At 39.2% G+C, this 142,900-nt stretch overlaps 10 protein-coding genes across 23 annotated transcripts; 5 read left to right on the top strand and 5 right to left on the bottom strand.

Annotated features, from left to right (window-relative positions):
• The first annotated feature begins 4,488 nt into the window (after window positions 1-4,488).
• Window positions 4,489-22,945, top strand: LOC106640063 (very long chain fatty acid elongase AAEL008004). Of its 2 annotated transcripts, none has more exons than XM_014353941.2 (5): window positions 4,489-4,771; window positions 15,267-15,662; window positions 17,814-17,951; window positions 18,753-18,995; window positions 22,351-22,945. In XM_014353941.2, exons 2-5 carry the CDS (start codon window positions 15,321-15,323, stop codon window positions 22,540-22,542), a joined length of 915 nt encoding a protein of 304 aa, XP_014209427.1. In that variant the 5' UTR covers window positions 4,489-4,771; window positions 15,267-15,320; the 3' UTR covers window positions 22,543-22,945. The 2 variants fall into 2 exon arrangements, with proteins under 2 accessions (XP_014209427.1, XP_014209428.1); XM_014353942.2 differs by lacking the exon at window positions 4,489-4,771 and adding an exon at window positions 5,564-5,645.
• Window positions 22,946-25,321: 2,376 nt separating this feature from the next.
• Window positions 25,322-26,537, bottom strand: ND-B18 (NADH dehydrogenase (ubiquinone) B18 subunit). Its single transcript, XM_014353995.2, has 3 exons — window positions 26,242-26,537; window positions 25,674-25,842; window positions 25,322-25,595 (listed from the first exon to the last, which is right to left on the bottom strand). The coding sequence occupies exons 1-3, from the start codon at window positions 26,360-26,362 to the stop codon at window positions 25,508-25,510; spliced, it is 378 nt and encodes a 125-aa protein (XP_014209481.2). The 5' UTR covers window positions 26,363-26,537; the 3' UTR covers window positions 25,322-25,507.
• A 684-nt stretch (window positions 26,538-27,221) lies between these two features.
• Window positions 27,222-28,913, bottom strand: U2A (small nuclear ribonucleoprotein polypeptide A'-like U2A). Its single transcript, XM_014353981.2, has 4 exons — window positions 28,714-28,913; window positions 28,534-28,574; window positions 27,824-28,403; window positions 27,222-27,538 (listed from the first exon to the last, which is right to left on the bottom strand). The coding sequence occupies exons 1-4, from the start codon at window positions 28,793-28,795 to the stop codon at window positions 27,498-27,500; spliced, it is 744 nt and encodes a 247-aa protein (XP_014209467.1). The 5' UTR covers window positions 28,796-28,913; the 3' UTR covers window positions 27,222-27,497.
• Window positions 28,914-30,666: 1,753 nt separating this feature from the next.
• Window positions 30,667-33,009, top strand: LOC106640054 (dynein light chain 2, cytoplasmic). 2 transcript variants are annotated; one of them, XM_014353928.2, is made up of 4 exons: window positions 30,667-30,805; window positions 30,894-31,141; window positions 32,427-32,544; window positions 32,666-33,009. In XM_014353928.2, exons 3-4 carry the CDS (start codon window positions 32,437-32,439, stop codon window positions 32,825-32,827), a joined length of 270 nt encoding a protein of 89 aa, XP_014209414.1. In that variant the 5' UTR covers window positions 30,667-30,805; window positions 30,894-31,141; window positions 32,427-32,436; the 3' UTR covers window positions 32,828-33,009. The 2 variants fall into 2 exon arrangements, with proteins under 2 accessions (XP_014209414.1, XP_014209413.1); XM_014353927.2 differs by having other exon boundaries at window positions 30,667-31,141.
• A 1,550-nt stretch (window positions 33,010-34,559) lies between these two features.
• strat (RAB interacting factor STRAT) lies at window positions 34,560-35,942 on the top strand. Of its 4 annotated transcripts, none has more exons than XM_014353986.3 (3): window positions 34,560-34,750; window positions 35,037-35,190; window positions 35,268-35,942. In XM_014353986.3, exons 2-3 carry the CDS (start codon window positions 35,044-35,046, stop codon window positions 35,508-35,510), a joined length of 390 nt encoding a protein of 129 aa, XP_014209472.2. In that variant the 5' UTR covers window positions 34,560-34,750; window positions 35,037-35,043; the 3' UTR covers window positions 35,511-35,942. The 4 variants fall into 4 exon arrangements, with proteins under 4 accessions (XP_014209472.2, XP_089454564.1, XP_014209473.2 ...); XM_089598438.1 differs by having other exon boundaries at window positions 34,560-34,873; XM_014353987.2 differs by lacking the exon at window positions 34,560-34,750 and having other exon boundaries at window positions 34,896-35,190; window positions 35,268-35,335; window positions 35,407-35,455.
• A 199-nt stretch (window positions 35,943-36,141) lies between these two features.
• Window positions 36,142-40,848, bottom strand: snRNP-U1-70K (small ribonucleoprotein particle U1 subunit 70K). Its single transcript, XM_014353936.2, has 7 exons — window positions 40,296-40,848; window positions 39,830-40,012; window positions 39,682-39,744; window positions 39,502-39,583; window positions 36,879-37,119; window positions 36,439-36,803; window positions 36,142-36,358 (listed from the first exon to the last, which is right to left on the bottom strand). The coding sequence occupies exons 1-7, from the start codon at window positions 40,437-40,439 to the stop codon at window positions 36,222-36,224; spliced, it is 1,215 nt and encodes a 404-aa protein (XP_014209422.2). The 5' UTR covers window positions 40,440-40,848; the 3' UTR covers window positions 36,142-36,221.
• Window positions 40,849-54,129: 13,281 nt separating this feature from the next.
• On the top strand, window positions 54,130-123,596 carry trio (trio Rho guanine nucleotide exchange factor). 7 transcript variants are annotated; one of them, XM_089598265.1, is made up of 37 exons: window positions 54,130-55,099; window positions 64,501-64,936; window positions 65,154-65,267; window positions 66,604-66,883; window positions 66,977-67,327; window positions 67,420-67,790; window positions 68,589-68,681; window positions 69,772-69,867; window positions 71,627-71,802; window positions 72,117-72,456; window positions 72,581-72,784; window positions 72,879-73,490; window positions 73,589-73,756; window positions 73,888-74,125; window positions 74,230-74,468; window positions 75,025-75,326; window positions 75,413-75,659; window positions 75,782-75,973; window positions 76,066-76,329; window positions 76,455-76,811; window positions 91,518-91,836; window positions 108,238-108,310; window positions 111,102-111,573; window positions 112,114-112,212; window positions 112,290-112,702; window positions 112,777-112,936; window positions 113,186-113,413; window positions 113,677-113,865; window positions 114,218-114,504; window positions 114,697-114,726; window positions 118,172-118,451; window positions 121,017-121,403; window positions 121,469-121,670; window positions 121,749-122,295; window positions 122,420-122,758; window positions 122,849-123,041; window positions 123,138-123,596. In XM_089598265.1, exons 2-37 carry the CDS (start codon window positions 64,658-64,660, stop codon window positions 123,243-123,245), a joined length of 9,249 nt encoding a protein of 3,082 aa, XP_089454391.1. In that variant the 5' UTR covers window positions 54,130-55,099; window positions 64,501-64,657; the 3' UTR covers window positions 123,246-123,596. The 7 variants fall into 7 exon arrangements, with proteins under 7 accessions (XP_089454391.1, XP_089454395.1, XP_089454394.1 ...); XM_089598269.1 differs by lacking the exon at window positions 114,697-114,726 and adding an exon at window positions 115,230-115,232 and having other exon boundaries at window positions 111,096-111,573; window positions 112,123-112,212; XM_089598268.1 differs by lacking the exon at window positions 69,772-69,867.
• Window positions 123,597-124,740: 1,144 nt separating this feature from the next.
• Window positions 124,741-127,194, top strand: LOC106638620 (putative E3 ubiquitin-protein ligase UBR7). The gene is made up of 6 exons (XM_014351886.2): window positions 124,741-125,105; window positions 125,664-125,852; window positions 125,918-126,067; window positions 126,135-126,249; window positions 126,319-126,488; window positions 126,568-127,194. Exons 1-6 carry the CDS (start codon window positions 124,917-124,919, stop codon window positions 126,877-126,879), a joined length of 1,125 nt encoding a protein of 374 aa, XP_014207372.2. The 5' UTR covers window positions 124,741-124,916; the 3' UTR covers window positions 126,880-127,194.
• Window positions 127,195-127,239: 45 nt separating this feature from the next.
• On the bottom strand, window positions 127,240-133,512 carry tan (C45 family peptidase tan). Of its 3 annotated transcripts, none has more exons than XM_089598441.1 (9): window positions 133,386-133,512; window positions 133,264-133,310; window positions 132,742-132,882; window positions 129,370-129,567; window positions 128,634-128,750; window positions 128,188-128,404; window positions 127,865-128,114; window positions 127,580-127,776; window positions 127,240-127,512 (listed from the first exon to the last, which is right to left on the bottom strand). In XM_089598441.1, the coding sequence occupies exons 3-9, from the start codon at window positions 132,856-132,858 to the stop codon at window positions 127,391-127,393; spliced, it is 1,218 nt and encodes a 405-aa protein (XP_089454567.1). In that variant the 5' UTR covers window positions 132,859-132,882; window positions 133,264-133,310; window positions 133,386-133,512; the 3' UTR covers window positions 127,240-127,390. The 3 variants fall into 3 exon arrangements, with proteins under 3 accessions (XP_089454567.1, XP_089454568.1, XP_089454569.1); XM_089598442.1 differs by having other exon boundaries at window positions 132,742-132,878; XM_089598443.1 differs by lacking the exon at window positions 133,264-133,310.
• A 4,770-nt stretch (window positions 133,513-138,282) lies between these two features.
• Window positions 138,283-141,408, bottom strand: LOC106638629 (DDB1- and CUL4-associated factor 11). Its single transcript, XM_014351894.2, has 10 exons — window positions 141,056-141,408; window positions 140,861-140,957; window positions 140,541-140,778; window positions 140,307-140,453; window positions 140,015-140,193; window positions 139,852-139,944; window positions 139,550-139,793; window positions 139,318-139,473; window positions 139,131-139,237; window positions 138,283-139,054 (listed from the first exon to the last, which is right to left on the bottom strand). The coding sequence occupies exons 1-10, from the start codon at window positions 141,163-141,165 to the stop codon at window positions 138,851-138,853; spliced, it is 1,575 nt and encodes a 524-aa protein (XP_014207380.2). The 5' UTR covers window positions 141,166-141,408; the 3' UTR covers window positions 138,283-138,850.
• Between the last annotated feature and the right edge of the window lie 1,492 nt (window positions 141,409-142,900).

Raw genomic sequence — 142,900 nt, 5'->3', positions numbered from 1 at the left:
CTAGAGAAAATGATAGCCACGGCAGGTATGGCACATGCGTTCGAGAGACCGCCCGAGCGTGTGCTCAGCGCGAAAGAACGAGAGAAATTCTGGCACTTTGGAATCCGTATTTTCCCGAGACCGGCCGAGCGGTTTGTCAATCGCGTGGCGAAACAAAAATTTCTCAACTCTTAAAGTGCTGAGTTTTACATTAAACCTTGCTTGGTCTCAAAAATCAGTGTGACTCTGATGTTATGCTGCACCGCGCGGGCCCGTGAATGTACAAATTATATGAGCGAGTATCGCTACATTGATCGTTGATTTATCGTACCTAAACAATTTTGACGACTACAACTCTTGATCCCCATAAACGTTCAATCAGAAAATTTACAATAATTATTTTTAAGTGACGTCATCAGTATGCAACTGAATGACAATTGACAACATCAATTTATACCTTTTGAATGTTCTTTGTTAATTTTTAAGAAAAAAAGCGGTATACAGTAGTGTGCATTTGTTTATTAAAAAATACTTTGCTTACGCGTAAATGAATGAATCATATAATTAATATACTTGATTGAATGTAATTGTATTAAATTTCGAATTTTGTTCTTAAAAACTTTACTCCATTAGACATTTGACTGGATTTCGAGATCCAATTTCACCACCAATACTGAGTGTCGAAGGGGCGATGTGAAAGCTACTTTTTTCCTCGATACACGCAAGCTTTTCTGGTTGTCGGGTTCCAGGGTCCTCCATTTTTCATACTACGCTCACCATCATCGTTGAGACAGCTGCTACTCCTCCATCCTTATACATTTCTCTTCTCATGTTTTAAATTCCAGTTCAAGTCTAATAATTCAAACACGAGCCTCACTTCACCTATTTTCAGCTTATCCCGAATTTTGAAGGAGTAAATAAAAAATGTATACACTAGAGATTAAAGAAACTACACACGATCGACAATTGAAGATTAACGTATGGATTATTTTTAAAATTCAATTTTGCTTGTTCTTGCTCTACGATGTAATAAGTGATAACTTAGTTTTTAAATACCTATTCGGAAACGCCGCTAACGAAAATCACGTTTTCATTCCAATATTTTATGTCTTCTAAATAGTGATCTTTAATATAATTTAAGAATAGTCATTCACTTTGTATTGATACTTCATCAGTATTCTCTAAAAAAAATTTTTTTAGGATGATTGTTATTTTTATCATTAATTGTTATTTATTTTTTTTTTTTTGTTGATACTATTGCGGTACTACTCATTAAATCATGTAACTTATTTGTAATATCTGCTTGCGTACCGAGCAGTTTTTGTCTGTTTTATTTACATGGTAGACATTTTACTTCCGGTACTCTCAATATCATACTTTCAATCTAGCCATTTTTTTACTACAAACATTTCTTAAACGTTGTTTTTTTCCAATAAATAGCTCCGAAAAAGTTGTTATAGATGCGTAAAAGTTTCAGTTCAACGCCAGATGTAAACGATGTATAAAGCTCTAAATATAATATCTTTAAAGATACGACATTACATTTACATCTTAAAATTTATCTTGACAAAATGTCAAGCAATTAGCAAGCAATCAAATCGACGACATTGAATGGTTTAAAAAAAGAGATTCTGCGTTTGAAAAATTTATTTCTTTCACATCAGTCGTTGTAATTTACTGTCCAGGAAAATTTTTTGCTCGTAATAAAGTGTTAAATAACCACACATTTTTACAAGTTTACTCCTTTCATCAAGATAATAGTTGGTCACGACACCAATTGAATACATCTCATTTTTTTCTTTTTTCTCAACAGTTTTTTTTCCAAGCCGTTGAATCCTTCGCAAAAAAATAAGCACGAACTTTTTTGGTTCCAAGAAGTTTGTATAATTAAAATGACGTCAACAAAATTCGAATGAGCGGGAGAAACTTCGTAGCTTTGCAAGGATTATGATTAGTGGCACTGTTTTTTTTTGTCCCACACATTACCGTATGCAAAATATTCTGCGGACAATCATAACATTTATAATGTGATGAATTGTAAATCAAATAAAATCATGTAGATGAAAAAATAAGCTTACATTGCACAGTTGTAATAATATTACTAGTAAAAAAAATAATAATTATAATAACAGTAATAAAGCAATATTATTTTTATGTACCTTTGGCCGATCCTTCAAGCCAAGCAGGAGCACTTACGACTGCGGCAAAGTTTGGATGAGTAAGATAAGTACCTGTCAAAGTAAACCATTTCCCATGGGTCATCAATTTCTTCTTCCCCATATTTGTTAGACAGCTTTCAGTAGATTACGTGAGTGGACAGTGTAGTGTAGTACTGCTGAGTCTCGGCACTCGAGTCTGCAAAGTGTGATATGAATAGGAATAGAGTGAAAACTGATAAGATTTTCTTATAATTTAATCTTTTTTTTTTTTTGCTCTTATACAAATAACAAACGAAGATGATAAAATATAAATGGCACAACTTATGCAAATAACAAATGGTTGCATTTTCCACTAATGTGTAAAAAGTACCTATATAATTATAATGGTTTTGCATGGAGTTGCTAAATTACAATAAATCGATTTTCATAACTTTGAACCGATGGAAAATACTTTGTATTTATTCTATTTTTTTTCTTTGTAAAAAGTTGGCCTCAATCATCAAATGTTAATCTCACAAGGATAAAATTCACTTAGCCAGCTTTTTTCGACCTTTTTTTTTTTAATTTTGAAAACAAGGAGGTCATAAGTTCGCGTTATAGTCACGTAAGAAATTCAGTGTGACTTGCAAACTGGCGCGAGACAAGAACAAAGTGTTGTACGCGTAGACGAGTGCACGAATCTTCATAGTGTGCCATCGTAGCCGTCGTCCGAGCCAACGCGTTCTTAATTCACTGTGACGAAGAAAAGTCCAGCGAAGAGTTCGAGTGCTGCCCTGGCGAAATTTTTCCGATCAACGGTCTACCGAATCGCCCAACGGAGTACTAAGAATAATGACTCTCAAAGCCATTAGATGTGACATGTTGCCACTCACGGGTTGCATAATCATCAATGACCGAACTTTTTCTATCACGATCAAATACGTCATCTGTACGTGTGTATATATGGTTACGCGTGATGGAGGTACTCCTCTTAACCAAAACGAAAAAGTCATCGTGAATAATTGCGCTAGGACTTTTTCGCATGGGCTGGAACCAACTGCATTACCTCGACTGCACTTACGAGTCTTATTTGCAAAGTGACGTTTCTACGAGTGCCCTGTACATCGAAGCCCGATGACGCGCGTATGACGCTTCCCTAAATCTTTCCACCTCTGAGTCTTCATTAGTAGTTATATTCGGGGCAATTTTTTAAGGATCGCCAAGATAATGTCGTCGGCCCTTCAGTCAAGAGGGACTATGTTTCATATACATGTAATGCAACTGTAGTTTTTTTTCGCATTCGAAAGGAAAGTGATCAATCATAGTTTACTCATTCGTTAAGTTGCTCGCAGTTTTTCCCAATTCTCCGTTTAAAACTTGATTGTTTCATCAATTGTCCATCTCACTGTCTCTCTCTCTGCAGCGGCCCTTACTTGATATCGGCTATAGACTCCTGTCAGTAAATTATACCCATATCGTTTGTCCACCAAATGTTTCATCCCTATACAGATACTGCGTCCTGGTACAGTTTACTGTGATCAACGGCTCTTCACTGGTCCTTGTGTTTTATGCTTAAGGTGATCGCGGACGTTTGTCTTTTTTATTGTTCACTCCAAACTTGGAGTTTTCATTTTATATGCTATTATCAATTTGTTTGTATACATTTGATTTTTACACTTCATTTGTTATTCTGCGACGAGGTTACCGTCATTGTATTTTATATGTTACCTTCGACCACTAGTTCTGTACCACCAGACATTTAGCTTAATTTAACATCTAGATCGTAAGCTCCACCGGGCTATGCAATATAAAATCGTGCGTTTCCGGTCAACAATCGGTATTCAAGCAATCACCTAATTTCGGGACCCAAGACTCCCCTCCCCACCTTTGTTCTTAGCACGTGGTCAGCAAAAAAGCTCGACATATTTCGAGAAGGAGGGACCAACTTACTAATCAATATCTATAGGCACACATCTATTAGACACGTACGCGATACAAATAAACGAATGTATTGGTGGACGCGTACCTGTACAATGCCGCGGTGGGATGCAGGCAGGAAAGTGCTCGGTCGCGGGTCTTAAGGAGGCGGGGGCCCATTCACTTGCCACTTAAAACCGAAGCTCTCGCGCGGCCCCGGCGCACTGTTCGCGCAGCATCGCATCAGTCCGCGCTCCACTTGTCGTATCCTTTTCCTCCTACCTGTCTCTGTTCCTCTTCCCTTTGTCCGTCAAGTGTCGCGCAGATTTATGTATAAGTAAGTGTCAGTGCCAGTGACTCTCGGTGTATCATTAATTGAATACCACCCAATTTGAGAGATTCACGAATTTTTTCTTTTTCTTTTTTTTTACTTGTTTATTCATTTTTTTTTTTTTTTTCCCCTTTTTTCACTTGCGTAACGAAAAAATTCAAGAGACGATTCATCTCGGCCAATTAAAGCTCGCACATGTAATAGCACAAATAACAAGAACAACAAAAATAATAATAATTATAAAAAGCATAGTGTTAAAAAAAGTGTCGAGCGCTGCAACTCTATGGGAGTCGGTTCTCTTCGGACGTTTTTCCTCGATTTCGAGGAAAATTGAAAAATCGTTCGTCAACGACGAATCGGAAACAGCAGAAGCGGGTTAAGCCAGTGCTCGTGTTCTGCGTAAAAGGTAAGAGTTGGGTGTCTCGTCCTCGCTTCTTCTGTTTCTCTTTCAGTGGCCGGAGGTACCTAAATAATTTAAGTGGAAAGTTAGCTGCGAGCCGGCAAGAATCTGAAAACGGCTTTTGCTGATGCTGCGTATACTAAGTATACGGACGATCAGCATTTATTATAACCAGGAGAAAGAGAAAGATGCGCAAGGCGCGTCGAAATCAGAAAGCCAACTTCCGCTCGCGAAGCCTAAGGAAGTCCAACTGTCGAGATCGTGCCATTAACAGTGACATTTTTTTCTCCTAAAGATTATCTTTGTTTATTTTGCTAATATCATCAATTTTTTTTTTTTTTTTTTTTTCGCTTTGTCGATTAAAAAGATCAACTTCAAGTGTTTAACACAAATGTGTAATTTAAACGTTTGAATAGGTTTGTTACTTATTGAAGGCTTTTTTTTTTATAAGTAATTTACATTTCCTAAAATTAATACTCCATCTTTCGAACATTGTTTGAAATGTATTTCAAGTATCGACTGATCTCAATTATTACCAATTACGTGTACATACCTCAAATTTGTGGATACACGCTTAAACTTTATTTGAATAATTTTAGATGCAAACTTTTTAATGATTTTAAAGCGATAGAAAGCTATATGTTCAACACATTTTTGCGCTTACATAGGTACAATGCAACAGCCGCGTTAAAAATTTACAACTACCTGTACCTGCATAATATACCGTCCTGTTTTTTCAATAAATAACTCATCTGGCAAGTGCAGTTGCACAAAGACACTCTGTATTTTACACTCGTTTATTCAAGTCCCTCTCTTACGACTGCGAGCGCGCGCCCGTGTGTACACTATCGTTTTGAAATTTCTTGAAATTTCTGAGCAGGTACAACGTATGTTATAGAGATTGCAAAAAGAAAGAAAGAGAGAAAAAGTGAAGAAATTGGTTTAGTGTACCTATAGAAAAGTGCACTCGAGTGGGTTGGGTTATTGGCACCTGATGCTTGCTTATTGCTCTTAAGTTTAAACGCGAAAATACTATAAATCGAGAATTGAATAGTTAGTTTTTGAAATTACTCTTTCAAAAACATCTAAAAAATATATACCATTTTGCATTGAAATCCTATTGATAGAGATCATGCAAATTTATTTTTCTATTCATAAAATGATAAATATTAAAGCAGAGCATATAGTTTAATAACAACACAAATAATATTAAAAATTAATAATTTGTATTTATACTTTGTTTCCGGCTGTCAACTAAAAATATTATCTACTGTAAATCGATTTTTTTACGATTAAAATCGAATGTTTTATCGTATATTGAAGCATCATTGGAGAGAAAAATTTACTTTACCAAAAGTTTCGTTTTTTTAAATATCTACAAGTTTTGAGTTCAATGCATTGTATAATGCCAGTTTTTCTTGGTAATGGGGCAAAAATGTCTTTCCAATTGTTTTCATTGAATCGCAGGCAGTTAATTCCTTATAATGGGCTGTTTATGGGCATTTTTTCCCCTACGGCGTTCTTGCCTAAAATATTAATTGGTTGAGTTACGATGTAAAGCAAAGTTTTATTTTTTTTCAAAACTCAGTAGTAAAAGAGCTGAAAATTGTTTAGTTGGACGATTAATGAACTTATCAATGCACTTTCTACTTTGGTCACAATACAAATGGCCATTCATTTTATTTCTTTGACAAGTAACTTTTCAACCTCTCCCACTCAAAGTGTATCTCCAACACACATCTCTTTTTTTGAAATGAAAGTAATTTTCAGTCATCTCTCTTTCTACTCTCGGCTTTTATTCTTTTGATGAGTGTGAAGAGCATGTCTCGGCGTCATGGCTTTAATAACGGGACTTGAAGTCTCAAGTATCCATCTATCGCCATCGTACCAAATACTACCGCCATGGAGTACAAACGGGGCTTGCGAGATCCTGGAGTTACATTATATTGCTCGCTCGGTGGCTTGCGTGCTTGTACCATACGCACAGAGGCTTGGGGGACTTGCGCAAACACAGGTGGCTAGACCGATCAGGCTTTTATTTTTGGCACAAGGTCGCTGGACCGTTTTTTTTCTTTTTTCTTTTTTTTTTTTTTTTTTTTTTTTTTTTTTTTTTCTTTTATCCCTCTTGGTTACCAAGGTGGCGACAGCGTCTTTCCCAACGCCATGAAATTTCGACGTTCCCGCTGCGTTTCAGCTGTAGGTATTATATTACCAATAACTTGGTGGTTGATCGAAAATATCATAAAGATTGTTACTTTCCTTTTTATTTTAGTCCCAATGGAACCTATAGCTAACATACGTGTAAATATAATGTTCGTAAAAACGTGCGTGCAGGTATCAGCAGCATGGATAGGTCAGTTGCTGAAACAAGAAAAATAAAAAAAATAAAAAAAAAAAACAACGAAAAACCCGAGCTGGTTGTTGAGAAATTGCATTACGCAACATGCCCTTCTACATTGTTGCTGAGCCCGGTACTTTGCGTATTGCGAACTTCGAGTATAGTCAAGAAAATTCGCTGCAACGACGAAAAACTGGTTTTAAACGTTCCATGAGTCCTTGATGGCGAGCAGCAATCAAAATACCAAAATATATGCAGTAGAGCGCAACTTTAACCTACTTATCGATAGGTAGGCGAATTGCAAAATGCGAATGTGTATTGTGTTTTTATAGTTGTATGTATATATAGAAAATAGGTGACAAAATTTTCAAACAGCATCGTGTAGATAAAATAAGGAGTTTTGCAAAAAATTATGAGTAACCAATATCAATGTTGTTAAATCTTGTTGTTGGGTAATGCACATGTACAGAGGGGTTTTAACACATGCACATATCTAAATTAAATATATTTGTACATAGCAATGGCTTTTCATAGATGAACACCTCCAAAATAATTAAAAATTTTTTTATTCTCTCTAGTATTCTGAAGGTGTTGAAAATACCGTAAGCCCCCACTACCCTCATTTTTATAAGCGAGGGGTTTGCCAGCGTTTTCGGCATGGTCTCGAAAAAAATTATTCAAACACTACGTTTTAAAATTTGAATTCACATTTAATATCAAAATATTTAATTGCTTGTAGGAATATACATACATATTAATGTAAGGGTAGAATGAAATTTCCAAAATTTATAATTTTTGTACGACGATAAGGAAAAAAAATTACTTTTAAATTTAAATACTTGAAAGGTAACCTTGTGACTTTACTAAAGTATTTGCCGCGCACACTTTGCAAAACATTGACTTAGTGAAAGATTTAAATAGCTGCTCAGAAAACATAGTATTCACTGCAATTGACATTATTAACTACTATGGTAAAGTTGGTAACTTGTATCGAAAGAAACTTTTTTGGTTAAAAACTAATATCCAGTTGAAAAGTTTATTAATGTAATTTCTACCTATCAAAATTTGTTAAAAATTTTAATAATAGGTCTTATATTTTTGCACCAAAGAAATCTTATGCAAGAAAGAACCTCTTTTTCTGTTCTTTGTTTTGGATGTTTCGTATTTCCTGACCAGTCAACTTAGCTACATAAAAAAATTATAATTTTAATTTTTAAAAATGCATTTTATTGTGTTATTAAAAAAGTCACGAGAGCGACAAAAAATATACTGGTAACCTAGCTGCTAATTTTTAATTGTAAAAAAACGAAAAGGACGACAGTTCTGCTGTTGCACTGCTAGACGTTTCTTTACGTACTTACCCGGTGTCGAAAAAATTTCAATTGTCTAGCTACTGCTTTCACTATCGCGGCTAATTACAGTTGAGGCGTTGAGATGATTTTTAAGTTATCTAATGAGCTTATAAATACCTGTAAAACTTTATGCTCCATATTAGCGCATACTATTGAAAAGAATTTAAATCTCATCGTCTCTGAATACAAGATTAAAGTACAAAAAGCTTTCGTTGAAAAAAAAAAAAATAATAAATAAATAATATTAATAACAATGATAGTAAATAATGAAAAAAACGAGTAAAAAATACATAAGCACCTACGGATATTTACACCTATTCATACAAGCATCTTGGAAGGAGGGCGAGTATGCCTGATGCTGGGAAGCGTGTCCCGTTTCGTGCGTGCGTCAGTCGCTGTGAGAGATCGTCTTTGAAAGTAAAACGCCGACTATGTGTGCTAGAAGAGAAAAGAGGAGAAATTCTTTGGTGGCGGCTTGGAAGAGGAAGTACCAAATAGAAAGGAGATAGGAGATTCTGATGATGAAGTAAATTATAATAATGTATCAAATATCGATTGCGTCTCGATGCTGATACTTTTTTGATTTTCATTTCTCAGCTATACTCCATACTGCTGTTCTTGTTATTGTCATTGTTGTTTTTAAAGCACTGATGGTTATTTTAGAGGAATTAAACGCAATAATTTTTGTAAATAAGAGTTGACGCGTTGATTGAAAAAAGTGTACGAGCCAGGGGAGGTTTCCAAACGTTCCTCACTCAGCTACCTCCATTATGTATTTTCAATATACTTTAATCCATTCTGAATAAAATTTTTGAAGGTTGGCTCCTACATGAGACGCACTTATTAAATTTCCTTACGCACGGTATAAATAAATTTTAAAATTACAATGCGAAATAAATTTTTTTTTTTTTGATATATATATTTTTGGCTAATTTTCAAAAGATTATTCATACTACACATTTTCAGTAAATCAAATGATCTTTGTAATGAAAAGTTACAAATTGAAAAAAAAAAAAAATTTTTTTTTATAAAATCCACTTAGTATAGATAGCTCCCGTGTAGCTACTCGATACGGGCAAGAAAAACAAAAACTGCGTGCTTCAATTTAAGCCCCATCTTGTTACCCTTCCGGCGCAAGTTACAGGTACAAAAATGCTTTTGAGTGTGCAGATCCAAAGAGAGACCAGCAATTTTTTATCTCTCGCGTGGAGATGCGTAGCTATCCAAGCGTGCGAAAAAAAAAGTAGAAACAACGCACAAAGAGAAAATGATGAAACTCGATGGTGGTGTAGAAAAGCAGTTTCGTGCGTATGATGCCAAGCGCAACTTATGCTACAGTCGTATAATATGCCTGTAAGGTGCCACGCATGCTCATCGTACGCGAGTATAGCTGGTGCTGCTTGTGTGTGCTCGCAACCAATTGATAATTAAGTGGTACGAGTGGCCTACTTACCCACTAATACAGACCTCCTGTGCGCCTACCTACTGGTTCTTCCTGCGCGTAGGTATACTCTTCTTCTTCTTCCCCTCCGATGCATGATCAAGAAACTTGTGTAAGAGTATATACTCTCTTTGGTCCATAGTGAAAGCAGTTTTTTTAGGTGGTAAATTCAAAAAGTTAGTATTTTCACATTCATAAGAATAAGTACCAAACAGAATAAAAAATGCCTAAAGAATCCTGCACAACTCGGTTAACCGTTTATACGTTCTTTGAATAAGCATCTCCAAGCTTGCGTGTAATTGCAACATGGATAGCGAATAAATGTATACCGGCCTACTGGATTTTTTTTATTTCAACACTTGGCAGTTTATTAATTTATTCAATCTCCAGCGAATTCCCGGCGTTTTTGTCTGCAGTCTCCTGTGAGAGAACCTGATGTAGAGAGAGAGAGAGAGAACTGTTCATTAAAATGTGTGAGTAAAATTTGAGTAAAATTTAGAGCAATGCCACATGTGCTGAGAAAGGCATGGTATCTTTCATCTTACTCTCCCGCAATCACTTACACCTGACGCATTAGGTGTGTTCAATTAGATGTTGATGTCGATCGGCACCGATCGGTTCTGCTTACGATGGTACGGGCTCTGATCGCTCACTTACATGTGTGAGTATAAAATCAAACACAACTATTTAACCCCTGTGAGATACATCGGTTACCAGTCACCCACTAATGGAAGACAAAAAAAAAAGCTTTTTTAAGCAATCACATTAAAACGCGAGTTGGTCCAAGAATTGACATTTAATCATGAGAAATGTGTAAAATTCTTTGTATCCGTTGATATTCCACATGGCTTTTTCTTTTCTCATTTGGTTCTCAATTCTCGAAAAATAATGTATTTTCAAGCATTAAAAATTTTTTGTTTAAAAACCATGGAGTTCGGAGGAAAACATTTGTAAAAATTTGCTACCTGCTTGTTTTCTCTTGGAAAATCTAAGATAAAAATTATTTAGATGTTGGAAAAATAAAATGAATAATTATTTGTAATAAGTTTTAATCATCAAAATTAAGGTTATTCAATTCGACCAGCTCTGGCAAACTCGGTCTACATCGACTCTTCCCATTTTAAAACACGATTTCTTTCCAACGGTTAATTCGTGATTCTTCAGGACTGACACAAACATTAAACACCTGCGAAATAAACAGCACCTACAATTAAACTCGTTAGCTAACGTTGTTGCTTGTACAGTACTTTGTACTTCCACGTGTATATACATTATTGCGCATTGCGTGCGAGTCGGAGACGTGGCGAAAGCGGTGTCACACTATTTACTTCTCGGATTTGATGATTGAGTTACGGCGAATGGAAACACACAGTTAAGTGTAATATTAGATAATTTATTGAAAGGCCACTTTATTAAAACTGTGTTGAATCAGCAGCCAAATCCAATATAATAACCAATAAAGGGCACTTGCAGGGGCGAATAATATAGTTGTAATTATAACAATGACAATATTTGGTGTCGTACGAGCAAAGGGTCGCATCTTTCGGATCTTCCTTCTCGTAAGGAGTGGTAATTGATGTAAAAATAAAATGCATCGAAACCAATGTACGGAATTGGGAATTTCGTAGACCGGCTGGGAAAAACCAAACTCACGGGAAAAATATGACCAACACCTTGTTTTGGTAATGAAAAATTCTTTAATGATCTTTGCTTAAGCCCAACATAGACGACGACAACGACGACGGCGATAATGAGAACAAGGAGAAATGGGAAGCTGAGAAAAATATGAGAGAGGAGGAGAAAGCTCGCACGAAAACGAGACCGATAAGCATGTAAGTTTTTTATACATGCATACTTACACACACGAGCAGTGGGAGGAGGAAAAAGAGGGGGTAATCGAGAGACACGTTTCTTCCTCTGCTCTGAGACTTTCTCCGTAACGAGTACCGTTCTCTCTCTATACAATCTGCCTGCACCAGTAAACTATCTCATCTCCACTTGGGATGCAGGACTGTACGCGTGTATAAACATCATGCAAACCCCTCACACAGAGAGAGGGAGAGGAACAGTAATAATAAAATTTTGACGAGGCTTTCTTAATTATTAATTATCTAGCACTTTTTTTTTTAATTATACGTACGAGACATCCATCTTTCTTATTCACTGTAATAAACTCTGCATACTGTGATCATTTCCTCCTCCCTCTCTTTCTCCACCCATCTGTATAGCCTGAAAAATATTTCTCGAACAATACTTTCATGGGGCTCGGATAAAGTCAATGCCATGCAGATACGCTTGTATAAACAATATTATCCGCAACGTATAAGTAAGCTCATCGATTTTTGCTGCAAAGAAAAAAAAAAAAAAAAAAAAAAAAAAAGGTGCACGAAGATGGCAGTCGTGGGTTTCTTTTTCTTTCCACCACTACGATTCCTCTTTTTCTGCGCTAATATCTTCAAGTACCTATTTGCCGAGGGGTACATTTTTTACGCATACAGTAAGGAAAAAATTTTCCAATCAGCAAGAGTATACAAACCAAAAAGGGTGCCCGATCTATGACTGACTTGATTGGGATTGTTTGACACAATAAAACCAACTGATTGGCCCACCGCCCATCACAAAGCGAGCAAGCATAAAATAGCCAATCACGTTGCGCAATTTTAATATTTCGCATTTTAAATCATAAGTATAAAGAGCGAGTTGAAAAAGGGAGAGAGAGAGAGAGAGTTAATATAATTAATAGGAAGGAGAAGGGGGTGAAAGTACACACTGCGAACGAAGCGATGAGTAGAAAGATGCAGAGATGAGGAAGAAAAGTGTTTTTTTTTTTTTTGTTTTTTTTCTTGCGAGCTAAAGTGGGACACGGTGGTGGTGACCTGGTAAACGAGAAACCCTGTTAATTTTTAAAAATTCAAACAGAAAGGCAGTCTACCTGGCTAGAGTATGAGCAGTCCTTCTGATTATAAATACATCATATTTGTGTCACAAAACGTGTTTATCATGACCAAAATGTTTGGTGAATATATAGCGCGAGTGTTTCTATTATTTGATTCACAACAACAAATATGATTCGCAAAATCTGTATTTTAAATGCATTTTGATTTTAAAGAATTTTTATTTGCCCTCGAAGATAGATTTGAAAGTATCAAGATAGTTTATACGCAACTATCATAGTAATAATAAAAAAAAAAGTGATTGAAAAGTAACTAGTTGAATCTAATTTAATGATAAAGATCATACTACGAGATCATTCGAATCATATTTTTTTTTTTCTAAAGTATGAATCAACTTTTTAGAATATCGAGTTTTTTAGAAGCAAAAGCGGTACCCACTTGATTGATTCATCAGAGTCAGATTAAAGCCGTTATACTTATTTGGTATACGATTTTTTTTCATCTGATGGAAATGACTGATAAATTTCCACATGTCTTTCATTAATATTAATATACGGAATTTGTGTTTGTAGGAATAATGTTATAGTTGTTGTAAAATAAACACCCAAAGGTGATATTGTGAAAGTGTGCAATTCAAACTTTAATGTGAATATGTTATAATTAATTAGAAAATAAATTCTTCGCTACTATAATATTTTCAATACGATTACCACTGTTTACTTTCTGATTGAGCTTTTAATAGTTTTCTCAGAATCTCGAATCCTCTCTAAAAAATGTTTTACTATTTTTATTTACTTTTGATAGTCCGATTCTTACCATAAAAATCATGACAATCCAATACAAACATTGAGAGAATCTTATACACACGTGTAAAAATATAAATTTAAAATTTTTAATTAATTTACTCCTTGGTTATCAAAAAATGGCTTTCAAACATTCATAGTTTCTAGTTAGTTTGACAAATTAATTTGCACACCATTTATTTTACTTTAAATCGACGAGTAAAAAAACTTGAAAATTATGGAGAAAGTACTTTTCATGTTAAAGAATCACGTTAATTTTTTTTTTTTAATTTTTATCACCTGTAATTATTGGGTCACAGTTTTATAAAACTAACGAGTGAGAGCAAATTAATAATTTCCGCGATACAAGTCGAAACGGCTCTTGATTTTTAATGTTGACCCTGTATTTTTTTTTAAATTTTACAAGTCACGAGTCGAGTCGAGTCAAGTGGAGTACATAATTTTTATTTATCATGCACTTTCAATATTTTTTATCCGAGTGTGTACATTTGACTAGTATTACCGTACAGTTGGTACTAGATAGTGCAACAACTTTAACTATAAGTTCTTGTGTGTAACAAATTTTTCCACATAAACTTTGTTATGGATTAATTTGTAGGTACTTAATCACATTTGCAGTTACTTGAGTCTTCTGCACCATGAGTACATTACTTTCTTTTTCATCACGATTTTTTACTGTATGAGTCAGATAGGCATAGGACAATGTGCGAACAACTCTTTGCGGTGAAAGATTTCAAACGCGATGTCTATCACAAGTATGAATAAAAAGCAAACTTTGTAAGAGGGGGATGATATTTACTCGAATCTGAATGGGTATACCAGTAAATAGAATCTGATAATTTTTTAATTTGTCAAAGCGCTTTGAACCAACGCGACTAGATCCGACAATAACGTGATTAATCGCGCGGTATGGGAAAAGCGTTATTTCATCCCAAATAATTTTTCCAAACCAATGGCAATTGAAAGTGTCCAAAGTATACATAAGGTATGGACTTGGATCGTTATCAAAGGGACAGGAGGTGAAACGAAAGGCGTGTATGTACTTGATACATGGATGCGATATAAATAAAAACACGAAATAAACAAAAAACCAAAGCGTCCTTTCGAAAGTCCCAATTTACTTGATGGCCGCTTTGCTTCGTTTTTCGACGTTTCGAGGTCGCCCATCGTATAATAGCGCCTCCCTCTCCCACCGACCAGCAGCGACCTTTCATGCCCAACGTGACTGGTTGGCCTCCCTTCTGAACCCCATACTTTAATTTCATCAAAACAAGCTTTTCCTTCTTCCTTCGCCAAGGCTACTCGTTTGCAACATCAAACGGTTTGAATGTCTGCTCGGTGAAAATAAGAAGAAAAAAATTACAACAATCGTTTATTGTCAATTTATGGTAAAATTAAAATTATGCTGTTCGTCATTTCATTGCTAGGGCGGAGAAATTGATGATTTAGTACAAATTAATGAAACATGATAGTTTTCGAGGATTACTCAAAGATAGAAGAAAATACAAAAAAAAGAATAAATACATAAACAAAGATATAATTTTTGGAACAGCACTTACAGAAAGCCGTACGATTTGGTTGGGTTGGATCAAACGCTCTCGATGGATAAAAATTATTTTCATTCACTCCTTGAAATTTATGATGGTTTGAAAAAAAAAAACTTTTACTTCTAGGTCCAAAAGCTTCGAAAGTCCAGCAGGGGGTAACGAGGGAAGTAATTGCGAGCCATGGCCTCAGCGGCAGCGGAGCTGGTGGCAGAGCGGGAGCCAGAACCACGGAGTGACTTGGTCGTTGACGCGAACCGCAGCTTCGTGGGGGCCGAAGGCCTAGTGCGCATGGCCCTCGACCAATACACCGTCATCCTGACCGCAGTCTCGGACCCAAGGGTCAGCGAATGGCCGCTCATGGACTCGCCTCTGCCAACCCTCATAATCGTCCTTCTCTACTTGTACAATGTCACTCTGCTGGGGCCCAGGCTCATGACCAACCGCAAACCCTTTCAGCTCAGAAACGTCCTCATCGCGTACAACGCCTTTCAAGTTATTTTCTCCCTTGGAATGCTTTACGAGGTAATAATGTCTTTATCATTATTATTATTATTATTATTATTGTTGCTATAGTATATTATTCACCAATGATACTACACAAGCTGGACATGGATGTCTATTGAGCGAAAAAACTTTGTTCCAACTTGAATAACGTGATGAATTTTGAAACAAACCCACCGACCGACCGGCCGACTTTTCATCATCAGTGTTATACGATTAAAAAGATAACGCGATAAATGTCGCAACAATCAACTGCAATCATGTACATACGTCTATTGCGTATACTGTTATTCCGCAGTTTTATTATTTCAGCCAATATAAATTATCGTCAGAGAATTAGTATTGGACTAGATTGTGTTTAAGGTTTCGTCATATTAGCAACGTTACATTGCGTTTATAGTTAGTGCAAGGGTATCGAAAAAAAAAAAAAAAAAAAAAAAAAAAAAAAAAAAAAAAAGTCGAACGCAATCTGGCCGGTCCGAAGAGCTTCTGACCGACCGAGCGCTTTCTGACGGTCATTGTTCCGTGGTAACCGTTGTATCACCCGTTGCCTATACATTACTCTGATTGATCAACGCGGGTACGCGCTTCCTTGCAACATCCACAGGACTCGCGTAATTTTTTTCGTAAACAGTGGGATAGTGCGCGTGTTGACATCTCTTTTTCGCAACTCCCGTCTTTCTTTCTCTACGTCTCCTTTCCTCTTTTATTCTAAAAATAATTATATGCAATGCTGCAGTAATCGCGCATTCAAAGTTATCCAAAGTTGCTATTGGATAACCTGATACATGCGTACACGATGCACAGCCCATCTTTCTATCGAAATAACGAGAAAGAGACTTTTCAACGTTAGGGTCAAGAGGGATATGATTTTCAAAATAAATGGCAAAAAAGAATCTTTTCGATTTTTCCGAGGATAAATAGCTTTTTCAAGATCACACGCGAACAAAAATTTATTGTTCAGCCCTGAGCGTACAGATTAATCCAAAATGTGGTCAAACGATGTAGATAATTGGATCAAGCGTGTAATAAAAAAAGTTTCATGGATTTCTCCCTCATTTGCCGAAGTCATTGGGCAAAGGATCAAAGAAGAAATAATACGTGATGCGATGTAAGTATACCCACCGGTGTCTTATACTTTCGTTCTCTTTCGTTGGTTCGATATACTTACTTATGACCCTATTTATTTTCGCATCTGCGTGCAGCGCTCAACAGACCACGCGAGCGCAAGGTATGTAATAATCTCCGATCCGCGAAGAATTTCCCAACTTTCCAAGGTCCCTCGCACTCGAACCGTCGATCGTACTTGCATGTGTACCTGTACTCGCCGCGTTAACCGATGGCAATCATTTGTATACGGTATATATTATACTTACAACTGCGTTGCGCCTATACCTATACTTACTGTAATATTTCCTTCTCATGTATGTATACAAGGTACATCATAGTTACATTCGTATTCTATGAACAAGCACTGCTAGTGCCGAGTCTACATCTGCATGACCATATAAAATCTTGAGCAATAATATACTTTTATCGCGTGAAACACCATTTTTCAACATATTTTCCGTAGGTATTATACGAATAATCTTAGGCTTTTCTTAAACAGTAAATATACCAATGCGAACAAGTTAGAGAAATGACGATTGTTTTCCAAGACTGACAGTGAGTATCATATTTTTCAACAGCGAAATTCGACGTTATAAAATTATTTTACGAGTAAAAAACAATAACTACCTAATAACATTGATGATATGATTTGTTTTTGTTAAGAAATTGTTTATCAATGTTAAAGACCCAGTATAACTTAATTACTTAGTATGGATTATTTTTTTGCCATTACCTTCCAATCATTATGTATGTATTATCTTGAGAAAAGTTTATTCATGCATTCATAATAAATGAGTGACATGACTAGTGACGAGCTAGTGATCGCGCATGTTATCATTGCGTCATACACCTAAAAAGCATTTTTGTTTTTCTCCTCCTGAAACTTCATTAAAAACGAACTATGGCCCGATGCGCATAAACACGAAAGGAGATTTGTGGAAGAAAGACAATTGTTTTTGAAGATGATAATCGTTTTGAAAAGCACAAATTTTTTTTCTCTGTAACGAAAAATCACCATTTCGTTGGTAATTTTTTAAATAACTTTTAATTTCGTTTTTATAGCACTTAATGTCCGGATGGTTGCTGGACTACAGTTACAAGTGCCAGCCGGTTGACTACTCGCACAACCCATCGGCCCTGCGGATGGCCAATCTTTGCTGGTGGTATTTCATTAGCAAGTTTACCGAGTTTGCTGATACGGTAAGGATATTTGATTACGTGTATGGCGACGTTTTCGCTTGGGGATAATTCTCGCCATAATTAACATTTATAATTGGAATATTGCAAATCGGTCGTTACTGCAAATTAAATTATTGCAACAATTATAGTAGACGACGACATCGACTGTGACGAATAGAAGGTACCGATGTGAGCCTACATGCTTGGGTGACCTTAATCTTTCTATTGTGCATACGCATTGCGCGTCCGTTTTTTTCTCAATTTTAAACATATAAGTTGCGTACACGAGTTTAATATACCCATATATTGTACGCGCGCGCTCGCAGAAAGATATTTACGTTACCGCAGAGTAAGTAATACTTAAGACGGCATTTACTTACTTTCGTCAGCGCAATCGGATGAGTGGAATTCTCGTTGTGCCGTCCGTCCGTCTCAATACTTGTTTGAGAGCTTCAAAACGATTTCAAACATTTTTTCTTTTTCCTTTTTTTTTTTTTCAATTCAAAGTTATGATTTTAAGATGGTGATCCTACGAAAAACACTTGAGAATAATTGTCCTTCACAAATCGATGGTTTAGCGATTTTTTTTTTTTTAACTTAAAACCAAGTGCAGGTTAAAAAATATTTGTTTTACCATGGACGGAAAGTGCGGCTAGTCATCAGAAAAAACATCGCTCATGTTATACTCATACTTTCCGCCCATGGAAATCTTCTCGATCGGTGTAAGAAGCTACGTAATAACTGTAAAACTGGAGGCTTGAAATGATATATATTTACACCCACAGTGCATAATACGATGTATACACCGTATATTTTGTGCAGATATTTTTCGTAATGCGAAAAAAGGACAGCCAAGTGACATTCCTGCATCTGTATCATCACTCGTTGACGCCCCTCGAGACCTGGATATGCGTAAAGTTCATAGCCGGGGGCCACGGCACCCTCGGCAACCTCATCAACAACGTGGTACATGTGGTTATGTACACGTACTACATGCTCGCCGCTGCCGGACCCGAGTACCAAAAGTACCTTTGGTGGAAGAAGCACTTGACTACCATGCAGATGGTGAGTCCCTCCTCTCCCACCGCACTCCTTTAAAAACATTCTTTTGATAACGCCACCCATTTTTACGTATACCGTCCATATACTCCGTAAGTATAGTTCGTTTGCAACTCGGTGGTCGATCGTTCCGACTCGCTTGCTTCGACGTATGTAAATAGCCAAAAGAAACCCCGTTCGTCTGTACGCTGACGCCCAATTTTTTAGCAGCACAGGCTTCCTAGGCTCCTTTTTTTTCGAGAATAAACTAAAAAGTATCAAAGAACTTGAAAAACCTACGCGAGTATACATAGGTACGGAAAATAAAAGCGCTCGGTATATTGCGAAAACAACTCGTAGGCTCTTTGAGATAATTCGGACAAGCGCGCGCCTGAAAAGTGAACGGGTAGCGTGAGATATATTTATATCTGTAGTCGTCGGCTGTACACACGTAGGTATACATTTGCACTTTGCGCTCTTGGACACACATATTATATATATACATATAAATAGGTACACGCGTTAACTTATCACACGTGTGTTGTTTGTAAGAATGTATGAGATACGTAGTGGGTCAGCTCAGTTGCCTCAGTGCGTAAGTACATATATGTATATGTAGGTACCCCCTCGTACCCATACTTCCTCGCATCGCAGCCAATCGATTTTCCAAATAAGTGCTACCTACACGTGCACATTTCACAATGTCGAATTTCCAGTAATTTTTTTACCACTTACAATTAGGGGGTCCAGGCCGCTTGCGAAAGTTGTAGCGTGTTAGCCTATTTGTCCATCCATACAAAAGTATGACAATAATACTTGTGGTGCACGTTGCGCGTTTTATTAAAATATTATATTTTATATTCCACGTATAGCACGCAAATTTTCTTCCTTTGTTTGGCGAGGGGGAAGAAAAAGGATGCTTACAAAGCTCCATACGTATTATTATTATTATACCTTTAAACGAGGGTTTGTAGGGCTAATCACGCACAATACATTACAAAGTCATGCCGATCTCCAAACCAATTTATTTCAACACGAATCATCATCTTTACTCGGTTAGTCTTTTCATTTATTTCCATGCATGGATAATGTATTTCACTTTCTATGAATATTTTGGCATCATCACGGTAATTTTTAATATTTTCGTTAACAATGTATACTTACTTTGTTGTTTTTACCTGTATAAGTAACCAACACCCGTCTCTCGTGGTTCTCGTGATACCTATACTTTTATCATGTAAATGTTATTACAAACAATCACTGCTTGACTATATTTGCTAATCACATTTGACATATCATGCATATATTATATACTATACATTCATATAATCTATTGGTTTGAGCTTGAAGCTTTTAATAAAAAAGGCTTCACTGTGCGAAAGTCAATTTTTCAAATTTATAAAATCTCGCTCATACGCCGCATTTCCCTAGGTTGGAAAAAAAAAAAAAAAAAAAAAAAAAAAAACATGAATTATTTTCTCTGTGGAATTGATCGTATACTTACGGGTAACATAGGCGTCAAACCAGGCCACGACAGGCATGCCCGGATAAATTCTCGGGCATCGGCTCACAGTGCAGCTAAACACCGAGGGGCTGCAAGGGGGAAGGGGATGGAAAGTGAAAAGTGCGCGCATTCGTTGAGCAATTGCCATCAGAATTGGCCCAATACCTACACACATACACCCAGCCAGTTAACCGACCGGACTGATACCTACTTACTTATATGTTGTTGTTGCGTGCACCAAAGAAACGTGCATGGCGCAATATTTTGGCATCCATCCGTGTGTGTGTGAGTGCAAATAAATTTTTTTTTTTTTATGAGACTCCACAGGCTACAGCTACGAGGTACTCGCGGCTTACCATTTCCGATGTACGAATACGAAACTAAACGAAACAAAACGCATGCAAGTGAGTATGGCTATACGTATAGCTCTTGCAAGCTAATCATATTCGATCACTAGCTCCTGACATTCCGGAGTGTATTTCATAAACGTTCTTTAATGAATGAAGCTTCGAGCTTTAAGAATCAGCTTGGCGCGCCTATATTCCTGGACCTATGTACAAGCATTTATTCTTTCAAATTTTAATATTTTCCCGTCAAGTACCCGTACTTTATCCGAATAGAGTACCTATGACCAACACGTAACATCCCTCTCTCGAATTTCCCAATTGATTTCTAGTACCCCTTTCCTTCGACCCTCATCTTCCTCCCGTCAGTTTTGCACCTCTCCAAGGCGTTCGGTGGTGCAGAGAACAACACATCCCAACCAGAAAATTCGGGGTTCCAACCAAGGAGTGCTCTCAGGATGATTGTTTTTTCAACAATTTTTATTTCGTCTTGACACTCGAATTATTTCGTGCCTACTTTTGAATTGAGCCGCTATCGATAAACCAGGCAAAATCCATCTCATTACTTTTTTTTTTTTTTTTTTATAGACAGACATGCATATTAAATGTATTTGACTGCAAAATCTCAAGGCGGCTCAAATGGGCTAGGATCCCCAAACAAGTATACGAATTCAAATTGTCAAGTCCGAGCTACAAAAATCCTCTAATTAATTTATATTCCGAACGATACGTAATATTTATTCAGTACCTTAACAAAATGGCATGGCTACGCTTAAGTAATAATGGCGTCTTTTACGTGTACGAGTATACCTATACTAATATTATGCACTACGACTTATGCATATCTATATATTATAAATACACTTTTACACGGGAAAGATAACATGGTTATCACTTGGGTACAGTGGCACGCCACAATTTTTGTAATATTACATTATTATGAAATATCATTTGCATATGCCATAGTAGGGGTGAATACTTGTTTCGCAAATAAGAAATCAATTGATCATTGTGTTTCATTATGAGTTCTCGTTCTTCGGGTTGATATTTGTTTGCGAAATAAGTAATTTTTTTTTTTTTTTTTTTTTTACACCTCTTTATTATTCAATTAAAAAGTGATAACGCGATTCAGAAAAACTTGGCATTATCATCGATGTCTAAAAAAACTTGATAAATTCAAGCTTGTGATTGTAAATTAATTTTTGTTGAAATTAGCTCACAGACACAACATGAAACTCATGCCCGTACGTAATTCCGTGTCGTTAAGAGCTGATTGGAATGAATGCTCCGAAACATGCAGATATAGTTATTATCTCTCATGGATCTATCATAATATAATCAGCCTCCGGCGCATAAGCATTGTTTGATTTAATGTAGTATTCAATGTTACGGTGATGCAATGGTAATATATGTCCGCGCAAAAAATCTTTGCCTTGCATTCCAAACGAAATCGTCCAAAACGGAACCAGTGATAATAGTAATAATAAATAATTTAAAGGAGCAAGTAAAGTAAAATATGCGCTTTCATCCTTAGGTGCAATTTTTCCTAGTGTTCGTCCACAGCGCCCAAGCCTTGGTGTTCGACTGCGGCTACCCGAGGCTTGTCGCATTCCTGCTACTTCTCCACTCTGCCATATTCTTCGTCCTCTTCTACGATTTCTACCTACAAGCTTACCGCCGAAAGCACAGACCCGCAGCGGTGGCTGACAAGCTCAAGCCCGAGTGAGCGGACATCGACTCGATGAGATGCAATCGAAAGGAAGATCATGGCAATCAGTAGCACCAGTTCAATTATCTGATGTACACGCAAATTTATTTATTACATTGCGTACGTAGGTATACTTAAGTATATGGCCATGTACCTACCTACCCACGCGTAATAATGTGTAGCACTTCATTGCAAGGGACTAGAGGCAGAGATTCAATACAAAGGAGCGGCATTACATGTTTTTAGTGTAACATCAACGAAATCTACTTACTGACTGAAATAAAATTTTAAAGATTATGTTTAACCACTGCTGCTGGTGTTGTCACGTGCTACATGTTAATAATACGCAATTATGTATGGTTGACTCATCAACATTTTGTCGACTTTCCTTCACACGTTAATATTATTATTATTATTATTATTATTATTATTATTATTATTATTATTATTATTATTACCATTATTATAATTATTATCATCATCATCATCATCATAATTATTTTGTATTTTTTTTTTATAAGCTCGCGTGAAATCTAGTCCTCGTGCCGGCGCGAAATGCGGTTTTCTATATGCTACCGTCCTCGTCGTCGTAAGGCCCTTACAACTTTGGCTGTCATGTAAGGTATACGCGTCAGAGAGCTCACGCGCGAATCTTTTCCATTTGTACTGCGCTTTTTTGTATTTTTTTTTTTTTTTTTTTTTTAATCTAGTTAATTTTTCCATTTTTATCATAATTTTTTTCTTCTTTTACTATGAAATACTACAAATGTGTGAACCAATTATGTGAAATATATTTTTAATGTTAAAAATATATTTCATTATGATTTTAAATTGTATCTGTAATTGAGCAAGAATTAAAGCGAACGTTGTTGAATTGACGTTGAATGAACGTTGAAAAAGTTGAAAGATGAGTTACTAAAATGTTTTTATAACTCCTCTTCAATTTAATAAGATAATGACAATATCTTAAAATCTTTAACGTCCAGGAACAATTTGTTGAAAATTTAGCATAGTTTGTTTTATGTGACAGGATAATTTTTACGAATAATAAAGTATTTTTAGCAGCATTATTGGCAAACTTTTTCGACTCGTCAGTCGCTTTACCAAAATTTTTCTCAGAATTTTTATTTAAAATATCATTAGGTGTAGTTTCATGTTAATGCTTTTGTCATGTCATAAGTTATAGTTGTCGGGTTTCATCAATTTGCGTAAAAAAGTATCTGAAAGTCTCATTTTTTTAAATTTTTCCTCTAGACTGACAATAAATACTTTTTTTACATTATTAAAAAAAAAAAAAAAATTATACTGTATGAAAAACTAAAGACGAATCGTATGATAATCATTCCCCATTTTTTAATAAAAAATTTTTTGGAAGCACACCCTTGAAACCGGCTCCCAATGTATGTACTGTAAAAGGAAAAATTGTGAACACGGGTTTCAGTGGTAGTAATCTATACGCAAAAATTATATCTATATATCTAGATTTTTCTTTCATAGTACACGGCATTGCGAGCAAAACAAGCCCGGTTTCAAGGATGTCCTTAAAAAAATAATGTAAAAATCGGGGGACAAAACCGAGATATTTTTTGTGGATTTACTCATACATATATAATTTATAAACCGTTGCCGAATTTGAACCTTACGCATAAAAGAAGTATCGAAATTTTATTTAATATAAGATTATGTAAATAAGTACGCTTATACAAACTTTATTTATATTTGTACGCCCTGCAACGAATTTTTAATATACGAACGATTTTACTTTTATAATAAAACAAAATCCATAATTGTACATGTTTATAAGTCCATCGCTCACAGCAATTGTTTAAAAGGCTATGTACTTTCCTTCAGAAATCAAATGAAGTGACGGAGACATATCTGGAGGTTCAAGCCTACTTTTTAATTAAAAAAAATAAAGAAAGAAACATTTTGCAATGTTGCTGCTAACTATTCTAATTTTGCCGAAAAAATCTACTTTTGCAGTTGAAAAAATATTGTCAACATTGATAAACTATTTCTGTTCAGTATAGAAAATGTAAAATATTTCAATCGCTACTAAAATGTATTATTACATAGTTATGACCTCATCAAAAGTCAATCAAAGGTGTGTTATTACAAACCCATGTACAGTGTAAATAATCAATTATATAGTTATTATTTTACATTAAGTGTATCAAAGCAATCTATATAATACAGGCTATTTACCAGATAATTTTTCAAAACAGTGTCAACATTTCAAATTTGATTTTTAATAAATGTAGTAAAAAAAACCATGTCTGTGTGACAATACCTATCATCTTTTTCTTTTATAACATTGCTCATAAGTATTAGCTGATACTAATTTCTATATATTCTATATTTTTGCATACTTCTCGATGATTTAATAAAAATATTTTTATGGTTTCAGAGTTTATAGGCAAAAAAAAAAAAAAAATGGTTGAATCAACAAATGATTTAAAGCAAATCAAGTTTTTTTGCGAACCTCACTCTCGTTAAGTTTATAATATTCTTTGTAAAAGAAATTTGAAGTCTGACTAAATTTTAATATCGAAACTTGAAATCTTAAAAAGTTTCATAAATTTTTTATGACCCTCGGAATTTGAAGAAATTCTTTGGTTTATCTAGTATAGGAATCTCAATATTGCAAATTGTTAATTTAAACAGGATCTTCATCAAAGTACGGCTATTTCCATGTAAAATAAGTTTTGAAGATACCAAGTTAAAGAAAAGGCTCAATTATAAAGGAAGGGTCATGTTTATAACAAGTGAATAATGAGGTAACAAAAAATGCTTCAAATAAAGTGGCTGCATGCTTATCAATACTTTTAACTGACTGATCGTTTCACTGATTATTATTAATTATTAGAGATTTTGGATTTATTTACAGTGACAGGTGATTATTCAACCCTATCTTTTATTTTTTCTAAATTAAATTAGCGAATAATCTTCTCATAAGTATTATAAATCTATGCATTATTAAATTTTAAGCTGCTTGAGCTTTCTCAGCAAGGCGAGCAGCTCTATGACGCAGTCGGCGTTCCCTCTCGAACTCTTTCATTCTTAATACATAGCTGAAAAAATGATGTTCAATTATGTTTTATGTAATCTTATGAAACGATATTCATACATATGTCACCAATTATACTGACTCATCATAATAGCAATTGCTAACATCGTGAGCTTGTGGCTTACAGTTCCATACAAAGGGAAAGTTGTCTGCTCTACATCTCTCAACTTCTAGTAATAAGTGTGCACAATAGTCCCATTTTTCTTTTGGAATTTTAGCTGCTCTTAATTCCTGTTCTGTTGCAATCATAACTGAAAATAAATATTGAGAAATCAACTGTTGCTCTTAAAAGTTGCCAAGTAAAATAAAAAACACCATGTATCCTATTTCAAAGAAAGTCACTAAAATTATGAGGTAGGATGAACAAAATACTCAATGTTGTAAAAACTTTATCAAAACAGTGATTATGTCATAAGATGTCAAAGTTTGTAATAACAACAATCAGGGCTATTAAAATTCATCTTAGCACAACCTACAATTGTAATGATGATTAATCACCTTAAGTGTTACTAACCACTCAAGTTCTTTAAGTATAGTCTTGTAAAGGTAAGCAAGTGATTGAAAACAAAACAAAAAAATACAAGAGGGAAGTTGTGAAAAAATAATGAAAAACTATGAAGTTTCAGGTTAATTGATCATTCCGAGCTTACCTCTTTCCTTTCGTTCACCGTCAAATCCAAAATTCGGGTCGAACGTCGTTGGTCCATAGGGGACAGGCTGAAGCTCTGGTACCCAAAAATTATCCCAAGTTCTAACAACCATGTTGCCCATTTTTATGGGACCCAAGCTTACTCGGGTAAAATATTTGATCTACTAATTTTTACAAGCTTATGTATACAATTAAGAAGTCTTGCAGAATAGACAAATTAACGTAACACATTGCTTTCTACCTTGTCTAGCAGACGAACACACAATCGTTGATATGTACGTGCAGTGTGTGTGTATGTGTGTGGTTCTGCAGGTTAGGTTAGACTTTGGAGAGACCATCATTATCTCTATATTTTCATGACTTCCCTCTCCCCCATCCCCCATCCAGCAAACCGCAACTATTATCGATCGAACGGTAAGTATTTATATACGCAGATAAAAATCGTCATCAACTAAAATAAACATATTATCAAAAATAAATGTACATCCCAAATTTAACATAAGGGCAGTTAAACGTGGAATAATCAATCCCGTGATCTCTTTTTAATTCAAATTAAACGTACAATAAATGTGAAAACAATGAAGAGTATTTTTCTTATCGATATGTTTTGATACGTTAAAAAGACAAGTTAACTCTGTACCTGGTACATGTAATATATAGCAGTGCTGTAATAGTACATTACACATTGTAATTAAATTTTGAGTTATTATTAATCATCATGAAGTAAATGTAATAACATTTCTGTCAGATTATAGATATCTGCATTGAAACTGGTCTATAAGTTTAATTTGAGAGCAAGGCAACCCGGTAGTTTTCATTCACTTTTATATTTTTTTAAACAATTGCTTTGCAATAAAAAATATTCATCATCCTTGATCTATATGAACATCAGTTTCCAAAACCATTTATGTTAACGGGTTGTTAAAGAATAAGACGTTGGTAAATCATTTGCAAAGTAGAAAAATTTATTTCAATGCCAGTTGAAATGAGAATAAAGTATTATTTTTAGAAGTGTATCAGTAACTAATAATATACTTCAATATTTCGCTTCTCTAAACCTTTAGCACTACTGTATAAGCTTCTCACAACTTTTTTTTAAAGAATAATAATTTTGGTTTTCATTTTTACTCAAGCAAGTATATCTATTGTGTAGTAAATAAATTTTTATCAGCTCGATACAAATCAGAATCAAAATTTTCAATGCTTACTATTAATTAATGCCTTAATAAATAAACTTAATATTAGTCTGAATGGATTTTAATCATCCTCTTCTTCCATTTCTCCGCCTTCTGCGTTTCCTAAACATTCAAAATTAATGTTACTCCATTAATCATGCAGAATAAGAATTATTGAAATTGAAAAATGTTTCAATAAAACTTTAAAACGTTTTCAATTTCAAAAGTATTGAATTTTTTTTATACATTCACATTCACATAAATGATGGTAATTAGTTGAGCTTTGACAAATGTCAACGTAAAAAAAAAATTTAGACTGAAAATAGCATATTGCATTAATATTGATAATGTTGTTGTAAATATTAGCGATGTGAAATTTAAGCGTGTGTAAAGTAATTTTATAAATACCGTTTTGGTGCCTGGGATCCACTGGAATTTGACCTTGTTGTAAAAGTTTGCTGAGTCTCTGAACTTCTTCCAACGAAGTTGCATTTGAAATGGCCTCCTTGATTTTTTCTCTCTCACCTGCACTTACAATAGGCTTATCTGCGGTATCTGCTCCTTGCGCTGCTGCTTTGGCTTTCTTTGATATTTCTTTGAGGACTTCTTTGCCCTTTGAGCTTTTAAAAAATACCCTAGTTTCATCACGTTCCTTTTGTTTTATTTTTCTAAAATCTAGCAATTTCAATTGTGGTAGTTTGAAGACAAGGTATTGTCTGTAGTAAGGTTTAGCAGATACCGGATTTTGTAACAAACACAGAGTAGAAAGTTTCTGCAGGTTAACTAATGGTTCGAGATCGCCAAGTTCCTGAATCATGTTACCCGTGAGCACCAGGGTTTCCAAATTTGGTATACAGTTCTCTAAGCCTTCGGCTATTCTGATTATTCTGTTGTTATTGAAAAACAATGTCTTGATACGCTTCAATAACGGAAACCCATCTAGTTTTCTGACATCGTTGTCTGAAAAATCTATCGTGTCAAACTGATCCTGCAAGAAAAATAATAACAGCTCTTGAATACTTGTAGCAAGATGAAGGAACCAGAATAATCTTGAATTGATTTAAAACAAGAGGTGTTACAAAAACTCATAGGCAAAATTAACCAAATTTGAGACTAACCAGTGTCGCTCCTAAATTTTCTATAGTTGGTATTTTGTACCCTGCAAAATAAAACAAACAATTGTGTATGATTTCTTACATATTTGTTACGGTAAATAAATGAAATAGGTTATGTGGATCATTGCATTTCATCCAGCTTGTGTGCCACAACATGAGTACATTTGCAATAGTACATCTTACCTCGGAGATCTAACTCACGATCTCTTACAGGGTTGATGTACTGCATAGACTGTTGAATGAGATCCGGAGTTAACTTGACCATCTTTGAAATATATTTTAAAAAATTAAAAGTTTGACTATAGGTAAGTAAATTGCAATTTATTTCTTATTAGGGCTGCAGCTCTTATAAGCGCGCCTGAAGCGGCCTGACGCCTGACACACTCGGTTGACGCAACACACCCGTTCAAATGGATACTATACCTATACATGAGAGTGAGAAAGAGAGAGACTTCTGACCGGTCTGTGATTATAGGTTCGTTCTAACCCCTTTTGGTTCGGTCCGGTTCTCTTAGCGAAGTATGCCTATATGATTGTGGGTGTATTCCGCAAATGCTGCCAGCAGTTAAGTTATGTAGGTCGTGGTAACGCCGCATGGTCGGGCGGCGCTAGCGTCAACCTGTACTACCTGTCGGTGGGTTCCGCATGTCAACAAACTTCGATATTTTTTACTGTTTTCACTCCTATGCCATCTGATATTTCGGAGTTTGTTGACATGCGGAACCCACCGACAGTTAGTACAGGTTGACGCTAGCGCCGCCCGACCATGCGGCGTTACCACGACCTACGTAACTTAACTGCTGGCAGCATTTGCGGAATACACCCTATGTATATTTTTTTCTAAGAGAACCGGACCGAACCAAAAGGGGTTAGAACAAATCTATTGTCCCTGCGGCCATATGTCAAAAGTCTAAATCAGCCGCCACCCGCACCGGAATTAAACAACTTTAGATAGTTGATAATGCTTATAATATATAAATAATTAGATTAACTACATTTTTGGACATCGATTTTCGAGTAGAAGATAAACTCTAATCTTGCCGCAAATTGCACTTGTATTTGAATAAAACTTTTTAATTTACATCAGTTGGTCTAAGTTGCGGCTGGTTTATAAAATCGATCACATAGCACCACTATAATTACCAATCTTCACCAGAATGAAACATGAAAAAAAATGTTTCGGATATTTACGAATCCTATATGGTTTCTCAATTCTGGTGAGAGTGGCGGCTGGTTTAAGTTTTTGACTTATGCTCTTTGTCTATGAATGTTCCCGGAAAGTAACCAAGTTATCTTATCAACAATATGGTACCCGCGATGATTCTGGAGTACGATAATTTTGCATTGAGTGTCGCAACTGTATAAACTGTGGCCAAGCGCTCGACTGCTCATAGGTACCATTTTCCATTTAACCATTGTACTTGTACTTGTACCGTACCACAGTCGGTTTGCAGTCCACTTTGATGGTACGAGCGCTTGGCGCTAAATCGAATATAATGCAACCAAAGTTTAGTTGATAATTTTTAGGCAATTTAGGCGCTCATATGATTATCACTAGCCTTTAGAAGAAATAATATTTTGTTTATCATTCAATAAGAACATTTTGGTGACTTTTACATTATTAATCAATAGTGTATTTTTATTTGGCGTAAAAATTAATGTATAGCCATGTACTTTTACATTATTACATTATTTAAATTTTTTTAATTCAATTACAATTTTTTATTAGCAAAACTTTATACATTTTTTTTTAATTGAATGATTTTTATTGGCTTTCACTTAAGTTACATAGCCATTTCAATTGAAATGGAAGCTTATACATTTTTTTTTTTTTTTTATTGAAAAGTTTTTTATTGGCTTTTGAACTTATAATTACATCGCTATTTCTATCGAAAGCTTATACATTTTAGTGTATTTAAATACATAATGCCATCTGTTATTGCATTTTAACACCGGTGTATATACTATATCGTACATTTCTGCGCAACCGGTCAACGCCGGTTACCTTCGCTTGACTCGATAGAAGACTCTGATAGAAGATTCTGAGTGTTGGCCAATAAGTAACGATTTTTCGTGCCCGCTACATCTATCAAAGGATGTGTATATACATAGAAGTGATGGTGTGTGTATGATTCATTCTATGTAGTCATCCGCCGGCATGAGCACTTAAGAGCATACCAAAAAAGCAGCTAACTTATCTCACTAGGTATATTCATTATATTGTATATAGTCATCAGCCATACACTGCACGCAGTCTGCAGCGACATCACTATAGGTACAAACAGCAAAGCATCGCGGTTGAAAATTGCACATCTTTCGCGGCATTCAGAGTTCAGAGCATTTTTTCACCAAAATTTTCGTAGTTTACTATTGGGTTACAGCAGGCCTGCACGACTCTCTTGATTAATACTTATCATCTGCTGCGAATTTTCAAATTTGCCAATTGATACCTCGTTACACGCCTTTTCGAGCTGCATAACGTTTAAAATCATCTCCAGGAGGTGCCCAGATCAACAGCACAAGCCATTTGATTATCAAGACGACGCTGAGTTTTCATAGCAACAGCAGAAGTCCAGTTTCAGTTTTACACATCAGGAACAACACTTTTCAGGTGAGAATCCGTAGCAATAAAAACAGCGTGTTTTTTATTCGTGACCGCTGTACCCCCGTTTCTGTCTAACAATTTTTTTGTGTATCATCTTTCTTTGCCCACCACCCACCTCCACTATTATACCCTCCCCATCGAGGGCGTAAGTATTGCGTGCGAATGCCCATTTCTTCGTGGCTGTTATCGACAAAACACATGAACTGTGAATCCATACTTATCCCAACTCCCATTACTCCAATTCCTCTTCCGAGGCAGCTCATAATAGTGTCACCCAGACCCAAAAGCTTCTTCCGCGTGAGCTTTTCGCAAAGGTCCTTGCACGGAGGGCTCGGTTGTTTGGCAGTGGGTGCATGGCATGACCCTCGTCGATCTGTGCGCAACTGTCGTAATAGCGAATTCCCTCCCAATCCAGATCAACAGCAGTCGCAGGTCATCCCCGACATTCTTTTCTCATTTTCTTTCAATTTATCGTCTACTTTGGAGCAATTGCTTGAACGGAGTGATAAACTTCCGTGGAAACAATAAGTGTAAAATCAGCCACCTAACCAGAATCCTAATTACTTTTTTAAAAATTATCTTTTCAAAATTTCAAAACAATTATACAAGAGCATTTGGCAGTGGCATGAGTATGACATCCCTGGTACAGTAGTGGATTATTACAAATAAAACCTGGTAACACATCGTTTATGTGCGGCTCCAGGGATATCGTACTCTCTATTATTTCTGGCAAGATGTGAGGTAGTCCGATACATTTGCGCGACATGTGTATATGTAATGAATTTTTCAGATTAACAATTACTTCTACATACCAAAAAATTTTATTACTGTATTCTTATCTTGAAAAAGTCAAATAAATTGTGAAAATTAGGTTATTTACCTATGTAGTCATTCATTGCAAACCTACATAAATGTGTGTCGAATTCAAAAGTTGTTAATTTTAATCTAATGCACTTTTTTGATATGTATTTTATGTTTAATATCGTCGTCATAACGCTAACAACGAACAGTTTTATTTAATATTTTAAATTGAAGTTTTTTAAGAAAATTATAGTAATGGTAAAAAAATTTTACAGAACATTAAGCATTTTCAAATTACACTTTTGAATGTATTGACAAATGTATTAGTTGTGCAAGAGCGTGTATTGCATTGTTTTTACAAATTGAACTACAATTTAATCTGGATGCCCATAGAACAAGTCTAGATTATAAAATTTGCAATTATTCAAATAATTTTTATGTTAAAATTACTTTGTCAGTGTGCCTAATGAACGCTATTATATTGTTACAGACGCTTCAACATGACAGATCGCAAAGCAGTGATAAAAAATGCCGATATGTCGGAGGAAATGCAGCAAGATGCAGTTGACTGTGCAACTCAAGCACTAGAGAAGTACAATATTGAAAAGGTATGTCCTGTTGCTGTAATCTTCTTTTGAATACTTGTTGTGCAAGTTAAGCATACCAAGTATATAATGCATAACTTCGTTTTCTGCTTTTAAGCTATAGTATGCCCTTATCGTTTTTCAGGATATAGCAGCCTTTATCAAAAAAGAGTTTGACAAAAAGTACAACCCAACATGGCATTGCATCGTTGGCCGAAATTTTGGCAGCTACGTAACGCACGAGACAAGACATTTCATTTACTTTTACTTAGGTCAAGTGGCAATCCTTTTGTTTAAGAGTGGATAGGCTATTAAAAATTTTCGTAAATTCTCTTTTTCTCTTCTATTATTCATGACTTAATCTTTTGAGTTTCAACTCTCTCACTTTTTCCTCCTCAAACTTTCTAGTTTCACATTGCATGGTTCTTACCTAACTAAGAAATCCTGTAACAAATTCATGTTTTCTCCAAATAAATTCCAGTAGCCAAATCTTATCTTATTATTTTAAATAATAATTGTTTCATAGTGTATGTGTATGTATACACGTATATTGATAAATTAAAATGGTTAAATATAGGTGTTATTCATTGCTATATATATCTCCCACAATCGATCAAAGCCAATGAAAATAAGTAAAAATATATGTAAGTGTAGACACTCGTTTTGATCGTTTCTTCGATGCATCAAGAGTCGAATGAATTTTCAAGATAGAAGAGCAAGAGGATAACTGGCAAATACATAAAAATTTACTATAAGGTGTCTAACTATTTTACATGTTACAATGTACACACGCAATACAGAAAAAAATTGTTCTCGTGTTTGTGTACTGTATCAATCTACTCATGCACTTTTGCAAGTTGGACTGATCACTGTAGTTTTGTTGAGAAATTTCGCTTCTATATAAAAATGTAATTTTGTTAATTATTATCATTATTAATATTGCTGCTATCATCATTATTTGCATGGACTAATTCTTATTGTTGAGAGAAAAACTATTATCTCAATAAAAAATCTAGATAACTCCTTTATCGTATAGGGAATTAAAATTTTTTAAAATATAAAAACTTTTCATTTTTTTCCTTCAAAAAATAAACTTGCACGTTTTATTTAAAAAATATGTAATTTAAATTTTACTTAACATGACAGAAGATGATAAATGTACATTGAATTTATAACTATATTATATTAACTTTTTTGTTGCGAAATCAATATAAGGTTAAATAAATAAAACTTTGTTGTGTTGTTATTCACACTATTGATCAAGTTTGCTTGAAGCTTCAAAAGGTACGTGGATTGGTAGATGTAATGATAAGAGATTTATTTCGTACTTATACACATGTGTTGATTCACCTTAAAATTTTACTAGATATTTGAAATAAATATTATATTGCGTTGAAATCACAATTAGCGAATCTAACAAATTTAATAAGTTGGTAAAAGTAAAACTGTTTTATTTATCTTGAAGTAGAGGTATGTAGCGTCTTGCGCTATAGTAATATAATGTTACTGAAACAGGTTTATAAAAAATTGATATATTTAATAATTTATAGACTCGGTAAATTTAATCTCGCATGTAACGTGCCAACGTTTTTTGTACAATTTATAGAACTCAATGGATATCATTGATATAATCTTACCCCTTAATTCTTTTGCAATAATTGAAATTTTTTTTCGCCATTTAAAAAAAATTTTTATTTCTAAAATCATGTTTTTTTTTATTCATCTACTTAATGTGTCCAGTATAGTTTTTTTCGAAAATACTTATTTCGTCATTTTAAACTACTGATTAGAATCGTACAATGATGTACTAGGTATTAAAGTAATTTCGTGAAATGGTGAAATTGTACCTATTGTATATTTATAATATGAAGCTACAGCTATATATAGTCGTAGTAGAAATAGTATACATTTTGTTATCGCTAAGTATCGGGAAAAAAATTTATTTGTTCGAGACTTTAGTTAAGCTGCATTAGAGATTAGAGGTCGAGTAATTATTCGTTCCGTGAGCCAATCCTACAAATAAAAGTTGTATTGCGCGCTGCCGCGCTCTCTGATGAAAGTTCGTGCGTGTGACGGTGCGAGTGGTGCGACACGTCAGGTTCATTTGCTCCAAACCGTTTCATTTTTGCCCGTTCTGATTCTTCAGTTTCCTACTCACTTCGTTAAATGATGTTCGATTTACTCTAACACTATGAGGATTTTTCCAAGTCTATCCTACTAATTATTAACAGTGAGAAATTAATACAAGCATTTGTCAATACTACAATTCTTGTAGTACCTCTTATTGTGAATTGAAGAGTTTTCAAATACTATGTAGGTTATTTAGTGATACTTCAGAGAGAGGATTACTACAGTATATTGGGTATACGGTATACATGCGGCGATAAAGGAATCGTTGTATACTTATATATATATATATATATATGCCAAACATTTCGTCTTATATATAGCTCCAGCTCTTGTATGTTATCATTGTTCAATACATTGCAATAACATATTCCAATATTCAAATTTAGTGGATACATGACGAGCACGGTTATGGCAGAAATTGCGACAAGAGCAAGTGACTCAAAGACAGACGTCCAAGGAAAAAATACTCAAGTTATATGTTGCACTTACTGCCCATCAAAAATACTTAACCCAGGAGCAGCATCATTGACGAACATCACGGTAAATATGTTTTTCATGCATTCCGTTCTTCGTAAGATCTCATCATATCTCTTCACATTATTCATTCGACTTTTCAGTATCCTCTGCCACTTGTGCTGTGCAAGCGAGACGAAGTAGATAAAAGAGAAATTATCAATGAATATTGGTTGGTTGAAAATATAAATTCTTTTGAAAATATCGGGGTTACTTATAAAGCCGAAAATGTCAAATTTTTAGTATGCGCAGATTGTGAAAAAGGTCCAGTGGGGTGGCAAGATTTGTCGACATTTCATTCATATATTGCTTTGAGCCGAGTAAAATATCAGAAACCTGCGCTGTAAACATTTTAATTTTTCATTATAACATTGTCTTTACCGTGACAGATACTATTTTTATGTACTACTTATTTGTCTGCATTACATATTCTTAAATGAAAGTATGTACACGTTATTAAAAAACTATGCAACAACATTATAAATTATAAATAACTTGTAACTACTTTGATCTGCTTATAGGTAATTTTTTATTTTTATACCATCTAAATTTCGCTGAAAAATTTTTTATGAACGATAATGAAGACTAAGATGCTAAACATGAGATTAAATATAACTGAATCAATGACAGCAGTAAAAATCAATGATTTTATTTTTACAATGTACATTTGATATTCAATAGCGATTACTATTTGGTTACAAATCATGTGTTCATATGTACAAATACAATAAGAAGTTTAAAATTAAAAACACAATTGTTTCGAATACATTTATTTTATATGTGTGCACACTATTTTTAAATTTGCAGGTAATTTTTTTTTTTTTTAATTTCCTGGAAAATTAAAATTTACCAAAAATATTAGTTTAACAATATTACAAACTAATATTATCTCTGGTGTTTGTGCTTATATATATGTAAATATATATATATATATATGTATAAAAGAGTTTTTTTTAATATATTTTTTATACCAAAAAAAAAGAAAAAAAAAAAAAAAAAAAAAAAACAGCGTGAGTAGGTCGAAGGAAAGGGATAGGAAAGAGGAAAAATAGTCTAGTTTAATAATCAGGAACAGAATCGTAATTGTACGACGTTTGGTCAGATCGACTATCGGGAATCCTGTACTTTTCTTCTGGTTGATCGGCGTCCTGTTCGTACTTGACTTGAGCAAAGTACATGTTGTAGTCAGGGTAATCTGGAAAATTAAAAATAAAACGGAGAGTAAATATACATGGCTACGACAAGCGAGCAAAAGTAAAACCATCAGTTACAAACCATCAAGTGGCTCCTCCTTGATCCTAATGGCATCTTTGTTGTCTTCATCAAGAGGATGGTTACGTTCGGGCCTGTCTTTGAGATCTTTACGCTCGCGACGATCGCGGTCCCGATCACGCTCCCGATCACGCTTGTCTCGCCTGCGCTCGCGCTCCGAAAGTCGCTCACGCTCGACACTTCTAGAACGCCGGCGCTTGCGATCTCTGTCGCGTTCGCGACGTTCTCGAGGACGTTCAATCTCCTCTATCTCGGGCTCTGGCACCCGCTCGCGGCTTCGCCGACGCTTGCGATCACGTGACCTGCTCCTTGAACGGCGTTTTCTTTCCCGGGACCTTCTGCGTTCTCTTTCGATTCGATCTCGATCCCTGAAACGATTGTTGTCTTTGTTGTAGTACTTGTCTGTCTGTCTCTCTAGAATTAGTACAGCATTATCAACTTACCTGTCTCTGTCTGCGCCGCGGACGACCTCGCGCTCGCGCTCTAGCCTGTAACGTTCACGTTCCCGTTCATTGTCCTCCCGACCCGAGTGCTTGATGTTGACATCGGGGCCTCCGCGGCGCGTACCACCTAATCCTCCTCCAAGCCGTCGTGGCAGCCAGCCCTTGACCGTTCGAGCCCTCTCCACGTCCACCAACACTCGGCGACCATCTATTTTCTTACCATCGGCATGCTTATAAGCGGCTAAAATGGTACCAATTTAACACTTAGTTTTTATATGATTCGTCGACAACAACCACAAATCCCACCCTCTTATCGCATTACATAGAAAGTATAAGTTACCTACGTACGCATACATTCACACAATACTTAAATTCTATGTAACATCATTATTATATAAAATCACATAATTTCGTTTCCCTTCTACCCGCAATATTTGTTTATGGCCTGATGAGAGAGACCCTAATATATTATCATCATTATTACAGCCCTATGTATAATTTACTATCGCGTAAACTTTTTTAGTTGGTTGATTCCATGCTTTTTTTTTTTTTTTTTTTTTTTTTTTTTTTTTAATCTTGACTATGATATTTACTTCCCTCAAAATTTCATTACTTTGCAATTGATCAAATAGTTTTATTTTTCTATGTAAAAGGAAAGATAAAGCTAATGAAATTTTTAATGATTTTCATACATATATGTATATAGATATATAAAATTCATTTACAACTTAACGAGTTTTATTTATCTTTCCTCTTACATCATAGATTGTTATCAAGTAAATACCAATTCAATTAATTATTGATTTATCATCGTTATCATTTTTCTTTTTTATATAGGCACACTTAAAGTAATATTATTATTGTCATAATTATTATCATGTTTATGGTTACTACCAATATTAATTCCAATAATTCCAAAACACCCTTGAATACACTTGCTTTTCTCGTATCTCTTGATGTTTTTTTTACACTACGTATACAACAAGCTGTTTATTTTGTATCATTATTTTTTTTCAATACACCACATGCTTATTCCCGTAGAATTGCAAGAATATTATTTTTACACACTTTTTTGGGCTGTAAGTATGGGACCGCGTTGACGTTCAGTTTAACAACAGAAAATGTTCAAAAAGTTTTGAGATAGTTCAATAATAACCGGACAACTTGGGCCCTTGCAAGCATTATAATCAGATGACAGAGCAACTAGGTAGTTTCAAATAATATCCATTGAGAATATTGTTTAGTGAAAGTAAAATTTTTTTTCCATGTACCTTAAAACTACATGCTGCTGATTACATCGGCAGAGTGAACTTGAACGTTTGTTGAAAAGATGTCCAACCTTGTTTTCATTCACAGGTAGTCCAAAGACCATTTATTTTTATGATTACCTGGTGCGCTTTATTAATTTACTTTTACTTACGGTTCCTTTTTACTCTTACCGTGCTATTATCATTATTTTATAGCGCGTATTATACCTTGATTAGATTTTATTCAATTATCAGCTTAAAATTTTCAAATTGTTGTTTCAGTTACTGTGCATTTTTGTTATGTAAAGTGTGCATAAACCTTTTGCAAAAAGCATAACTCGAAATAAAATCAAAATATACTCTACATTTTCAACATCGGTATTCTTAATTGAAATTAATAACAATAAGGTTTATAAGCCAATCAATAATAAAACATTAAAGTAGAGTATTTCTCAACACAAGTTTGTGTTACATTTTCAATAAACTAAAATTTTTTAGGTAAAATATGGCAAGGTAAATTTAAATGCATACGTCACTATTCGGCAATCGAGAGGAATAAGGTCCAAGTAATAAGTTTAGATTAGATTTTAAATTAGCAAAACAAAGGCGATAACTCGTTTAAGCGCTAACAAGGGTAATAATATGACTGAGCCCTAAAAATATTATTGATTCTAATACTTTTTACTTACTACCAAATGATTTCATTTTGTTGAGAACTTAATCTAGTAATTTTTTGTAGTGTTGGGCCAAATTATCACATTTTTAGAGCTCATTTGAGCATTACTTTCATTAATGTTTAGCTGGATTATCATATTTCTTAGTATGACACCAAATTATTTCCTTTATCCTCTCAACAGACGAATTTATGTCTTTATAAAGCCTTGCCATGTGAAATAAAATAAAATTTTTTTGCAAAAAATGTTGACTAGTTAGTATTTCATGACTCTAATAATATTTGTTGTATGCTGGATCTTACCACACATACAAACCTAAAATATCAGGCAGATTCAGGGTATTTGCATGGAATAGTGAACGGCACTAGTTGCCGGCAGCAGCGGCCTGCACCACGCTGTACCAAGAACAAGATAAAAACGATATTAATAACTAGCTTGACCTTACAAAATTATGCAATCCATTATATTTAATTTCACTCGTCGGCTTATTCCTAAGGAAAAGTAAACTAAAAATTGGGTTTTCTGTATCGTTGGAAGATTAATAAGGATATGCTTCCATTTTTCATGATCTCCTAAACTCGGGTGTGCTACTTAATGATTATCAAGTTTAATAATAATAAGTTTTAAAAAACGCGATATTCAATAATGAAACTGGCCACCGTTTTTAGACTTGTGTGATTGATAATAGTATTATGTACTTACAATGCATATCACGCTCGTGTTCATATTCGATGAACGCGTAACCGCGTGGTTTTCCATTTACTGAGTTATGAACGACGACAATCTTAAAATCAAAAGAAAGAAATGGGTGTTATTGATGTGAGGTAAATTAAATCGGCATTTTTCAGGTGAACATTAAAACACAATTAGCTTGCTATCAACCTTTTTAACAGCGCCATAAACTTCGAATTCACGTCTCAATTTTGATTCCGATGTATCATAGTTCTAGAAAGAAGTGGATAAACAAATTAAAACAAATTTTGATGGATTGTCATTGCATAGACTAATTCTAGCTAATACGTTGACTTACTATTCTAGCTATAAACAGCGTTTTGAAAGGGTCCGCAGTGACGTTTGGAACACCAGCGGGATCCCAAACGGCAATTTCTTGCTCCAATTTATAGGCCACTTGTTCATTTCTTTCCCTTCTTCGACGTTCTAATCTTTCTTCACGAGTTTCAACTCGTACAGGGGGTGGTGTATTTTTGGGATCCTGGAGCAAGTAATAAAATATATTTAAACAGCAGGACAGGGAGAGTACGATATAACGCCATAAAATTATGATTGGATCTTGAGGAGGGGCTACTTTTTACCAAGTATGACTACCATATCTCAATCTCGCTAAAGTATTCACCCTTTTTTTTTTTTTTTATAGCCTATATATAAAATTAATGGCACAAGAGATATCGTACTCGTGTCCGCAGGACGACTGTATAGTGTATTAAAAAGAAAAATAATAAACATGAGCTATATTTCAACAAAGTAAGGTTAGCTACCTCAAAGTGCTCGAGGAAGGAGCCTATGCCGACATAGCCCGAAGTTTTCTTCTCATGGGGTAGTTTGTTAACTGGAGGAAGATACGGGATCGGGTCACGGGGCGCAAAAAGAGCTAGCAAGTTTGGCGGCAGGAACTGAGTCATGATGAGGGTTGCTTTCGTGCATACGTCGACGTCGAACGTATGACGGACTCAAAAGTATCTTCACTTATTTCCAAATCGCACTTCAACGACGTAGATGTGCACAATAACTCTTGAGTATACTTTAACCTACGATAAAACGAATGCTCTCAGTATTCGGACGCTGATGTCCTTTGATGGACGCAAATCACCACGCGATCAAACACGACGACGCGACCTCGATCCCCTCGATATGGCCCTCAAATAATCGATACCAACAATAAAATATACGCACGCATTTTCATTACGCTTAGATTAAGCGGTAACACTTTACAAATAAGTATTTGTGGTTCAAAAATATGATCTTTACTGACGCGCACTTGATCACAACACAGGATGAGTATTCACATCTCTCAATACTTTAAACCTTTGTACTTACCTTATAAGTAAGTATAGTATAGCAGCCATAGACCGCATAAGCAAACAGCGTTCGGTCTTCGGTATACCGTATTCGTATACTACTTACACCAGCTTACACCAGATCGACCAGATGCAAGACAAGCGTATACTACATAGTAATAATAGACGTAGATACACATATATATATATATATATATTTCTATGGTCATGGACATACGGAATGACGGACGGAGAGAGGCGCAATGCCGCAATACAAGGGCGGCGCAACGTCGCAGCGGTAAGCGGTGCGGCTACAGCGCCCCGATCAGTGGCCGTACCACATACGGTCCCAGCAGTCGTACCAAATAACTTTTCTCCGCTTTGCGGACCTATGTTAAAAGACCCAGAAATTATCTTTAGCTTGCCGAAGGGTTCCTCACGGCCCGTGTTCTGGGACCGTACCATGTAACTATTTTTCTGTACATTGGCCTATGTTATAACACTGGCCCCCGAAGCGAAAAAAAGTTATATGGTACGGCCACTGCGACTGAAGACTGACCAGGGTCCGTACCATATAACTTTTTTTTGCTTTGCAGGCCCATGTTATAACGTAGGCCCACGAAGCTAAAAAAAGTTATATGGTACGGCTCCTGACCACCTTTAACCACCTTTGGCATAGAGGGTATTCCAAAAGATAGGGGAACGCGGGCGCACACTATTGGAGCGTTCGAAAAGCGAGTTGAAAAGCTAAAATTGCGTGCGCCTGAACTGCTCTAACTTATAAGAGGATACACATTGTGAAGGGAGATTTATAAAACCAATATGCATATATATATCATCGCCCGTAGGCTCAGACATGGGGTTTTTTTACACAAGTATAGTGTTAATTAGCCATCGGTACACCTGAGTTATGACCAGATGTTTATGCATATATATATGTATTAGATATTGTATATATATATATAGGTTATTTAAATTAAATTAAAGTTTTTGTTTATAAAGGATCCTTCACAGTAATATTGTCAGACTCATCACACAAGTCAGCTAAAATCTCTTCAGCCGATAACAAATCTGCACTTTAGACGCGCGCCTGCGATTTTTAGCTTTTGGAACGCTCCAAGGGGAGGGCTGGCGCTGGCTGTGACTTTAACACAGAGTTTTATGGAAATGGGGGTATGGTGTCACCGGTGGTTGCCACGGGTACTATTTGCTTCCACAAGATTTAACATGGGTTGGGGGTATTGGCCAGGTGCATGTCATGCAGCACCACCCTTGGTGTCAAAATCGTGCAACCGCGAGTACCCACATGCCCACATTATACGTCAACAGCATACACCGATGCACACTTTTAGGAATAATTAATTAATTAGAAAAAAATTAGTGTATTTATTCATCTGATAATGGATGTTATCATAAAAACAGGCTTTAGGAATATAACACACTCGACTTGTTTTAACTCTGAAGCCTTAAAAAAAGGTAAACAGTTGGTTGAAAGTAGTCATGTGTGCGATGTTACAGAATTAACAAATCAAACGAACTTACCTGTAAGTGAAGTTCGATTGTAATTATACGAAGACAACGAAGAGCCTCGTTCTCGAGATTACTATGTAGTCACCCTTTTGCCCGCCAGAGGTCACAACTTTAGAGCTAAAAGAAAAGGAAAAGGTAGGGAAGGGTGAGGTATGTCCCGTCTAGTCTATACGCGAAGCGTTCTCTCTTCATAAGTTTAGAGATGAGAGCCTTAAAATTTGCTACAACACTATGGGTGGGAAGTTGGCTCGAATGCAATTCGAATCCGACTGCTTTTGCAATCAAGGGTGGGAACGTAATCTCTTCGAACGAAGCTCTTCGTATAATTACAATCGAACTTTATTACGTTTGATTTGTTAATTATACTACAGTCGCCTCGTTCTCGAGATTACTATGTAGTTTTTCAGAGTAGGAGCAAATTTTAGGAGAATAAACTAAGAGGAAACGTCTTTATTTTCAGGGATGTTTATTGACAATCCAACTTACAAAAAACGATATATCAGTTGTTGGAAAATACTTTGGACGCAAACTCGTAATTATCCGGCATCACTGGTCGGTTATAAAATCTCGCAAACACTTGTGAATCGTCCGATCAGCCAGCCGTTCGCCTTATTGTATCAATGCTTACACCGGCTTTAAAGGCCGCTGAAGACGACGCATGACGCGTAGAATGGCCTGCGAATACACCTGTGCTTATACCACTATTGTCCATGACCGTTTTCAACCATCTACTTATTGACTGAGATGAGGCTGCCCCATGTGGTTTCTTAATTGTAATAAAGAGGAACTCTGCCTCATTTCTCAAATCTTTAGTTGTTTTCTGATAACTATCTAGGGCGGATGCCACACACAAACTAGGTTCTTTTGTAAATCTAGGTATGGCCAATAAAGGTTGAAAGCGGCCTGGACCCGACGTCTTTATCTTATCTTCTATCTTAATTTCTAAGCCTTTGGGCGTATTATAAATATTAGAAATTTTTATTTTTGATAACGTTTGGGCTCTATGGGCCGTACTTAGCGCTAACAACATGACAGTCTTGTATGTCAGAGTCTCCAGGCTAAGGCTGTCTAAGGGAAACAAAGGATGCAAAAAATTGAGCACGATGGAGGCGTCCCATGTGTGGGTATACTTGGGCCTCGATGGCCGCAATGAGAAAGCTCCCTATTTTTTTATAAATCTCGCGACTACCTGATCACGTCCTAAGCTTGCCTCTGAGATGAGGGAGATAGCTGACCTAGCTGAATTCAAGGTCCCATAACTAGCACCTTTGCAAAAAAGATCTGATAGGTAACTTAAAAGGCTAACCCTATTTGGAGACAAAACATCTAAGTTATTCTTATCACAGTACTCGCTCCAGCTCCTCAGGGGAGTGCTGTACGAGGGTGGATTGATAAGTTTCCGGCCTAACCAAGAAAAATCAACGTTTTTAAGAATTTTTTTTTTTTATTTCTCAACATTATCTCCTCCAAGGCTGATACATTTCTCATAGCGGTATTCTAGTCTAGTAATGTTATCTCTATGGACTGATTCGTCAAGCTCCTCAAAATACCCTTTTACAGCTTCGATTACTTCTTCATTGTCCGCAAATATCTTACCGCCAAGCCACTTTTTGAGGTTAGGAAACAGATAATAGTCAATCGGGGCTAGGTCTGGAAAGTAGGGAGGGTGCGGCATCAATTCAAACTTCAGATCGTTGATTTTAGCCATCGCAACGATTGACGTGTGCGCTGGTGATGAAACAAGATTTTTTTCTTCGCCAGATGAGGTCGTTTAATTTTCACTTCGTGGCTCAAACGTTGCAATAAGTCTGCGTAGTATTGACCAGTGATAGTTTTACCCTTTTCAAGGTAATCAATGTATATAATACCTCTTGCATCCCAAAAAACAGTAGCCATAACCTTGTTCGCCGAAAAAATTGTTTTTGCCTCCTTTGGAGTTGGTTCCCCTGGTCCAATCCACTGTTTAGACTGTTCTTTGGTTTCAGGAGTGTAGTGGTGGACCCAAGTTTCGTCAACGGTTACGAATCGACGCAAAAATTCGCTTGGATTACGCTTATACAACGCCAAATTGGCGGTAGAAATTGCTTAGAGATTTGGAGATCCTTTCTATCTTCTGAGCCTCCAAAACTTTCTCTCCCAATTTGTCACCGAACAGCCATTTGTCCAATTTGGTATTGGCTAGTATGTCTTTAACATCTTTTTCCAGTCCAGAAAAAATAAACGCTTTACGAGACTTGTTTTGGCTAAACATCAAATCCGAATTGAGCTTGGCTGCGTCGCTTAGTTTCTCGATGCAGTCCAAGCGATCGATACCTTCTGTCTCCCTAACGAGACTAGAGAGAACCGCACCCAAGGCGTTCTGAGAAGCCCCCGCTGCCTGCTGTCTCTTTAGCATAGCAGCGTCCCTGTTTTTTGCGTTCGCCTGTAGTTTAGATGCAAGCTCCTGAAAAGCGAATCACCTGTCTGAGACAATGCCAAAGTCCCACTAAAGTCCCTGTATAGAGGTAGCGTATTACTTACAGGGTTGATTTCCGGTGGCTGTAGACCCGAAGGTGAGCCGTATTTCGCGAGTAAGTCATCCCTGGCTTTGTCTCCCAATCCCTCGTGGAACCAGAATTGCCATCTGGTTGACAGAGACGGAAGAATGGACATGGGCAGTGTCTTTGGTACCAGAGGATCATCTCCGATTAGTTTCAGAATCTCCTCATCGATTTGATCGGGGTTATCCGGATCTACCAATTCCTTCTCTGTAAACCAAGGAAATCTTTGAATAGACTTAACCTTTGTTCTCTGGTCTGTTTACGCGACCTGCCTGTGCAGGTTAGGTCGACTCTGGAAGATCGATATATAGCCTCACGAGAGACACTCCTCGGATAGCTTGAATTTAAGGCTATGTGTAAGTAAAGGCGATGCAAAAACGAGTTAAGACAGGTCTCGAAATACATGCGAGATCACATATAAGCTATGGACGGTACCATCAAAACATGAGGTTCGTCATCCATACACGAAAGTGGATATAATCTCTAGATGCTTGAGAGACTCTTGTATTGGTGTACATCTCGAAATACATGCGAGACTACTTTAATTAATACCTGGCTAGTACCCTAGATACATGAGGGAAGCCAACAAACAAAGAAGCAGGCATGGTCTCTAAATACATGAGAGATGCCTGATGACGCTTGAAAAATAACTAGCACATCTGTACGTACCTTTATTGGTCACTTCTTGGTAGGGAAAACCTTCGTCTTCCGAGTCATAATCCTTGTCTGAGAACCTCCCGCCTGAGTCGTCGTCCGATGGGTCCGAGCATGAACCAACCTCCTCAGTATCTCGGAGATTCTGCTTACTTCCTGATGATAGAAAGGCGACTTGCTCGAGGAGAAGCTTTCTCTGTTTCCGCAGCGTCCTGCAGTCCAAGTCGAAGCTGTCGGCTTTCCTTTTACTCATGATGATGACGAATTCTCTAATACGTGTAACCTCCGTGGCACAACGAAAAGATATGAAGAGAGAACGCCTAGCGTATAGACTAGAGGGGGCATACCTCCCCCTTCCCTAGCTTTTCTTTTTCTTTTAGCTCTAAAGTTGTGACCTCTGGCGGGCGAAAGGGTGACTACATAGTAATCTCGAGAACGAGGCAACTGTAGTATAATTTCATAGTGATGAAGTTAGCAATTTGACAAGTGCCGTCGTAATAAGGCAGACCTCGATCGGTAACTTCAGCTCCCTACAAAGTTAACCTGCATGTACGTTTTATTTAGATTATTTTGAAAATTGTCTAAGTTGCAATGCACATGAATATTACTTTTATTTACAGTTGGATAATCATTGAAATTTATGTAGTTTTACTCCATTTGTCTTTGCTCTACTGTTACACTGAACGACACAGCACTTTCTTATACCCACATTTCATAAACGTTTAAATAATAGAAATCATAATGACCATGTCTGATTTCGCGTAATTATCTTTCTTTTTGCCGTCTATTTCTGAGAGTGTGCTCTGGATCGAAAACTAACGAGGCTTCATTAATATATTGTTACATTCAAACATTTTACAACCGTTCTTGGCACCACATAGTTCATTTTTTTACATTTGTGTAACTGCAATTTTATAATATTGATACCATTAATGCATACGTGATGATAACATCTGTAAATTTGATGAAATACTGTTATTCTTTCCTTAATTAAGCAAAAATGACAGTAATTTGGTACCCCAGCTTTCCTGCTTTTGCCACTGCGCACGCTGGCGTCGACTCATCTATTCCCTCCCATCACTTGCACCTGGCCAATAAAATGAGGGCAGCACGGTGTATGCACGGAGCCAATAGCCAATACGGGCTGAACATACTAGAGTAATGATCATTTATTACATACAAATGATGTTGTTTCTATTTGAAATAGTTTTACAGCTAGCTGTTTACAGGTGTCATTTTAATAAAAATGTAAGACGAAATAAGAAAACGGTACTGATTCCGTAAAAATTTAAATGCTCGATTGGACAGAAAAATTCTCACGAAACATTATTCAAGGAATACACACTTGGCACTAATAAAAAAGATGAAATAAAATACTTTTATTAAATAAAAAAAAAATAGAAAAAAAATTAATTAAAAATTATGCACTGAAAATCTTAGATAATAGAAACCTGTCAAACCTAGAAACTGACTACTACATGATAGAAAATTGAAAAATAATTTATGAAACATTATCACAGGCAATCCCAGCGTATAAAAATATTGACCCTTATTAAAAATTTCAATCAGTTAAACTTGAAAGATTATACATAATCAAACATAAAATACAAACTACATAAAGTAATCAACAAAAAAGACTATAACAGCATGGCTAAGACCATTCAACTAAAAAAAAAAAACATAAACTTTTCACTTCTATATTTTCAAGCAACATATCAAAAACTTCATTTTCCTACCTTGGGCTATTGTGAGGGTTGGGTGTGCCCTCGCCACCCTCAGTAGGAAAAATAGGGTTCGCACCTGCTGCGCATCCAACCAGGGCAAGCACAAGGAGTTCCTCGGGCCTTGCTTCGCAAGTCCCTGGGGCATGGTGCTTACCCAGGCGACATGCGCCACCAGGTATGAAAACTACTATTTTTGTACCTGCATCATCGCTCTTTTCATCGAACCGTTCATCATTTTTTGCAATAGTGTGCGGAAAATAGGTGCTTTCCGCACTATTTTTAGTGTGGAAAATCGATTTTCCCGCAGTCTGCGGAAATAATATGCGGCTAAGATTTTCCGCACAGTGTGTGATAAAGGTGTGCGGAAAAGGTGTGTGGCAAAGGTTTTTCCACGTACAGAAAAAAATTTTGCTACACATCAGGGGCTGTACCATATAACTGTTTTTCGCCTCGTGGGCCTGTTATAATATAGGCCGATGTACAGAAAAATAGTTACATGGTACGTCTCCAGAAATATCGTAGGGAACGGAATTAAGATACCGTGTGTATAGAACTATCATAACCCTACCTGGTGTAAGATTCAACCCTCCTGGGTGTAAGATTCAACCTTCAACTAAAATTCCTCTTAATAACTTTTTTCTGTCAATTAGACGAGCAAACTAGATTTTCGACTGAGAAATCCAGACTGGAACAAAAAAATTTCTTTGTATAGATCTCGAGCCCAACAATAAACGTAACCACTTTCGGACGAAAAAAATGTCGGTATCAGGTCCAAAAAAATGGTAAAAATGGCCAAAACAGGTTTTTCGCTTCTCCCGGAAAAGCTGTAATTCGGACAAAAAAACATTTTGCATGAAAAAGATGCGCAATTTTAAGACAAACAAAGTAAGCCCTGGTGGACTAAAATCAGCCTTGCCGTTTTTCGAAAGTTGCCAAAAAGTGCCAATTTCGCCCTGTTTTTCGGTAGTTTGTAACTGGCGTTCTAATGAATATTTGTACTTCAGATTTTAACAGAACATGGGTTTTGTGGCTTTTAACAACCCTACAAATTGGACGATCCGATGCAAACTTTTTGCAAACCGTCAAATAAACTAAAAAAGGTCCTTTTGAAAAATGGCTCAAAAAAATTTGTTAAACCACATAGAGCCGTTTTTCAAAATGTTTTCTCTTCACAACATGTTAATCTAATTGGCACGGCGCTGCGAGGAAGTGGGCGTGGCCTAAATCGGTCACATATGTCAATATACTACCAAAGAAAGTTAATATTGTGTTACATATGTTACATTAGTTTAAGTGTAAAAAAAATATATGTAACAATGAATACATATACATGTTGAGATTTTTTATGTACTGCTGAACAGCCAATACACTAATAACAGAGTACGTTTGGTTCTTACAAGGAGTACAAGGACAAAGCCTATCACAATGTTGCCCTCTGGTGGTAATTTTTTAATGAGGAAATGAGGATACCCACATTCCATGAAGTCAATTTTTTTGGATTAAATTAGTTACAAGTGAAGCTAATAAAAGCGTGTTAAAAATATTTGTAAAATTTTTTTTAAAAGAATGATCATTTGGTTTCTTAGTCATTCCCGCCCTAGGGCTGAAAGTACTCAGCGGGCGGAAAGTGCACCCGTGGGTGGGGAGTAGCACTTTCCGCTCTAGTGGCGTAATATACTATTAAATAAAAAAAACATCTATGTAATAGATAATCATTACTATACTATATTCAGGCCGTATGAGGTCCCTACGTTCCGCAAACTTAGCATAGATGGCGTACTGTAGCTAAGAGAAAAATGGCGTCACATTGACACAAATGTAGTATTCATGATCTCCTGACGTCAGCGTGACGGATATGTTGTCACATAAGTAAGTCCACATTACCGTACACCGTCGTCACTAATAGCCGTAGTGTGTAAGTGACGCCATTTTTCTCTTAGCTACAGCACGCCATCTATGCTGAGTTTGCTGATCGTAAGGACCTCATACGGGTAGCATTTGGCTGCCGTAGATGGCATCTTCGATACCGAAGACGTCGCGACGCTCTGTACACAAACGGCAAAAATTAGAACTTCGATACCCAAATCCCATTTAAAATACATCCCAGCAAGAAATGACCGCTAATAGACAGTCTTATTCGCTGGTCCGAACACTGTTAGCTACGTGCACAATTTTGAAGCAGCGCCACCAAGGGAAAAACGAAAACTATTGGTCTGGCACAGCAGAAGGCAATATTCGCGATATGTGCTTGATACCTATAGGAACACAGTACCTCGATAAATACACGAACGGTTCTGTGTTTATTATATCACGAACTAATACAATGTCTCCAGTGGTACAATCCTATGTGAATAACCAAGGACAAAATTTGTACTACAAGCACTATAAGCGCTTGAGTATTACTTCAACACAAGTCCGTGTACTGTATGATACGAGATATGTTTTATTAGTTTGCAATGTAGTCAACACAGACCTCCTCTGACCAATCAGAGAGCTCCGTTAGCCCTATACCGGCGTGTTCACACAGTATTCGCTCCGTGCATCAGGTTGGAGGGGATAAAAAAAACGACTGCAGCGCTGTAGGTGAGCAAAGTTGGCAAACCCGTACCCCCATGAATCTTACAGTAAGCGTTGTCTTATTCGCTACGTGCACAAGCTGAAAAAGCGATCGCAGCAATACCTGTGCTAATATGTGAAACTAAACGATAGGTTTGCAGACTGCTAAGCATTATTATCATCAGAAAGTTATGTGTTTATACATCGACAACCATTCGAAAGATTAAATTTTTAATAAAATTATAAGTAGTATGTACATATTTTACTCAGGCATGTTCATTAAAAAACGGAGTGAAATACATTGGATACTGTGTATTTCTTAGAGTTTTTAGCTGGGGCCCGATCCTCTAAGCGTATCGTATGAACGTGTGTACATACTGTGTGAACACGCCGGTATAGGGCTAACGGAGCTCTCTGATTGGTCAGAGGAGGTCTGTGTTGACTACAGTACATTGCAAACTAGTAAAACATATTTCGTATCACACAGTACACACAGACATACTCAAGCGCTTATAGCGCTTGTAGTACAAATTTTGTCTTTAGTTATTCATATAGGATTGTACCACTTGAGACATTGTATTAATTCGTGATATGAGGCTCTTTTACAGTCAAGCTTGAATCAGATGGCGCCAGGGCACGTCGCGGCTGTCATGGCCGTCGCACTTACACACCGTCAAATTTACAGTTGTGTATTGTGTCCGTGAGCCTATCTGTGTGATGAGCAAAGTAGAAGACATAACCTTTGTAAATGATTGCTGTTGTTTGCAGACAATTTTTGTTTGCATTTACGTTTAAATATAGTAGGAAAAATGAAGTGCAGTGTAATATCCTGCGATAAGAAAGTGAAATTTAAATTTCCTTCTGATAGTGTGATAAAAAAAAGTGGCTCGAAGCAATTTGGAGACCAATCATTAGTAAACAAATACATAAATAGCCTTGTAAATATAACCTAAAATGTACATTTACCTGTCCACGAGTTCTGCTTTTCTTCCACTGACTCTTGCTCCTTTCCCTTTTAAAAGCTTTTTCAATTCTGAAACTTTTAAGCTCCCATAATATTCTTTCTTTTCTTCCTTATTCATTTCAAATATTGCGCTTTACCACTACACTTTAATTTCCTGTACACATACAATACTGAAAAGTAATGTTGTGTGAGTGAGACGGCTATGACAGCCGCGACGTACCCTGGCGCCATCTGATTCAAGCTTGACAGTAAATTTGTAAAAGAGCCTCATAATAAACACAGAACCTTTCGTGTATCTATCGAGGTACTGGGTTCCTATGGTATCAAGCACATATCGCGAATATTGCCTTCTGCTGTGCCAGACCAATAGTTCTCGTTTTTCCCTAGGATGGCGCTGCTTCATAATTGTGCACGTATGTGGCGTCTCACATCTCTCGCGCTTCAGGCTCTACTCGCCAGGTGGCCAAGCCCCTAATAGCCCGTTCCCGTCAAGCGGCGAAATTCCCGCACGATTACTATATAAGCGCGATCGAGTCAATCTGAGCCTACACCTCTCCTGTGTCTAAGGCAGAGAGCACGTCATCAGCCTTACTGATGAGTCCTGGCGTGCTCTCGGGACGAAACACCTTTTTCTCTCTCAAGTAGGCGATAACTAATCGCTACACGTATATAGCGAATATGAGAAAAGATATTATTTCATTTAAAGTAATTAGTTGAGAAATCGAAAGCGAAAAAAAAATGTTATTTAGCCAAACCGGGTCTATAATATGGATAAATAATTTTGCTAGGCACTTCAAATCGCCCGAAATTTTAAATAATGGGTTATTAAATATCATCTGTCATATAGTACACAATACACATTCTTATCTGTAATGTTGCATACGTGAGAGCAAGAACTCCAAGCAGTCGACATAGGCTGCCGCTAGCTGTATAATAATCTGAATCAGTGTTTACGTTTACAAAGTAACGAGATGCGTACGAGACAGTGTTGCGTTGTTAATTGCAACAAGAAAGAAAATCAGGGGGTGGTGCTGTATAAATTCCCAAGTAGACCCCATGAAACAAAACAGAAGGAGCTGTGGATTAAGGCAGTTAGGAGACAAAAGTTCGTACCTAACCTACGGAATTTTTATTATTATTATTATTGATTATAAGTAAAATTATCAGAAAAATTTTACAGTCCTGATGGCAGTTTGTGGCACACATTTATGTATACGTTACCATAACCTACATTTGTCAAGCATAGGCAATAATGTACTTACAGATAATTCTACTTTGTATGGATTTAAGCTGACAGATGTTTGTCTCACAACATAGCAATTGATCAAATGACCGACTCCTTTATTTACATATTCTTGTACGTAGGCAATGTGCCCACTCTCTACTAATTTTTTAGCTTTTTTCAGCGTTTCATTATTCAAAACTATGTTGCAACTTATACTTTTAAAGCCTGTTTGGTTAATCATATCCATTTTTTAGGGTGCTAAGGTTTACGCGATAGCAGTATGTACGTCTTATTCAATAAATAATACTTTCTCCTATAAGCGACAGTGTTACGATTTAATCATACGGGGGTACGGTATTGCACGATTCTGACACCGAGGGCGGCGCTGCGTGTCATGCACGGAGCGAATAACACGTTCACACGATACGCTTGAAGGATCGGGCCCCAGGAGCCGTACCATATAACTTTTTTTAGCTTCGCAGGCTTATGTTATAACATAGACCGATGTACAGAAAAATAGTTATATGGTACGGCCCCAGCTAAAAACTCTAAGAAATACACAGTATCCAATGTATTTCATTGCGTTTTTAAAATGAACATGCATGAGTAAAATATGTACATACTACTCATAATTTTATTAAAAATTTAACCCTTAGAATGGTTGTCGATGTATAAACACATAACTTTCTAATGATAGTAATGCTTAGCAGTCTTCTAGCAGAAGACAAACATATCTTACATATCGTTTAGTTTCACATATTAGCACAGGTATTGCTGCGATCGCTTTTTCAGCTTGTTCACGTATAAGCGACTGTAGCGAGTTAATCGAAAGGGCATGGCCCTGATGTTGGAATACATACATATATAGGTATGTAACCTTTAAGACCCTGTGGACACACACATGCGTATCACTTTCGGTGAATACATATATTTTTAATGAGATTTGGGTATCGAAGTTTCAATTTTTGCCGTTGGTGCACGAAGCAAATAGTGTTTATATTATGCCCCCTCCTCTCCATAACCTGTCTTTCCACACCCCCATTTGCTTTGGGTGCAGTTTTTAATTACTCATTATCAATAACCCATCATTCTTATCAATGAATCGAAAAATCATAAAAATTATTTCTCTTAACAAATAACGCAGAACAAGAGAAACTTGTCTTAAATATCTACTTTAGGTAGTTGATTTTAATTATGATGCTACTCTTACCTATACCTACAAATTCACTTTTTTAGTCGATGTGACTGCGGCTTCACGGAGAATGAAAAAAAGAAAACAAAAATGTATGGTATCGACAGGAAATACAAATAGATTACTACCTCTACTGCAAAAGGTAACAATGAATGAAGCGCATGTCGCAGTTATTAGATTATTTGTTACCCTTGACATTTTACCTATTTTGTTTTTTTGCATTTGACAGACAAAAAAATTTGTTAAAATAACTTGCTCGATTGTTACTTTCATAAATATAAAAGTATATCTTACATGATTTTATCAAATAAACAATCTGAGGTGGAAGCCTTTTCTTCTCATTCAAATAATTGATTATTTCGCGCGAATCATTGCTGCCAGTAGCCTACTGCTCCTCGGCACTCGGTACTCGCTGTTGTAGTGATAACTATAGATGTCATTATTCAAGATTTTAATCTAAAAAACAATGTAAAAAAGAGTAACAAATCTGAGTGCTCCGACCGGGAATCGAATCCACAACCCCCAAAAGCTGTGTTATTTTCAAAGGGGTTGCAGTGTAGCACGTTAACCAACCAAGCCAACACGAGTGTACCCGACTTCCCGAGCTCCTATACTTATAACTTATAAGTATGAGTGTCTACACATGTAAAGTTTACACGCTTTACGTTATATAGACCAAAAGAGCTGAGGCCCAAGCCCGAGACTGTCGTGCCGAGGGTGGCTAGATGGCTTTGTGAATTTTGTGTGCATATATACTTACATATGCACAAGCCCTCATCAATGCCCTCTCTCAATCCTCTCCCTCTCCTCATCTCTCATAAAGTTATAGAGTATAGTGAGTATAGTCCTGTCCTATATGTCTTATAATACGATCTATATCTATATATATTATACCCTATTGGTATACACCACCTAACACATCAGTGTCGGTGTCGGTGTGTGATCATCAGCTAAAGCCACTGTCGTGCCGCTGCCGTCCGTAGTCCGTATTCCGTACTTTAGTTCGTCGTCGTTGGCAGAGGTCGTCGGTCGTCGCGCGGTTTCGTTGTAACATTGGTGAGGAGGTGCACCGTGCACCTCGAGATTCTCGAGTTCGAGTCTCCTCTATACGACGGTTGCGTCGGTTGCATGAGTGTTGACGAAGCCGATGCTATAATACACCTATACCTACCCATCCAGAACTGTACAGATTTACAGAAACCCAAAGAAAAAAAAGTTAACGTGATTGTGTTGTACTTAGTGCTGTGTGTTTAGTATATTTATTTTGTTGTACTTATTAGATGATATTATAAGTGTATACTTACGACGAAATGTGATACCATGATGTAGTGAAGAACATCATCAGCTAAATTAGTATATATTTTATATTGAAGTACATCAACCAAGTAATACAAGTAAGTAGTAAGGGCGTGCAGCATCAGCGTTCGTTATTACTTGTTACTTGTATACCTACTGCATCAGTCATTAACAGCCTGCAGCAAGCCAGACCAGATTATTCTCTTCCTCTTGGTGCCCCTCGCGCCTCTCAAAGAGTACTTACAACACAACACGCGAGTCGAGTCTATAGTATCTACACACTATACCTAAGATAACATGCATACGTCTATACCTATATACGTATTAAAAACGGAGCAAGAATAGTTATGCTGAGCTCCAGGTCGCAAGCGAGGAAGGGCGCCCACGCCGGAGCTGATTATAGCTACTTCGGGCTACTGCCGGGAACATGTCTAGTTGCATCGGCTGAAAGTGTCGGAGGCTGCAGCCTGCACTAGGAAATGTCAGCAGTCACGTCCGAGAAGGGCTGCACGGTGGGAAATCATGTCCTTGCCTCGGCCCTTGCAGCAGCAAAAGCGACGGCGACGGCGACGACGACGACGCCTCCGGGGCTCTAGCCAACGAGGTGTGTGTGTGTGCGTGTGTCTATACTTATATATATTTGCTTAGATATAATATAATATTGTATCTATTTTATAAGTACACAATCGATACAAGGCAAAGGGTTGATGGAGGTTGATTTCGACGTACAATGCGTCAAATAATATTATATGCCGCTTAGCTTGGCTTGGCGTACGGACCCATACGATTACCTATACAATATATTATATATCTACAAACGCCATTAGAACGGTATGTATACATATACACGCAAGTGTAGGGTTCCACATACTTTATATGTGTATATACACAGACATATTTCCCTGCGGCTTGACCGGGCTTGAGCTGACTCAATGTGTGCGTATGTATACATTTTCTGAATTATATGTGTATGGGTATATACTTACTTACTACATGGTAGCGAGCGCGCTCTTTCACATAGACTTATTTTAGATAGGCATATACTTACTTATTATGTGAATAAAAATATATTCCTTTCGCACGAGGGGGTGTTGATGAGAATGAAGCGAATAATAAGGTATCCTCCGTACCTAGATCTTCTTATTATTAAAGCAATCAAGTTATGGCACATCGGTACACTTACTTGGGGTATAATATACCTATAGGTACTTACTTGAGTCATTTGATGCGAAAAGTCAAAAAAATTTTGTGGCTTTGCCGTTTTCCCATTAAGGTATGCGAAATGTGTGCGTAATAACGTATAGTGTAACGGGATTCGAGCACGCACATCATGAACTTAATATCATTATACTTACTCCCCGCATCATCACGGCTATATCGTGCGAGTCTTTTTTTTTTTTTTTTTTTTTTTTTTCTTGCGTTCCGCTACTTAGGCTACTTATTTAATTTATTTATTTAGATAACAGTGTCTACGTACTTGCAATCACGACTTGTCTATCTGTAGATAAATTTCGGAGATGCATACGAAATGCAATCTTTTGTTAAATTTTCTCCCGTTTCAAATATGTATTTTATGATGTACTCGAACAGCGTAACAACTAATTTATGTACACTGATGTTAAATTTGTAAATGTACAGTTGATACCGTCGTCGAACGAATCATGGATCTCGCGATAAGATGGGACTTTTACCCGAATACGACCGATACCCTCTCGTATACATTTTCCCGAGGACTTTCCTTCTCTCCCCTTGCTGTGTAACAAATGTATACCTTACATATACATGCACACTTACAGCATGCACCATGGGGTGATTGCGCGAGAGAGTGATAAGAGGAGGCGTTAGCTTCTCTTTTTACATACTTTTTTTTTTTCCATCAACCACCCAATGCACTATCTTCTTCGAGTGAGGATTGAGGGTTCAGTATCTTGTATTTTTTATAAAATCAATATGTAATCATATTGACGCCTTTACGGAGATAAATCAGTTTTTCATGAGTTTTAAAGAAGCGCTCCACCTATAAGCAGCACATGTTAAAAGAAATTTACCATAGACAGTCCTAAATTTATATGAACATTGTACAAACAAATTTTCTTTGTCCTACGATTCTTAATGCAACATTTGTAGCTTTATAAAGGAAAAATAGTTATGTTACAAACGTGCACCCAATATATTGTTATAAACGGTAAATAAGTGAATGTTAAAAAATGTATAAAAAAATTTTAATCATTTGCGTATACTTATTACAATGTTTCTGTGTAATTCATGCTATCAAGTTATCACAAGTGCCTCTCCTTCGCATCAGAGCAAGTCGGTAAATGACTGAAGAAATGAATGAATGAATTGTTGATATACATTTGCACTTTTTTATGATGTATGAATGTCTTTACGCTGCCCATTGATCCATCACGTGAATACCAATTGACATCGTTTTTATAATCATGCTCGTTCAATCTTGGCTATTTTTTGTACTATTTACTTTTTCTTCCACGGAATACTAACTGCTTTAGAATAATTGTCTTTACTGGAAATTAAAGTTTATATAATCAAATCGAAAAATTATTAAACTGTAGTTTCCGCTAGTATACAAGTATTTTGGTACGCATCTGAATCTCAATAGTGATGCGTATGCGCATGTAAGAGACACTTTTATTCACTGAAACAAATGCGTACCTTAAGCCACTCAAACAGCAATTCACTCAAAGCCGGAAATCAATGATGAAAAAAAATAAATAAATCGTCCTTACGTTAAGTTATCAGGAGAGACGAGAGACGATCGATCTTACAGTACCGCAGTGCATCACTTTGCGGTTATACCTATTGTACAATAATTATGCGCCTACGTTAATACCTACACGTGTATATACTTATATTACTGCGTGTCTTTGGCCATTGAAAAAATATACGTTTATTTATTTATTTATAGTGGGTACCTAAAAATGTATATATATATATATTGCTAAAATAAGACTCCACGACAAAAGGTATACAATTTCCTTCTCTGTCTCTCTGAGAAAATACTCTTTTTTAACCAATGAGCGCCAAGGGCCCTTCATTGCTACCTCCTCGTCTCAATGATATTCATAACGATTTCTAAGCCTACATGTATTATGTATACACATTATTATGCGCACGGTACCATCGGAATGTTTCATTTACAATGTGATTCTTCTCCGCGTTTCACCTATATCTCATGTACCTTTATTTACAGGGTTCATTGCTGATATGCTTTTTGCAATCGAGTCCGTAATCATACATATATACCTAATATATCATTTAATCAATCACCTACCGCTTACCACTGTAAATTTCTTCTTTTCTTGTTTGGATCAATGATGATCAATGATGATACCGAATCGATATAATCCAGGGTGTATGTTTATATTGTACGATGATTAAGTAACATATCTCTGGTCAATGATGCGCTTCTGTACGTACACTTACCTTATATTTTACTTTTCCCCGCAGTATCGCGTGTTGGTCTCCTACCTATAGTACATTTTATTGTAAATTATTGCTTCTCAGGGTTTACATGCCAACGACACATATATGCTCTGAAATAAATTTGGAGCAGCAGTAAATACACATATAAGAACGCCCAGAAATGTATTTGCCGTACCTTACTGTATTATTGATTAAATTTGTATATATATATGTGTGTAACGGGTATGAACGTATACTATGAGCAACGGAAATACAAACTTTTTAAAAAAGGTTTAAAGTATATACAACGTGTCGTCACTTTGATGTACGCCAAAGAGAGAGAAGCCACCTTATAGTTGTATGGTCCAGCTAGTGCTTTCCTCGTCGAGGTGCCTCTTTGAAGGAATATATTTATAAATAACTTGGTGTTTGGTAGAGTGGACCTTAAACTTCAGTGCTCTCTCTTTGCTCAAACGTGAATAACACACTTTTGCCACATGCACAAACAATTCTTAACACTTGAGGAGCGCGTCAAGTCGTAAAAGTTGGTGAAAAGTTCTTCCCCACGTTTCACAGCGTGGGAAAAAAAAGGAAAGAAATTTTCATCCTACACTTTTAATGGACACGGGCCCCCACTCGTGTATATACCGTATAAATGGATGAGTTTTCACTCGTACAAATAAATTTTTAATGGTCCCTGTAACGAACGCCACAAAAATCTTGCTTAGCTTCTGTTCCTTTGTAAGGGTTACTCGTCCTTGTTGCTAAAAGTAAGAAATCAAAATTCCTAGAGTAAGTGTAATATACCATCTAATAGAGCATCTTGAACGATATATATTTATTATGTTTGTGCACAGCAGTTGAGGTCGATTAGTTTGTCCTCGGCTTCTCGTTGCGGTGGTAGGTATATAATATATTTCTAATACACCTCGCATGTATATATAGTATACCCAAATACACGAGGATGGGACACATCTCGCACATCAGCTGCAGTTACTTGTTATGACCGACGATGAGTCAACTACTTATCCGTGACTGCTGTTACTTATAAAGACGCACGTGACGTTTCCACTATCGCCCCTTCACGAGTAATCTTTTTCTCTGTTGTTGATGATTTTATCGGCATAGTTTTTTGCTGTTGAAAATATTTAGTTAGGTAGCGGTTTGTATGGTTTAACCAACAACATTATATAACGATCGTAACAAAAATTTCAGTGACGGGTATATGATTTTACCAGCTCGGTATTATTGTGTACATAAATCGATAAAAATTAGTTATTGGTTGTTTGCTGCAAGAAATAAATATGTATATAATAATTATAATGTACGTACAACACGCTCAAAGACTGTCAAAACCAACAGTCATCCCTTGACAAATTTATGAGGGTGATAAATATTACACTCATTTTCCCGGTAAGGCCCGTCAAAGTCTTTGACAACGTCAATAAATATAATATCTAGTTTTTGCTCACAATAGGACACTTATGAGTATTACTTACCCTCGTAGGTACGTCTTATTGAACTCCTTCGGATGGACCACTCGAATTGGTTTCTCTGGGAGGTAGGAAATCCCTGTGGGAAAATCATACGGTTCCCCAACGTCATCGATCTCAAGTTTAAAATCTCTCGTGTAGCGCGGCCGCGTGTGAATGAATTATTCCGAATGTTGGCCTTTTTCTGCCATTGAAAGCGGAGTGGATAGCAACGACAATCGTCCGGCTACACTGTAAATCTAAGTGTGTTTAATTTCACACATATATGTATAGCGTGTATTTTAACACACGTAGGCGCGTTATGTTTTAAAAGCACTTTTTTAAATGTGTTAAAGCAACACGCATAAGTGTGTTTTATTACAATAATGCGTTTCTAACATATAATTTTACACGCGTTATCCGTGTGCATTATCAATTCAAGAATTTTTAAAAATAATACTTTCAGTGGTGGTACTTGAATCTGCTTGTTTTGTTACTTTTTCTAAGTAATATGCAACTTTATTATTTATTTGGCACCAAAACATATGATTCGCGAAGCAAATAAGAAATTAGCAATAATTCGCTTAAAGGCGTGTTGTATTAATACGTTTGAAGCGTGTGGAAAATACACACTTGAGGCGTGTTGGAATAAAACGCCTAGAAACGTGTAATTCTATAACGGCGGTTTACACGCTCCAAGAGTATTAAAATAACGCACTTGGATTCGCTTGGATTTACAGTGTATAGGATGAAACTTTAATCTTATATTACGCGAGCTTATACACCGATGTCGCGCGTGTCCCTCCCTTCTGTATACAGTATAGTAGAACAACTTCGCATTTCATTCTATGTGTTTGAAGCGTTTGAAGCGGCAGTACTTAGTACTCAGTTGATTGGTACTTAGTAATGTATTAGTACGAGACAATTTGTATTTCCGTACGCAATGCTTCGTACGTGTGACAGCAATGACAATTATCGATTTTAATTGTTCATTTTATACATACACGCTCATTCATGCACCCTTTTATTGGTAATTGACTTTTTATTAAAAATGTTAAAAATTTTCATGTACACCGGAAGATGATATTTATTGTTGACTTATCGATTTACGTGATAATTATACAAATACGTCTTACCTCCCAGCATCTTAGAAAAAACGCGTTGCCTAAGATACAAATCGAAACGACTATTTTTGTATGATCCGGTAAATGTCTACTCGTTTCCAAAATAAACGAGATTATTTTTTTTCTCTCGCTTTGAGTACCTATATTATACTTATAATCGTAACTCGACGAAAAACAACAAAGCCTATATTATTATTCACAATTGTGTGCAAGTTTGAAGGCTCCGGGCTCGATAACAGCAATTAATTAATACCCACAAATTGATCAACTCGTCTCCTGATCTCTGACTTGACGCCTCTCTTAGACACTCTTTCTCTCTCTCTCTCTGTTTTTGAGACTCTCTTTTGCAGCAATCAATAGTGATAATTTCTTATAGGGAAGCATAAACATAAACAGACGCTCTCATTGTTTTCATCAAAATCAATTATTATAATTTTTGTTGAAGACACAAACTCCGACTACTAGGTCGAGGTAGGGGCAAGGGGGTTGGGGGGGGGGGAGAGGAGAGAGAGGTATTAATACACATTAATACTCGGGAACTGCTGGCTGCGTTGGTGGACAAGGGGAAGGGAGTGGATGCTTCGGGGATCAGAGAAGAGGGAAACAGAGTTTCTATATTCTCTCGTATTTTCCATGCGCTGATGCGCGGCGGAGCCTCCATTTCTGTTGATTTTCCTCTTTGGGGCTCGCGCTCGATTTTTCAACGAGTGGTGCTAGCACAGAGAGAGGAAGACTCGAGCTCTCGAGGAGATACTCTATACCGCGGCTAAAGATGAGACCGATGCCGCTCGTTCTTTCTGATGCATACGTATAACCAGCACTGATGGATACACGTATAGGTACGGCTGATGCGAAAGAAAGCCGGCTTTTGCGTTCGTCTCTCTGTTCGGGAGAATGCTGCGAGAGACATAAGCGGGGGAGGAAAGAGGGATCTACGGGGCCGGCAGATTAAGTACTCCAAAAGTGTGCCCTGGATATCTACATCCAGTCATCATCATCATCATCATTATTATTTTTTAAATATTTTTCGACTTGGGGATGCGGCAGATTTGTAATCAGTCTTCTTTTGTGTGGCGTTGAGCTCGTTTCGGTGTTTACAAAACTATAGTGATACTCCCCTCTCTCTCTCTCTCTCTCTCTCCGGTGTAGAATATTTCGATTGGGAGAAATGTGTATACTCGTGCACGCGAGGATTATTTGTTTATTTTTATAAGTGCTTACGCGTACACGATCGGCTTTCAATCCGAAGGAGTGTTTACTCAAAGTGGCACGCTGAGGTGTTAACGCGACACTCGCCAAGCTGCTCGGGTAATCATGTTTGTGTCTAATCGCCTTAACTAAAAAATACGAATATGTCAAAAGCGAGCTTTTTTTTTTTTAGTTGAATTTGTTTAATTTATATCTTTTTTCCATTTTTAAAATCATTACATTCTATTTTATTCTATTAAAAAAAAAAAAAAATTTACTATTTACTGTGCAAGTCCTTTGTCTTACACATGTGCTGATAATATGGTATTTTCTCAAGTGTCGATGATTCGTAAATATCAATTAACATACGCACCCATCACGTATATTATTACATCATCGAAGTTATCATTTATTTTATTCACTTTATTATTTTATCAAATCACGTAGACTTTAACGTACTGGTAATCCATGTACTCATCTTTATCAATTTATCTAACAATTCATGATTGTAAAATATAATTATATATATATACATACTTTGTCTTACGCAGTGTAACATACCCTGCTGGTAGTAGTAGCACTACCCTAAAATGTACAACCAAATCATTGTCATTCACAGTAGTCGTGTATCTATAATGTTTTGGAGTATAAGCGTTCGTACAATAGCATCCTGACGGCCATTTATTCTATAAAAGGAAATATAATTTACGAAGCTCTCATGTCATAAGGAATCATTTAATTTTCACGATTTTCATTTTTCATTAGCTTCGATGAAATTTTTTTTCTCAATCCTTGAGTGGCTGTTTGGTGCACATATGACACATATTTTTGCCTTCGGCATCATGTACTCAATAGAATGTCGCATAAAGAGAGATACCGACAACAAAGTTATACGCGAGCCGGGAATTATTAACCGGAGATCTCTCAGAAGATCTTTCAGAAAAGTGAATAACATGGTAGGAAAACAGGTTCGTCGCTTCACCTGATATATACCCATGTATATATACATCCACCTCTTTTTTTTTTCTTCTTCTTTAACTTATATTATCATCATTACCATATATATCTTTTTTTTTTCGTTTTTTGTTTCTTCCTCTAAAAGTACCATATTAATTCCTTTATTTCCTAGTATTCGCCATCTCCGCTGCAGACCGTGTTTATTCCCTAGAAGTCGTCGCGTTGTATCATGCCAGTATCCAGAATATAAGTAGGTATAAGTAGTGATAAGTTGAACTTTTGCTGCTGTGCAAAGTTTCCGGTGAAATGTGGATGGTAAAATAGAGACGCGTATACGAGTGCATGGTGTATACCTACTATATAACATTACAGAAGTAAAAAGAAAAAATAATCGAGTTGACAGTCGCAAAGTTTCTGCTACTGTCTTGGCTCGGTGCATGTATCTCGTAAGGGTACAATATACTTATATAGGTTTCCTCTTTTCGAGAACTGCATGTCGGAGGGTTGAGTGCTTTCAAAAGTATACCTATATTATACTCAATACCTCGTGGTACTTGCTACATGTATATGATGATACTGGATGCAGAAACTGAAGATATATTATGCTCCTCTTATGCACGCGTGCGTGTGTGTAGGACGCGCAAAAATTCAAAGGCTTTATCGGTTTAAAGGAAATGCGAGGAAATCTTTATTTCCCTCTTTTTTTTTTTTTTTTTTTCTTTTTTTTTCTACTGCGCGAGATAAGTAAATCGAGCGCGAATGAAAGGGTATCGAATGTCGACGCTTTGATTCGATATTGAAAATGTTATATACAAGAGATGAGTAATAATTGCCCTCTCGGATGTGCGATGAAAGAGGAGACGGTGTGCTGACTGTAGTAGCGATGAAGGCTTGATTTTTCTCGAGAATTGGTTCCGTTAGCTCGAAATCAAGCCTCTTTCACCTGAATCCAAAAGAGAGGAGAAATCCTTACCTTTAATATAATTCAAGAATAGTATTGGCGGCGGGAAAGCCAAATTAATATCCTTTAACTCCCCTTCTTTGGGAAAAAAAAAAAAAAAAAAATGTCAATAATAATACTAATCACAAAATATAAAAACACGTGATTCGTGCCAAATGACACGAGATATACCCTTTCACCGTTCAAATTATTTAAAGCGAAAAAAATTACGTTTCGTTTGCTCGAACGCACAACAATACACAATATAAGCATGTAAAAGTGTCAGTATAGGCACATACGTTGCTATGTATGGATAATTAAATACACACGCGTCACTCCCATTTCCCTTCGAGAGTATAATATCAAGTTGAAAGAGCGCGACCATGTATATCCCGTAAAATTTTATTTTTTCACTCGAGTACAACGTTATATACTGGGTGCCGATGCCGCATTACAGAGAGTGGGGCGGAAAAGGTATAAGGCATAACCGTGAATTTAACAGTAATCACCGGTGTAGGCCCGCGTCTCGCGCGCCACGACAGCGTCAATTATATCGTATAGGTATCGATAATCTATATGCGCCGCCGATGACTATGATCGGTGTCCCGTTCATGTCAATCTCGGAGCCGGCATGTTCGCGTGCATTCATACATAATATATATATATATTATACATGTACGCATAATTATTATTATTATTATTACTACTACTCCGGCTAACATGATTAAAAATAAAAGTACGGTACATAATAGAAAATCGAGCACACGTACATATTTATGTAATAGTAATAGGCATGCCACCACGTGCATGTATAATATTATTAAACATTTGAGATGAAGTAGATGAAATTGTGCATATACTTACATGATTGGGTGGTCCCCGTGTGATTTTGGTGTTGCAGAGGAAGGTGGAGGAGGAGAGGAGGAAGACAAAGCTCAGCAGCGTGATACTAGTACCAAGTGACAATAAATAAGAGTAATAGTAATAGCAAAAAAAAAAAAAAAAAAAATAGGGGGAAGGGGGGTGCGCGAGAGTATAAGGAGGAGGATATTATTAACATGGACGGGATGACGAAGATGGAGGTGTTGAGGGGCGCGGAGGTGTTGCCGTTGCTGCAGGAGCGGCTGGCCATACTGCCGGGTGGCCGGGACAGGCGGGGCGGTCTGTTGCTCCTGTTCCCGGCCACGCCGAGACGCGAGCGAGCCAAACCCGATGACTATCGCCGGCTCCTCCAGTACCTCACGGCCATCCCCAACGAGGAGGACCGCGGCCTGCGCTTCACCATTGTCGTCGACATGCGCGGCGCCACCTGGGACTGCGTCAAACCGATTTTAAAGGTATACATATATTATTATACCAATCACCATCCTCTTATATACTTACCTATCGTATACAACCATACCGATTTTCTTGCTCCCCCGAAATTTCATATAGAGTAGGGAAATATACCAGTGTATAATATATAAATAATACCATAATACGTATCGATCTCGTAGATAATGCATAAGGTGTTGGTGCAACATGAATGCATGTTTGTATGACTCGATTTTGCAGGTACTGCACGACCACTTTCATCACTCGGTCTACGCGGCCTTCCTCATCAAACCGGAGAACTTTTGGCAAAAGCAGAGGACTTCGCTGGCCAAACAGAAAAAGTACAACTTTGAGGTACGTGCACTGCATACGCGCACAAATAAATTTAGCTATATAATATAATAACCCTAGATTTTATAATAAAACAGCAGCAGCGTTTATTATTACTTGGCAGTCTGCACAAACTATATTATGATAAAAAAAACGTGTCTGCGTGTTATCGCGTGTGCACTCGCAACACGCGAAAATAGATTTACAAAATATGCAGATAGGACAGTGGACGGATGTTGGTATATACGACATGAAGGAAGTATAGGTAGGAGGTAAACTTGCTCGCCGACACAGAGCCGGTCTCGGTGAATAAGCTCGGCCCACTTTTACCGGTTGCGGCATCGCGGAGAGAAAATTGCGTATATATTTATATACAATAACAACAACTATTATGTCGCCCTCCCTCTACTCATATTTATTTATACTTTTGGCCCTTTCGTTTATATTCATACACCGGCGCTTCGTACTTATACATATGTATATATAAATAATAGAGAAACACCCATCGCTGCTGCTGCAATACATCTATATGATATATATAGGTACTTGCGATTATAATTATATACCTACACAGCGTGAAATGAATGAGATGAGGACACTAGCTAAGATATAGAAGACTAGGATGTACATATTTTATATTATGCACGTACACGTACGCGTATATGCAGAGGGAAAAGAAAAAAGGATCGCTGACACTCGAGAGAGAGAGGGAGGGGCTTTTTATCAACTTATACCTACATACTTTTTGGGGCTCTCGTTGAGAGGCTGTTTGCTTGCTTGCCAGGAAATCGGAAAATTTTTCGGCTCTCTTGCATGGATGAGCATTGATTTTTGTCCGCCTCCGTTATGCATGCTCTGTTTCGCGTCTGTAGCTGCTCTCTCTCTCTCTCTTTCTCTTCAAGTGTGTGACGTCAGCGAGAGAGATATGTAGGGACTACTTTTTTTTAAAAACATTCTTCAAAGCTAGGCTACATCCATGCCAGCGAATAATGAAAAGTGCTCTCTGTATTTATACTTGTACGTGCAGTTTCACTCTCGTGCATATACTTTTCTTTTTAGTGCTGCGATCCGTCTCGAGTCTATTTTCTTGTTTTTATTTCGTTTGCTGGACAGAAAGAAGAAGGGCCACAACCTTGCCCCATCCATTTTTCTCGGCCCTTCGTGTATATATTATATCTAATCGACTTGACTTGATTTATTTATTTACTTGTTTCGCATTATGATCGAGTTCGAATAAAATTATCTTCGTTTCGTACATTTTCAAATCTGGTCGTTGTTTTATCGAGTGCATAGGACCGAGATGTTTGTCGTGGACCCAAAAAATACTTACCTATGTTTTTTTTGTGACAAAATGATGCAGATCAACACGGTGAACTTGGAAGCCCTGGCCAGGAACATAGACCCCACGCAGCTGACCGCGGACTTGGACGGCTCGCTTCCGTACGATCACGCCCACTGGATCGACTCCCGACTCGCTGTCGAGGACTTCACCTGGCAGGCGACCGAGATCCTTGATAGGCTCGACGACCTCCAGGAGGATCTCAGCCGCAACGACTTTGCGGACGACGTCGGTGGCGCCAAGCACGGCATCGACCTCCACAACGAGATGAAGAAGAAGATCATGAAGGTCTCGGTCGAAGGTGTGGCTTTTATCATTTTCTCCTTCTCTCTTTTTGTCTTTTCGCCGCCGAGTGTGTGTTCAACTTGTAATCGGGCTTGCTCCCGTCTGTTAGAAATCGGGGTGGTCGGCAACCGGCTCCTGCAGCGCTTCAACGTGAACGTTAACGGTAGCGCGAGCATAGAGAGTGGCATTGGCAGCATCGAGGCATCCGGAGCGGCCTCGGGAGTTGGCTCCGACTCGGACAGCCGGGACGTGGCCAACCTCGTGATCCAGCACCTGGACTCGGTCAACGCGGCCCAGCAGCATCTTCTCCAGCTCTGGCACATCAAGAAGATCAAGCTCGAGCAGTGCTTCCAGCTGAGGCTCTTCGAGCAGGACTGCGAGAAGATGTTCGAGTGGATATGCCACAACCGCGACAACTTTTTGACCAACTACGTCGAGATCGGTCGCTCCTACCAGCTGGGTGCGGTTTTTTTTTTTTTTTTTTTTTTTTTTTTTTGTTCGTTCCTCATAGCCAAAAGATCCATAGTTGACATCCCTGCGTTTTCTCGACAGCAAAGGGCCTGCAAGAAGATCACAAGCACTTTGCGATGAACTCGATGAACATGTACGTCAACATCAACAAGATCCTGCAGATGGCCGGTCGTCTGTTGGAGACCCAGCACTACGCCGCTGGTCACATCCGGGCAGTTGCCGGCCGGCTCGATAGAGCCTGGAAGGAGTTTGCGGCTGGGCTGGACGAGCGCACGGCAGTGCTGGGGCTCAGCGTCGTTTTTCACCACAAGGCCGAGCAGTACGTGGACAGCGTGGCCGGCTGGAGTCAGGCCTGCGACGCCAACAACCTGCCGAACGAGATACCCGTGCTCGAGTCGCACATCAGGCAGCACCAGACGCTCTACGAGGCCATGTGCCAGGCTTACACCGAGGTAAGTCTCACTGCTCCTTTCGTCTGGTGGCTACAAAGTACTAATACTTTTTTTCTCTTGTCGAATACATCGATTCGCTCTCTCTCTCTCTCTCCCTCTTTTTAACTTTTAAACTCAAGCGCCTCTGGCTCTTTGTACTTTGTATTTGTGTGGCAAAGAACGATTTTACGAGTAATCCAGATGTAAAATGTACAATTGAAAGAGATTTGTAAATTGAGTCATTATTCAAACGAGTTGCAATATTTTACAACAATCAAAGTATGCCAGCTAATAACTTTGAATTTTTACCTTGAGCGTCGAGTCAAAAAAATTTTTTTTTTTACTTCCTACTTCAATATTCAGTATGAAATCAGTATGTAATTGAAAGTTTTATAGTTTTTTTTTTTACGTTTATTATATACATGACGTACATGCTTACTCGTACTTGTATTTTTTCTTCCAATTATCATCAAGTAATATTTAAATACTAGTTTTCGTCGCTGAAGCGCCATCGTCACCGGGGCTATTTTTCGGCCCGAGGGACCTGTGAATGGCAGCCCCGGTTGGATGGCTCTTATGTGGCGGACGTTGTTTTTCCTACCTCGGGGCGTTTTTCCTGACATTTTAACTTTTACTGCGCCCTTGGTACGAAAAATAATATTTTTTTTTTTTTCTTCTATTGAAATAATGTCATAAAATACGTAACAGGCAATAAATACCGTTCTCAGAACCACAAACAAGTACCTCTCTGTAGTAAAATCCTTCAGAGAGGTAAATTGTCACGTAATCAGTAATAATGAAGAAATTACGTTCCTGCAGGTATATAACGCATATCAAGCATTATTGAGTGGACTAGGAAAGATGTTGCAAGTTTGTCACAGCGCGAGTGCAGTTGTTGGTTCCGACGATTACGTACGAGTTATTATTTGATTATAAAAATTTAATAACAATTTCTAGCAAGCTCGATAAAGTAAGAAAAAAGGATGAAATGTAACGCTAACCTGGTGACTGGGTAGAATGCCGAAAACGTCATGCCTATACATATATGTATACATAATTCATACTCTGCTCGAATGTTAGAAGGAGGCAATTAACTGTCAACATAATTACGTATAAGGTACGTATTTTGGTGGAGCGCTGGAATCTGACTAAACACTCGTGTCAAATTGGTCACGCAACCGATGATTGATATTGACCGTTGGTTCCCTGCGCCCCATCAAAACGTACCCCCTACACCTGTGGTATATTAAACTAAAACCATACCTTCTTTCAGAGAACACCTCATTACCATAGTACTTCATAAAAATTTTGAGTACTCAATGCGAAATTTGTATGATTTTTATGTGGAATTCGTCGATTGAATGTTTTAAAATACCTACACGCATGCTTTTAACTGATCGTGAGTACTGAAAATTTTAAAGCCGTAGGCACACAATCGAGGATTCATCTGAAAACATTGGCCCGACAAAAGTTTTACTACCATTGTCGGATTGAGTGCTCGATTGTTGAAGTACCAACTAATAAAATGAAAGAGAATGGAAAATCGAGGAAGTGAGCCACGCATAATAATATGTACAGTCCCGCTAGAGTCCATGCGCGCGGGTGACACCAGCAACTACAAGACATCCTCTTGTTCACAGTACGGTGCTTGGTGACTCATTTCGAAAGCATAAAGGAAAAAGAAAGAAAAACAAAAGAATCGAAAAGAGAAAGAAGAGCGAAAGAAAGAAAAAGAAAAAAAAAAAAAACCAACAGTATACACTCGGGTTGGCGCACACAGAGCTACCCCCGTAGCTGCACGCTGAAAGAATGCACGAGTGAAAACGCAAAGCTCTCTCTTTCTCTGCTTCTCTCGCGGAGCTTTTCACTCGGTGCATCATTTCAGCTCGGATTGTTTAACAATGGACCAGGAGAATATAACTTGTCCTCTCTCTCTTCCACAACTTTATTCTCACCCTCTGTCTCTCTTTCTCTGTCCCTCTGTCTCGGTGGTGCTGTCTAGGTCCACAGTACGAGTAAGAAGCTTCTTTACCAGCTGGACCACCTCGTGCAAGTCTGTAACCAACCCCAGGGAATAGACTACCCGACAAGAAAACACGTACGTGTCCTCCTGCATGCCCTCGTGTTCTCTTTATTAAGTACAACTGACTTTACTTCTCGTGTGTTTCTTTTTCTTATGTTTCTATTGTCATGTATACCAACTTATACTCACGTAACAATTATTACATACATTCCGCGTGTGCGCGCATTATTTCTGTTTGTGTAATTATTTGCAGTCCCACTTACTTACTTATTTTCCCGGTTCACCTCACGTTTTTCGTCTCCACTGCAGTTCTCATAAGTATATGTGTTGTTTGTTTTGTGTCTCTCTTTCTACTTACGTGCTCGTTAAAATCCGAGCACACACAAATCTCTCTCTCTCTCTCTCGGCCTATTCGTTTTTGTTTGCCCTCCACGCACACCCACACCCCCTGTACCGATCCACCCTCACCCTTTATCATCCCTTGTGTGTGTGTGCCTATATATATATATTATATACACGTTCATGTGTATGTACATACGACGCCGTGTTTTAGATTGTTCATGCCGAGATTGCCTCTTACACCCTCGTACTTGTCACTGACACACACCGCACGTGTAGGTACTCATAATACGTACCCATCCACCACTTACGCTCCTCGTTCACCCGCTATCGTGTGTACGCCATGCATACCTTACGAGTCTTGTCTCCCTTTATTTGCTTTACTGCAGTTTTTTTAGTAGGTCCATGATATATTGTATACCTACCTATGTAAAATGTGGCTAGTGGCATGCGCCCCCAAGTACCTATATAATTATAAACACATCCATAAGTACCTATACCTGCGCTGTACGTATACTTATACTAAGTACCTGGCTTGGTTTTAATTGCATGCATGCGCCTATCGCGAGTTTTGCACCTCTCGATACCTATATACTTGTACCGCTTTCGATGGGTATACTTACCCTCTTTTCACGATCTTTTACCACCACTGACTCGAGGCGTGTTGTTTATTTTGCGCTCGAAGCGTGTCCGTAAAAAATTAATTTTAACAATGGCTGCTCTACGATTATTATTATTATTATTATTATTATTTATGCTACTTCATAGAAGTACATGATTCGACCCATCTCTTAATTACTTGAAAAAAAAAAAAAGTTCTTGACGTCGCGTCGTCGGCTACCGTTACAGAGACATCGAATATTCAATGCGTATTGCTGAAATAATCCGCTCGTGCGAGCTTTTCAACTTTTCCCAGCGGTGAGTTAAAAATGAAACAAGGAAAGAAAGAAAAAAAGAAAAAAGTTCGTCGTCCTCCTCTTCTTACGGTATTACGTATTATTCCCCAAAGAATGGAGCCCGTACGAGGTTTAATGCGCTCGCGAATCAGCACGTAAACTTCCATAATTAATTTGTAATGAAACGCTGCAGAGTGTCGCGTCAAGTTTAATTAGTAAAATTCGTTTGGTATAGCTCGGATGGTATATATATAATATGCATTTGTATCCTTGGCAGCCCGTCCTGTCCCTGCCTCATTCTTGTCGAGCACAGTAGTCATGCACAGTACTTAGTTGTTATTAGACGTTGGCACGTTGCGTTTTTTTTATTGAAAAAAAAAAAAAAAAAAAAAAAAAAATACGCCGAGAAGCAAGTGGCGCAGCCTTAATCACCCACTCCATTCGCGAAGTGGATTCAATTTTTCAAAGCCTTTAGATCTACTCGTGCACGCACCGCTCGCTTCTCGGCGATGAGCGTGTGATATTATTCATTGCACCAATGGAGTTGAGGTGACAATTAACATTTGATCCGTACTTGCGTTTGGAAAAAACAAAAACAGAGCCAAGACGGCCACATGGACAGCCGGGGCGCCTTGAGCGGCAATCCAGCGGCCGATTACAGCGAGGGCGCGTCCCACGTGCTCGCCGTCATTCATCAGATACTGGGCCACCATCGGGCGCTCGAGGCACGCTGGCACGCAAGGAAGATCAAGCTTCACCAGAGGCTCGCGCTCAGGTGGGTCATACTATACTTACACGAATTGCTCGCGTGTTTCGGCTCGATCGGATGCCGAGAGCAACTCGATCTCTTCTTTAACCATTCTCAACACTGCACACACCTCAATGTCGAACACTCAACACCTAAGGTGGTTTTCTTGCTTTTTTTTTTTTTTTCCATTCAAAGCACACCATCATCCTCAAACACGTAAAGTCCCTCCGCGGGTGCTCTGGAAAAATTCCACATTCGTGTTTATGCATTAAATGAACCAATTAATGTACCGGTACCAAAGCTCCAACGAGTCAAATGTGAGTAATAATGATGATCCGTAGGCTCTTCCAAGAGGACGTGAAGCGGGTGCTGGACTGGCTGACGAACCACGGCGAGGTGTTCATCCGGAAGAACACCGGGGTCGGGAGGAACCTGCAAAAGGCGCGGGTCTACCAGAAAAGCCACGAGCACTTCGAGAACGTCGCGCAAAACACCTATACGAACGCCTCGAAGCTCCTCACGGCGGCCGAGGAGCTGGCCCACACGGGCGAGTGCGCCCCGGACGAGATTTACGCGGTCGCCCAGGAGCTCGAGGCCCACGTCAGTAGCTTCGCGGCACGGGTGGAGCAGCGTAGACGCAGGCTCGACCTGGCCGTTGTCTTTTACACGCACGAGAAGGAGGTAGTTGCTCGCTCGTTTTTTTTTTTTTTTTATGTATACCGATGTGTATCGTTTGGCTGACTGCTCTATACTTTGACGCGTTTGAAATTAATATTATGTATTTATTAATTTTTTGTACTTTCAGTTGACCGGGTGGGTGGACGAGCTGCGCCAAGAAATGCAGCAAGACGAGGTGGCAGAGAGCCTGGAAACGGCCGAGAGATTGCTCGAGCAGTGCGCCCAACACCGGACTTCGTGCCTCGAGGCTTGCGCGTCCACTATAGCCCAGGGCGAAACGCTGCTGCAAGAGTTGCGCGACTCCACCGAGATGCCCGACACGACGGGCTCCGTAAGCATCGCCACGACTCTTTCCCTCGATAGATCGATGCATTTCTTCACTTTTTCGTACAATCGCTTCTCTTTCTTTCATTTTTCCCCACAAGATCGCAGCTGTGGAGGCGGCACTGGACAGGCTGCAAGGTTTGCGCCAGGAGCTCGAGGATCTCTGGGCGACGCGGAAAATGCGGCTAGAGCTGTGCCTACGGCTACGAGTGTTCGAGCGCGATGCTCTAGAGGCGAGCGGCCGGCTGGAGATGTGGGCCCAGGAGTTGCAGAACCCGCCGCGCGAAGGCTCGCCCGACCACCAGCTGAGGGCCCACAACGACGGCGTGGCCCACATGCAGAACACGGCTTTTCAAGTCATGCAGCAGGGCCAGGAGCTGGCCCAAGTTCTCGAGCAGGCCGGCGTCTGTATAATGGCCGACGGCCAGCACACCGCGTCAAACCGCGTCCAGGTGCTCCTCGAATTTCTCAACGATCGCGAAATGGAGGCCGAGGAAATGGCTGAGATGAGGAGAATACAGCTCGAGCAGGCCAATCACCTGGTCAAGTTGCAGCAGACTGCCGGTCACGTGGTCAATTGGATAAGGAACGGCGAGGCGATGCTGCTCACGTCGTTGCGAATACCCGAGAATCTCCAGGACGCCGAACAGCTGAGGCACGTGCACGAGCAATTCGAGGTTGCCATCGAGAAGACTCACATGTCGGCAGTGCAGGTTATTTTATAACTACCCAACATTAATAATCACAGTTGTCATAGCCATCCACGTAGTTATACTAATTGTGATGAATTTTCATTCGCTTGGCGTGGCAGTTGAAGCAAAACGCGGACGCTCTGATAAGCGCTAATCATTACGACCCTAAAACTATACGGGAGGTCGCCGAGGACGTGACCAAGAGGTGGCAGCAGCTCGTCACCTGCGCTGAAGAGCGACACAAGCTCGTTACCGCTAGTATTAATTTCTACAAGACAGTAGAACAGGTAAGTTTGCATAAATTTTTTTTTTCTCGCAACCGATTACTCGGTCTTATCGAAAAAAGGTTTTTGCTACTTTAAATAATTTTCCAAGTGGCTTCATTAATTAAATTTTTTTTTTTTTTTTTTTTTTTTAGGTGCGCACAGCTCTTGAAGGCCTCGAACGGGAGTACAAAAGGGACGAGGACTGGTGCATGGGTGGAGACAAGGCAAACCAAGTGCCGACACTCATAACAAAGCACCAGGAGCAAAAAGAGGCTTTCTTGAAGGCGTGCACCCTCGTTAGGCGGACCGCTGAGACGTTCCTCAAGTACACCAATCGTAGCCTGCAATTTTATAATTATCAGAGCACCGGCTCCGAAGGAAAAGTCAGAAGTAAATACACTTAAAAATTGATTCTTAATTTTTTAACGAACAATTTTATTATTTTATCAAACTCAATTAATTATGAAATTTTTTTTTCTCTGATGACATGATAGATATTTTGGAGGAACTTCTTAGTAAGGAGAATAAAGTCCTTGAATGCTGGACGCAGCGAAAGAAGCGTCTGGATCAGTGCCACCAGTACGTGCTGTTCGAGCGTAGCGCTAAACAGGCGCTCGAGTGGATAAGCGAGACTGGCGAGCTTTACCTTGCGACGCATGCCAGTGCTGGGAGGAATAGAGCGGAAAACGAGCAGTTACTCCTTGAGCACAACGAGTTCAAGGGAGCAGCAAAGGTAACTTCATTTTAAGGGAAACAGTTGCTTGGCATGGGTCTACAAATAAATTTAAATAGCCGACAATATTATTAAAAATTGCTAATCCCAATCTAATACTAAAAGTAGCATATGAAAGTTGAAAGTAGTTTAAAAAATAGATAACATTTGTTTTTTACACGACGTAACAGTTTCTCGTTGCTATAAAATTGGTAGAAAAAAGGATGCGACAAAAAGAAGCCAAAAATGTAGTGTTATATTTGCGAGGCATGTAACGAAAGGAAGAAAGAAAAAAAGCTGGCGCGAGTGCTTGCACTACATAAGAATCTTTGCCAAATATCAAATATAGACTCTCTTTTTTGGAAGAAAAAACATATTGATCCTCATTTTATCTCTTATGGTATACGAGACTTGACGCCTCTCCTTTCAAGCTCACTATTCTTTCCAATTTAGTGCCCAGACGCTAAAACGTTATAAAATATGTGGCTTTGGGTTTCAAAAATCGAGTATAGTGAAATTTGTATTGCAGATAAAAATTAACTTATCACCAAAGTAACTTGATTACTCTGTGTTTCAGGAAACTCGAGATAGAGTCAAAATCCTCATCCAACTGGCTGACAATCTCGTGGAAAAAGGTCACGCTCACGCGACTGCGATCAAGCAAACGGTTGCCGAAGTGGACCAGCGTTACAAAGATTTTAGCATGCGGTTGGATTGCTACAGAACAGCGATCGAAGATGACTTGGAGATACAGCTGGACGAAGGACCCAAGGAAATAACTATAGATAGAAATTCAGATCCGCTTTTAGAGGAGAAGATTAAAGGCAAGGATCTGAAGGAGCTGAATGAAGAGAAACGTAGATCTGCTAGACGGAAAGAGTAAGTACAAATTTCAACTTTATTTTTTGATCAAGAAAATTTGAAAATGATGTGGTACCATGTTGAAACGAAATTTTCAATTTCAGATTTATTATGGCTGAGCTTTTACAAACTGAGAGAACTTATGTTAAGGATTTAGATACTTGCATTAGATGCTTTTTAGAAGAAACCAAAGCCGGTAAAAATAATGTACCACAAGGGTTACAAGGACGTGAATCAATAATTTTTAGCAATATGGAGGAGATTCATCGGTTTCACAACGACATTTTTCTTCGTGAACTAGAAAAATACGAGACAATGCCGGAAGATGTTGGACATTGTTTCGTTACATGGGTAATTAATCATGGCAACTCACTAGTGTTCGCAAAATAATATTAGAAATTGGCTTTAATGATTCAATAAATCCAAAGGGCTTCAAAAAATGAGAAATAACAATTTTAATTGGTTTATTACAGGCTGCCAAATTTGATATGTATGTAATTTACTGCAAAAATAAACCAGAAAGCAATCAGTTATTAGTTATGCATAGTGGCACTTGGTTTGATGATTTGCAAAGGAAGCATAAAGTAGAACATCCTATAGCTGCTTACTTGATCAAACCGGTGCAAAGAATTACAAAATATCAGCTTCTACTTAAGGATCTCCAGGTATTGAATATGATTTTTTTTTTTTTTTTTTTTTTTTTTTTTAATTGATTCAATAAAAATAAAGACTATACATTTATTGTTTGTTTATTCAGGCATGCTGCCAGGAAGATCAAGGTGAAATCAAAGATGGACTTGAAGTGATGCTGAATGTGCCTAAAAAAGCTAATGATGCCTTACACTTGAGCCTTCTAGAAGGCTGCGATGTCAGGATAGATACACTTGGCGATGTAGTGTTACAGGACCCTTTTACAGTCTGGGATCCCAAACAATTAATTAGAAAAGGTAGAGAGAGACACATTTTCCTTTTCGAGCTGTACTTACTCTTCAGTAAAGAAGTCAAGGATTCTAACGGCAAGGTGATTCTTTTTTTTATCCCCACTTTTTTGAGTCACGTCCACATGAATGCTTTTTAATTCAAAAAAACTTTTTTTTTTTAATACATGCACATTGATTTGACTAAAATTATGAAATTCTGTGACAGGTAAAATACATCTATAAAAGCCGTCTAATGACGTCGGAGTTGGGCGTTACTGAGCACATCGAGGGTGACGAGTGCAAATTCGCAGTGTGGACCGGCCGAGCGCCCACAAGTGATACCCGGGTCGTGTTACGCTCCAACTCGCTCGAGTCGAAGCAGCTCTGGGTAAAGCGTTTGCGCGAAGTCATCCAGGAAACCTACTTTAGTTTGAGTATGCCCAAGAGCCCGGCCAAAAAGAGCTCAAGCCAGCGGTCCAGCCGAGATCTCGAGGAGTGCGCCTCGCTCGACGACAGCGCCGAGAACCTCGACCGGAACTCGCTTGCCTCCTTCGGCTCGACCAATACCACCGATTCTGACAAGGTATGTGCTTTTTTGCTCGATCCCAAAAGTCTCTGAATATATTTTGCTACACGCGCAAAAAAAAAACAAATAATCTGACTTTTTCTATTTAATAAATAATACATATGGTTTTGCTTTATCAACTTCATTTTGCTTCTTTGCATATTATACGGTGTATTTTCAATAACACTATATAATCAGAAACTTTCGGTATTTAATAATAGTAATTGTGTATACGGGTAATGGATCTAAGCGTTAATTAATAAAATTGATTAGTTTGGATACATTAACTAGTTAGAGTTTGAATAAAAATTGTTACTATTATTTGTATACCATTGAGTTAAAGCGTAATAGCGAGAAAAAATCGAAAATCTGATTGCCAGTTAAAGAGAGATCCAATACATGAAACAATTGCGAATTTTTAAAATATCAACGCGTAGTATTTCTCAATCAAATGAATTGCCTGGCAGAAATTTAATAATGAGCAAATTTATTTAGGTTCTCTCTTTCTCTTCCGTAATCAAAAGTTCAATATTTCATATTACCTCGTATTTGGAACAATGAGGACGGTAAATGAAAATAAAATAAAAAAATTTTTATACAAAAAATTTGTAGTAACAATAAAGTTAAAGTCAATAAGAAAGGAAGGAAACAATAGATAAATTCCAATAGTTAATGCAAAGGGAATCCCAACAAATACGAGAGGAATAAGAGCGAGAGTGAGAAATAGATGAGTGAAAGAGGATAATCAATCGCGAGTCTGGCATTCTTTCGTACATTGGCAGACCGTCCAGCCCCTATCAATGGCAAGCTGAGTAAATTCACCCGTAGCCTTAGAACTCTGCTCGTCCCGCAAATTTAATTTATACATGAACAAAGAAATTACCTTTAGGCACAACACACTCGTTTTCAGCACAACTTGTGGTCAGTTTAGTCGTAAAGCGAGCCTCACGCGAACTCTACTGCTTCATTTTATTGTAATACTGTTAAAAATGTATTCACGTTTTTTTTTTTTTTTTTCCCACACATACAAAATCACGCGCTCCCGAAGTATTTGAGGGCTGACCGAACTAGGTGGGACGCAATTGTAAATTTTAGAAGAAAGGCCGAATTTCGGGTTAATTAATATTCTTTGAAACAATCATATCATTGTAAACAAATACTTAAAAAAATTTTTGTTTTTGTCTTAGACTTCTGAGGGAGTATCTCGACATGAATAATTGAAAGTTTCACAAGTTTAACCAGCGAATAAGATTTTTATCACCAGATCATATCAGTGGCAATAAAAAAAATAAATAAATTAAAAAAAAAAAATTAATTAATCGTTTAGTGAATGCTTCAAACAGGTATCCATTGAATGGAAGAAAAAGAGCCAAATGAAGTTTTTCCTCTGAAGTATTTTATATACACTGGACGTACACTGACTTATACCCATACCTACCGGGAAACATGCATCATATTGTATTTGCCTTTGTACAATACATACGCATAAATACTTGCACGCCTGTTGTATCTACAGTTGCACGTATGTGACCTACCAGAAGGTTTATTTTCAAGCATGTGTGGATACTTATAGATAAGTTCCGGCTCGTGACGCAAATTACGCGCAAGTGCTTGATTTGTCAACTCTGTGCGCACGCGCGAGCTTGCAAGCTCAACTGTAAAGTGTGGAATTTGAAAAAAAAAAAAAAAAAAAATTAAAGACTCGAGCTTTCCCGAGAGGGTATTTATATAAGTTGACTGTTGATTAAAATTAGCGTTTCCGCTGATATCTGTAGATACTACACGTACATGTGCGGGGGAAAAGAGAGGGCCATTGTATGTTTAGCACGAGCGCGTGGGATATATAGGTACATCAGGAGCGACGTCGTCCTGCACGGATTGTCCACGAATAACCCGTTCGCAAAAGCTCACCTCCTCCTCTCATCGTATCCTCTTGCGACAGTTGTATATTACACATCAGGTGGAGAGCTCATATCTACCCGCGGTGGTGGCTTGAGCACACATCCCATCACTGTAACGTAAGGAAGGAGTCGACGGGCGGCGGCGTGTGTGCGCGCGCGGACGGGAGCTTGCAGAATAGCACGGGGGCGCGTCGTCGTCGAAAGAGCTGCAAGCGCTCGTATACAGGGGTACACACACACATATATATATATACACATTGCACACGAGCCACACGTATAGACGTATGTACGAGGAAAAGAGAGCGCGCGCCAGTCAGCCAGCCAGCGCGCCACCGACCGAGGGAGCTTGCGAAAGGTAGTACGGACGCGGCTCTCGTCGGGTCGCGCGGCCGGACTCCCTCGCGCTCTCGTCTCTCTCTCTCTCTCCTCCTCCAACTACATCGCAGCTCGTCGGCAGCTTCTCTGGGTGCAGCTGCTAACCACCATCAGCAGTGGCAGGAACACCCGCAGCTGTCCAGGCGTGACTTTCGTTCTCTGTGCTCTGCATCCTCGGTTCTCTAATTACTTTTGCTCTTTGCTTTCCTCTCTTTGCTAAGGAAGAAAAAAGAAAAAAAAACCCAAGTCCCGCGTGGAGTCGTCCGTCATCCGTCTTCTCGTCCGTCCGTTAATTGGAGGAGCGCATCTCTGATCGACCTACCTATGCTCGCGATAGTGATCCATACGACGTAACATCGACCATTCAAAGGGATATGGTATACGAACCCTCATGGACATGGTGGTGAAACGGAGATAGGGACCCCATCACTTGTTATACTGTGATATTATTTGCTGCAGAGTGAGCAAAAAAAAAGATGAAGAGGGCAAACAAGAGCAGTGACGTGCGGTTTGACTTTAGACCGAATAGATAGTACAGGCCCAACGGTATAGTTGGTCGTTGTAACCATCACTACAATTACACGGTTTTAGTGAATAACATAAATAAAAGCGCACAACAATACAATTATACGTATGTAATAATATACACATGTCGAGGTGGACGGGGACCACCGAGCCCAGAGTATATAATTATGTTGGGTCGAACCGCGAGACATATCTTAAATGTTTAAAAGTACATATATGTATAAGTAAGGTGGTGGGGGTACACGACGTGCACCCATATAAAATATATCTTTGAGAAATCGGGTGCAGCGTCACTGTTGATAAATAAAAAAAAATATAGAATAGAAGAGAAAAGGTGATACGACCCGCGTGAATGGCACACGCAATGTACCTGATGAGTAGTGGTGATACAGGCGAGAGCGGCGAAAAGACGGAAAAGTACGATGGAGCCAGAGCGACGAACAGTTTTCATCTTACTTCATTGATAAAGTAAATCCTACGTACGGTATACACGATTGTAAGCCAATAAGTGAGAGGAGGAAGAGGAGGAAGAAGATAGTGGTATTATGTGCTCGTCGAGGTGGCAAGGAAGCTGCCTGGTGGGCCATCGGGGAGTTTGACAATCTACGACCCGCGTGCAGCCTCATCTCGTTACCCCTAGACGGAAAGTATTGAAATAAGAAAGCATGACGTCGCCGGCCGGCAAGCCGGCCTCGATAGCCCAGAGGGCCAAGCGGAAGATCTCCCTGCCGTGGTTCCGGCAGAGCTCGATGACGCCCTCGCACCCGGCCCTCGCGCGCCAGCACACCATAGACACGCCGAGCTCCTTCCACGCGCGCCTCTTGCGCCTCCAGCCCTCCATATCCCAGGTAACGATGGGTACACCAACATAATATATTCACACTCGACAACATGTCACTCCTCCCCCTTCCCCCCGACTCGCTCTGATGTTGTTTGTCGTTTGTGTACACCTGCCTGCCTTTCTTACCTCTCTCCACCTGCACCTATCCCGCGGGACGACGCGCGAGCTTTTATCGAGCGGGCCGGGGATCTGGATGGTGAGAGAGAGAGAGAGAGCGCCGGTTCTCTCCCACTCTCTGCCGATGCCTGGGGAACGGAGAGTGGGAGGCTGGCACCCGCCCCCGATCCTCCCTATATGCCTGCACCTACTTACATGCGTTTGGCTGGCTTGCAAACCGGACTGTTTCCATGATTTTCTTTCTTTCTTACGATCATAAAAAATATTGCCTTCCCACTTATATTATATAGGTGCCTACCCGAAATTTCCGTGGTTTTCATCGTCATTTTTGTCTTTGCTCAAACCAGGCTGTTCTTTTATACCCAATAGTCAGTATAGTAATCACACACCTCTTCGTTTCATTTGTTCCTGATCTCTTCTCAATTTTCAATATAATTATAACGTAGGTACATGTTACACATGCAGTACAAGAAAGTACCTTATTCTCCGAAAATTTACCTCACCTGCAAGCGCTAGTAGTCCCTTTGGTCGTATCTTCGATTATAGAGTACTTCCTTTTATACCTTAGTGGGCAGAGCCAATAACGGTTATACCGAGTAAAAGGCGCTACGCATGAAGCTATATTTGCAAAGAAATTGTCGGGCGTACTTTCTTTTATACAAGTACATGTAACTTCTACTTGTGCTACAATTACGTGCAATTATTGCGCTTGAGGGTGCCGTGTATGCTATTACATTCGCAAAGCTTTTTGACTTTGTTGGACACATAAAAATATAAAAGAATTTTGAAACCAATGTGGGGGTGGTCCCACTACCTTGCATTTTCATCCCATTTGTTAAATAACTTCGTATTTATTGTAAAACGTGATGCTCTGTATCCTAAGGTTTTTTGTGACAATAAAAAATAGATAATTCACGGAAACATATCCATTTTTTCTAATTCTCCGCAGTTACGTTGTACACTGAGAAAAATATTTGTATCTCATTGAAAGATAATTTTTTTTCACGGGGCACTTTTCTCTCAAAAGTCAATTAAACGCGAGATTAAATGTTCCGGATCGAGAAAATCACTAGGAATAGAGAAATACCGGGTTTTTGAACGGAAAAGTTGTAAACCTCAATAAATACCTACAGGTTTTTTTTTATACTGGGCATATTTCCCTATAGGACATAATAACAGCGGGGGGAGGGAGGGAGGTGGGTAGTTTATGGTACAAAAACTAAATGAAAAAGAAAAAATTAATGAAATGAGGTATAATTATGAATAATTTAAAAAGTAGCACAGCAAATGAAAACTCGAGGAAGTTTCGTGACCAGTAATTTGCAGCAATTTTCGCTCTACTTATACGTACGTCTGGGCTGCGCTAATTGCTTTCCAAACAAGTTGAACGAAAACATTATTAATTTCATTACCCTCTCAGTTAAGTCATCTACACATTGTCACGATATGCTTTCAACACTGCCCATCGCGGTTGATACGCGCCACCCGCTCCCCCCATGATATTATGATGAGCATACTTTTGAGCTTTTCTTTACCCTATCCCCTAATACTTTGTGAAATTCATTCAGCTCCTTTCGCCCGTGTTCTCGTCTTAATAAGCCAATTCGATGAAATTGCGTAATATAGAGCATTTTCGTAGCTACGCCTTCCCACTTGCTTCAGTCGGACAATAGACCATCCAAGACAATGGATCACGAAAAATGTCGGGTCATCGGAGTTTTAATGAATCGTTCTCAGCTCTTGGAGAGAGCGCCAAGGGCACTTGACGAAGGCATTTGGCATGACTTGGCTTTAAATTGAAAATTCACCTCTCTCTACTAAATTGATGAATAAACAGATTCGTACCTGTAACTAAAAAAAAAAAAAAAAAAAAAAAAGAGGAAAATTGCTTTGAGAAATATTTTGAGTTGTTTGTTATTTTTCAAATATTATCAATACAAAGTCTCCGGCGATGCGTCGAGGCCGAGAGCTCAAATCCACAGACTGGGGTACTTGTCTCATTATAAAATAACTTACGTATTGCCGACTGAATGATGGGGAAGGGCCCGATCCTTTGCGCTCATGAATTTCAACAGTTTCCGAACACCTAAATTGTACCACTGATGCCTGTGGTAGGCATAAACAAAGTGAAAACTTGGTTTTTCCGTTGTGGACGTCGGTGCAGCTCGGAATAGCTCAAAGCAATCGCATTTCGAGGTGAACACACGAAACAATTGAAATTTGTCTTTCCGAGTAAAATCAACGCCATTGGTTATAGGTGAAAATACATATTTACAAAAGGAAGGAAGTAAACAAATCAATCGGGAGGAAAGTGGGGTCCAAGTGAGCACAGATTGGGCGTACCTATTTGTCCAGCAATGAATACAAACGTCCCACAGTCACAAGTCTAGCGGAATAATAAAAACCAATATTGATCGAGAACAAAGTCGGGGCGAGCGTATACAGTGCGGTACACATATCTATGCATTTATTTCTATAAGCTTGTACGTAATGTATATTATTATTATTATTATTATATCCGATACACGGATGTGGCGTAGTACATAATATGATGAGTCCGTGCATAAGTGCATATACGAGAGTCGGAAGCGTGCCGCTGCCGCTCAGTGTAGGGTGAGGTCGCGAGGCAGGGGTGGAGAGAGGAAATAGAAGCGAGAACTTTGAATCACAACTAGAGGAAACTCGATTAGTAGGCAAGCGGGTAAGACGTGTATGTGCTCCGCGCGCTGTACCTCCTGTAGTATATATACTCGTGTCAATTGCATGCCATATACGTATTTATGTATGAAGGTATACCTGCATTGTAAAATATATTGTATGTATGTACACCCGCAACATGAATGGGCATACGTAACAACTTTGGCCGGAGAAGAAAACGACGCGTAAACTTATTGACACGAGTTTATCGGCGCTCCATCGTCAAACATTTGTTTTCTTCTCCTTCTTGCCACCCCACCCCCTACCTCTCCTGTCTTCTTCTCGAGATAAGAAAATAAATATATACCCGTACACCTCCAACCGTATCGGAGGCTCTTTTTTTTTTTCCTCCGGTCTCTTCCGCCTTCGGGGCACCCTATCTCTAATCCTACCTATCTGTCTCTCTAGATTGCTCTCTCTTGTTCTTTCCCTACGCAGGCGGGAGCATTTGTCTCGCTGAAATTTCGAGTTTGCGTGTTTTTTTCCGGAGAAGAGGACGTGTTTTCGATCGAGGTCGCTCAATGACTATACGGGTGTAAGAAAGGCGAGCTTCAGCAAATATTTTACTTTTCCCCCTCTTACGTGTCCAGTTGAGCAATAATACATCCGATTTTTGTGAATTTTTGATAATCGTGGTTCACGAAACGGGAGCATCCACCAGCACAATGCTTTTACACATTGCGGACGTGCAGTGGTGACCCGTCTCATCTTGACACTTCAGTGGACGGGCATGATTTTTTAACTTTCATCCGTATACTTACGTAACGTCGAATCAGTGTTGTTTCCTGTCGCTTTGTCTATTCTCGTGAAATGATATTTACCAATTGTTTTCACATCTTTCGAGATGAATTTGAAGTAACCTCTAGTAAATTTACCATAAATCATCAAAAATCGTCCGTTGCTCGAGCTTTTTTCCGCGTCTTAGCCGCGCGTCATAGCTTTAAAAGTGTCGTGGCGATGGATACTTGAGCCCGTTGGAGCCCAATTACGTGGAAACGGTGTCGTTTTCAGGAGATAACAAAAAAAAAAAAAAAAAAAAAAAAAAGTTAAAAGAGGGAGAGTTTTTACGAGTGTTGCTCCCCGCTTTACGAATTGCCGAGAGATAAAAAAAATATATATCAAAGTTTAATTTAACCAAACAACACTTTATAAACGCTTTTGCTTGCTTACAAAATGAAACGAGCTCAAGGTTATACTTTGCCAAAGTGTATATATATATTATGTATACGAGATGAGAGCCGGGGCTTATGTATTTTATTCGCGAGGGCGACTTTGCTGAGCTTTTTTTCAATGCGTGTAAAAATATTTCGGTACATTGAATATTCCATTCCAATTTTGCCACCACTGTGACGCTAGAGCACCTTTGGTGTTTTTTTTTTTTCTCTCACGCGAGTAATGACTCTCCATTAAGCCAGCCAGGCCCCCTTACTTTAAACCTCGGTTTTTCCATACTTCATCTTTCGGAAGCCAAATGAAATTTAGCGGTACGACGCGCACCCCCCCATGGCTCGTGTCCGTGCACCATTAGACTCGCCTTGCTGGAAAGCGGGCGCGTATAAGTATGTGTACCGAGCCCCCGGGAGATACAGAGATCGCGATGTACTTTCAACGTATGTACACATTCTGCGGGCGAAGGCAAAGGAAAGTAGCTAGTGGTTTTTTCGTTCCGTCCAGAGGGTTCGGTTCCGCGTGTTATTTATATGTATAGGTACGTCGAGGTTGAGCTTGAGATCAGCAGGGAAACGGTGACAAGGATGGCAGCCGATCACGGCCACAGGGATGGAGGTAATGTCGCGTCAAAGGGAAGTCGGTGACTGGCGCGTGTATACCTCCGTAAAATGAAAATAGCCGATATGCCTTTCTTGCGCGATCGATTAGGTGATGCAGGCTAGAAACCGCAGGGCTTATCGTTTCTTGGCTTTATTCCGGAAGCAAGGTCTACCACGATGCTGCCATGCCTTACTCCTTTGGCGAGCGAATAGAGAGGCTGAATAAATCATGGGCCTTAGATTAAAGGGAAAACAAAAATAAAAAATCACAACTCGATCGTTGCAGTGTTTTTTTCACCGGTAAGGTACCCTTTTGGCCAGCAGTGTGCTGGTCATTTGCCTTTTTTTTTTTCCACTCGTGATCAATCACATTACGCGGGGACACTCAAGTAAAGTACTCTCGATTCGTCGTGGTTGCCTTGTAATGTCTCCGCTGGAGAACGGCAGCAGATAAAACGAGGGAATAATGAGCGTGGGTGACCATGGCCATGCACACGTCGCCGATATCGCGATCCCATCATTTTTCCTTCTTTCGGCTTTAATGCGTTTATCCCGACATCAGAGAGCCATTTATTTTCAATGCAACTTTTGCACATCTGACTCTGGTTTTTCGATCAATCTTTTTTTTAATCAAGTTTTGAAAAATTTGTTGTAAAAGACCTTTTGGAGTATCATACGGTGATGAAAAAAAAAAAAAAAAAAAAAAAAAACATAGAAAATTTCAAGTTTTTTCCTTTCTTTAGCTGATGCAGGTAAATCTTTAAAACGAAATCTCTTTGGATGTGGGTCATGGATTTGAATAAAACTTTGGGGTACGCATTTCCTTACGCCGAAACATAAAAAAGTTTGCGCGTTGTGTCATATGCTATAGTGTGCACTTCAGCCGAGAAACAAGTGCCAAGGAAAAGTTGAAATTCATTCGATTCATCGTTTCAATGTATGTTTTTGTTATTTGACATAGGCTTCGAGCACAGGAGCTTTAGGCCCTCCTCCCGCTTTGACTTCTTTCGTGTTTTGGCATAAAAAAAAAAATACATCCCAAATATTCATTGAAACCCGTGACCTATACGAGCCCGAAAAGTTCTCCCGGTAAGATGGAAACCATAAAAATATTTCGTCCGAAAGTTAAAGGCAGCTCAAATGTAGGCTGCAAGGTTATTTTTGTTCCCGAAGCGCACGGAACAAGTGTATAAATTTGTTGATGTTACGCATACTCATTTTAATACCTACGAATTGGAAAAAAAAAAATTAGTACGCACCAAAAACATTGAAACTCTCATTGTGGTCGACGCGGCGTGAGTTACTGCTATAACTTACTACTTGAATCAGCAAAACCGTGGATGCACTTTGCGCGAGTGTACAAACATATAATGTGCACCTCGCAGAGATGGCCCACGGAAATCTAAAAACGGCGCGTGAAATTGGCATTTGCAGCGGAACGATTAGAGAGTCGTATAGTTATTACGCGTAAAATACATACCTACACATAAGTATATATTTACGTTGCACTCTTGGCATGAAACAGTTTGCACGTCCAAAGGTACGAAGAGAGAGAGAGAGAGAGAGAGAGGTAGTGCGAATGCAAAGTTTTTGTATACGATAATAGCTATACAACTGGCCCGCGTCTATTACAGGGCACATCCTCTCTCTTCGTCATCCTTCCCCCGGTAATAACTTACTCATCGCACGAGTCACGCGAGTCGCGGATGATGTAAGCATTACAGAGTCCTCCGGTGCGGTATCTATGTACTTCTGGATCCGTTAATAGTTTGATGATGCAATTTCCTGACGAAAAACACCCGATAGCGCAGTGGAAACTCTCTCGTTATTCACGCGCAGTGGTGCATCAATTCAGCCGGCACCGCGAATTTATAGTCCTCTCGTTATCGGTCGTTGCAGAACTGCGCGTGCACGGGCTCTCTAATTTTTGTTTCCCAAATAGACGTGCGCGCTTCAAAGATTGATTGCCAATTCGATCGAGAGAGAACTTCAATACCAGTGGGGCCTTTTTTTCCCTCTCGAAAAAAATTCTTACTCGTCTTGGTAGGAGAAGAAAAGAATCTCACTAGTGCAGGTACTCGCCATCAAGGTGTAAGCGTCCCTTTGGCTTTTTCTTTACCTACCCGGTGTCAAAGGGAAGAAGCCCATAGGCAAAAAAGTAACAGAGACGCGGAAAGGTCTTTTCTGCATCAAACGTCAACCGCGAATAAATTCACCTCTTGGTTCAACACGTGCAATATAAATGTACATACTTGAGAACCAGGGCAAGCTCACTGGGCATCTATACACACGTCAATATTTTAATCAAACATCTCCAAAACTTTGCTGTTTCCAGTGTGTTAACCACATGCTGAGTGCCGAGTGTTGCAAGTTTCCGCTAAACTCATACAACCTGCATCACACTGGCCCTTTTTTTTGTGCCAAAGTGCAAAGAGATGCACGGAAAAGGAGGGGCGGCCAATGCAAACGAACCTCCCGAGAATTCTGGTACTTTTCAAAGTACCCGAGTAACGCTCTTTCCACTCGGCCAATTTCACTTGTAGCGCCGGATCCTCGCAAAGTTTCAGGGAAAAGGGGGTTGGGACTCGTCTCTCTCGTCGAATCGTATTATATGTATATCTCTGCAGACCATCATTCGGATACGTATAAGTACACGTATCTTGTATACACCCTCTCTTTTGCCCTAGTCCCCATCTTTCTTTCCACGCGTAAGTACAATATATATTTTCACAGTCAAGTGCCCACTATGCTGGTAACCCCCCGTTATATAGTTTTTTTTTTTTGTACATTACCACCTTATATAAATGAAATAACGTAACATCAACTTTATCAAATGAAAAAAAAAAAAAAAAAAAAAAAAAACACAAAGTTGTGCACCTACGTATGGGGCGGGTTTATTTATCGGGGCATATCCATCGGAGCGGCCCGTGGTACCTGTGTGCGTATATATATAAACGTACACCATCACCTACCGATGAAAAGTTCTGTACACCGCTGACGCGTTTGCCGCGCTCTGCTGAACCGCGAACTCAAAGGCTCGCGCGCCCGTGATGGCCCGTTGGTATTAGAACCTCCCTCTCTCGGATGATGTCCTTTGTTTTTTATCCGTGATCATCGCCATCATGATAATAGTAGCAAGACTTGGGGCTGTTTGATCGACCCAGTTGCACATTTCGTTCCATGACCATATTTTTCCAGAGGGTCCGCTATCCGTACGGGGTTGCCCATACATACTTAAATTCGACGTGGTTTCGTCCTTCCTTCGATCGAGCACAAGTATTTCCACCTTTTTCGATTATAGGTATATACGCACACGTCACGGGGACGTCCCAATTATATGCACTCGGTGTACTTGTTAACACGTCTATATGCCCTCATAAAATTGTACGAGCTCGCGGTTGCCTCGCCATCAGAGATAGTAGTTGGCTTTTAATTACTCGCTGCCTGCGAGCGACAGAAGCAGCGAACGCTGTTTCAAATGGCTTTCGGCTCCGCCGTTTCGGTCCAGTAGGCCAGTGGGACAAAAAGTTAGCAAGACAAATACGCCCCCAGGGCTCACGGTCTCGTACTTTTCGGGCATCGGCTGCAAAAACGAAACAAAGGGCACTTGAAAGCCCCTCGCCCAGCTTGTGCTAATCGAATCAACAGTTAATCGTATCCTCGACCGGTCTTGGGAAACACTCGCCAATATCATTAACCACCGACCTACTGCATCTATATGCACTCGAGGTACAATTATCGATGTAATGGAAGTAGGGCGCCTCCTCTCGTTCCCTTGTTTTGGGTCCTTCCCCTATACGTGCTCCACTTGTAGAGGATGTACCACGCGAACCTCAAGAGATCGTGGACTAAGAAAAAAAGGGGTGCACGCGAATGGATGGCTGTACGTGATTCCATTATTTTGTCCTTCCGACATGGGGTACCCCACCCCCTTCCCTCTCCTAGTATACCAACTCTCTTTGTGTACATATTGGTACTCTACCTGCAAGCCGAACTTTCCAATCACTGGTTTTTCCTCCTCCTCTCCTCCCCGTCGCGTGTGCACGGAGTTTTTCCTTTTTTTTTTATTTATTTTGATATGTAGGGCACGCCCGTGTCGTAGAGGACGATGCAGTTCGTTTGGCGTCCACTGGCGAGTAACGGAAGAGCTATTGTCAGCAAGTTCTTTTTTTGCCTCGGTTTTTTCCCTTCCTTTTGTCTCCTATCCGCGTTTCATCGGGAAATAAATAATTTGAAGGAGTTATGCGTAGCCGCTCGAGCAATGGCTCAGTGACTGACGCGTTCGTAGGTGACGAGCTTTTAACGACTATATGGGACGATCGTGACGGAGCTCTTTCCTTAGTATGTTGTTGTTGTTGTTTTTTCTTTTCTTTTTTTTTCCGGGAGGGTGAAAATGCTGTTGAACAGAAACCCAAATGGGGCTGTTGTTCTGCTCTGCTGGTTGCGACAAAATCTTCGATTACCATCGATGTTGTTTAGGCATATAATATAATTATGTGTGTATACGTAGAAGCAGAAACGAAGGGAAATGGAATTTTTAATTATTTTGTAATTTTAAATATGTCGCGTGAATTAACTAAGGTGCGAAAGTATCGTCAACCAGTTCCCCCCCCCTCTTTTGTAGCTCGCTAAGAATACATCAATTCAATTTTCAATAGGGATGAGCTGTAGTAGGTCTGCCACATGATACTAATCAAAGAAAACTTGATTAACGTAAAAGCAGAGCAGAATAGCACACTCGCGTAATATAAATTCATATTTGATATGTATGTATATATATATATGTACGTATGTATGTATAAACCTCGCGCTCGGCCAGGCTGGGAAGTCGCGCGGTTGTGAGCGCCACGCGTCAATAATTGATGCGTCCCAATTTTTTAACTCCGAAAGTCGTACCTGCCGATTGATTTTCGCGCGATTGACCTCACTACGGGCTACACTTGGCTGGCCCGCGCTTGTCGATAAAAATAATTATCTGTACTTTTATCGACAAATATTAACTCTTATTTATTTCCTTGAGCAGAAATTTTTATTAAAAAAGCCATATTTTTCATTTACCTGTATTATTAGTTTTTCTTTTTTTTTTTTTTTCTTTTTTTTTTTTCAATCCACGCGAGACCAAGTAAATTACAAACGCACATGTCACTCGAGAAAACGATGACATCGTAAAACCATGATGGTGTGGCATTATCATCGACTTGATTACCCAATAAATTGTGCGAATATGCATGGGATTTAACGAAGTCAATCGAAAAGTCCCAACAGTGCGAGTTAGTTCGTATACCTTTTTTAATTATAGAAAAGCTTGAGTGCATGTAATATTTTTCTTAAAAAATTAGCTTGTCAAAGAGCGTGAATCATCATAATCAATATATTTGGTCGTATCTTGCACCACCTCGTACAAAAAAATAGACATTTTTCCCTTTACCTCAAATAATAGAAGTATACAACGCGATGTATGAACAGATATAGAAAAAGCAGGCGATTTCGAGATAACGTGCAATAAGTTAACGTCAGCCCGTTGCCTCGGATAATTAATAAATAGACCACGTGTAAGATAAATCTGAGATAGTTGGTCCGGTGCGGAGGCCAATCGCGGGAGTGACACAAATAATGTCCAACGATTGACGCAGTGGTGCTTTTTATTAAAATAAAAGTTACCGTAACATGTAGTACGTTACGGCGCATGGGAATGCGAGGGCGAAAATTCTTGATCGCGCGCACGTTGAAGAAATAAATCGTGTCGGAGAGCAGGCATGCCTATACACGACGTGCATGCAGTTGTGTGCTGTTGGCTTTTCAAGCTGATTTATACGGGTGCAGGGCCATGGTCGGGAAATTTAGGGCCCCGGTGCTGCAGTTTGTTGCTGAATTGTTTGAATTTGCGTAAAGTTGTGCCCAGCGAGGCTACATGCCGAGGGAATTGAATTTTCACTCATAAGCTGAAGCCCCAACACAAGTGTATAATTATGTGCACATGTAAAGGTACCCATACAAATACTCGAAATCATGCGGTTCATCCTTTCCCTCGTTACGTCTATATATTAATTTGTAACAACACCGGTGTTACGTTGCAATACTTTGCGATGTAAGTCGTATATTGCACGAATCCACATGTAGTATATAATTATACGTATGGTATAAAGAGCTTACGAGGCTCCATATTATTCACCGTCCAATGGAGTTACCTACATCGGCTCCAATGATTTTGTATTGGAAAAGCCCTCATTGTTCGTACCTCCAAAGAAGAGAATACACCCTTATCCTCGGATTCATTTGGATTCAATCAATGCTCCGACCATTTGGCCATTGTCCCGTGTCGCCCACGATATATATAGGTCCCAACCGTGGGAGTCGAGATTTCAATGAGAGTAAAACCCGTACATAATATGCATGATGATACATATACATATAAGATTAATTGATGAAAAAGAAGAAATGCGTACACGAGTGATGTGCGGTGTATATATTTATCGGATCTTCGTGGTTGTGTTGACAGACGGGCGTGACGGAGATGACGTGGGTGTTGGCGGACCACACGGCGGCACCGGGCTCGCGGGAGCTGAGCGTGACCAAGGGCCAGCAAGTCGAGGTGCTCGAGAACGGGGGTGGAGCCAACTGCGAGTGGACCCTGGTTAGGCTGGCTCCGGGCCCCGGCCAAGCCGAGCCCGCGCCCGAGGGCCTCGTGCCCACGGGCGTACTCAAGCAGCCTCCCACGGCCGCCTGCAAGACCTCACCGTCGAGGAAACCACCTACCTCGGCCCCACCTGCCGCCACCCAGCCGCCCGTTCAACAATCATCCGTTACCACCGACGACGGTAAGTCATCACCCTTTGGTCCATATAATTATACATATATACTTTTGTCACATGTATTCATAAGTAGAGAGACATTTTTATCGTATGGATTTATAAATAACCCCGCCAATGTCTCGTCGGTGTGGGCGATGGACAAACATTATGGATGCCGATTGGCGAAAAAAAGACCACCCCGTACAAAAATACATATACGTACACGTGTATATGTCATTTGGACGTATCGTCGAACATTGCCGTATATATATTTACACGAGCCTGTCGTGCCTGTCCCCCGTAATATGACATAAATATAAAACGAGAGTATACAGGTATGTATACATACCCGTGCGTCTTGCCTTGCAGATAAAATCTGCGAGGTTGCTGATAGAGCATGTTTGCTCGACGGCGATAACTCGAGCCGAGCAACGCACAAGGCGTCTCTTATATATATATATATGGTACTACAGCTCGTTATTATATATACACGTTAGAGATACATTTTTTTTTCGCACGACTCGCGAGGAAATGCCTACACGTATGCCTGTACGGACAGACGCCTTTTCAAACTTTGACATTTCAGTTGCGCTCGTGAAAAAATCCGACTCGATTGCAGGACGATTATTGGCACGCAAGTATATATATAGGCGTTGGAAGGGGGGGGGGCGCAGGATGCTCGAACAAATCCATCCTTTTACTCCGCGACAAACATAAATTAATAATATATGTACTCGCGGTGGTATACGAGCATGTAATGTTGCATCTGGTTGTCAATTGAAAAATTGAGTCACGTATAGGTAGGTATAGGGTGTACTCGGTCGTGCGTCAGAGTTTGAATTTTCCGCCTCTTCTTCCGCCCGGGTGAAACATATCCACCCTCCATCTCCCCCGGTGTAGCTCTTTCTTCCCTCCAACCCTTGTTCTCCGGGATAAAAGGCAGGAAAATCTTTTATTCGATCTCTTCCCTCCCGCTCGCGCTCTCATTTCTTATCTTTTGTCGGGAGCCCCGCCCATCGCGTACACACACATAAACACCTGTGTTCGCGCGCACACACGTATCTGCGCCGCTTTTCTCGCGCTCGGTTTCCCTTTAGAATTTTCGGACTGCTTTTTTTACCCTCCCTTTGTCCCCGCTGGAACTCAAAAGGATCGGCGCGAGCGCGCGATTTATGCTCGCGGGGTGGGGGACAGGGAAAATTTGGCGGTGGCAATTTGTCGTGTGAAAAGTAATAGAGATGAGAGACGCTTTTGCGAATATTGGCGTTATACGTATACTCTATAGACACCAAACGGGGGGCTCGGATGGGTTCGACGATCGAGCCGATTACGTGGCACAATGGTTGTTACAACACTGCCGTCTTTACTTTTACCGACTCGCTTTATGATTTATCCCCCCCCCGTGCTCCGTCAAATTTTATGATGCTCTACTCCCTGTCTATATTAAATATACGGTTATGTCGGATGATTCAATGGAATAATCCATCGAAATGTTGGCAATTAAACTTTAGCGAGCGCCCCAGGAGGTCCGTTTGCTCAACGGCCGTACAATTGAGAGCGCGTTGCATCGTCGGGAACATACTGGCGCATATTTTCCGCCACTCGAATAAGTATGTACGGGCGTCGTTCGGTAGGAGCTGGTGTGGATCGTGGACGTCTCGAGGCGTATATATACTCCTCCTGCCCGTCTCTTCCGGCACACATGGAACCAGCTGCGACAGCATCTACTCGCGCACAACGACCGTATATTCTGTACAGGGCGCGGATAGTGCGAGAGGGCCGGCTGTGCTGTACCTATATATACACACGATCCTGTGCGATCAATACGCACGAGGAGCCGAGCAGAGGAGTGCGGCGTGTGACGCTGTCCTTGACAAGTTCGCAGCTTCCGAACGCCCCGGCCGCCTACACTGTCTCATCCTCCGTGTCCAATGGTGTGACTGTGCTGTTATCTCTTCGTGTATAGCCGCGCTGGGTATACCAATACCAACCCACCACCTGCACTTTAAGTGCCCTCATTTTGGCTTTTGGGGCAATCAAAGGGGGGAATCGGGCAGGAACTAGTTTAGTTTTCGGCGGGTCGAAACGATTACGTTTTGAGGGAGGTAATGCAGAGCCACCTCGACGGTACTTCAATAACTATACGGAGCTCGAGAAAAATCTAGTCGTTCGGAGGACCAAAAAAATTTCGTACAAATTCAGTTGCGATATTTCGTGTTTGTTCTGTATTTTGAGGTAAACTCACGCAATATAGAAGTAGACTCCATTTTTTATTTGTTTGTTAGCAGTACCCATAAAGTCTAATGTCGTTATGTCGTGAAAAAAAAACATTATCAGTTGCCCCTTAACGAGAAAATCTCACAATTAATTCTTTTTTTTTTTTTTTTTTTTTTTTATTTCGAACAAGCTAAAAGCACTAATTATATACTTCATAACTATTTATAAATGTAATTTAATGTTGGGGGAAAAATGAAATAAAAAAGTATATTTGAAATGTGCCCTGCTCCCCCTACGCATAAAAAGGTTCCGGAGGCAAAGTTTCTATCTGTGTGTTATCGTTGTGTCCATCATTCATTATAATTACACATATGGATACTTACATCGTTTTTGAATTTTCCATAATAAGATGAAATATTATGTTTCGAGGGCGCAATAGGTATACAGCATTTAGACTATAATAACATCACGTAAATAAAATAAATTCTGCGTGCAACGCATAACGAGTAAATTACAGGGGGGGAGTTGATGGACTCTGATGGTGTGTACCGTATAATACAATCGACGTAAATGGACATTGAGTATAGCTAAGTAGGGGAGGGACAAGTTTTTCATGTTTTTTTTTTTCCACCGAAATTCACCGTTTACCGGAAATATAACGTGCAGGCGTTTGATTCAACTGCTGTGGTGATGTGTGCACACATCGATGGAAGCGGCAACCCGAGCAACCGAGTACGCGAAATCGATAGGGTGTACGAATATATATACACCTGTCGGGTACACTACACGCGAGGATTAAAAAAATTTATCAACAGTCGAGGATGAAAACAAACGAACGCCCCGAGGCAAATAATCCATTCGCCGAGACGCGAGAAATGGAGCATCGGAAATTGGAGAAAAAGAGTCTCGCGTGACTGTCACCCGTATACTTTTAAACTTTTTGTCGCTGTCAATTAATTTACTTCGTCGAGACGATCAAAATGCTCACTCGATCGCAAGGACGGCCTGTTTTCACTACACTCGCAATCGGCGAATAACATAGTGACTCGATAATTTGTTCTCTCCCGTCGTGATACCAACACACGTACACACCTGTAGCGAGAAAAGGTGGAGGGAAAGAGACGGAGCACAGGGTGAATCCTAATGGAGTTTGGCGAGCAAAAGGGGTCAATGGATACACCGTGCACAAGTCAACGCGATGGCCATGCTTTGTTGTAATGATAATCGCCGCGTGTGTGTATAATACCTACTCTCCTGAAAATCACAGGTCGGAAGAATTATATATGTTAGGGGTATGGGTGAGCGGGTCACGACTCATCCCCGGGGATGTAGAAATTGCAATTGGCTCGAGAGTGTTTGCTCAACCGATTGGTCGGTACAGCCCCCGGTTTGTCGTGCTTGCGGTATCACTGGTCGCTCGATTAAAAAGCGAGCCTTTCGTGATTTTTACTCTTTTCCCGTTTGTTCACTGTCACTTTTTTTACTTGCGATGATCAGCTCGCGAACGTATCGAATCCATCGGCTTCGTCAAATAAATACACCTGCAGGACCAATCGTACATATAAAAAAAACGCGAGTTGATAAGCTCGGAAAAAAAAAAAAAAAAAAAAAAAAACAGTCAAACAGAAGTACCGTTGGAGAGCTTAATTTTCGCAGACCGAGCAAGTGTGCACTCTTGGCCCCGTCAAAAGCTCGCAAGCCGAGCTGTCTTTCTATAGCTGCGAGTGGCCACTCTAGGAGTAGGTATATACATCAAGCGCACACGCCCACACTTGGGTATATATGTATAATGCACTGGGTATAATCAAAAACCTCCTCCGAAGAGCTATATTATACGTGCACGCAGGAGCCACGGAGCGGTCTCCTCCTCCTCGTAGGAGCGAGCACGTAAATTGTACATCCATCCATATTATATACTTACACATTAGAGAGAGAGAGAGAGAGGAAGGGGGAAGTGTTGTGTTTAATAATATTTATAAACCACTGCGCGTATCTTTCGCTCGCTGCACGTCCCAGCTTTTCACCGTTCGAAGGCCACGATACGCGCATACGTTAGCCATCGCCAAAGCGAGACAGATCGGTCGGGAGAGAGAGAGAGAGAGAGAGGAGCTCTAGAGCCATGGAGAGGTGGTAGTATGGTCGGGGCTACTACCGATCGTCGGTTCAACCCGGAGTGGCTTTTAGTTGGGCTATTGTAGCGGCGCCGCGGAGAACACGCTAGGCCCCCCTCTTTGGCTTGCCATCCGTCTCTTTATTCCCCTCTCGGACTTTGGCTCTGTATATCCCCTGTTTCGTATCACATTATCCGCGGGCGTCCGTCGCGCTGTGCAAGTGTGTTTTCGTATACATATATCACAAGTACCCGGCACATATTGTATTATTACAAGTTATACATATTATCCTCTTGGCTCTTTGTCACTTTGTACCGAAAGCATAAGTATATTTATACGAGCCAGGATTCCGTCCCTGCTGCGCATCGTCCAAAGTAAGACCTTTTCTTCTTCTTCTTCTTCTGCTGGTGATTTGTTGCTTTTTTTTATTATTATTTTTGTTTTTTTTTTTTCTTTTATACTTACTCTTATACTGCGAGTTTGTTTCGTGTGACTTTCCAACCAAGTACTAACTTTGTGATTAAAGGTGATTTTCATTGTTTCAATGACAATAAAAACAGCCCGTACATCATATCCATCCAACTCGCGTGAATATCATACATACGTAAACACATTATAATATACCCAAATTGCTTTGTGTGCGCGTGTGTTTTTTCTTTATATTATTCACGTTGAAAGAGATGAAAAATGTTTTAATACTTACACGACTCGGATGAAAATAGACGGCGCTTGTTTTGCCGCGTGAAATGTTATTTCCGTCGCAAAAGTAATTTCGGTACCTATACGCCTCTCTCGGAGCGAGCAATTGTTGTTGTTGTTGTCATCTTTATCGAGTACCTATACTCTTCACTCCAACGAAACCACCAGCCCTTCCCCCGTCCCGGCGCGCAGTTTCTACAAGTGCAAATTAAGTGTGTGCCGGTTCGCGTGGCCAGCCATCATCCATACGCGTGACGTACAATTATATATTATACACCCGTGCAATGTAACATCAGCGCCCACGCAGGGAAGTGTGGTTTTCGCTTATTGTTACCTTTCACGCGCGAATATAGGGAGTGCCATGGGCCAAAGCGTGCTGGAATCGAAGGACGGAGGCGCCTCGCGACACGGGGACATCCTCCCTCGCGGTGTCATCGAGAGCTGAGTAAGGGGCAAAACCATTTTCGACTTGGCCGTCGTTTCGATGCCCAATTTGTGCGGGCCCGACGTCCCGGTGGGAGTTTATTTTGCATTTTTCGCTCGCTCGCCAGCATGTCGCACAAGACGTGCAAAAAGCACTCGGGCGCGTCCAGAAGGACACAGTCGTTGCCCAGGGATGGAACAGGTAAATTGCAATCGATATCGACTACGCAATACGCATATCCGCGTTGTTTGTTGTTATTTTTTCCCTCGCGAGGAGAGCCTGAAACGGGACCCTCGATCGAATATTAATATTGTGCATACGAAAGTATACGAATCTACAACAATGTGGCACAGCCTCTACTGTTTTCGTTCCTCCGGTGTTTTCCCAGCTGGTCTTCGACGCGTCGAGCCCATGTTTTTATTTTTCACGAGCAAGTACCTACTTACACCACACCGACGATCCCTCACCTGTTCAAACGTTACGACTACGCGCCTAATGTGTGCTCGAGTCTATTAATAATTAATACATCGCGCTACTTTTGTATTTCAATTCAAACCATACAACAGCCGACAAAGAAACAAAATTGAAATTACTATTATTATTATTATTGGCGCGGGAGGAAAGTCCATGTAAAGTATAGCATCAAGATTCGAAATAACAGTTGGTGGTAAAACTTTGAGTTTCATCGTAGTATACAATCGTAATGCGTCTCGCAATAATAAAATAAGCATTATATACACCGCAGCGATGCCACGAATGATTCATACGAGAGGTTCTCTTCTACTTGTTTCGCCAGCCAAGCTATTTCAATCCAAATTGTAGCGGAAGTAAAATCTTCCCAACACTCGATCTGTACTTCAGCGCTCCTCCGGCGCCCATCTTTGTTCTCTGTATCCAAACTTTTTTTTTTTTTCTTTTTTTTTACTCGCGCAAACGCGTTACCCGAAATAAACAAATGATGGACGCTGCACGATGCGCCGAGTCATTTGGGAAAAGCTCGATGGAAATCTTTGAAAAATCTGTACTCCACGCGCATAGATGCACGCGCGCACATTCCGTTCTAAAATTACCGATCGGCCCGAACGCCCGAGTACTTGTATACGAAAGAAAACTTTTGAGATGCAAAGTATATAATATATATACAGTCCTCGAACTTGCCTCTTTATCTCGTACTATCTTTGGTATGTAGGTATAACTATTTTACGCCCAGAGTAGAAGAAGAAAAAGCAAAAGTAGTATGGAGGAAAGAAAAAGCGTGAAAAGAAGCTAAATGCGGAAGAGTAGGAAGGAGTGTCGTAGGGGGGTATGTGTATACGTATTACATTATGCTTGCGCGTTAATATATACATGTGTATACGTACCTAACACATACGCAGTCAGAGTCACGAGGGCGAGCTCTATTTGTGCCAAAACGTGTATAATTGTCTCGAGGCTAACGTATTCATTATCGGCGGAGCCGCGAGGAGGAGTCGAACGTTTCTGCTCGCTCGCGCCCAACCACTCGATTGTCCGGTGCAAATGGCTTTTACACATTTTCTCGGGGCACCGATAACCATGTTGGATTATTACATGGTAATTCCTCCTCCGCGGATGGAATGACAAATGGCCACTGTCGATTGTATTCGTTCGCGCCCAACTTTCCAAGGCCAACGCGCGTATCGCGATGCGGGAGATAATGGGAGTAGCAGGTGACCATACGAACGTGAAACAACTTCTGATCGCCGTAATTTTATCGTCCCCGGTGGAAGCCGGAATAACGTCACTGTAATCGGTATAAGTTAGTATATCCACTGGACAAATTAGTACCGGGTTTCACTCGTTAAGTTGCCAATAAAGAGGCTTGCTCGTAACTATTAGGTACTTTGTTCGTAGCTGAGGGTGTCGCACATCACCGGATTATATGTTTTCGTCCGCTTGAACATGAAAAATACCCGGGCAATTGTATATATTATTATCTGTATATATATGTTACATAAGGATTCCTCGACGCATAATACTACGATCTCTGCTTCTGCACTGCTCTGCGATGAATAGAGCCATTCGCGTTAAAAGATCCATTCATTCGAAACGAGACACGAGCGCAAAGACAATGTAACCACGCAAAGTCGACCGAAACGTCCAAACGTCATTTCGAATCCTATTTATATAGCGTTATTTATATCGCTGTAATATCACTCGAATGGTCACTATTGGGTATTTGTACATATTTATAGCGCACCTTTACGCAATAAGTGTAAGAGCAGCGCCTCAACAAATTAATATAGCGAACAGGCCGGTGACAAGATAAGCGCAAGTTGACAGCTTCGTGCCAAAAGAACAACTAACATCAGCCCCAGCGTTACAAATTCGAATCAATCTGATTCAATGGCCGAATGGATACTTTTATACTTGATAACCTCTATAAAGCTCTTATTTCTTCCGCACTGGGGTATAAACAACTGATCAGGAATGGATGGCATAGCGCGCGAGTGTATAAGGTACGCCACGCACGTGCGTGAAGGAAACTCATGGGCAGGAGGGGGGGGAGGGTGGTCAATCCACTGGACTCGGAAGTCGAAAAGTGAACGCGTGAAACCGATGTTCATCCAATGGGTTGTACTCGAGTATTATCTATACGTGCATGCGCTTTAAATTCACTCGTGCGAGCTTTAAAGCCATGGCTGCGATTACCGCGCGGAGAGTTTTTTTTTTTTTTTTCTTTATGGTCATGAGCTTCATTTTCAATGACTAATCGACCTTGGCTGTATAATATACCCGTGTGTTTATAAATAAGCTTGCAGATGCTCTCGTGCTCTTGGACGCTTCTTTTTTTTTCCCCCCCTTTTCGCTCACCCTCCTTTGGCTGCAAACCCTCAACCTTTCGCGCTTGGTGTACGTTTCAACGTCAAGATATATAGGTACACCATGACGTTGGAAACTATGATCGATGACTTGCGTTATCCCACATGTTGTATTATATTATAAGTACTTACGTATGGAAAGGCTGTATTTACCGATGTTAACACATGTAATTGAGTCTTTATTTAAAAAAAATAAAAAAACCATTAGTATACCATCGAAGCTTTTTCTTTTCTTTTTTTTTGGCAAACCGTAAGAATATACCCGTCACGATTCTTGGAGGAAACCATACCTACATTGCAGGGTGTATTTATATCGTTCTTAAAAAAGCAAAAGCGAAAGAAAGGAAAAAAAAGGAAAATCGTTCCAAATTAGTTTCAGAGGGCCCTTAAAATCGGGGGGGGGGGGAGGTACAAAAACCAATTCAATGCCACTCGTTTCCTTTTTTAAATTTATGCTGCTGCGATGCCCCTTTTCGCTGAAGCACACATTATTGTCGCCATCTGTGCTCCAGAGAATTTTTTCAAGGCACAGAACCAATAAAAAGAAGGTCATATTTATATTTGATCTTGCTGAGATGGGTATCGGATTATCATGGATTCATGAGTCGCGCGGTTGAACATTTTTGGCAGTTGAGTTCATGATGATCCCAAAAAACGAGAAGATAATCAACCATGCACAGTATCTATTGTAATTACACGATAATGTGATTGGAGACAAAAACCAATAGGAGGATTATTGTAATCATTCCTCCAAAGACAAAGCTTGTAAGTAGATTTATGCACGTGTATCGCATCGGTTTGCCCCGAGCTTAGGTGGTGTTGGCACAGTAAGCCTGTAAAAAGGTGCAAGGCTCGTGCAAGGGCGTCGCCTGCAGCAAGCCACCGCGGGTATGGAAAAAAAAAAAAAAAAAAAAAAAAAAAAAAAAAAAAAAAAAAAAAAGCGAGAGGGAGTGTAAGCAGAGGCGAGAGTATACTTGTTGTTTAAAGAGTCCCAACACGCGTGCGGCAAATAAAAATTGGAGAGTGTGTCTCGGCTGCTCGTCGGTGATGGGGTTCCTTAAGAGTCTCATCCCGCCAAAGACCGGATACGCGAGCCTTAAAGCTACACTCGCGACTGCGTTGCGCTTCCTCCTGCATTCCCTCTCTGTACTCCTCTTTTCTCGTCTCTTATAATATGTACATTGTATATATACTTACCATACGTTTTGTAAAGGTGTACTTAATACGTACACGCGCGCATAGATGCATGCAACCACCACGACCCACTCCATGTTTTGTTTATGCAGTTTACCATTAAAAAAAAAAAAAAAAAAAAAAAAAAAAATCTTGCGCTCAATTGAATCAGGGCTGCGTTTGAAATGTAAGCAGTTTTGCCGGGGGCATTTGCCGGACCATGGTTTTTCCTCGAGTATGAGTACATACTCGGAAGAAAGTGCAAATATCAAACACGTATACCTGCACCTATACGTGTGTATATTGCATGCGTATACTTGACTTTTTTGATTTCATCTGCACACACACACATATGTATTATATTAATCATAATACGTATCTTGTATATGTAACAATATGTGCACCTATGCGCGTTGCCGATAAATTATTTATACAACGAGAGTTCGCGTTATTTCGATTAATCACCTCGGCCCATTCCTCGTAAACAATACCCATACGTATATTATATACGCACATACGGTGCTGTATACCCACCAATTAGCACGATTTTTCAGACAAACGTATTCCTATATACGTAATTGCGTTAATGGTAACATTATTCAGTGTCAAGTTAATTTAACTCGGACGGACGCCTCTCACTGTAGAATAAAAGCACAACAAAATGATAATGAGTACAAGTAAGTAATTTAGCAAGTACGCGTTTGCATGCAGATACGAGATGATTCTTTCGAGCTCTCACGTAGGCAGTACAACAAGGTGTATGTATGTATATAAAGTATACCGGCTGGTGTCGTTATCTCGCGCATATTTTTACGCGCGCTCTCGATGAATTCCATGCAGCTTGTCTTACGTAACGCGCAAGAATAATATATTGCACGATTTAACTTTTTACCGTGGGGTTTTTCTTTTTTTATCCATGATGCCCGATCGTTTTATTCGAGCGTAGGTATATATATATATGTGCCATTGTGTAAGCAGCTACACACGCTTGAATGCAAATCGAAAAGAAATTGATCAAGACGGAGGGAAGAGAGAAAAGGGGTGGATCGGTCCCCTTTGGCTCGGTGCGCCCAGTTCGCGAGGCTCAAGCTGATGGCTCTGATCGATCATCAGTGACAAATGATCCCAAATGGGGCGGAGGGGGGGGGTAACTAGGGTAGGAGAGGGTGGTTAACAATATGCTAATGGGCTCGAAATTCGTTTCCCGATGAATCATCGCGCTGCTTATCGCGCTCCGATAGTCTCGCCTATGTACGATATATAGGGCACATGTATACACACGCCCTCTCTCTCTCTCTCTCTTTATCTCCTGGAGGTGTTTGCCCATATCGGCAACTTGATTTCGTCGTTAAATTGTATTAAAATTGAAATCGAAGGAGCGTATATAATGCAATGAGGGCGCGCACCGCCGTGTTTATTCCTCCCTTGGAGAGAAATAGAGCGAGAAGGACCGGAGGAGGGCGCCGGGGAGTGCCGGGCAGGGCACGGTTAATCTCTACGGGTGTACAGATACATATATACGCGTGGACACGGCTCGATCGATGTCGCAGCCGTCTGCATCGAGCCCGTGAAATTAGGCTGATTAAAATTTAATCGTCGACCGACTTGCTGCTCAATCGAGGATTTAATGGGGTTTCTCGGCGAAAGTCGCTAGATTATCGGGAAAATATAAAATTTAAGCAGCCACCGCTGCACCCGTGAGGATACAATATCCATCTGTACATCTAGTGCGCCGCAGCTTTTTTTTTTTTTTTTTCTTTTCAAGTGTACAGTTTCTCAAGTATGTTGCGACAACAACAATAATAAAAGTATGGGCATATATATGTTGAAATGAATCGAGAGGACGACTGTGGGCTGGAAAAGCAGTGAATATAAAGTCGGGAAAGGAGAGATCTCCGGCTCGCTCGAGCGTCTCATTCGCTCATCCGCAGGAACGGTGAACTTTCAACGCCCACGCGCTCCATTATAAATTACCCTTGGTTATTCACCGCGTCAGCACATTATACTTGTAATGTACGCGCGTGTACCACAATGGGTACAGGAAAGCCTGATGTAGGTATATACATGCGCACTCTGTTATACGGTGTGAGAGAGCAACAGCAGTTTCTGGTCACAACATTCTTATAGAGCCAGTTGTCATTTCGTCTCTATCACATCTGCACCGCTGCGGCGCGTAAAATCCGAGCTTACGATCATCCCTCTCCCCTTTGACACTTTGATTCTACCTTCGCAAATACGTAACTATGTATAGCACTTTGACGTAAAATCACGTTGATCAATGTAATGTTACAAATGCGTAATATCGAGCTATTGTGGATTAAAGTCACGCTAATGGTTATACACGAGGTAAAGGTAAAAAGTCGAAGAAAGTAATTTAGCAACACGGGCATCGATGTAGATGCAAACACAAATTACATAGACCGACCGCGAGTGTGTAGGGCGTTGGTGCTCATAGGGGGGGGGGGCTGAACCCCCCTCTATGACATCTACGCGTATTATGATATACGTGGGTGGTGATGATGGTTGGGGTGCCACGAGCGCGAATTCAAATTAAGGACGCGCAACAGGGGAAATTACAAGTGGCAATGGTATAACGACGACTATATACGTATATACACCTATTAAATGTATGCTCGTTTTCGTGTATATATGTACACATATAGGGGGTACAATATGCGATCATGGCGGTAATCCCGTTTTAGACGGTGTAGAGACAACCGCAGTTGAAATTTGAATGTCGATGGAAGCCCATACCCGGAAATCGTTTAACAAAAACCATCCGAATATTGCTCTGAGAATTAGAATGACCAATATGTGTATACTTGATAGTTTTCATTCGAAAATACCTACGAGTTTTCAAAGCTTGGGTTTAAGCTATCGATTGTCCTTATTTTTCCTTAAATATTATTTTATTCTTTTCCTATGAAAATGTAATAAAATGATGTGATCCCAGCAGATCTACAACGAGTGCTATGGTACGCATGCATGTACATGTTTTAATATTATTTGCTCGGCGCAGCTCAAGAGTACATGTAAATATACACAACCGATACAGCTTTTAATGTAAATATTCATCGGGATTTTCATTTGATACGGGGTCAATTCGCTGATACCATCAGGTTAAAGAGTAGTGCATCCAACGCCCTGTACACCATTGTTACCTTTTATTTATTAGCTACTTTCTCGATCTGCGTCGAGTGTCGAGTTTATAATAATTATACATCATAGAATGTATATTTTGCAAAAGATTAATATAATACACGCCACTAGCGCATAGGTACATCGTTGTTTGTATATGGCTTGAAAGATTTTATGCTTTAAAAAGTTAAAAGTATAAAAGCTATTTGCAAAAAAAGAGGGAAATAAAAAATAAATCGTTGATGGGCGTGGAGTAAGAGTGAACGGATAAGTTGACTCCACATTTACCTCTCACTTTTCTCGCTAGTGCTGCAACTTTTTTTCAAACATCTCGACTACCTGGCCGTTTTTCCCTTTTTACCTAAAATAAGAGCTCCATCCTGCGGATCACAGCTATCACCTGATCCAATTTTTTCAAATGCTCTCGAGAATTTTCTTTCCCTTATCCTGACGCTATCTATTAATAATCATACTCTCGCCACTACGCTAAACGTCATTTTTTATTTATTTATTCTCTTTTGCACGGTGACCGCTAATAAAAATTAATTTCTCAAATTGGCCCTTTGGCTGGCTTCATACTAGGTTGGAGAAAAATTTGTTGGCCCCATGAAACTTTATTTTCCAAAGATATTTTGAGGTTTCAACGATCAGACAGCCAACCCCTTCAATGTGACTATTTTTTCGTTCAGCCTTTAAAATGAGCACTACTTTTATCGCACCTACTTTAACAGTCATGAATGTAAGTGCCTCCGTGAAATCGATAAATTTATTAAGGGAAAAGATACGCGAGGCTTAATTACTTACTTGCTACCTTTTATCATTTTAATTGACGCTTTTCAGTCTAATTAAATATCAAACCAAGTACGTCCCTATATCTCTCCCTTTTTCATACGCGTAATAAAAATTAAATACTTTAATGACCAAATTGACGTTGAAATTGTATTTTTCACCGAATGACCCACAATCGTCCGTCCGTGTCAATTGGGGCTACAGAGGCTATTCAAATGGGTTACTTTTAACTTTGCGATCAGTCTTTAACACTGAAAGCCGCATCTTTTCTTCCCCCCCTCTCTCTCTCTCACTGTACTATTGTTAAAAAATTTCTCAATTAAAGAATAAAGCATTAGCGGAGTTAACTTTATGAGGTAACCGTATAATACATTGGTAACCCTGTAAAATGGTCAATGTCAAATTAAGGTGTATTTTTCCACAGATATGAAAGAAAATGCGATTAGAGGAACGTATAAATCTGTGAACGTATCGATTTATTCGGTAGCTTCGTTATGGTCGTAACATTTACCGAGAAAACAACTAATTAACAATATCTAAGCGGTTTTATATTGTTAAAATTACTTTAGTTCGTGATACGCATGCTTCAAATTTTAATGAAACGGACGACCGACACATTTATTGGTAAACATTTCGTAATTACGTTATCAACCGCGGTAAAACAATAAAATATTTGAGAAAGCGTGTGTACCAAGAACAAAGCTTTCATGTACTTTTCAAGCATTTCTACTTGAGCGCGCATTTCTGCTTCTACGGTATACCGAAGAATCGAAACTATTTCTTCGCAAACGTGGATATACTGTACAATAGTTCGCACAGAGAAGGGAGCTAACGGTCGCTTTCTGGCTTGTCTTTCCTCGCCTTTTTACAAAATTCTTTTTAAATGATCCGCGTGTGCATGTCTGGAATATTGACGACCCGCCACGGTCTTTATCCTATTTTTCAAGTTTTAGTAGTACCCACCTATGTACACTTTTAGCAAAATCGAGGCTTCGTTATAAATTTTCATCATCGGATCAGCACCTATCAAATAAATGGAACTTCACTGGCAATCAAATCATAGGAAAAGTGCGATTACGTAAGACAAAAATATCTCCTTGTACTATCTCGCAACAACAGTTCGTCTACGTGTGAAAGTGTAGGAGCTCGAGAAGAAATTATTTATCAGGTGGTATTGCAAGCTCAACGTCTCGGTAGTTTTCTGCTCTGTTGGTGCGTTATTTTTTTCTCTACGCCACGTTTGACATACTCACAATAAAAAAAAAAAAAAAAAAAAAAAAAAAAAAGAATTTGCCTCTCGGTTCTGCGAGCTCAAGTTTTTTATATCCTTTCTTGAAATTATAAGCGTTTCAACGTCGGTTTCAGAACATTATCCCTGCCATCTAGAAATGAAGTGCTTTTTTTCGCAACGAGAGCTTGTCTTCGTTTCGTGACGCGTTTGTTATATTTTACTTTTTCTTTCTCTCTATTTTTTTTCTTTCTTTCTTTTTTTTTTTTTCATCTCTCAACGCTTTTACTTACCCTCGACTCGTTTGGAAAAAATTTTTCAATACCACACACCTATTCGGCATTTGGATGTGTTGGGACTAGGTAAAATATACCACGATTAAAAGCAACGAGCTTATTGTTGCTGGCACTTTTATCTCTCGCTATTTTACCATCGGAAAAAGAGCGAGTGAGTATGTGTGCGTCAAGCGAAAAAGTAGGTTGACTTGAAGATTTTTGTTCTCCTCTTTTTCTGGAAGCAAATAAGACACACGCGAGCAGTAGCGGCAGGAAAGCAGCAGCCTCGAGAGGAGTTATCACGGATGACGGAAAAGATAACGAAATTCACTCGAGAGAGGGAGGGGGGGTTACCTACGGACGGGGAGAATAACGGAGTTGGCTCCGAGGGAGGCTGGATAAGCAAGGCAAGAAAATCCGGATGGGAAAACAGAGACAAAAGAATCTCCTTTCTGCTCGCCATATTGTTCGAGACTTTATCGAATTACGGGTGGGCGTAGCGAAGCTTAGCCCCGCGTGAGCGACTTGACTAATTGCGAATATATTAAACGTATATGCTCGCGTGCACGTCGCCTTTTATTAAATACTACCCGACGACGCGGTGGTGATGAATATCAAAACGAGGCCTGAGCTCAATTCTTGCGGGCTAACCGGATACTATTGCTTCTGTTGTGGCACGCGTTTTGCCGGTTTCCCTTCGTTATACGCGCTCGTTTCCGATGATATACTCTGTCAGTGAATCGATGGTAGATTATTTACATACTCAATACATACAAGATTCAGTTAAATCCCTTATTTTTACACCATGGGAAGAAAAAAAAAATTAAATTAAAGGTAACGTGAATTTACGTATCAAACCATGTGCATTTGAAAGACATGCGTGTACGTGACTCTGTTTGTTCATTTGTTCGTTTAAACGAGGGTATTGCGTGCAACCGTGAATGTACATAACTTTTTTTTTTTTTTTTTTTTTCATCGCGTAAAAGTAAAAGCCAACGTTACTGCACCTAATCTAAAAGAAAACATGATTATAATTCTGACATTCTCCTCGAGGAGGTGTTTTCCGCGCATTCGGTGTACCCACTACGTGTGCGTATGTGTGTGTGTTTAGCCTACTTGGATGAAGTATATATTGCGCGCGAGAGCCGCGAGAAGGAAACACGGCGCGGATAGCCAAACCAAACAAGAAAATATTTTCAATACCTTATACACTATTCTCGCTAATCCAGTCGACTTGTTGCACGGTATGCTCGATTGACTCATCGTTATCCACTCCGCGACGGAGCAGCGCGCATCGTATCCCCCAACAAGTGCCGACGAGGCCTCTTAATTCAGTCTCAGTTTCTCGCGTCTCGGCATTAAATTTGTGCAACACATCCCAAACTTTTCGAGTACACAGTATTTATAACAATTAAGTAAGAGCCGCGCACTGTATATATAGTATGCATTAGCCAAAATAATTACTTTCTCGCGCGTACTGTATCGATGATTTAGATGCAAAAATTCACCGTCTCCCTGCCATTGTCTGTTTCAGAAATCATCGGGAGCGACGGATGCGGAGCCGCCAACACAAGCTCTCCCGGTAACAAGAGACGCGGCTTCAGCGGGTAAGTCCACAATAATATATCACCACGCGTAATTTTCACCTCCAGCGCTATATTTACTTTCACTGTAGTTTTTCGCTCCAACGCGCTGTTGCTCGTTACAATATAATATATAATATAATGTCGTACACATAATACCTACTCTTACATGGGAGCTTTATCTTTTGGCGCGGCATATACCCGCGTGTTGTTGCTCGCGTAACATTATTTTACCTTTTTAAATTTAGTTTTCCAACTGGAAAATTATTTGCTCGCTAAAATGAAATGGCTCGTTTGCGTCGTGCGACCAATTTGAGAGTAGATCGCATTAAAGTACAGTGCAACGCTTGATTTTCATTTCTCCTCCCCTCGTCACGTTATGCACCTCAGTGTGGAACCGCGGTAAAAAAAAAAAAAAAAAAAAAAATCTCGCTCTTGCAAAAGTACAATAAGTGGAAGCGCCGAACCGAGTGCTAAATCAAGAGAGCAAAAAAAACAAGGGGAATTTGTACCGAGAGATTTTCGGAATACAATTAATTACTCGGTCGAGAGGAGCTCCACCGACGCGCGCTGCGGATATATACCTAAAAAGTCACTCGCTCCCGTTCCGCCAATTATAGGCGCGCCGGTTGGCAGAGTTTTTCATTCAACTCGCTGAATCAAACGCAAAGAAGTTTACTTTTCTCACGGTGTGCATAATCTTGGAGGGGGACAAAAAAAATTGAAAACTTTTCCAATTAGACGTGCGCTCGAGGGCGTATGGGATCGGGTTAACGAAAAGTTAAAATGAATTCATCTCTGCCGCGGCGAGTCAACTGCAGCGCGAAAGTAAAGCAGTGTGATTTCGGGGGGGCCTCCCGCGCCGAAAATACTGCCACTGCGGGAGACCAACGGCACACATTTGCGCTGCTGCTGCTCGTGACACACATCCGCTCCAATATAATCCCGTTGCGAACGATGCCGGTGTAAACATTTAAATCTCGTTTCTCACTTGCCCCAACGTCTGTATCGCGTGCATCGGTCCAAATACTTTTTTGCACTTCCGGTCCAGCCATCGCGCGCACATAGGATGCAGAAAGCGAGAAAAAGCGCTTGGCCGTCACGAGCTGTAATTTCCTCTCCAGAGACGCCCGAGCGCGATATACTCCTACAGCCCGGATGAGGGACGCATAGGTGTGCCTTCTGTACGGTAGAAAAAATAACACGCAAAGGGTACAAGTATACACGAAGAGTACCTCCCGTACCTGTACGTGCAGGAAGAAAAAAAAAAAAAAAAAAAAAAGAGCCTTGACAATGGGGAGGAAAAACTGCAATAATATAATGTCGTCCGACAATGCGTGCAAATTGATGCTCGTTGGGTGATACTAAAAACAATAATACGCATATTTGTATACTTATATGCGCGCGCCAACTTGTGCGATCGAGTGTGCGCGGGTGAAAGAAAAGATTATAATATTCTCTCGTTTTTTGTCGCCTCGAACGAAAAGATGGGACGATTTAATTCAATTTCCGGTCCAATAACTCCGCTGTTCCGGCTCGGAGGGTGCCTCGTCCATTTCAGAGAGACGATTGTTATACTGCTCCCCGGCCTTTTTAATAGAATTTTCCTGCACGTTGCATATGTGTATGGTGTAGGGTACGTACACACGCAGAGCAGGTCTATTCTGGGGTGCCGTTGGAAATTCTCTTACATTGTTTTCCGATATCACACGCGATGCCTATATTTTTATACGTGGCCATTGAAATAAATGAAATTCTTTTTCCTTTCTTTCGCGAATGAAAAAATAACCCTCCGATCAAATCGGTAAAATTATAATATATACTTTAAGAATTTTCGTCGTCAAACAAGAGCGTTGTACCGAGCAGCGTTCACTTTTTGTCCAACTAAAGGTGTTATTTCGCACTGTGCGCGTATTGTATTTTTTATTTTTGAAAAAAAATGGCACCGATAGCAATCCATTCAAATGCCAGGATTTGAACTCCCGTATGAGTAATCACGGATAAAAAAAATAATGCATCGATCACCTTGGATTCCGAAATTGCAAACTTATCAAATGTACATAATAATCTGCGTAGTTTCGATCTCTCAAGTTGTTGCGTATGAGAAGTACACGTGTGAGCCATCCCGTAAAAAGTGCCTGTTACGTGATTGTACAAATAATTATAATACAATGTTTTTGTATGTCTTTGGAATAACTGCATGGCAGGCCTTATATTATCTCGGGCGTTATTTTGTCGGTTATGCCGTGCGACGAGCGAGAAAAATCGTGTTTAAGTCATTAATTTTTCCTCAATTAGGAAAAAAACCGCCTTTCAGCTTTGTCATATTCTTTCAACGGAAACTTGCTGGAGATTCGTCGAGTTCAAATAACTTTTTTTTTTTTTTCAACCACGCAACGAGTAATTTTTCGAGGAACTGCGCAAATAAATACACCCGCGTCATAATATACGCGGAACACATAAAGAGCAGTGTAACCCCCACGGCCATTTTTAGACCAGCGAGAAGCCGGGGAGCAGACGCGCTCGTGACAGCTGCGTGCGACGACCGAGCACTTGGCAGTCCTGTCACGCGGAAACTCGATACCGACGGGCTCGATATTCGCCGGTCTTACCCATCACACCCAACACGGCAATGCACGCGTGCAATCATCGTACACCCACCATCTTTCTGCCTGATGCGTAAATAATAGGCGCTCCCTTGTAAAACACGTGTACAGTCAATATTTGGAGCACTCTCTCCCCCCCCCCTCTCCTTCCCTAATCTGCACTTGGTCGTCTGAAATGTCGTTTGTTTGTCTGAAAACGCCTAATACAGGCGCAAGTGGCTGCCGCCACCTCTGCGAAAGCTGAGCCAGAGCAAGGTCGACAAGTCGTCGGAGCGGCCCCCGCCGCCGCCACCCCCGCCACCCCCGAGCTCGGCCAAGAAGAGCAGCGGCCTGGACAAGCTGTTCAAGCTGCCGTCGTCCGGCTCGAGCGACAAGGCCCCCGGCAGTCTGGCGACCCCATCCGGCCCGGGATCAAAGTCAGCCCCGAGCGGTACAGCCACCCCGCGAGCAACGAGCTCGGCATCACCGGCGCCCCGGCAGACTAGCGACGCCGAGGAACCCCCGGCACCTGGTGCGGTGGACAGCGGCGCCGAGGACAACGGCTCGGGCCAGCAGAACGGCGCCGAGGACGCCGAGGACGAGCAGCTCGAGCTCCCGCCGCCCATGAAGCCCATCGCCGAGCCCATGCTCGCTACCGGCCCGCCCGCCAACCCCGACGACGAGCTGCCCGGCAAACTCCTCGTGAGTACATGTTATATACACACACGACCTGGCCTTTTATCATCGTAATTTATCAATGATCACTGTGGCGGTTCTATCACTATTTTATACTGTGGAGGGAGAACAGAAAAACCATATCCTCGGGCACGGGCCGGCATTGTATAATACATACTTATATCCAGCACACAATGATACCTGTATACTCACATATACACGGTCGTTAACCGAATGCAGGATTGGTCACCGCTTAACGACCGTACGTACATGTATAGGTATAGACGGAGAGGTTGTCAGTTGGTCGGCCAGCTTGGCCCGATAAGCATTACCTAAGTAGTGAGAGAGACGCTGTGGCGCACAGCATTGCAGTTGTATCGATGATAACGAGGAGGTGCTCGCGCGGTCGACATGCGAACCTCCGTGCATAGTACGGTTGATTCCGCTAGGCGCTCGGTGGCGTCGGTGGCATCGTTATCTTCGTCGTTCATACCGGCGGCCAAGCTGACCGCGACCGCACTTTTGGACGCGATTAAAGCGTGCTTCTGTTGTTTCGATTGTTCGCAGACGAGCGAGCCCGGAGCGATGAAGCCGCTCGACGCCACGGTGGGCACGACGACGAGCGCCGACATCGCCGAGATCGAGCAGATCGTCAAGGAGCGCATGGTACGTGTATACACATTGGCAATCCATCCGAGGCCGCTCGACAATTTAACCGATTTTTTGGTGTTCCACCCAATTAGGAGCAGCACACGGAAAAACGGGAGCGCAACAGCAGTAGCGTCTTCCAGCAGCAGCCACAGCCGGCGATGAGCGTGGATTCGCCGAGCGCGAGCACGCCCTCGCCCTCGGGAGCGGCAAACAGCGCTGTCTCGTCGCAGGATGCCGAGGAGTCGTTGCCGCCACCACCGCCTCCACCGCCGATCGTGGGGGATGATGGCCCCGAGGTTACGGCCCTGGCCAAGCGGCAGTTTGTCATTCGCGAGCTCGTCGACACCGAGCGCGACTACGTCAACGATCTCCGTCAAATTATCGAAGGTTACATGGCGCTCATGCGGAATCCCGCCACCGAAATACCTCTGCCCGAGGATTTGAAGGGCGGCAAGGACAAGATGGTCTTTGGCAACATCGAGGCCATTTACGAGTGGCACAGAGAGTCGGTACCTTTTTTCTGTTAACTATTTGCGTTGTGCCGTGAAAGTAACGATTGTGACGATGCTTTGCCTACAGCTGCTTCTTGAAATCTCTGGAACACTGCCTCGAGCGGCCCGAAGAGCTGGGGCCCCTGTTCAAGCGCTACGAGAGAAAGCTGCACATGTATGTCGTCTACTGTCAAAACAAGCCCGTATCCGAGTACATAGTGTCCGAGTACAGCGATACGTACTTCGAGGTAAGACGACGCGCTTTTACCTTGTCACGCCATACGCATTGTACAACCTACTCTCTCTACTATAATCTTTATTTAATGGTAACGACTTACTGCACACATTGCCAGCCGCACGCTTGTCACAGCTGTCGATAAATTGTTATTATCACGCGTGAATCATCTGAAATGTGAAAACTCGACCATGATAACGACGCCGCGCTCGAACAATACGTTATATATATATATATATGGATTGTTTTTTCCAACGTACAGGAACTCAGACAGAAGCTGGGCCACCGGCTACAGCTTTGCGACCTGTTGATCAAACCGGTTCAAAGGATAACCAAGTATCAACTGCTGTTGCGCGAGGCGCTCAGGCTTACGGAGCGCACGCAGCGACAGTCCGAGATCGAGGGCCTCAGAGCTGCGGCTCACGTCATGAGGGTCATACCCAAGGCCGCGAACGACATGATGGACGTTGGAAGATTGCAGGGCTTTGACGTTAGTACCTTCATTCTTTCGATCCTTTTGACTTTTCGTTGCTACGTGCACGTAAACAAGATAAGTGCCATCACCTTGACATGTGATTAGATAAAATGAATAATTATTCTAGGAATTTTTTTTTTTTTTTTTTTTGGGATAAAATTTCTGTAAACAAACTTTTCAAAAAACCAAAACACAAAACACTGCATTTTATATAGATGTATGTAAACGTACTTGCGCTTAAATAATTTTATGCTACATGGATGAATTATGATGTGCAGGGAAAAATAACCGCGCAAGGTAAGCTGTTACTACACGGGCCGCTAATGGTTGCCGAGCTATCGTCGCTACCAAGCCGGGGAAGGGAATGGCAAGTGTTCCTGTTTGAGCAAAATATCATCTTCAGCGAGGCGGTCGGTAAAAAAACGCAATTCACCAGTCCCGCCTACATATACAAAGCTCACATTCAGGTGATTATTACTTGCCATGTAAATATGAGAACAAAAAACTTGTCACAAGCTTGAACTCTAATCAATTTTTCTTAAAACATACTCGAGTCAAATAATTTCAAACTTAATTTTATCGAAGATTCAAACAACTTTTAACGAGATTTAGATGAACGGCGTTTTTTTAGTTTAGATGAAATCGAGCTCGCAAGTAAGTTTTTTCAACTTTTTTGAGCTCAATACACGTCAGCCGCCTTATAGAAATATAACTTTGTGTACAACTTTGACGAGAGAAAAAAAGACACAAGGAAAAAACGGAGTACAAAAAACGTCGACTTTGTTATCTGTATGCGCTATCAATTTTGTTATTTCTCAGGTGAACAAAATGAGTCTGGAGGATTCACCGGAAGACCCAGAGAAATTTATAATCCGCTCGACGGATCCACGCAAGCCTGGACTCGGCTTCGCGTGCAACTGCTGCCCGACCTCGAGCGACGACACGAGTAGTGGCAGCGGTAGCGGCAGCACTACCTCGGCAAATAATTTGCCGAGACGCCAGGAATGGGTCGATACGATTACCTCGATACTACAGACGCAACGCGACTTTCTCAAAGCGATACAGTCGCCTATCGCCTACCAAAAGGAACTTACCAAAGATCCACTGTAAGCTGGCTCTCAAAAGCTCAAATACACAATACAAACACACCAACCATCAGAATACTCAAATTTTCGAAAATCCTACAAACTATGGATGACAGTTTGATCTCTAATCCCTTCTGTCTCTCTCGCTCTCTTTTTCTTAACAAATAGTACTTAATTAATATCATAGTAATATCTAACACAACTTTTCGACAGAATCAAATGTTTTAAGGGGTGTCAGTATTGGTAAGAGTTTTGATGTTTTATCGATATTCGTTTTCTTATTTATATTATTATTATTATTATTATTATTATTATTACGTATTTATTATTACTATTTGTATAATAATAACAATTATTATTATTATTATTATTATTATTGCTACTATCATTATAATTGTTGTTCCTTACTTAATGACAAACTGTTGTTTTTTTTGCCTGCTAAATTTTTGCGCTACTTAAACTGTATGTATACTCGTAAGCGATAAATATATATTCATTATAATACACACATATGACTAATGACAATTGAAAAAAAATGCCAAACTGCAAGTGTCTTGTTGAAAACTTTCGACCATAGGCTTACAAACTATAATATATCTGAATACAGACTGTATCTTTTTGTGCGCTAAGCCACATGCCCTAAGCACTTATTTTATTAAAGAGATGGAAGTATGTTTCTGTGTTGAAACAATATTTTTTCGAAAATGATATTTTCTGTATTCAGATATGAATATATTCAACCGCAGCTCGTGTGTAACTGTCCACTACATGCAGAGACGATTTTATCAACATTCCAAAAATTAAGATGATCAAATTAACAAAAATCATCAATCTATGCATTTTTCATTTCATTGCCAAGTAGCTCTTAAAAGGCATTTAATAAAAAGAAGGAAAATAATGTGGGAATTACTTATGCCGGTGACACGAATATTGATAAAATAAAAATCTTATGCAGTATTTCACATTCCCTTAAGGACAAAGTAATACAAATTAATGATTAATAGCTAACTATTAAGGATGGACACTACAAGAACAAAATATTAAGACAGCTCTTATATACATAACTGCTACTCGACTACACTCTAGTCTCTAACGCTCGATCTGTGAATAGTCGTCGTTCCGACATATTTTTGTATATTTTATAAAAAGATAACGATATATATATATATATGTATATATCCATATATGATATACCACTGTAAGCAACGGCAAGTGTAGTCGCCTTGTGAAACCCCTGCCCCCCACGCTCTTTATGCAAAAAATCAAACTAATCATTTACCCCCTTTTCCCCCTTTTTTACTTTAATTCCTAAATTTCTGAAGACAAAATTTAATAACATGTAGATACAAACTATAGTAGTCAACCCTTCCCTTTTCGAGTGAGTCTGTACTTTACCCCTTTCAATATTTGTCTTACATATTCAACTAAATCCTATCCAAAATTTTGTCTTACAACGTCAGTCTTAGAATTAAGAAAAAACAATAACGCTCTTTACTCATGTAGAGTAAAGCACACCAACCCACCCCTACACACACACACACACACACACACACACCAATTTTCCGGGAAAAAATTGCTGAAACTTCTAGAAGGAACAACTTGCATTTTTTAGAAGATTTAGATAAAAATATAAGTTTAACTGTACTTTACCATTCAAAGACTAAAAGTTTTAATTTTTGTATAGTGGCCAAATACTTGTACGTACACAGTTTCAAAGATCTTTTAGGTATTCCTTAGCTCTCCAGAATAAATATATGCCGTTGCACGTTACCCTTTGGGCTTATTCTGAAACAAATAATGATAATAAAAAAATCCTGCAATAACTATTTACTCTATGCTCAAGTCTAACTCTTCTATGAATTGATGATTTAAAAGCTATACAAAGCAGTTGAACATTTTAAAAATATATAACCAAAGTATTATTGGTCTAGATTCTCCTTTCGACGAGGAAGAGCCACTATTAAAATTTTTTATTTAAGGGTTTGATCTAACTAATATCATTCTTAGGCTTCGATAGTTTTTATTCCTATTTTTTTTTCTTTTTCCTTGGAAGAGCCTGTGAACGCATAATAATCCGTTCCAATGTGCATGTATTATATAATTCCATGATGAGTGGGTATGAAATTGTATTATATACGTACAATTTCTATGATCCTGTGTGTATTAAACATAATATATACGCATCCATACTAACAAAATATATACATATAAATACATGAGTAAAAATAAACCCAAAGGAAATAAAGTGAGAAATCAAACAAAAAATTAAATGTGGTGCGACGTATTTTCTCTACCGGTGAGTGAGAAAATGCTAAAACAAATTAGTAGATAACGAGTGAAGGATCAGTGTTTTTCTTGAGAGGTACTTATGCGTGCGCGCCGCCAAAAAGCAATGTGTGTCGATGACATGAAACAAACTTTGAAAAATGTACGATATATTTATAATAATTTTAATAACGTTTATAAAAATTAGCATGAGACGGCGATTCTCGAGCACATTTGCGTTTCACGCGCTACGCCTCTGCGCTCGTCAAACTGTTAATCACACAATTGTAAATATTTGAAAACGAGGAGTTTGAACGAGAGATATCAGTCATAAAAGTGGAAGGATTAAAAAAAAAAAAAAAAAAAAAAACATAATGTTAGTACATCGTCGGAAACAAAAAGAAGAAAGAAAAAAAAGAAAAAACAATAAACAAAAAAAAGAGTGGAGACAAAAAAACATTATCTTATAATGTTTGGATTTTAATTATAATGGACTCGTAAGCGTAAACACTTTGTTTAGAATAAATCTTAAATTGACCAAGAATCTTTTGTCGCGTGGTCTCTCTGGTTCCTTGATTATCACTTCCATGTCCTCCTTCATCTACTTGTGTGTGTCTCGTATTACACCTATCCCCTTGTCACTTTGTTTATTTCAATGTTTTTTTTTTTTTTTAACTTTTCCTTTTTTTCTTTTCAAAAGCACCTTTATTCTCTACATGTCTTCTCCAAACTTTTTGTTCTGCTGTCAATACCACACAGTATGTTTTTATTTCACAATGGCACCGTTGCTGCACTTTATCAAAGCTCACTAGATTAACTGCTTGTTATATTTTGTTTTTTTTTACAAAAACGCAGTACCAGACGGTAGTACATGCTTATAATATGGACTGTCGTACGACGGAATTTGTTCATCCACCTCTCAACGACGAAGGTTTTTCCACGTCTAACTTCTACTAACCTGGTTTTGGTCTTTTTATCGTAGAAATGTAGTCGCGTAATTTTGTCTTGCCATCCTGTTTGAGTGAAATCTATACTCTTCTACATATTGATTTGTAAATACACTATCTGTACTTTGGATTCCTAGTGTAACATACTTTGTGTTTTTTTTTGTCAAACAAGAGGTGTTTTATCATTCAAGGACATCGTTAAATATCATCTGGTTAGGATGTACAAATAATTTTATTCGTATGGATTGTAATTTACGTCTGACTCTGTAATCCTGATGATTATTATCATGATGAAATATTATTGTAAATGTAACTGTAACAATCCGCAAGACAAAATCATGCGACGAAAACGTAGTATTTATTTGAAAAAAAAAAAAAAAAAAATAGAGCCGAAACAGTTGAAAGAAACAGCCTCGGCAACGATGGTACTGTGTTTTTGGCCTCACCGTTAAATTTATGATTTGCCGGCCACCCAGCCGCGGCGCTACGCCCGAGTCTACGCCGTCGCCACGTTCACTTCCCCCGACGAACAGCAAAGACCGGCCGGAGCCGGCCGGAAGTACCAGTAGCAGTAGTTGCAGCAGTCCGGCCCGGAAGCAGCAGCCGGTGCATCGCTCCCACACCGGTGGGCCCCTGGATCCAGGAGTGAACGACCTGCCGAGGACCCCCAGTCCCACGAAGAGCAAACTCAACTTTCTCGAGGGCTTTCGGAACACGCTGCGCGCCCGCTCGCCCGTCCGCATCGGCTCCGTACCGGTGAGCACTCGATATCTTATCTACACTAACGCCCATACGTGCTCTGCTCGACCTAACCGATGCGTATACTTGGAACGATTATAAATCATTTATAAGTAGTAGACGCATTCTTTTCTCTCTTTGTCAAGTGATTCTTTCGATACAAGTTTGCTCGCGACTGTTGAATGAAGCACTCGGAACGACAACTTTTACTCATCTAGTTTTCGATTTTTTCATTTCTTGAGATTTTTCTAAATATACGTGTGGATACTACTTTGCTTATTGTACATTTACTTGCGGTGTTGGGAAGTAATGCTGTATCCCATTAGCGACTTCTTTCGCAAAAGATCTATTATTTTGTCTTTTTCTATCTGGCTTAGTGCATAAACCTATAAAAAAAAAAAAAAATCTGGTAGACCTTTTATAAATCTTACCAAACTTTTCAATTTCATCAGTACAGTAATTAACCATTATCTGTTTGAAGTAGTCATAGATTTTTTTTACGTAGCACAAAAATAAAGTACTAACAGTGAATCCTTTATTCATTAACAATGTGTATGAAAATAGATGTTATTGTGTTGCAAGTTTTCAGACAATTATATACTTGGAGAGAATGCTAATCATCCGTAAAATAGACACTGTATATATATATATATATCTGTATTATGTTACAATAATACAGTATTTTCTTATGAATAATAAAAAAAAACTCGTACTCATTTTTTTCTATGGAGTTAAAAATAAAGTAGTAATGACGAGATATATTATATTTACATTGTTTTGAAAGTAAAACTCACGAAACAGGGTTGGTCGAATAAATTAAGTACGAGAATCTCCTGTTTCTTTTTTTCACGCATACTACGCACCTATAGTAATGACGATACAACAAAAAAAAAAAAAAAAAAAAAAAAAAAAAGTACTTTTGAAACAAAAAACTTTACAGCTCATCACAGCTATTTTTAATTCCAGCAGAGGAACACTACTTCCGCTCCTTCATTTTTCTCTTGATGTCTGTCTGTATCTGCTCTCTATTGCCTTGCCTTCTGTCGCGGCGGCGACAAGTCTGCATACTTTTACTACTAAACAATGTCCAAGCGGGTGTATATATCACGTACACGCGTCATGCGACTTTGAGGCTTCGGTGACGGTGATGGTGACGGTGATTTTTATTTTTTTTTGCTCATCAAACTCATCTACCTCACGTTAAACGTGAATAAGTAAAAAATGAAAACTCACTAATGAAGGATGAATTACTTGAAACGAATAATAATACACGATTCCTTGTCAAAAGAAGCAAACTATTGATACAACAGAGGAGCGTGTATTTTATTATTACTCGCCATATCTGTGAACATATGTATGGATTTCGAACATGATTATGTGTCAATGTTCTTTATTTGTACTTGAAGAGAAAACAATGTAGAGCAAATTATTTATTTACCAAATATTAGGTATATTTATCTATGTATGTATGTACGTGCGTACAATGCCAGTATGGTGATGGTCTTTTTTTTTCTGATTGGTTCATGGTATTCATTTCGATGAAAATTATTGTTACTACTTTTAATACTATGAATTAACTTTTATCATAACATCACTATAATTTTACTACTATACTACTGTTGTCAATAACAATATCTCCCCATCAAAGTAATTAGGTATGCGAAGAACCATTCCTGTTTTCATTAACATCGTCTACAACTGCATATTATCTACTATGTACTGCTGCTCTATAAACATGTAACCTACTGTTACTGGCTGTTTGAACTGTCATCATGAATTTGTAAATAGTATTTTTAGTTTACACTAGAAAAAAAAAGTTGGAAAAAAAAATGCGTAACTTAATGAAATGATCTGAATCGAAAAAAAAGTAAAATAAAAAATAAACAAAGAACAAACAACTGGTGTTGGATGTGGATTCGAAGCATGTCATTTCGCAGCATGAGTCGGAGCATGTAAACCACCTTCTGATGCTACACGGTCATCCGGAAGATTTTCACACGACTAACTGACCGGTGAGAGTGTGTTGTCTTTTGGTAGATTAAAAATAAACTTTGTTTTTTTTCTGCTTGTTTCTTTTTTTCCATCTCCGATTATGTGTTATTAATTTTTCTACTTTCACCAATATTTGTACGAATTTTACTTTCGATTTATTTTTTGTTTTCACGAGAAAGTAATTAGTAATTTTACGTATACTTGCATCTGTTATATTTATATTGTTAAAACTTTATAATCGACGTTACTAACGCCTTATCACGAATTTGAAACCGTCTTTGACATAATTATTTTCCGTAAAATAATTTGTGAAACCCTACTTTTTGACTTGAACTCCCGAAAAAAAGATCCTGTGGCAGCTTGTTTGTAGCCGGTCGTAAGCGAGGAAACTCGGTTTGTTAGAAAAAATATCCCGGGCAAACGATTGACTTACTTATATTCAACATTTACCTGTGCCGGTAAACATGTGATATTCTCGCGAAGCCCGTGAGGTAAGCCCGCCAAAGATCTGAACCGAGTACGTCCTGTATAATATACACCTATTAAGAGAGGAGAAGAGAAAAAGACCATCCGTGAACGAATGATCGACAGGTCGCGCCTGGCGCCCGAGTGAGGCTGACGGCGGATTGGGGCGCGTTGCGGGCCGGCGACGAGATAGTCGTCCGCGGTCTCGAGAACAACGGCCTCGTGGTGACGCTCGTCGAGCACCCGAAGCAGGAGCACTGGATACCCGCGAGCCTCATACCAAACTCGTCGGTGAGTCGCGCCTGGTCGTTCAGGCCCCGCAAGCCCAACGTGGACGTCAAGCACGAGCACCACTTGGGTAACAATGCGACGCAACACCTCGGCGCCGGGCCGAACCACAGCAGCGGCACCGGTGGCCGGCATCCCTCGTCACCTCCTTGCGTTTCTGGCGCGCCCACGCCCATCAAGGCCAACTCGGGGGAGATCGCCAGGCTGGCCGTCCAGGTATCCCAGGTAGGTCACACTGCTGTTGGCTCGTGTATGCGTGCATGTATTGAAGGTGTAATTTGTTGAATCAGGCCGAGGGAGCGCTGGTGGCTTGGCGACGAGAGGGTCAAGACCGGGACATCCAGGAGAACGAGCGGTACAGGCTGCGCCAGAGCGCGGGCTTTTTCTACCTGGAGATAACGAGGTGCAGGCCCGCGGACTCGGGGGCCTATCTCTGCAGCGTGCGCTGTGACAACGGTTCCTGCTCGGCAAGGATATACCTGACGGTCGCTGGTAGGTATATGACCGGTCGACCGATCGATCACCGTTGTCACCATAATTGACCGCTCATTTGTTTGGTTGTGACGAAAGGTGGCACAGGAATGACGTGGGCGCGCGTCCTAGATTGGGAGGTGGACATGGGCCATGGGCGCATCGAGGTGGATTGGGAGCCCGAGGAGGTTGGCAGGTGCGACGTTGAATACCGATCCGCACCGTCGGCCAACTGGACGACGGCCCTCGAAGACATCGAGAGCCCGCCTGTGGTACTAGAGCTACTCCCGGGGGCGAGTTACAGCTTCCGAGTCGTCAGCAGGAGTAATGGCAGCGTTACCTCGGCCTCGCCCATTGTCAACTTGCCTCTGGGTGATGCCACTTCCTGGGAGTCGGAGCAATTCGTGGCGAGGTACCTCGAGCTCGATGAGATCGGCAAGGGCAGGTACGCGGCCGTGCGGAGAGCCAGGGACCGGGGCACCGGCCAGGAGGTCGCGCTCAAACAGACGCCGAGGCAGAAGCAGTCGAGGTCGCTCACTCGAGCGGAGTACGAGCTCCTCGCGTCCACTCATCACGGCAACATCGTTCGAGCCTTTGCTCTCTTTGAGAACTCGACGCTTGGCGTTGACACTATCGTCCTGGAACTGTACGACTTTATTTTCTTTTTATAAAAAAAGCCCATCCCGTTATACCTATACGCGGTGCTACTGTTTTTTTTTTTTTTTTTTTTTTTTTTTTTTTTTTTTTTAATCAAACTTTTATCATTGCAGCGTGCGGGGACCAATGCTGTTTCAGTTCCTGAGCAAGAAGACCGAGTATACCGAGGGCATGGCCAGTAAGTTTGCGAATCAGTTGTTATCGGCGCTGCAGTGGCTGCACCAGCGGAATAAGGCTCATCTCGATCTGAAGCCCGAGAATGTGCTCGTCGACCAAGACACGGGCATCGTCAAGCTCATCGATTTTGGCGAGGCGGTGCGCGGCCCGGTGGACGAGGTCGTCGCACCCCCGGCTGATCTCGAATTTGCTGCTCCGGAGTCTGTCCTCGGCAGACCGTCCGGACCTTACACCGACATGTGGGCCGCCGGTGTTTTCATTTACGTCCTACTCAGGTAAGCCTCGTGATTAATTGGTTCGTCAAAATGGTTGTATGTATAAACTTCTCGTTTTACCCCTCTTTTTTTCGAATTTCTGTTTTGCAGTGGTCTTTCACCCTTCTTAGACGACTCCGTCGAAGAAACAACGACAAATATTTTGAAATGTGATTTTTGCTTTCCCGACGAGTATTTCGAGACCATATCAAACGAAGCCAAGGACCTGCTGAGCCGGCTGCTCTGCTTGAGGATCGAAGATCGAGCCAGCGCGCAGATCTCATTGTCTTCTCCGTGGTTCAAGGTGTGTGTGTGTGTTTTCATATTGTCATCGATTATCAAGTACTTGTTTCATAATACTTCATCTATACCTGGTTACTCAATTTTTGTTTTTTTACAGGTTTCTAAAGGTGCTACAATACCCTCGACGAGAATGGCAGCTTTCACGGAGCGACGGGCGCACTGTTCGAAATCGCATCGAGATCATCGCAATAGTTTTTACTCTTGAGTCATAATACGTTTTAGCTAATTTTATCAAATGCGCGATATTATTAATAATATTTTATTATCACACTCCTGTATATATATATGCGAAAAAAGAAGAAAAAATGAGATGTGTTGAAATATTTTGTAAATTATGCGGTTACTTATTTTCTTCCATTCCATGTGTCACGCAAAACCAATTAATTATTGTACTTGAGAGAATGTACGTAAAATCTTTTATCTTTTTTGTTTTTTCATAGTAACATAAGAGAATAATTGTTTAGCAATGTATGTTAATGAATTTTTCAATCTTTGATTTATCTACAGTGTCGAATGGTGATATACACTTGATAAATAAATGATACGTATTTTTTAACCATAGTGTTTTAACATTTGTTTCTAACAATCAATATTTTTTAAGCCCTTATAATCCCTACTTCTCTATGTTTTTCCAATCCTGTCATCTTCAGTTCCATGGAGAACTGAATTAAATTCTTTTAGCATTTCTCAAGATTTCTTACAGATGTAAACTTTTAATGACATTTTTCGGGAATTTCACCTCCAACGATGGCTTTCAGATGGACATTGGAAATCTACAAGACATCTATAAGAATGAGAAATAAAATGCGTTTACTATAGCTATGTGCTGCATCCATTTTCTCTAATTTTCTAATGTTTAATCAGGCAAAGCAAAATTATGGTTAAATAAAGGCAGCCTTTGTTGGCAGCAAAAAATCTACTAAAATGGCTAAACAAAAACCCTCAGGGTGTGGAGGTGGCTCCCTACCACTACCACTCCCTACCACTACTACGTAACATATAATTTTTTCAAATTTATTAGGTTGTCTGATTTGTTATAATAAAAAGATAGTGTAACGAAGAACTTGATGATATAGAAAATAATTACTATACGAAATTTACTACCTTGCATTTAAGTATAATTCTGAATTTTTAAAGCACATTCATAAAAGACAATTGGATCTTTTTAATTTTCATCCGATTACAATTTTTTAAAACTTGTTCTACTCTTTGGACAATTTAAAACATACGGCCACCTGCATGGAGAATATTTTTAAAAATATTCAATGCGTAATAAGTAAGATGCAATAGTTGATTTAACAAGAAAATATCGGCTTTTCGCGATTTATATGAAATTGTTTAAAGAGTACAACAAGCTTTCACAAATTGAAATTGGATAAAAAGTTTATATAATTAGAGAAAATATCGGCTTTTCACGATTTATATCAATGCTTTCAAAAATTAAATAAAATTTGATGAAAAATCAAAGAGTCCTGCAGGAAAGAAAGCTAGTAAATTTTATTGAAAAACAGATAGCCATATTTATATTATAAACTAAAAATTTTGTACAAAACAGTGGGAGGGTCTTTTTCATATACGTACGTTTAAAAATACGAGAAGAGTCGATACCTACCTTGAACTGCATCGAACAGCGCCGAAACAGCGCGCGTCGCAAGTCGCAATCTTGCAAACAGCAGTCCACGTATACAGGTATATAATACGTTACAAGATTCACAAGTACCGTGAGCACAGCGTCGTCAATATCATCTCGCCCATGGCCTCGTAGATACCGGCAGATATCGACGATATTGTTCCTGGTTTCTGACCCCACCGACCACACGTCTCAAATCATCCGGGTATCGTAAATATCGAGGAAGTTGGGAGAGAAGCTCCAGTGATGGATTCCAACGCGGAAAAAAGCGAAGCTGAGCAGCAACCGCCAAAGCAGGTGTCCCCTACTGCTGGCGGAATGGACGACGAGAACTCGGTGACTATGCTCGACGTTCTTCAGGAAGAGGCTGCTCTCGAGGAGGATGCCAACGCCGTCCTTGGAGCCTCCGACGACCAAAACTGCACGTACAGCCAGGTAAGACTTCACTCCTGTATTTATGCGAGCCAAGGCGGGGTAAGAGAGCACATTTCCCTCTTTGAGCTCTCAGCCCCCGACATTTTTCTCATATCTTTTTTTTTGTTTTTTTTTCCTCGGAAAGAGGATGATCCACCTTTTTATTTTACACAGCAATTTTGAAAACTTGTGGAGTTCTTTAATTATTTTTTGCGATGCGATTGCATTGGTTGGTTTTTACATTTTTAAGGCCCAAACAGTGCGATAGGACGAATGACGTGTGTGTGTTTGTATTGACGGTTTGTTTGGATTCATTACCTCGTAATCGTACCTTATATACTTACTAGGAGGTTTATTTTTGATTATTGCGTTATCATAGCTTATAATGTTCATGTATCCAAGCGCTATTCTAGACAAAGTATTATTTTTCGGTAGATGAAAAGTGAGGTACATGAAAATTTCATTTCATCCCGGAATCTTGAAATCTGTACATCGTACCTACAATTCTGTAGAGTAATGGATGGTATATAAATGATTTCTGTGTACCGTTATTGAGAATCACTGTTTATGTTTTATCAGGGATACATCCGACAAGCGTTGTACGCTTGCAGGACTTGCTGTAGCGAAGGTACTAGAGCTGCCATTTGTTTTGCCTGTTCCCTTCACTGCCATGAAGGCCATGATCTTATTGAACTTTACACAAAGAGAAATACCAAGTGCGATTGTGGAAATTCCAAATTTGGCGATAAATCATGCAACCGTGAGTCGGTACGTATTCTTGGAAAATTGCACTAGTTTTTCTTTTCAAATTAAAAATGACTCGGATGTTTCAGACAAAATCGCCAGAAAACGAAAAGAACAAGTACAATCACAATTATGATGGATTTTACTGCATTTGCAATAGACCTTATCCAGATCCAGATCAAACTGAAGATGATGAAATGATTCAGTGTGCAATCTGCGAAGATTGGTATCACTCAAAGGTAAATATATTACAAACTTCGTCTTTGACCATACAGGATCGAAATTTTATTCTTTAAATATTTCCAGCATTTAGGTAATAATACCAAGAGCCTTCCAGAGGATGACGAGTACAGTGAAATGATATGCTCTGGATGCATGAAAGAACATGATTTCCTGTGGCGATATGCTACTAAATATTCTAGTAAGCACAACAATATTGATTGTTAATTCTTAATTAAATTTATGACTTTTTATTTTACCACTCTTGTAGTTTCCAAAGATAAGAATGTCCACGCGAATCCGGAAAATGAAAAAGTTGACGTAGAAAAACTCGAAATTGAGTGCACTTTACCAGTTGCTGATTCTCCAATAAAGGAGGGGAGCGTGTTCTGGTCGGCAACTTGGCGATCTTCATTATGCCATTGTGAAAAGTGTCAAAAAGTAAGACACACAAAATCACATAAAGCCATAAAGAAACAATGACGAAACGATGAAAAAAAAATATATTTTTGATTTTTAGACTTATGAAGAGCATGGCTTATCGTATCTTCTGGACCCGTTCGACACTGTCCAAGAGTATGAAAAAGTCAGCAAGGCTAAAGGTAACGAATCTCTTCATGAGAAGGGCATGAAGGCTCTCGCATCTCTCGGCCATGTACAGCAATTGACCGCTATCGAAGAGTATAATAAAATGAAAGACAATCTGAAGGAATATCTTAAGAAATTTGCTGAGAATAAAAAGGTTGTGCGAGAGGAAGATATCCGGGAATTTTTTACTAAAATGGCATCGCAAAAGCGCCAAAAGGTCGTTGTTCCAACTTTTTGCCGTTAAGGGCATTTCAAATTTTTTTAAATGTTTTAAGTAAAAAAAAAAAAAAAAAAAGAAATTTATCGTGTTTTTATAAACTAAATCTTGTAGCATTTTACTTGATCCATTTGGGGCTACAAGAACTGCCAAATTAATGGTAATTTATTGTTCCTTTTCTATATGCATGTAAAACGTTTATACCGATTTCGGGAACTCTTAAAATAGTTTGTAGCAATAGTATGTTTACATTAAAAAATTTTTAGCGTTTTAAAAAAAAATCCGTTTTGAAAACGGTGTATCTCGAATCATTGAAATCAATCAACGATAATTGTTTTTTTTGTAAGGAATTTTTGAAATATAATTTTTGCATAGTAAAATACAGTATTCGTTCTGAATTGAATCAACACAATCTAAATCTATTATTAATGCAATTTTCAAAAAGGCACAATGGTTTTTTGAAATTTTAAATTTTCCAGGTAAACATATTTACATTCCGAAGTAACACCAATAGAGATGAATCATTCAATTTTCGTTTCTAATTCTTGAAGTCCTCGATTTTCGAGGTTTTGGTTCGAATCGGAAGTACCACTATGGGTTTACTGGAGCTCGGTTTGTCGGTGTAAATGGACCAAGTCCTTTCGATACAGTCGAATATTCCTGAAACGAAAATTTCGATTATTCATCCCGTTGGTCGTGTTTGCATACACCTGTATAATTCTCGTACCTGTTGCTATAGTCTTGACATAATCGTCGGGATGTATTTCCTGATAAACTCTATAGTCGTCGTCCGTCTGATCGCTGAGCACGTCTATAACGTCCTGAAGGGTTTTCGGCTGATCGTGCCTGTTGATAGCGTCCATCCTGTGAATGCTGCTGTCTATGATACAACCCACTACTTCCGGTACCTTCAGCCGCATGTACCTGTTGCAAAATATTAATATACATCCGAGGTTTGGCGATGAGACATTGTAAGACCCTCGTGTGGGGTAAAAATGTTCTATGGACGCACTTGTTGCAATGATAGAGGTAATCACCGGGACGGGCCTCGCTGATGTCGAGACGCGAGCTCGTGTCGTTTGGTTCGGCGGGGCCGATTTCGATGTTCTTGAACACCCGATCGCTGTAAAAACTCGCATCGTTGACGAAGGTCATGTTGACGGAGAAGCCCTCCGCGGCGCCGTAGCCTTCGTTGCGAAGCACCTCCTCGGCGCACTCGCCACTGTCGGCCGCGAGAAGCGCTCGCGCCAAAAAGTACCGGGCTGTTGGACCATTCGTAGTTATTATTATGTTCAAGTAGTTGATTGGTCGCAAAAGTTAAAAAATAGAGCCCACGTGTTTTCCCGGAGCAAAGATGCTCGGCGCTGAGGGTGTTGACGCTGTAGACGAGGCCGTGGTGGTTGTAGCCCATCGTGTACCCGGGTAGGAATCCGGCGTAGCTCAGCGAGCAAAACTTTTCTTCCGCCAGTCCTGCCTCCACAATGTGCGCGTCCACTAGGTACCAGTGGTTCAACGTCTCGCTGAGCGCGTCCTCGTTGTGACCTAGAATCTCCTACGCCGTCGCGGCGATTAAATTTTATTTTAATTTACTAATTATACCCTTTGAATCCTCCCATTCCTATCTTCCCTCTCTCGAATCAAGCGCCCCCAAAAAGCTAAAGCTTGCGCGTACACCCCATTCCGTTGGGTATCGATCGAAAAAGGTTGAAAAATGTGCAAGTTGATGAAAATAGTTGAGCGCCTCTGTACAATCAAGTATTGAATATCACAGAAGATAATACCTGACCAGGTTGGTTGCAGATAATCGAAGAGCAGCCAACGGGGTTCTTGCCGTTTCTCATCACCTCGCCATTTGTCTCGGGGGGCACAATGATGTCGTCCAGGTGCATAAGGAATAGCTGCAACGCGAATTTAATCATATGTTTAGGTGGATAGACTTTATAATAATACGTATATACACATAATTATATTATACTCGTGGTACACTTTGGTGATAACCATTATACTAATTTCGGTACGTATTGAATAAGGAGCGCCTTATTTCGTATGACTGTACCTACAATATATATAAGTATACGTGCGTGTACGGCAAATCCTTGCGGTTTTCATCTTTTGATTACAAAGGCGCGAGGACGCTCTTCTTGTTATATATACTTTTATTGTGACGCACGCGTTTCCGCGAATATTTACACGTTTTGTTCGAAATTTCGTTTACGTAAGTATGCCAAAGTGTAATGAATTTTCTGAGAAGTGATTCCTTTTTCGTTGCTATACCATACGTTTCTTCACAATTGTGAGTGCGTAATTTGAGTATATTGTGCTCAATAAAAACTTCCCATCAACGCACGTAAGTACACGTGCTCACTCTGAAATGTGCAACACTCTCCTTGCTAGACTCATCCCTCCGATACACCAAGATTATCCCAAGATGCATGTGTACAGGTATACCAAGAGCTCCTCCCGATTAAACAAAAAAAAGCCGTATGTATATATATCACATCGGGTATAGAGACTGACCTTGTAGAAGGGCACCTCGGAGCCGTCGGCCGTGCCCTCGATCTCGCGGACGTACTGCGGGTACTGCTCCATCACGCAGGCGAGCGTCTCGTCGTAGACGCGCCGGCCCCCTGGTGTCTCGTACTGGGCCAAGTACGTGTCGTTCAGGGGCCCGTACGTTTCGACAAAGTCTTGGATGATCTTTTTGAACGTCCGACCCTGCAGCGAAATCAATAAATAACAACATCAGTAGACCTGTACGGCACAACATGTTCGATTCGTTTGCGTTTATTTTTTAATCCGACTCGATCTGCAGGTGGCATTGTTTTAGAGAAATGCACCTATATGTAAACCGTTATTGCGCGCACTAGAAAGGAGACTGAACGAAAAAACACGTGTATTTGATGGAGAAAGAAAAAACGCAGAAAAACATCAAGTGTGACACGCTGCACCAAACGGACTTGTCCTATCAAAAAAAAAAAAAAAAAAAAACAGAGAGATAGAGAGCAAAAAAGCGCTTTTGTTTCATTATCAAAGTCACGCATCGAATAATGCTAACTATCTCATGCTTACCTATACATCTATCTCACGGTTCGCGTGATTAACGTATACTATATGCATAGAGAAACAGTAGCACCTTTCAAGATCACCACCAACTCTCAAATGTGTTTTGTTCATTACATAATATATTAAACGGGGTGGGTACGAATATTCTTTTTTCTCTTTCTCCTTTTTTTTATCACCTGCAAACACTCCCAACTATACTTACTTTTCCGAGCTGCATCGATTTCATTAAAAGTTTATTCTAATCTGGCTTTTCCTTATTAGTATAATTAATAATAATCCTACATCGAATGCGATCTTTTTTCTTTATTTTTACCATACTGAGAAAATCTATCTAAAAGGACTTTATTTCTTTTTTCTTTACCGTAAATGTATATCTTCCGATTACTTATGTGTCAAATATTAAATTGTGTAAACTAAAAAAACTAAAAAAAAAGACCGAAAAAATCTAAAGAAGACATCTCAATGCTCAAGTAGGTACATACTTATTTCTCTTCGCATCAGCTTCGTATGAGCACCTAATACTCAGACGTCAGATCACGTTGCATGCGCGTAAGAAAAATTACGAAATTTCTCGGAAGCCGTATCCAAACTATCATCCACAGCGCACCTATCATTGTAATATTGTATACGGTACCTATTATGCAAGACAAGGTAACAGAGCTCGCCATGGATTATAAAAAAAAAAAAAAAATCAATGTTTGCAGGTCGCATTACTGTCGTTTGTGAGTCCTTAGTTTCAACAAATAAACTCAAGCTTACCATACTTGTCTTGTGATTCATTAACTTGTCCATCGATATAAATACATAAAATGTAAGACAATTTTTGCTTCAAATTGAAAAAAATGCATTTTATTTGTCTTTTCGATATGGTCCAACTTTAAACTATATATACAGCATATTGGCATCTGTTGGAAAAAAAAAACTCGAGCACTGCATCAACGTTTCGAACCATGCAACTACTTATTGAAAGGTATTTTACATGGGTAATTGGTTTAAACTATATATACAGCCATTGGCATCTGTTGGAAAAAAAAACTCGAGCACTGCATCAACGTTTCGAACCATGCAACTACTTATTGAAAGGTATTTTTTATGAGTAATTGGCTTATGAGAAAAAACCTAGTAGGTAAGTATTGTCTTTTCTGCTTGTTCCTCAAAAATTCTCCTCAAACTCTTGCCTTTTCCTCCTCTTAATATGCAGTAGCTATTATAAATAAGCATGGAAAATTACGGAAAATTACAAAGAGTACCTATTACATTTCTATATGCGCTCTTTCATATGAGACAAAGTGTCGAGTAATAACACTTTATCTTCCTTTATGAAAAAAAAAAAAAAAAAAAAAAAAATTTGAGCTGTGTAATTGTCATTGGGTTGTAAGTAGATCTAATTATTTGGTTCACGTTTTTTCCCCGAATGCATTTGCGTAAATGCATGTATAGATTACACTCTATCTTCTATCGTCAAATAGGAACTATACTCGACTGCAACTCTACAATGCATTTGAAATTGCCCATCCAAACTTAGTCTTGACGAATTATCTCTGTGTCGTTAATTAAATAAGTAACGTGACACAATATTTAATGGGTCATAGGTATGCAAAAAAAAGGTATACATAGGTATATAGGATTCGAGACATACTCGGTAAGAAAATTTAACTTGCTAAGTATACTCGAGCAGTGAGAATTGCGCGAAGAAAATGCAGTTTTAGGAGTATTTTTCGAAAAAGAGGCGAGCTTAATACCGATAGTGCACCAAAAGTCACCCATGCAATTATCTACTATCAGGAAATTATCATTTTTTTTTTTCGTAAACACGATAGTGACGCAATTTAAAAATTTAATCAAGTACTTCCTGGTGTTTTTACAGCCTCGGTAAACACATTGCGCAATTAAAAAAAAATTTTGGTTCTCAAGAGCCCAAAAAGTCGGCAATGATCGTATTTAACGAGCAATGACATAATTAAAATCAGATAAACTTGGTTAAACGGCACGGCACAAACAATAGATGGCAATCGGATACGACGCGCGCAGTCAATAAGTACGTTTGTATATGCGCTATCGGATTCATTCGCGGGTACATTGTCGCACGACACCGACACCCCCTGTGTTCTCTCCTTATGTACTGCATAGTCAAGACTTATCAAGGTATAAACATCTTGGAGTGCCAATGTCATTGCACAAGTGCACCACTCCACCGTAAGAGATAATAATGCATAATTTATGCACGCGCGCGAGATTATTTACAATCGCGAGCACTTATACATGCGTGTGGTTGCTTTTCTTTTTTCTTCTTCTTTCTTTTTTTTTTCCACCAATCGCATCAATGCTACCAATTTCGAAAGTCTCCTTCGAGAGACCTCAGGTATGATACCGATTAGTCTCACGGTGCGATGATACATCGGCTGAAAGAGCTTATTGCTCTATAAAAATATCCAAGATTCCTCATCGCCGGGGGAAAATTTGCTATTATAATGATTAAACACGAGTATAGTGAATAAACAAGCGATGCGTATTACAAACGTAGTTTCCTAATCAACGACTTATATATATATATTTATTATTAATTGCAGCGAGGCTGAATTTTACCATAATGCATGTAATCTATATAATAAACGTGCGCCTCCACGGTAACACATTCAATGTAGCGCGACACCACTTATTGAAATAATCGCGATTTTTCTTTGCATTATCTTTCCTCGGCAGCGCTCTGTTATTAACGACCAGGTGATAACGAGGCGTTTATGCCTGCACTTCTGGGCGTGTGTTTGTTTTGTGCAACATCTAATTATGCTGTACGCATATTATATACGTGCAAAAGGTACTCACTATGTCGAATCCGATCTCGTAGTGGGTGCCCCGAGTGTAAACGATGGGGATGGCATTCCTCCTGCCGATGGCCTGGGCTGTCAAGTTCTCCCGCGGCACCTCCACTATCGTCGTCATTGTGACGCTCGAGGCTCGATCTGACTAAATTCGGCACAGTCAGAAACGACGACAATGATCGCGCTTGTCGCCCAAAATCGGCATTATATTTGCATTCTGATCGTTATTTCATCTATTTAATTTTATTGTACGGACCCTTTTTTGTCACGTAGTTTTACCTTTTCAACAAAATATATCACGGCAACTTTTCGCTATGCCTGTAGTTACTATGTAATCTTGCAAAGACGAAAAAAGCAATCCCTGCTCTTGTTATTAATTATTATAGAAAAGCTAAGCAGTAAGGTATAAGCAAATGAAATAAAATACAAATTAAAGCATCAAAACGGGTAAAATAAAATTTCTCTTGGCGAATATTGGTATATTTATCTTGTACATATATAATAGGCACGGGGGTCGAAAACTCACCCTTCGAGTATGCGTAACTAATGTATTATAGGTAGGTGTTCTCTTTTCTATAACGAAATGAATAAACAAATATACATTATAGAAATGCAGAATGGCATCAGGTGATCGTAAAACAAGTGTACCTGTACAGAAATCGTAGAAAAGCCCCAAGAGAGTGTTACTGTTACACTGAGCCGTGCCCGGAGCTCGACGAGTCTCCAACTGGCGCGCGGAAGAACGATCGAGCCTCCCGAGTCTTTTATCGACTTCGCGGGCTGCTCGTCAATGTTACTACTCGCGCTAACGCTATCGTGCACTGCTTAGCTTAGTTTACCTATACACCGACACAAACACGCTTATACTTTTGTAACTGCAGTAACAGTAGCAGCCCTCTCCGTATGTTGTTACCGCGGAATTATACCTATATACCTATACCTGCACATTCTACCACCCGATCGTATTTGCACCTCACGTGAACTCCCTCTTGATATTACCTGTTAATGGTTGAAAAAAAAAAAAAAAACATCTATTCACGTTTCTTTATTCGTTGCTGTTTAATTGTCACTGTATTCCCGCGATGTGAGAGCACATTTTTCCTCCCGACTTTTGTAGATTAGATCAATTACTACATATACCTGCAGAAACAGGTGAAGGTATCGTTTTTCCATTGGAAGTATACAGGTGTATACCTTACTGACCAGATCTAAAGGTACGCTTTCAAAGTGAACGCCGACGAGTTGAATGCACAATTTAATCAAATGTACCTGCATTGTTTCGCTGCAGAACTATTTCGTTCGATCCTCAAGCCGTACAGAGCGAAATCAAAGCTGTTTCGCGCTATATCCACAAAATAACGGTGTAACCCCGCATTTTTACCATTTGTACCTACGTTGAGTTATTTAATCCGAATTTTCAGTTGGAATTACAATTTTAGCTCAAATGATTGTCCATGTATAAGTGGTATACACTGTCTCTGCTTGTTTGAAAAAAAACTCTTTTTTTTTTTTTCATTTCGGGGGTGGATACTCCATTTATAATACATGCCCAAGGATAAGGGACCACTGGAGCTTTTCGAGCTCTTGAACTTTTCTGCCGCTGCAAAAGTAAAAAAAAAAGAAAAGAAAAAAGTCGATTTGTAAAGTTCGTTGCAGCCCTTGGCCTCTGCGTATTCATTAATTCACGCACTACGTACCTAATTGACAGAGAAACTTAGAATGGGCAACCTTCGATGAAACATTAACACCATCTCGAACTTGCAGCCGCAAAAAGTTTCAAAACCAAAGGCAGCTTAATTCGAGCGAAAAGTTGCAAATTTGCAAGCCCACTGTATTAATTTATACACTTGGGTATTACTTGTGCAGGTGGTAGGTACATGCCATGCGCGTATTTCCATTGTACTTGCGCCTCACAAGAGCACGGACGGACACAAAGTCGTTTTTGCCCGCTGACCCCCTAAGCTCGCGCCAATCGATACACACTCCATTTAAATGCATTATACGTGCTAACCACCCCTGGACACGAAAGGACTAAAATTTTTTTAAATAATCAGCGATGCTATACCGTTGTTTTCGTTACCCTGGAAAATTAAATTTTTCACGCTCGATAAGCTGCAAGCAATCCCACGCACAAGTGGCGAAGCATCGGTCACGAGTATTATATAGTGGACTACTTAACGCTTTTCAAGCTGTATATATTTTCGTATAACTTGCAACATTTTACGTGTTTATTAATTGTGAACGCTATGCGCATTGTGTCAGTGTACAAATAAAACTCTCAATCCTTTAGGGTAATATGTGCCTTTTTTTATTATGGTTATCGCATTATTCATCATCGCCGTGGCCATAAACCGTGAGAGAACTTCATTGTTGAGTCCCAATTTTATTGGCCATTTTCTTTTTTTTTTTCTCACTCGTTTGAGGTAATTCAATTTCAGTTCAATTTCCTCTTCAGTGGGACATAAAATAAAAGAGAAAAAAAAATCAATCTACCCACGTTAGTGATAATTAATAAGCGAGTGAAGCGACCAAATCAGGCCAATTGATGATACTGTAATTGTTACCGGAACTGGACCATCATAGATCACAAAAAAAAAAAATTAATGTGAGAAGCGTGCCATAAAAAGTTACGGCGACCCGATTGGAAAGAAACATACACTCCCCCCGCTGTGTTTTTTTATATAGAAACGCAAGAGCTAGTAGGTACTTGTATGTTTTTATGTACTGCGACTTCCCTGGCTTTTCTATAGATACCTGTAGCGCAGAGGGAAAAAAAGAAAAAAAAACTAAACCCAATAAACAAACAATAAACTGATGACTCCAAAAGGGGCACTCAAGGGCTTTTCTTTTCCATAGGAAAGAGCTCTCGATCTGCCGGTAGGTAATTAATGTCTTCGCGTACGTCACGCACATGTATCAATTAAGAGTGTCGCTAAGAAAAATAATAAAAAAAAAAAGCCTCGGTGGAAGGTGGCAGTGGTGAAGAAGAAGAGGATGGAGATGAAGCAAAGTGTAAAAATCGCCCTGAACTTTCCTTAAGAGGCACGTGTTTTCCTGGGAAAATCGCGAGAACGGGAGCTTCGCGACGCAACGCGCTCAAGGTCGATTTTACGCGAACTAGAAGTTGCGCGAGTCAGTCGGCGATGATCGATCGGTCGGACGAAAGGGGATCCTTGGCTTTCCAAGTCATGTAAGTTTTATTTTATTTTATTTTTATTTTTATTTTTTCTCATCTTTGTCAAAACAAAGGGCATCTCTTGAAAGGGGCGCGGCACGTGCAGGCTGTTGCGATTAAAGTTCGAGTGCCATTGTCCGTTTAATTGATTGCAGGCTCGCAGGTATATATATATATATATTAATAGCTCGATTCCACAATCCATACGATTAAAATACACTGGATAATATACGGGTGCACTACACCTATTGTATATACGTATGGTATAATGAAATCATTTATTAATATGTACATAACTTTTGTACGGAACATTGTGTGTCATTACGTATTTTATCTATTTTTCACAGGACAACTCGAGGAATTCACATGTTTGGTTATTCGACACTTTGCATGATATCCATCCATTGGACTATTTTTTTACAAATCACAATATGTAATGAAATCATGCATGTATATATATGTAAAGCTAGTGCGTGCGTTAAATTGCAGAATTAAATTATATATTGAAACATAAAATAATATTATTGTTATTACTCCAGTCGGTGATTGCACAACCATGTGAGTACTTGTACGTACGCACATTTCGTCAATTTCATTTAAAAATTTTTTTTGTCAGAAAACAAAATTTACATTTCCCACGACGTCCTTGATTATTTGACGTTCATGAAAAACGAAGTGAGCGGAGAATATCATCTCGCTGGCTCTATATGTATTATATATAAGCACGCGTACGTTGTTGCATCTACGTTGCCCCGTTAATTATCTTTAATGTAAACGGCAAATGTTATTATAAAAAAAAAAGTTATATCAAACGGCTACTGTCAATGTACAGCGAACTTGAAAATCGTCAATGTGCAGTGATGACCCGTCAAAGTAGTACAGAGGAAGAATGATACCACGTGTGTATAGGCGACGATCGGAGATTGTCTCTTGTCTGTAAGTAATGCACTTTTATTTTACGCAATCGCCGGTACACGTAATGCAGCGCAGGGAAGCATGCAAAGGTAAAAAGCCGCCGGTAATCCTGCGATTACGCGGAAGAAGGTCGCGTCGTCGAGGAGCTCGCGCTTTTTTTCTCTTTTTTTTTTTTTTTTCTTTCTACGTTCGACATGTATCGCGATCGAATTGTGCACCCAAGACATTATATTGCATTAGACAATGCAAGTCACACGTATGCAGTATTTTTACTCGCGCGAGTGTGTTGGTATCGTGATTAATTTTTTTTTTCTATTATGGTCTCTAATTGCTGCAGGAACATTTCGATCGAGCGGGTTTTGTTAATTTTTCGCAAACGTGGTTTTTTATCGCTGATTTTCTTATACGCATGCCGAGACTCAATTTGGTTCTAAGCTATACTTTTTTGGAACTCCGAGTGTTGGTTGTTATATGTATTTGTGTATTATTTATTATAAAATAGTTCAACCAGTAAAATGAGGACACGTGCGATGTATCTGTTAACGATCATTATACGCCAATTTAGTGTAATGTATCGAATTAATTAAATTCGTACTTATTATTATGGATATCAAGAAAAAGTGACTAATGTAGTCGCTTGTGATGAAAATCGTTGTATAAAAGCATATACCAATCAGTTTTATTAAATCTTAAGATATTCCTTGGAATTTCGCAATCTGTGCGAAGTGAATACATTATTACTACGCTTCATTTTTTTTCTTCTTTTAATAGTCAAGAAATTACTACTCTATAATAACCCAAGGGATTTTTGCATATCATTTTCATTTGAAGTGTCATTGAACTTTTTTTCAATCATATGATTCTATATGAATACGTGATGAAGTTTAATAGAATTATCCGTCACGAACTTCAATAGAAAAATACTTTTTTTTTTAAGAATTACAGTGAAATCTTCAATAGTCATTAAAAAATACGTCATATATCTACGAGAGAAATTATACTAGGAAAAAAATCTCATTTGCTGAAATAAATAGACCAGTTTTTGATCGAATTTTCCGTTTATGGGAATGAGGTAAAATAGAAACAGAATGAAGGTCGCAGACTGCTATGCACCTGTTGAGTGAAAAGTCCCACGCACGAGTGTATACAAGTATAAAATATATGCATGTGCTATACTCCTCGATACACTTGACGAAATTTTGAACCGTCTAGTCGGACATCGCAAACCTTTCGCACTGACTTTTTTTTACTTAAGCCTTTAGTCCATGGCAATGGTTTTCTCTTTTCCATGTACACTTTTTCTTGCAGTGTACAATTTATTTAAAATCCTGGAGATGTTACAAATATTTAATCCAAATTGACAGATTTGCGTGAGTACGAAATCGAATAACAGTGTTTTGTAACTAATCTTCTTTATTTAATAGATGTATATTATTATCTATACAAAAGGTCGTGAATATGATTCATTATAATTTTACATTACACAATTTTGATTTGTTAAAATAATCATTATTTAGACAGAAATGTGTAAACAATTTTTAACAAATATTCATTGTAAAAAGATCATTTGAAATTTTTGCCTTTGCCTATTTACAATTTTTACATCGAAGTAACAATTGCATAATGTGTGCTCATCTGCGAACTTTAAAGTAAATAATTTGAGGTGTACAAGTACTTACGCAGGTTTCGGAAAAAAGTTTAAATTATAAAAATTACGAAAAAAAAGCAAGTGCCTCTGCAATGAAATTTCGATGCATAATAAAATACGGTTAACATTCAAGAAAAGTGTAAGCAATAACTTACATGTACTACTGGGTATGGTTTAGCGTAAAAGTATAAGTAATCATAGCTTACAATCTAACGTGTATAAAATAAAGCTACATACATTTTTAGATTAACAATTTTAAATAAATTAATCTAATATCAATAAAGCTTATGATCTTACCGTTTCATTTGTTACTATGGTGATTATACCATAATAAGTTTAGACTATTAATTTTTACAACATATGTAACTAGCTCTATTAACTGAAATTTCGAATTGACGATTGTCTCGAGATAGTTCGACGACTGCGTCTGAGAGCAGAAGTTTGATTTCGAGTTCGTAAGAGAGTTGGCGATTCTCGTCTGGTTTGATCGTCATTATCCGAATTTCTTTTTAATGGCGAGTTTTTATCTTCTTTGTACTCATCTGTTCGATAGGTCCAGTTTTTTACACTGCAATCCCACTGAAAGCGCGATAAAAAATGGATAAATATCTTTGAGCAACATTAACTGGATAAGTAAGTTGCATGTAAAAATTACCGAGGTTGAGACGATCTCTTGGTGATATGGATGCCAGCTTACATCTCTCACAACTGTATTGTGTCCTTTCAAGGTTCGTACTATCTCACCAGTAAGCAAGTCATATACTAGAGAAAAAGGATCAAGTTTCATGAGAATTGAAAATTACAACAAATCAAGATCATATTTAAAATAATTGTCATCTTACTTATCACACATCCTGTTCCACATCCAGTGTAAATATACCTTTGGCCAGTAGTAGCTGCTGGTGAAAAGTGACATCGGATCAGCGTTTGGACTACAATGTGACCACGATAAGTCATAAGACTTGTATCACCTTCTAATGGTTTCCTTGGGCATAAAACTATAATTAAGGTTTAGAGTTTTTACTGTATGAACATGTATATATAAATATGTTATAAAATAAGAGAACAACTAACATTTCTTTGGTACATGCTGCCATCTGTAATCCCAAGCAATAGAAACTGAAGATTCAGCTTGCTCTTGAACTTTTGAACTTGAAAATACACGAGCATCCCACAATTTGATTGTTTGATCCTTACTGTTTGTTATCAAATGCCTACCGTCTCTTCGTGGATCAACATACGTTATACCACCCATATGTCCTACCAAGGTGCCAACTGGTTTGGGATCATCCTCGCGCAAGGATCTCCTGTCCCAAACCTGATTGAAAAATACGATTTTAGAAATTTCAACTTGAAAGCAATTACTCATTATTCACCTTACAAAGTGAATCATCTCCAGCACTGTACAAAATTTGTGAAGAATCGTCAGCGAATGCGACGCTGTTTATGTCATAACCGTGTCCTTCAACCTTGGAAAAAAGAAAATACATGATTTAAAGTTTATTAAAAAAAGTTAATTAATTTACCTGATCCACTTACTTTTGTGCATTGCTGAGATCCTCTATCATAAATGTATAAACAGCCGTCATTTCCACCACAAAATAATTCTCTTCCATCACTAGAAAACACTACTGAAAATACACAAAACATTTGATTGTCTGCATTAAGCAACAAGGATTCTCGATTTTTTGGATCCCCATGAACTGAATGTAGGTACACTGAAACAATAGATTTGTTTATACTATGATTTCTACACTTTGTATTGACGTTATTGTTAAATAAAATTCTATTAAAAATGAAATATTAGGAATAATAGCTAATAATCACTTACAGTAATCAGACCAGCTTGAGTAGACAAAATAATTGCCATCTGGACTAAAAGCAGTATCCAAAATACTCCATCCAACTGATGATACAAAAAATTTTTTGTATTCTTTGTAATCACTCTTATGACGTTCATACAAGTGAATAACTCTATCTGAAAAATCGATATTCATGAAAAAATAAACTACTTTTCAAAATGGGTATAAAGAATAAGTTTAAATTGAAATTGATTGATACCTACCGTGAGTGGTTGTTAATAAATATTTTCCATCTTGTGAAAAAGTTCCACAAAATGGTTTTTTGTTATATTTTGTAACTAAGGTATCATGATTAGGTAAGTAAGTACAAGCTATTCTAGCTTTTTCACCACTTGTGAAACTTGGTCCAAGCTCTCTATTTCTAATCTTGACTGCCACTGACAGTTTAGATGTGTTGTTTAATGAGCAAGCTTGTTTAATTGATAAACTCAAGTCACTTTTCTGTGAATTCGATACTGTCATTATTGTATACTGGAAAAAAGAATATTGTCGAAACACGAGGCATTAGTGAATATTTACTTACGTCCAGTTTTTCTGTGCTCTCCCTAAGAGTTGAATTCTTAGGGCTAACAGTGGGTTGGACATAATCCTCTTGACTGTCATCTTCATCGTCATTATTACTAATATGCCACACATGATACAAGACAAAATTTGAATAAGATAAGTATAGATAAAAAGCAGTGAGTGACGTTTTGGTCAATATAAGAATTATACAAACATATAACCGCTAAACATGATGATGATGCGGTTGACCAGATTGTAGAGCAGAAATTGAATTTGAGCAAAGTCGAAAAAATATCCAAAACTACGTCGCAGCTCTATTCTCATCGTCGTCTCGAATAACAATCGAATTCTCGTGGTTCATTACTACCCACTTAAGTATGAGTCTCCAAATAATAAAAATTTGCACTTGCAGATATGGTTATGATGTGCATTTAACTCTGAATTCTGAATAGTACGTCTACATAACGTCTACATAACAGAAATAAGTGAAAACACACTTTGGATACTTGAAAAAGCAGGTCTTATTAAAACATATTAAATAGTAAACATGGTTAAAGTATGTGTTTTGTATGTAGAGCAGTTTGTACGCTTATTATAAGCCTGATACTTTAAGCTTGTCTGTCTACTTAGGTATCCTATCTTCCTATCTTGTCATTGGCAATGCAGGGCTAACGGGTCCTTCTGATTGGTTGAGAATGATCCCAGTCCAGTAAACCGCTATGCAAATGGACGGGCTTACATCATATTAAGTATTAAATGTATGGTCTAATAGTTGGTAAAAAACTATTTTTAAAAAATGCCAGAAAATATAAAGAATTTGTCACTAAGTATATTGATAGTTCTCAACACTAGCTCAAGTTTCGATTTCTTGCAGTTACCTACTGTTGGAGATTTAGAAATGTTTTTAGCGAATAAATTGAATTGCGCACTGCAGATTTTTAGGCAAATGTGAATACGAGTAGATGCTGTATGTTTTGTGTATGAATGTCTATGACAAAATCCACTAAATAAAATAAAATAGGCTATTACTTCAGCTGTGAATACAAAATTTAAATGAATGTAACGGAATTGCAGTTCGTCGGTAATAACACAGTGACCTGTCTAGAAGGATATATTCATTGTTAAGATAATTATTAAAACAATAACGAAAGCTTAGTACTTATGCGTTAATAAGAAAAATATTTTATACATTTTCATCACCCAGAATCATCGCTTTTGGCTTTTGAATACGAACGTTTGAAATTTAGGCCTTCTTTTCAGGCAAAAGGTTTCGACATTCAGTAAATCCATGGCTTAGTAAAATAAGGCTCTTTTCGCCCTATCTCCATTATTTACGTATATAGGGCGTTTGAAGTTTTGGACATATTTTTTCGAAATATTCCGTCCTTTTGGCAATGCTGTGGCTCTCTAGAGGTCCCTAGCAATACAAGGAACTATCCTAAATGCTGATTACGCAGTAGAATAATTTTTTTAACGATGGCAAAGGCCTATATTTTAAAATAAAAAAAAAAATATTTCAAATTTTGAGTGATCCCAAAATTAGGCTTATTTCGCCGTATCTCTATTATTTACGGAGATATGGGCATTTAAAGTTTTGGTCTTATTTTTTCGGAATATTCCGTCCTTTTGAAAATGCTGTGGCTCTCCAGAGGTCCCTAGCAATACAAGGGACTATCCTAGAGGCTGATGACGTGGTAAAAACATTATTTGACCGATAACAGAGCCCTAAATTTCGAATTAAAAAAAAAAATTAATTAAAAATTTAAGTGATCCCAATATAAGGCTTATTTCGCCGTATCTCCATTATTTACGGAGATATGGGCGTTTAAAGTTTTAGACATATATTTTTTAGGAATATTCCGTCCTTTTGGCAATGCTGTGGCTCTCTAGAGGTCCCTAGCAGTACAAGGGACTATTCTAGAGGCTGATTACCTCGTAAAAAAATTATTTGACCGATGATAAAGCCCTAAATTTCGAGATCAAAAAAAAATTATTTAAAAATTTAAGTGATTCCAAAATTAGGCTTATTTCGCCGTATCTCCATTATTTACGGAGATAT

Source organism: Copidosoma floridanum, unplaced genomic scaffold (genome assembly GCF_036245765.1).
Source record: "Copidosoma floridanum isolate Cflo_tuat_1 unplaced genomic scaffold, Cflo_Japanese_pri ptg000006l, whole genome shotgun sequence".
NCBI classification, from domain to species: domain Eukaryota; kingdom Metazoa; phylum Arthropoda; class Insecta; order Hymenoptera; family Encyrtidae; genus Copidosoma; species Copidosoma floridanum.
This window is presented reverse-complemented; position numbering and strand designations above follow the sequence as displayed.

Excerpts from the sequence above, each read along its gene's own strand:
- LOC106638629 (XM_014351894.2), bottom strand. The coding sequence starts at position 141,165 with ATGAGAATAGAGCTGCGACGTAGTTTTGGATATTTTTTCGACTTTGCT. Across the intron at positions 140,779-140,860 it reads AGAGCACAGAAAAACTGGAC|AAAAGTGACTTGAGTTTATC; the intron begins GTAAGTAAATAT and ends TCGAATTCACAG. Across the intron at positions 140,454-140,540 it reads TTTATTAACAACCACTCACG|ATAGAGTTATTCACTTGTAT; the intron begins GTAGGTATCAAT and ends TCGATTTTTCAG.
- tan (XM_089598441.1), bottom strand. The coding sequence starts at position 132,858 with ATGACGACGATAGTGGAGGTGCCGCGGGAGAACTTGACAGCCCAGGCC. Across the intron at positions 128,751-129,369 it reads CCGAGGTGCCCTTCTACAAG|CTATTCCTTATGCACCTGGA; the intron begins GTCAGTCTCTAT and ends TTCGCGTTGCAG. Across the intron at positions 127,513-127,579 it reads TGTCAAGACTATAGCAACAG|GAATATTCGACTGTATCGAA; the intron begins GTACGAGAATTA and ends TTTTCGTTTCAG.
- U2A (XM_014353981.2), bottom strand. The coding sequence starts at position 28,795 with ATGGTCAAGTTAACTCCGGATCTCATTCAACAGTCTATGCAGTACATC. Across the intron at positions 28,575-28,713 it reads TCGTGAGTTAGATCTCCGAG|GGTACAAAATACCAACTATA; the intron begins GTAAGATGTACT and ends TTTATTTTGCAG. Across the intron at positions 28,404-28,533 it reads AAAATTTAGGAGCGACACTG|GATCAGTTTGACACGATAGA; the intron begins GTTAGTCTCAAA and ends TTTTTCTTGCAG.
- strat (XM_014353986.3), top strand. The coding sequence starts at position 35,044 with ATGACGAGCACGGTTATGGCAGAAATTGCGACAAGAGCAAGTGACTCA. Across the intron at positions 35,191-35,267 it reads CATCATTGACGAACATCACG|TATCCTCTGCCACTTGTGCT; the intron begins GTAAATATGTTT and ends TCGACTTTTCAG.
- LOC106638620 (XM_014351886.2), top strand. The coding sequence starts at position 124,917 with ATGGATTCCAACGCGGAAAAAAGCGAAGCTGAGCAGCAACCGCCAAAG. Across the intron at positions 125,853-125,917 it reads AATCATGCAACCGTGAGTCG|ACAAAATCGCCAGAAAACGA; the intron begins GTACGTATTCTT and ends CGGATGTTTCAG. Across the intron at positions 126,250-126,318 it reads ATATGCTACTAAATATTCTA|TTTCCAAAGATAAGAATGTC; the intron begins GTAAGCACAACA and ends CCACTCTTGTAG.
- LOC106640063 (XM_014353941.2), top strand. The coding sequence starts at position 15,321 with ATGGCCTCAGCGGCAGCGGAGCTGGTGGCAGAGCGGGAGCCAGAACCA. Across the intron at positions 15,663-17,813 it reads CCCTTGGAATGCTTTACGAG|CACTTAATGTCCGGATGGTT; the intron begins GTAATAATGTCT and ends TCGTTTTTATAG. Across the intron at positions 17,952-18,752 it reads TTACCGAGTTTGCTGATACG|ATATTTTTCGTAATGCGAAA; the intron begins GTAAGGATATTT and ends TATTTTGTGCAG.
- trio (XM_089598265.1), top strand. The coding sequence starts at position 64,658 with ATGGACGGGATGACGAAGATGGAGGTGTTGAGGGGCGCGGAGGTGTTG. Across the intron at positions 114,505-114,696 it reads GAACTTACCAAAGATCCACT|AATCAAATGTTTTAAGGGGT; the intron begins GTAAGCTGGCTC and ends ACTTTTCGACAG. Across the intron at positions 114,727-118,171 it reads TTTAAGGGGTGTCAGTATTG|CCGCGGCGCTACGCCCGAGT; the intron begins GTAAGAGTTTTG and ends CCGGCCACCCAG.
- snRNP-U1-70K (XM_014353936.2), bottom strand. The coding sequence starts at position 40,439 with ATGACTCAGTTCCTGCCGCCAAACTTGCTAGCTCTTTTTGCGCCCCGT. Across the intron at positions 39,745-39,829 it reads CGCTGTTTATAGCTAGAATA|AACTATGATACATCGGAATC; the intron begins GTAAGTCAACGT and ends ACTTCTTTCTAG. Across the intron at positions 36,359-36,438 it reads CAAGGAGGAGCCACTTGATG|ATTACCCTGACTACAACATG; the intron begins GTTTGTAACTGA and ends TTAATTTTCCAG.
- ND-B18 (XM_014353995.2), bottom strand. The coding sequence starts at position 26,362 with ATGGGCAACATGGTTGTTAGAACTTGGGATAATTTTTGGGTACCAGAG. Across the intron at positions 25,843-26,241 it reads CGGTGAACGAAAGGAAAGAG|TTATGATTGCAACAGAACAG; the intron begins GTAAGCTCGGAA and ends ATTTATTTTCAG. Across the intron at positions 25,596-25,673 it reads AGCAATTGCTATTATGATGA|CTATGTATTAAGAATGAAAG; the intron begins GTCAGTATAATT and ends TCATTTTTTCAG.
- LOC106640054 (XM_014353928.2), top strand. The coding sequence starts at position 32,437 with ATGACAGATCGCAAAGCAGTGATAAAAAATGCCGATATGTCGGAGGAA. Across the intron at positions 32,545-32,665 it reads AGAAGTACAATATTGAAAAG|GATATAGCAGCCTTTATCAA; the intron begins GTATGTCCTGTT and ends ATCGTTTTTCAG.